Here is a 114017-nt window from a genome sequence, read left to right on the forward strand (position 1 = left end):
ATCAAACAGGGCAGTGGAAGAGTCGGACTGATAAAGCCTCATCAGTCTGCTGATTCACACAATCCAAAACTAAATTATATAAAACCCAGAAAAAAATAATACTGGAGGGAAACGTGAAACAGCCTCATCATTACGTATACAGTCATGGAAAAAATGAATAGAAATTTAAATTAAATTTCTTGTTCATTTTAATGCCTGGTACATCTAAAGGTACATTTGTTTGGTCAAATATAATGATAACAACAAAAATAGCTGATAAGGGTTTAATTTAAGAGCTGATATCTAGACATTTTCCATGGTTTTCTTGATAATAACCAAACTCATTACCAAGAAAACCATAGAAAATGTCTAGATATGAACTCTAAAATTAAACTCTTATGAACTATTTTTGTTGTTATCATTATATTTGCCCAAACAAATGTACCTTTAGTTGTACCAGGCATTAAATGAACAGGAATGCAAGGAGAAAACAAGGGTGGTCTAATCATTTTTTCCATGACTGTATATCTGGCTCTGAACCAGGACTGCCTGTATATTTTCATCAACAAAGTATAAAATAAATGACCTTGTGTCTTTTTTACTCCGATCAGCAGATGAGCATGTCTGGATTAAAAGTATTTTTGAGCACAGGGATTATCAATCCAATTCTTTAGAGTGCATTTATGAAAATAGGAGCATTTTGGGTAGAAATCATCAGGAGATCATCTTCCTGGTAGGCATAAGATTTTACATAATGTTTTGGCTAGAATAACTGAGATCGCCCCAGATTAATGAGTGCCAGGTTTTTGTGATTCAAATGCAGAAAGTAAAATGCCTTGTATTGTACTGTAGGCCTGTGATGATAATAATTATATCAAGTTATCGTTCAAAATTGTAAAAAATGGACACGATAGTTTTTTTCTGGACTCAACATATTGACTCTTTGTGCTCTTTTTAAAGTAATGCTGAAAATATTTGACAGGCAGTAGCAATTGCCAAAAAAAAAAAAATCCCAAGCAGTCATTCCAGCTGTTCATATGTTAATTTAATGATAAAGTAATATAATACATAGTGATTATCTCATTGCAATGTTTTGTTAACAGAGCCTGAAAGTCTATTTTATTTGTTTTGGTTGTAGTTTATTTATTTATGTTTTAATTTATCTAGGATATTTTAGTATTTATTTTCCACATTTCAATTCCAATGTTTAATATTCTTGATATTTAAACATTCATTGCTGTGGAAAAGTATATACTTATTATGTTCAAATATGGTTATAAAACTAAAACGACATCGATACAACGATACTATTGTTTATCGTGATATGTTCTGGGAAAATATATCGTCCTAAAAAATGTGTAATCCTGACAGGCCTAGTGTACTGTACTGTAATGTAATTTGACTTGTTTTTATTTCCATACAGGGACAATCACTACACATTCGATGTGGAAAAGTGGTGTAAAAGTCCCTAGACAGCTAAAGAGATTGGATTCAATTCATCATTTTGTCAAAACGCTAAAATAGAGAATTTATACCGTGCGGTGTTTCTGTGACTCTATTTTGAGTTTATTTCTTTACACCAAATACATATGAGGCCATGATTCTTTACTACCTCATCCTGGCTTTTCATAAGAAGGTGCATTACTCTTACAACCAAAATCCTTTTCATTGTAAGATGATGCCACACAACTGAGCCCTTAAAGAGAATAAGACAGCAGTAGATGTAAGCACCGATCCTGTCTTTTTCTGCAGAGGTAGCACACAACTGTCGAACCTCACCCAGGGGGGCTGATAACACGAAGCTGAAGTGCTGAAGCAAGCTCCCTCTTACTCTCTCAGCATGTTTTAAACACCTACAGTGACAGCAGCACACAAAACAACTCCTCTCGATAACATCTTTGCAATAGCCCTGGTTCATTTTCTGACAACAGGTCAGGGCCTCAATTAATAAAATTTGATGAGTAGATGTAGAGGGTAATGATGCACAGACAGCACATTGAGACAGGAACCAATTATGTCAACAATCATGACCAACAGTTGTCGTTTCATGCTTTTTTTCTGTGCACATCTTGAACCCTCTCAGAAGCGAAAGTCTTGTGCAATTATCTCAGATGCTTATTGTGCGTATCCACTTTTTTTCTAATTTCAGGAAGACGTTTATTGTCTTGCCTGCTCTGAGTTGTAGAGATATACTGCAGCTACTGTGAGGAGACCAGACCAGGTTTGGATTCAAATAATTGGCACACTTCATTTAAAAAAATAGCAAAAAAATGGTAGCAACAACTAATGGCACACACAAATCATCTCCTTCACTATCTCACAGCAGCAATGGATTTCACTAAAAGTTTCATTTAGCAGAGATAGAACCAGGAATACTTGGCAAAAAAGTGGAAAAAGTGTAAGATAACACTACAAAAAACAGGGAGTTGCACCTTCTTAGTTACTAGAAATTAATTAATGTATTCCCCTCATGACATAAAGAAAAATGTCAACTTATCTACCCGCCATCTTTCTTGCTGAATTGTCCACCAGAGATTGCAAGAAGATGAAAAAGAACAACAATCTAAAACATTGTTCATGATTTAAGAAACCCTTCAGATGTGCACCTTGAATACGTATGGATAATATTGCTTTTACACTGGAAAATGTGGAATATTTATATAGAAAATATCCAAAACAATAGAAACAGTTTTACATTTACATTTTTTCACGTTTTTTTTTTTTTTTTTTTTATGAAACCACTTATTTACCCACGAGCTAGTAAGCTAGACCCTCCCTAACCCCTTTGGCACAATAATCATATTTATATTAATTATTATATTGTTGAATTACAAGACATTTGAATAGGAATGGTCACTCACACATTCAGAGTAGTAACACAGTTTCTGTAGTCATAACACATATTGGTACTGTAGGATGTTATAACATAGTTCAAAAACATCTCTTTTTTTCATTTTTTTCACCTTTGTTGATATGTAATAAATTTACTTTCATTGGAAACAAAACAGAACTGTCTTTGCATGCCCTTATTATTTACAGAATCCCTTTGTCTGAGTTTGTTCTTGCTGGCTACTGTAGAGCAGAAATACTACACTCACAAGGAGAAATCATCTGCATCAGTCAGCAGACGAATGCATGTGCTGCAGGAAACATGGAGATCATGATGGACAATAATACACAGGCAACATTTTGAAGAAGTACTTTTTGCTGTGATACCAACAATTTAATTAAGTCAGATATTTGCTGTAGATAACATTCCTCATATAAAATGTCAATGTAAAAATGTTTTTGTTGTGTATCACAACCTTCTGACTCTTGGTTTTTCTCTACTTTGCTGAGGGTTTTCCTCTGTGGAGGGAGCTGTCACAAAGCCAGGGCCCCATTTCTCAAAAGCATCTTAGTGAATGCATTCATCGGCACATTTTATATCCCAGTTCTACTCCGGGTACTCACAAATCCTCTTTTCTGACACATGCAAGTACAATATTTTCCATTTAACAAGTCCTCCAACCCATAGGACCACATAGGTTGTTTGTTTCTACCCTCCAATGTGACCCACAAGATCGTTTACTAAATTATTGCCCCAACAACATGACCGCAGTTTTGAAACACGTGGTTAATGCTGTGAAGCGGTCCCAGTTTGGTTAGGTTTAGGGTACAAAACTACTTAGTTAAGGTTGGGAAAAGATCATGATTTGGGTAAAAATAGCTATGCTTGTTGACATGTTGACAACTAAAGTACGTACAGTCATGGAAAAAAAATATTAGACCATTTTTATCTTCAATTTCTTGTTAATTTTAATGCCTGGTACAACTAAAGGAACATTTGTTTGGAAAAATATAATGATAACAACAAAAATAGCTCATAAGAGTTAAATTTTTAAAGCTGATATCTCGCCATTTTCCATGGTTTTCTTGATATTAACCAATATCATTTTCAAGACAACCATGGAAAATGTCTAGATATCAGCTCTTAAATTAAACTCTTATTAGCAAATTTTGTTGTTATCATTGTATTTGTCCAAACAAATGTACCTTTATTTGTACCAGGTATTAAATTGTTAGTATTCTTAACCCAACATTAACTTTCAGTTTCACATAAAGGATGTATCATAGAATTGGATAAGGTGTCAGTGGTTTTTTTTCCAGTGGCCACTTATGGTATTGCAGCAAAATAAAACACTGCAGCTCAAGAAGCTTTTCCTCCATAGACCATTATAAAAGAGATGTCTGTAAAACTGCTCACAAGACACCTTGGACCATCTGTGACATCATCACAATGTAAAGTCTATGGGCCAAGATGGAAGTCATGGGCAGGGCCAGTGGGAGAAACACTACTGCACGTATTCAGTGTGCTACCCAATGTGGAAGTAAAGTAAGTCATTCTTATTGGACTGAATAGACGCCATATTTGAGTCTGCTATCCAGTTCTTATATTAAATCTATGGGAAATAAATGGTTGTGTACAAAAAACTATGGGGTCATTTCTTTGAGTCATCCATTTACAGGTATAGGTAATCACCTCAAATAAGAACCAAATGATATACTTCTATTACCAAATACATTGTAAGAGGAAAACCAGAGTACCACCAGATAATGTTCACTTTGATTATATATTTTTTCCAATACAGGAAGTGTGACATTTGGGATTAGTCTGATGAGGCCTTACTTTAAAGCAACTGACATTTTGGCAATTCAACGATTTGTTTTCTTGCTGAGACTGAGACGAGAAAATCAATACCACTCTCATGTCTTTCCATTCAATATGAACTTCTTTTGTTGTTCTGCCTCTCTTTGTCTGAAAGGAGTTTTCAAAAAGGTCTTTTCACCTGTGCGACAGACAGGTGACCCTGTTAGAAGCTCTCCCAGCTATTAATTTGTGCCCACGAACCTAAGAGATGATTGTGATTCCAATTAATCCCATTCAGATCATTGTCTTTGATGGAACAGATTGACACTTGTGTCCTGCTGACACACTGTTTAGAGGAAATGTCATGACTGGGACCCAGCTAAGCCTTACACTATGCTTTGTCAAATGTCACATGCTATTCTTAAGCTTTGCGGTCAGATTTCTGCCAATAATCCACCTGAACAAGACTCAATGACTAAGATGTTTATGGTAAAACAAGGCCTGGTCTTGTCAATCAATCCCTCCTCTCCCTCTTTCTCGAGTCACAGACAGAGAGGTACAAAAGGTTTGGTCCCAACTGCTTCAGGAATCATGTAGAAAATATACATTCAAACTTCTGAAGAAAACAAACTGGAAGAGTAGAAAATACTGAAATACTGGCAGGATAAAAGAAAGCAGCGAGAGAAAGAGGGACTGAGGAAAAGAAAGCGATGTAGAGGGAACGGATTGGAGAGAGCTGAATGAATAAAAAGATGCTTTTGTGAGAAAGTTCTTCAGAGTAACATACAGTCTGTATGTTAACACAATGCACTTTTGTCAGAAGCATGTCGGATTTTATCGACAAAGGAAAAATCCAGAACCTCTCATATATATACAGTGTTTTTCCCTTACATTGAATTTGTTTGTGTGTGCTCACACCTATGTTTGTGTGTTTGTAAATGTGTGTACATCTGTAAATATATATATGTGCCCTTAATAGCCTCTGTTTAGTCCATATAGGCTTTAGGAGTCTTACCTCATCAATACTCTTCGCTATCATCTCTCCATTACGTCTCATTAACTAAGATACAGCAAAAACATACTCTCTCTCTCTCTCTCACACACACACACACACACACACACGCAAACACACTCACAATCTCTAATTAGTTGATAGCCATGTTACCTTAAGGCCACTACCCAAACCAACATGATACGCAGCTCTAGACCTTCGAGAATGATTTCTGACTTTACAGACGTCAGAAAACTGCAAAGTCATAGTGGCCCTTTTCGCAGTTCTTCACGCCCCACTTGTGAGAAACTGCACTAGGAAAATACAACGTGGGCAAGCTTCTTATACTTGCATCTCACTGCAAACACGTAAACATAAACACAGCAGACTGTCGCAGCTCGGTGTCTTCACCAACCAGCTCTTCAGGACTCCTTTACTTCAGGTTTCCTACGTAGGGATGAATGGATTTCAGTCATTCCATCCTCCAATAACCTCACTCTTAATGACTGTGTTGTTTTTGAGCGCTCCTCACTCTTCACTTTTCTTCACTTGTCATCTCTGCCTCACAGTGAGGATGAACTCTGGCTGTAGTTTCTGAGTGTCAGTCTGCTGTAGCGGGGCGAGGGGGGAGAGGGGGGAGGATGGGACGGGACCGGGGGCAGACACAGACCTGTCTCTGAGACCGGTGAGCCACTGCTAGATGCCAGGGAATCCCGGAATGGCGATGGCGGAGTCAAAGCAATAAGCTCCTCTTCCAACTCGCCCCTCCTCAGAGGGGAGTTGGTGAGGCAGGTGATGAGGCCTCCTCGCATGGGGGAGACGGAGGGGGAGGTCTGGGCATGAGGAGGTGGCAGGGGGTAAGGTGAATGAGGCATAGGGTGAACCAGACAGCCACCCCGGCCCCCTAAGCCGGACTCAACAGGCGGGAGGGGCTGGACGTCAGCGTAAGTGGTGAGGGTCGGGGGCATCGGGATCTCACGAGGCAACAGGTACGGGTCAGCGGGGTGAGGAGAAGGAGGTGTGTGTTTGTGCGTGTGTGAGTGTGTCGGAGAGGTCGACAGCATCATGTTGTTGAGCTCGCTGATGTTGGCAGTGAATCGGTTTACCACGCAGCTAATCTGATCCATCAGTGAGCTCTGGCCCTGTCCCGGGTGATCGTCCACAATGATCAAACGGCCATCGCTCGCCATGACCAGCGAGCCGCTGCTGGCGGGCCCGCAACTGCTGCTGCCGCCGCCGCCGCTGCAACCACTGACGCCGCTGCCGCCGCTGCATATGCTGCTCGGGTAGTTTGGAATACCGGTCATCGGTGGCTCCTCCCCGACACTCGCCCCGAGCCTCTGGCTGACCGTGCTGATCGGCGAGGGCGTCTGCGGCTGATATGTGATGGAGTATCGCTCCTCGGCTTCAGAGAGCTCGTACAGCGTCTTGTCTGTGCCAGAGTCAGGATGGATGGACAGGGAGGACATGGAGGGCAGAGAGGGCAGAGGGACATGAGGGGGCAGGTCCCCGCCCCCACAGTAACGCTCCTCCGAAGTCTTGGAGAAGGGCTTGATGACGGCGGTCTGGTTGTTCTCCTTCTTCTTGATGTGGAAGGACAGCCGTTGCCACAGGTGGTTGCCACGTGAGCCGCTGCGCTCTGTCTGCGCCCAGGACACAGATTTACCGTTGGAGCTGGAGAGCAGGAAGGAAGTGGAAGGAAGAGAGAAAAGAAAGAAAGAGTGCAGTGTTTATAGAGTGTGGAGGTAGATTTGCTACCTTCAGTTAATTAGTAGTTTTTAATTTTATTTCATCTTCATCATTTATAGATAATTCTTTTTTTGTCAATTTGTTTTGGAAAAAACATAATGTTATTTATTTGTTTTTGTTTTAACAGGCTACATTTTTAATTAGAAATTAAATAAATGCGAAGGCGTACACACTTATTTTATTATTTTCCCTTAAGATAAGATTCAGGCTGTCTAAATAAAAAAGAAACCTAACATTTTTTTATTTTCTTCCAACTGCATACATTGCTTTCTATCTGACAGTTGAATGTGGGCATTATAAACATGTTGAACATATTGAATAACCAAAATCAGGAATCAAGAAAACCGTGTCTAGATATCAGCTCTTAAATTAAACTTATGAGCTATTTTTGTTGTTATCACTCTATTTATCCAAACAAATGTACCTTTAGTTGTACCAGGAATTAAAATGAACAAGAAATTAAGGAAAAAGGGTGTTCTAATAATTTTTCCATGACTGTAGGTGTTGAGCAGAGCTGCAGTGGAAACAAAATATTAGTATTTAAAAAAAATTCTGCAACAAAACAACACATGGCGACACATTACACCAACTGTGCTTGCTCTATATTAGTTCCCTTTTTATAACCCTACATGAATAATGTAATTTAAAAGATACAAACACTAAAATAGAGCCTTGAATCAACCAAAAAAAAATCTGCTGGACTCTATGTGCAGTGTAATTTCATTACAATTAATTTCCTGTTCTATTTTTTCCAGGCAGTATGTTCTTCATTTGTCTATGTCAGGTTCTTACTTCCTCTCTCTGTTTCTCTCTCTATCTTACAATTTTCTCCACTTTTCTCCGCTTCACATCAGTCACAGCACTGTCCCCTGCCTCCCCCCTACTTTTCTCTCTCTCATCCTTTTGTCAGGTTAATTAGTGTGATTAATCTATAGTGGAACTTCTGATTAAACCTCACACCACCGTGGCTGGGGGTGAAAAGAACCCAAATCACCCTTGGGACACACACACACACACACACACACACACACACATCCACAGACACATAGACTGTGTGATAGGCACGCCCACACATACGCACACTGCATGCCCCCCCACACACACACTTGTCCATATGCATACATACACACATTTACACAGTGCTGTAATTTACTTGTTCGATCCCATAGAAAGAGTCTGTGACACAAGCAAAGTAGGCAGAAACACATGCTACAAGGGTGCTTCATTGATCTTATTCTACATACAATTTTGAGTAGGGCTGGGCAATATGGACCAAAAGTCATATCCCAATATATTAAGGCAGAATATCGATATACATCCCAATATTTTTTATCGCAAAGTGAGCAAATATTAAAGTCAGTCAAAGTCAAAGTCAAATATGACATGTCACAAGTAGTTTTATTGAAACCGTTTATTTAAGTTAACAAAAATTCTGTATAACAACAGGAGTACCTTTTTTTTTTTTTTAAATCAAAGCTCCATAAAGCGCACATTTAAATAAAAAAACAACTTATAAATAGAAATAAATACATTTATTTGAGAAAAGAATAACAAACATCGCAAAAGAACTAAATATGACAAACCCCTAGTAAGGGCAGCATTTATATATAAAGAAAGACATTTTTTTTAACTATATTGATAAATGCGATATGGTCTAATTCTTTATCACATTTAAAAATACATTGATATATATTTGAATTGATATATCGCCCAGCCCTAATTATGAGGAATTATTTTAATATTTAGTGAAGGTAAACCATGCACTATTTAGTAGTTTAAACATTTGGTTCAAACATCAGAGAAATATTCCTTTTCTATATTTTTTCCTTTCCCTCCTGGTCGGCTGGTTTCATGTCTGTCTGCATCTGTTCTGACTACACAATGACAGCATCGCAAAGGCAACTGCCTCCAGCCCTGCACTGAGGAGATAGACAGCCCTGCCAATTACCAACACCCACAGGGGAAGATAGGACCAAAAGAGAAGGAGAGGGGAAGAGAGGAATAAAAGGAACCAACATGGAAGCACTCCTGACATTTCTCATAAGAACGTGATTGAAATCTTGCTTGCCAAGCGGGGTGAGCTGGAGTAACGTGCTGACAAACCAAAATGTGTTCTTGTCTTTTTCCTCTCTTTTCATTCTGGGCAAGTGGCTGCGCGTCACTTGCTTTGTGTCCTTTGATCGGTTCCCTGTCACTGTAGATGGCTTGTGGATGGCCCTAAGCTGGGTGTGAAAGCTATTATGTCTGTCCTTTTCGTATTTTTCCTCAAGCCTTTTCTTCTCTTCCTGGAACACCACTCCTGCTTTTCATCTCATCTGTCCGTTCCCTCCATCCGGTGTCTGCATTCAGATTTCTCTCTGCAATTTTCTCCTTTGCCTCGCTCCCTAAGTTCACTTCTCTCCTTCTTCTTTGCCATGTCTCCATTAGGCAATTGTCTGCAGTTCATGTTAGGGTCAGAGGAACAGTGAAGCGGACTCCGGGGAGTTCAGAGAATCAATCTCTCTGAGAGCTCCAACACACACACTCACACCATAAATAGTCTCAGAGTAGGGCCATTACAGAAATAGTGCCTTCTTGGACTGTAACTGAGGAGTAACCTGGTATTAACCTGGCCAATGAGCCTCTAGTGTACACACATACACGCTCACACACATACACATACGTACCTGAGTGTCTCTCCAGTAGAGCCTCTGCGTTTCCACAGATTAACCAGACTAGAAGAACGGCTGGCGGCTGACGATGATTTGCCGTCTCCTACGTGCATGCGCACCACTGTGCTAGTGGTAAAGGCACTGCGCACGTTACGCTCTGGTTTGGCGAGAATGATGTACACCTGTTACAAATAAAATAAAACACAATATATGTTAATTAAAGAAAGAGTCACTCACTGCACAAAAATAAGCTGGACACTCATCTTCTTCCTTTTTTTGTGCAATAACCATGCAATATTTTATTTAACTGCTAATTTCAGTCTTCTTCTTATTTGGTCATTTATCCACTGTACAAAACACAATGCCATACATTCATCTATATTTATTTATCTATATCCATACAGTTCTCTACATGTATTTATCTAATCTTTTTTCACTTGTTTACTATAATAGTGTACTGTTTTATGTTTACTGCCGATTGTTTATCTTAATTGCATTTGTATTTGTATGCTACTGGAACTTCAGTTTCCTTGAGGGAGTCATCCCAAAGGGATCAATAAATTGCAGTCTAATTATATACATATTAAAACAGGTCTAAAAATGACAACTCAATTCAATAATGCACAGAAGGAGAAATTACCCACTGCATCTGTTTATGGTAGAAAACTATTTTTTAATAAATGTTCCTTTTAGACGAGGCTGCCATCATGACTCACCTTTTTAATGTAAAACTCAATTCAACTTCAATTAACTGGTGTAAACAGGGAGGTCTGCATTACCAATAAAATGACAGAGTTACCGTCAATATGTCCATGAGAAACAAATACTTTGGGGTACTTTTTCATCAAGTTATCACACACCCAGCATGCAAACTTGTGGCAGGATGAGAATGAAAAAGCAAACATTCATCTACTGTTTAGGGAAAAATAAGTCCATTATGCTAGTTCCTCTCTCTGATTATTTTCTACATCAGGATACCTCGGGTGTATTACTGAGGTCATAAATTGGATGTCTATCACATACAAAAGATAGTGCTGAGTTTAACACATTGTTAATTCTGTTTCAACAGGGAGCTTTAACTGGTAATGTAACTGTTGCTATGGTTACCTGCAGTTGAATATACCTTGTGGACAGGGCTTAAAGGGAAACTCTTCCACCTTTTATGTGGATATCCAATCAGTGTTGATGGTAGATATAGAGAGTAAAAGTAATAAAAGCCTCAGTGTGTGCTATGTTGACTGAGAAAGCTGAGCAGAATCTGTTCTTTCTGCATCCAGTGCCATCATTTGACATAACAGCGAAGTAGCTGAAAACAAGAGATCTACAGGCTAGTTCAGCTTGGATTTCTTGGCATTTTTGGGCACTTCAATATACTATACTATGGCATTTATTTTGGATATTTTGGACAGACAGGTGCATCTCAAGGTCAACATTTCCAAATTAAACATACTTTTTAAAATTAGTCTTTTGTAATATTACATTTATTTTGAGACACTGAATTTTAGGTCTTCATTAAATGTAAGCCATAATCATTATAACTATTCATTCATTACCCTAAATCCATTATAAATAGAAGAAATTAAATAAATTAAGACATGAAACGTTTCATTCTGTGTGTAATGGATCTATATAATGTGTTATTTCCACTTTTTGAATTGAATTATCAACATAATAAAGTTTTCTATGATATTCTAAATTATTGAGATGCAACTGTATTATACTATTACCATTATCAGCATAGTATTCTTTGGCATTTCTGAACAAAAAATTCAAACTTTTTTCAACAATGTTTTTTTTGTTTTGTTTTTTGTTGTAAACAGGGGCTGTGCCATTCAAAAACATAACCTTCTTGTTCTCTTCACTTTTATTGCAAACTACATTTCCATAAGTGAAAATGGCATCCAAAAATATAAGTGCAGAGGGTACACAGCCGAAGAAATGCAACAGAGAAATACAGCAATACAAAAAAAGGCCGAGGCTGAGGTCGGCAGGGACTCTCCAGAACCTGAGCTGCCGAGATCAAACAGTGAATGGTGGTGCCTTTGCTCAAACTGTCCTCCAATGCCAACACCAGCACATAATCATTCTGCTGCAGTGAATGTCAGTGTGGGCAGTTTTTGTTGAATCGTTGAGGGTTTCTCTCATCTAACACTATTGGAATTTTGTTGACTTGCCTCTAAGCAAAAACCTGAGTGATTTTAAATTTGGCTTTTATTATGAAAGGTGAAGCTGTACTGCTGTTTACAATGTGAAAATATAATAAAGAGTTGTTGCCATCTTGGTTTATGCTGGTTTGGACCATAGAGACTGTGTTATTATTTTATTACCTACAGTCATGGATAAAAAATATTAGACCACCTTGTTTTCTTCAATTTCGTGTTCATTTTAATGCCTGGACAAATATAATGATAATAACAAAAAAGCTCATAAGAGTTTAATTTAAGAGCTGATATCTCGACATTTTCCATGGTTTCTTGATATTGATTTTGGTTATTATCAAGAAAACCATGAAAAATAGCTAGCAAATGTACCTTTTAATTGTACCAGGTATTAAAATGAATAATACATTAAAGAAAAAGGTGGTCTAATAATTTTTTCCATGACTGTACTTAAGTATAGGTGCAACTCTTAATCCTCGGCTTGTATGCAATTCATCCTGGCACATGTAGCCACTGTTGGCACGGCTCTGTGAGCTGGAGAACTCAGCCTTCTTAGTCAATATATCACAGGCACTGAGGAGTTTATTGTTTCACTGGACTACATTTACCATCAACACTGATTAGACATCCACATAAAAGGTGGCCACTTTTCGCTTCACTGCTTAGGGAGACAAGAAATGTACAAGCAGGCAGTGAATGAGCAAGATGCAGAAACTGATTTTAGCTTCAGTAGGCAGGTGCATATAGGAAAAAAACACCTAACCCTAAAAAAAATCTAACAAATGTTTCTCAGCTGTTTTTTTGTAGTATTAAATATCCTTAATAACATACTAAAAGATTACCAAAATCTGACCACTAGAAAGGGGTAATTTTCAAGATGGGCAGGAAGCCACCAACACTATGCATATATGCAATTACATAAGGAAAATTGTACTTATTTTTCCACATAAATATGCTTGTAACCAATTGCTTTAATATTGCTTTATATTTGTACTTGCAATCACTTATCTATCTTGCAAATATGCTAATTAGAATATTATATGACCAAATCATGTATCAGGCACCAGCTTTCTGGTCTAGGAGGAAAACAAATAGTCAGGCAGACCAGATTTGAGAAAAATGGGGACACACCAGACAAAAGCACCAAATGTATTCCACATGCTTTCTTTATGTAATAAATAATACAAGTGAAGCTAATAAAGTTATATTAAATGTATGCATGTTATTCATTTTTCAGAATACATGTACTGTATATGTCCGACCACTTAGGAACTGAGTTGGAAATTACGTAAATACATGGTGTAGGGCTCACAGCTACTCCAGAAGATTCATTTGGATTAAAGACTGAATTCAGTGAGAATTGTCAACAAATTCTCTCCATGCTTCAAGATGGAGGTCGTTCTTTGTCCCCCTCCAAACAAAGACAAACGACCCCCACCCCCACAGGTATCTGGAGATACCTAAAGGCGTCTCATTGGCTGATACCAACAGGAAATACAACTTCCAGGTTGAGACACAAAAGTGTCCTGCAGCCACCCCTTCGCTCTCTTCTCTTCTCGACTCCCTGAGGAACAGCATGCCTGCTGTCCTGGTCTGATCTTCCAGGAGGAAGATCAGACATCTTCCCTCTGTCTCCAGCTCTAAGGGAAGGCCGGTGAGGGCCCAAACCAAGTGGGCCCACCACGACGCTTCTAAGTTTCCTGCCTGTGATCTATCCTGGACATAATCACAGAGACCCTCACCAAGCTTCTGGAGCCAACAGCAAAACAACGCTACAACCACCAAAACCCAACCAGGAACCAGATTCTTCCTCAAAAGGAGTGCTGCTTTCCCCTTTCAACTCTGGACTCTGTGGTATAGTACTGGGCAGTTAGTAAGCAAGAACAAGTTTGTTAAGCTTTAATCAATAGTGTTGATCTGTTGTGTGTTTAAGTATATTTGTTGGGATATTTTGTGTAGTTAGATCACTTGAAGTTGTATGATTAATGTTGCTCTACATATCTCAAGTTGTACATGTAAATTAACTATAACTCATTTGATTTGCTCACACACTAATCCACATGAAATATACTTTAATTTGGCTTCCTACAACACATAGACCTTCAAGACCGCATGGTCTATTGTTCTTCAAGAACAAAAGGGCTTCCGCCATTTTGATTTATTTAAATGACCGCCTTTCGGCAGCCATTTTGTTACACATTCTTTCACCCACATTTCCACTGTAAATAGTCTTTTAGATTAGTTATTGTGTGTTCTGTTTGCTTTGCTTTATTTAGAATAAATATGTTTTTGGATTAATATGCTTCTCCCTTTAATGTTGCACATGAATGAGTGATTTGCTAAACCTCTGCTATGAGAAGAACTCAAAATTCCTTCAACCGTTACTAAATATTAATAAGGTAATTCGATTATAATTATATTTATAATTAATAATCAATGTTCCAAATTGATAATTTGTTAACTTTATGAGACTGATTAACTATGATTTGCTATCTTTTCCTATTCCTAAGTGAATAGGTGGTGCCCCATCGAGTAACTTTAATTCATTTAAAGTATTAAATATTAATTTAGTCAATTTCCGATAGCAAAATTGATCTAAATTAGCTTTACCTCTAAATATTTTGGTACCCCTGCTGGAGGCAATGTGTATCTGAACCAGATACCCCTACAATGGCCACAATGAACATATATATTTGATCAAATAATCATCTAGTGATATTCTCAATAGCTCTAATGGATTCATTGATCCAGAAAATGTATATTTTGACACCAAGATTGACCTTCTAAGTGGCTTGGAAGATATATTGGTTCTCATAGATTTTATATGGCTGCCATCTCCGATCCGCAACCTTGATGAAGTGGCTCCCATCAAAAAATTTAAACTTATGGTGATAGAGAGCATGTGGAAAAATATGGAGCTTTTGTCTGACGTGTCCCCTTCATTTAGCTCAGCCTCCTGACTAAAAGGAGTAATGGTCTTTTAAAGTCCGCCATTTTGAAAATGAGGCATTTCTTGGAGTCAAAAATTGGTAAACTTTTAGTATGTTTTTAAGTACATCTGATACTACTGTAAACCACTGAGAAACCTTTTGTTAGATGTTTTTTAGGGTTAAAACATATTTGCACCTGACTACAGTCTTACCTTGGGTACGAACATGCAGCACAGCGCCACAGTGGCACTGAGGCTGACGCTGAAGCACATGGTGATAATTTTGTAGTTGGAGCCGAAGTAGATGGGTACAAAGGCCAGCCAGATAATACAGGTGGTGTACATGGTAAAGGCAATGTACTTAGCCTCATTGAAATTAGCCGGGACGTTGCGGGTCTTGGAGAGAGAAACAGAGAGAGACAGAGAGAAAATGTTAGCAAATATTCATACATTTTTGTTGTTGTTGAACTGTACTGAATTGTACTGAGCCACTGCTATTGAATCACCATTATAAATCTGATACTAACTTAGGTGCAGCTGAGTTGTTGTGGTTTTCTCTGCCTCGATGTTCATAACCACAGTTTGTTTTTGTGCATGTTGTGCAGTGTATTTCAGCTTTTGTCTCTTTTCACCATTCTGTTCCCACACAGAAAATAGATGGCTGCGGGGCGCCGCTAATCAAACATTGACTTTAAAATGTGCTTGGTTCAATAGAATTTCATTTACTGCTGTCGAAAGTGGTAGAGCACCGAATACAAACAGCAGTTCAATCATTGCTTTTCACATTATTTCTATTTGACTTTTTTAATACATGTAGTAGCTTCGAGGCAGACACATACTGAACACGTTGGACATACAGTCATAGACCACCCTTGTTGTTTGTTCATTTTCATGCCTGGTACAACTAAAGGTAGATTTGTTTGGACAAATATAATGATAACAACAAAAATAGTTCATAAGAGTTTAATCTAAGAGCTGATATCTAGCCATTTTCCTGATAATGATTTTGGTTATTATCAAGAAGAAAGAAGAAGAAAACCATGGGAAATGTCTACATATCAGCTTTTAAATTAAACTGAGCTATTTTTGTTGTTATCATTATATTTGCCCAAATAAATGTACCTTTAGTTGTACAAGGAATTAAAATGAACAAGAAATTTAAAAAAACAATGGTCTAATCATTTTTTCCATGACTGTATATAGTATGTTATGTATGTTCCTAAAAATAAGAATCCAATTTAAGCACATACTAACTAAAGCAAGACGGATAAATGAATCGTCTGCAACCACAAAAAATGTTTGCTTTTTAGGTGGTAATAGCAATTACTAACTAACTTACAACATTTAAGAACATTTGAGCTGGTACCTTGAAGGCATAGAAGGTGCAGCTGAGGATGAGCAGGCCATTGTACCCCAGCGGGGCGACCACGCCCAAGTTAGTGGTGTTACAAATGAGGTTGACCTGGCGGATGCTGGGGTAGTCATGGATCACCTTTAGACAGAGAAGGAAAAAACACTAAAACACTTGATGAAGCTTTTGCTACAGGCACCATTTATTTCTTCCAGAAAACGGGGAAGGGTGTATTAAATATGTGACAGTAGCATTAAAATCAATTTGGGAAGCAGAACAATTTAACAATCTAACTTTTCCATTCGTGACACTGCCAGTTTGAGATGTCCAATATTTTAAGTCTGCTGTCAAAGAGCTGGAAAATGCCAGAGCACTAACCGCTTTGGATATGGACAAAAACATAGTGGACTTTAACAGTATGTTCCTGTTTATCTGCTAATTCATCCACTAATGCGTGGTTTCAAATGGGTCCTAAAAACATTTGTGATGAAATAGAAACAGAGTTGGGAATAGGGCTGGGCGATATGGACCAAAAGTCATATCCTGATATATTTAGGCTGAATATCGATATATACAATATATATCCAAATATTTTTATCGTAAAGTGAGAGCAAATGTTCAGTCAAAGTCAAATATGACATGTCACAAGTAGTTTTATTGAAACTGTTTATTTAATTGAACATAGATACTGTATAACAACAGGAGAACCTTTTTTAAAATCATATGTGAGAAAAGAATAACGAACACTACATAAGAACTAAATATGACAAACACTAGTAAGGGCAGTATATATATAGAAAGAAATATTTTTTTAAAAATTATATTGATATAGGCGATATGGTCTAATTCCATATCACATTTAAAAATATATTGATATATCGCCCAGCTCTTGGTGGGACCAAGTCTTTGCATTGAAGTCACAAGTCAAGTGCAAGTGCAGAGTCTTAAACTCTTCACCACATGTAATGTTGTGCAATTTTAAGGACAAAGGATTAAATATTAAATTAACAGAAATCATGAAAGCTTTTTTATTTATTTGTTCTTCGTGGCTCTCTCTTGCGACTTGTGTGGATGCTGTCTGATAAGTAAAAACAAAGTGAATCTGGGGAATTAAGTGTCCACTTGCTGGAAATCAATTGTGTTAACATTTGCTGATTCAGGAAATTAAGGGGAACTCATTGATTGGTGGCAAACTTCTTTAACTTGTTTTTAAGTGAAATGGCTCGAATCCAAGTAAAGTCATGAGTCACTGTCCAGTTGCAAGTTGTTGTTTTTTCTATCTTGTCATGTCCAGTCTGAAGTCATCTCAAATCTGAGTTTAGTCCAAGTCATGTGACTCGAGTCTACACCTCTGAATAGAAACCGACTCATGGAAGCTTCATTATCAGGTAACTTCTGCTCTTGATTCTTCTTTATGTTTCTCCCTCTCTCTCTCATTTCTCTGTTAACCTGCTCTTAAGTCTTTCAACAAGCCACTCTCCCACTCACAATGAAAACAGGCAGACACACACACACACACACTCACACACACACACACACACACAGCTTACCGCAGGTGGCTCCATGAGGAAGAGAGCTACGATGATGCCCAGCTGCAGCAGTATGAGGAGGAAGGCAATGATGAGCTGAGCACAGGCAGACATGAAGCGAGGTTTCTTTGTACAGATCTTCTTCTTGCTGCCTGCCAGGATCCGAGCGATGCGGTTTGTCTGCGGTCAGATCGCAAACACCATCAGGACCACATAATAAAACATACACAGAACACACTGTACACTACAGGTGCATCTCAATACATTATAATATGATGGAAAGTCCATTTCCAGTAGTTCAAGTCAAATAGTCCCAAGTATTGACTCATATAGATGGACATACTTTTCAGAGGCCAACATTTACATATAAAACATACTTTTTAAAATTGGTCTTTTGTAACAATAAATTTTGTTTGCGCTAGTGAATTTTAGGGTCTTCATTAAATATAAGCCATAATCATTATAACTATTCATTCATTATCCCTAACCGCTTATCTGCACTCGGGTCGGGGTGGGGGGCCGATCCCAGCTGGTACCTGGACAATTCGCCAGACTGAAACATAGAGACATACAATCACGCTCTCATTCACACCTATGGGCAATTTAGGGTCACCAATTAAACCTAAGTGCATGTTTTTGGGCTGTAGGAGGAACCCGGTGAGATGCAAACTCCACACAGAAGAGCCAGTGGAGTCGAACCAGTGACCCACTACACCACCATGCAGCCCCCATATTAAACATACTTTTCGAAACCGGTCTTTTGTAATATTAACATTTTTTTGAGACAATGAATTTCAGGTCTTCATTAAATGTAAGCCATAATCATTTTAATTAGAAGAAATTAAATAAATTAAGACATGACATGGTTCATTCTGTGCCTAATGGATCTATATAATGTGTTATCTCCACTTTTTTAATTGAATAACTGACATAAATAAACTTTTCCATGATATTCTAATTTATTGAGATGCACCTGTATATGTTCTGGCCACTTACATTCTCTTTGCTGCTACTGTTCTGACAAAATATGTTCTTATGCCTAAACAAAATGTAATAAGATCTATGTTTTTTCTTTATGGGAAAGCTATTGCTGTTCCCTGCCATAGTGGAATCTTACCTCCCTGTTCCCTCTGCCCTCATTCCCAAAACCCCATGGGACGGGAGCAGGAAAGACCCGAGCTCTTGCTTCTGATGTTATGGTACCTATATCCCCTCACTCTAACAATCTGCAGTATCAGGGGACTGTGGGCCCTGTTTTTTTCCGATTAGGTTCACAGTTCTTCTTCAACCCACAGATGTGTCCCTGCTGCTGACTCTCCAGCATCTGAGGCTTTTCTGTGGCTATTCCCTACAGACCACTGATGACGAAGGCAGGTTAGTATAGATCTAACAACAGGGCTATTCCATGTCTTTCCAGGTAACTCCTTTAACCCAGCACCTCTCACAACTGCTGCACTCCACATCTCATGTTTATTTCACAAATCAGTCCATACCTTGGTGACAAGCGCGGAGTAGCTCATGGCAGGTGACAAGCCTATTCCCAGTCGCTGGAGGTAGCAGTGGATGACATGGGGTTTGGTTATGAGGCTGAAGGTACACAGGTACCCCAGGCAGATCCCTGCCAGTATTATGTAGCACAGCTCCCTACTGGAAGATTTCACTACAGGGGTGTCCCGGAACCTGAACACATTCAGACAAACAATAATGTAAGTGAGGACACACAGAAATACAGTATGTGAAAATGTAAAAACACACTAAGTGATAAAGAAAAACAGTAAGTGCAAATTGGGTATGTATAGTGTGTACAGTGGCTTGCAAAAGTATTCATCCCCCTTGGATGTTTTCACCGTTTTGTCCAGTCACTTAGTTTGTGAGGACAGCCAGCTCTAAACAGATTTAAACAAGTGCCATACTGCTTCCATTTCTTAATGATGGGTTTAACTGAACTCTGTGGGATGTCCAGTGAGCTTTTTCTTTGTAGCCATCTCCAAGAAACTAAGGCACCGTGTTATTTTGTCTTCATGTTGCAATTGTAACAGGATTAGTGATGGACCAGAGACTGGACCTCCCAGACACATGTTTTTTTATACTATAATCACTTGACACACATCAGCTGCACTCAGGTGATCTCCATTTCACTAACTGTGACACTGCTGCATCAACTAGCTGGAACTTTGTTGAATCAGGTCAGTTACTTTAAAGGGAATGATTACTTATGCAATCATTTATTTTACCTTCTATATTTTTTAATTAAATTACATTATTTTGTAAAAATCTGTTTTCACTTTGATATTGAAGAGTTTTTTTTGCAAATTGTTTTTAAAAAGGCCAACTTTTCTTTACTTTTACTTTACTTACTTTTACTTTATTTACTTTTGCAAGCCGCTGTATATCTCCAGCACTGTTTGCATCGTTCATTGTACATTCATTACCTGATGAAGACTGCAGTGACAAAGAAGGTGAACATTAGACCGAGACAGGCAAACACCACAGCAGCGATGGGTTCAGGGTCTCCCCAGCGCAGGTACTCCACTGGGATCGGGTCACAGCCTGGGGATAGAAATATGTGGAGATGCAATTCTTGAAACAAGAGCAATGAGAGAATATAGTGTGAACTTTGACCTTTTGTCAAACATTCAACTGTATGTTTAGCTATATTCATTTATTTTTCATTCCAGCACAGACACTTTCTTTCTACACTAAATGTAGGCTTAAGTGTAGTTTTTATGCCCTGATGCTCCGATTGTTCGAGGCTTTTTTTTTATTACTTTCTTTTTATTTACTTTATGTCTTAGAGGTCCATGCTTGTCTTCAGTGTTTTGTTTTTTAATTGCCTATTTTTATGTGTTGCACTATGGCCTGGGGAGCAGTATATTTTGTTCCAACTGTAAGGAGAGGAAAGACAATAAACTTGAACTTGATTTTCCTTTAGTTTGAGCCTCAGTGTGCAAAGCTTATTCTGAAGACAGTCAACTTGCACAGGTCAGGGTTTGAGGCGTGCGTATTGGACCCACAGGTGTCCAGGTGGCAAAGTCTCAACAGTTAACTGACTAATGAGCACTGCCTGCAGACAAAGCCTGCATCTTGTGTAAATATCTAATAGCAATTAGTTACCATCAATCTGTAATCAATCAAGACACAGATTTTGTACCCGTTAATCAGCACGCCTCCTTTATTATTCTCTAAGTGAAGATTTCACCTTTTCTTCACATCTCTCTTTTGTCAATGCCTTGCCACTTACATCAGACTGCATACTTTTTGACTTTGCAACATCTCCTTCTCTGTTGTCCACACTTACTCTCTTATCCCTCCATCTGTGTCTCTATTTCTCCCCATCTCCTCGTTCCCATCATTCAATCTTTGCATCTGTTTCGTATTTCGCTCTCTTTTTCTTTATACTGCCTCATCCATCACTCCCTTCTAATATCTCCCTTATCTCTCTTCATCCTCATTCCTCCCACCTTTCTCCCTAATTCTCTCCCTGTCTCCATCTCTGTCTCCCTCCTAGGCAAGGAGATAAAGTGTCATTAATTAAAGGGACAGTTCTAATTATGAACGTCTTAACGCTTGCTGAAATTATCCGGCTGGTTGGTCTAGTCATACTGTAGCAGCAGTGAGGCACGTAAACTATTTTTAAAACTTTCTGTCGCTATATATCTTCACTTTTTAGCTGTGACCAGCAACTCTATGAGTCACTCTCAGATCGCTAGGGCAGTAGGTTGTAGTGATGTGTCGGTCGTGAACGAGCCGGTTCAAAGAGCCTTTTAAATGAACAATGGAAGCCGGCTCACGTCCGTCAGCGAGCCGCTCTTCTTCTTCTTCTTTTTTTTTTTTTTTACTTTTCTCTTTAGGAAAAGTACCTGTGGGTGCTGCGGATGCTGACTACGGTTGTCATGTGCATGCTGTGCAAACCAATCATGTGAGGATTCACAAGGATCATACCAGGTGACGGCGCTGAGACGTGACAGGAGGAGGGGGAGACGCACAGAGAGGAGAGAGAGGAGTGAAAACAAGAGAGGAGTATGGTGCAAAGATGAATGAAGGTCGAAAAACAAGTAGCATTTGGATGCATTTTGACACTTGTGACAACATGAAAGCACAGTGTAGGATTTGTGAAGTGAAGCTCTCCTATCGAGCAGGGTCCACTAATAACAGTTCAGTTGGAAGAAAAAAGGGAGTATCTAGTAGCCTGCTTCAGCCACTACTCCACCTGTTGTTCCTGACATTAAAATGTCAATAGCTGTCCTTTTTCAATTTCTATATTTAGGTTTTTATAGGCATTTTCTATCTGCTTTGGTAGCAGAGTGGTTCTTCAAGCCAGTTAGAGAGTTAACAAGGGATTTTACAACTGTAAATGCAATTGGCTACAGCAATTTATTGAAATTTAAGTGATATATGTCTTTAAATACAAATCACAAGTCAAAACAGCGCTTAACTTGGCTGAAGTGGTAAAGTGGCTCTTCTTGGTGAGCTGAGCCAAATGATCCGGATCACTAAAAAAAGATGAAATCCCTGTCACTAGTAGCTACCCTTTTGCAGACACAGTTTTTCCCTATGAAGCAGAATTTTGGATGTCAAGTCTTCGTGAGGTTTAATGTGAGTGAAAGCATGAACGTTTGGATGCACGTGAATGTTGTTGCAACTATTGGGAATTCTTGCTCTTCTTCTTACTCTCTTTCTCTTTCCTTCTCTCTTGCCCTTACCGTTTCTCTCTCCGACAGACACGCACAAACATGCATTCATGCATGCACACACACCTGATTATACAGTACTGCAAATCACAGAAGGAGGAGAAGAGTCATTAAAAAAGACTTAAGTAATTAAATTACATTGTCTTTAACACGCTTAATAAAGTTTTGCAAATCTGTGGAGTGGTTAGGTCTAGCGGCAAAAGCAGCAGCCTAATTGCTGAATGGGAGCCAAGGGGACAGAAACAAACAAACAGACAGAAGTAAGTCAGGCAGAAGCACTCTGCAGAGCATGTGGCCCACTTGCAGGCTTATATCACTTAAGAGCTTAAAGTGTCATTTCAGTTAAAACTGAATACAATCTATTAAAATATAATCTAAAACTGTGTGAGGTGTCAAACATCATGCAGTGTGTGTGAAGCAGAACAACCCGTATGATAATTTTATTTAAAGACAGAACATAAACCATACAAAAATAAGTTGAAATGGAGCAGCTTCCCATGAAAATCACAGACAAGGGGTCATATTCATAAAGCTTTCTAGTACAAAGAGTTCCCCATGATGATGAAATTCTAAGAAAATTCTTGGAACTATATTTTCTAGGAATTTCCCGTGACCGTTAAGAGTCAATACTGGTAAAGATAATAGTCATTCACAAAGCATGTTAGCCCTTAAGGAAGTGCCAAAGCTAAAAAAAACTGTTCGGAGTAGGATGGAGGACATTTGAAAGGCTAAGAGTTTCTTAAGTAGAGAAAAAAGATGGCTGAAAGATAAATAGGTAGAAGAAATATTCTCCAAGTGCTGAATGACAGTGCATTAATTAACGCTACATATTAGATTAAGGGATAATGTTTGTGGTTGATCTCATCAGAGATTCACTCAGATCTTCCACCCAATGCAATAATACTGAAATGTAATTTTGTCCCATTCAATATCGGATACATTAAGTCCAAAGTCCAGCATGGTAAATAATAGAGGTGGGTGGAAAAATCGATACACCATAGTATCGTGATATTTTGCGTGGCAATATTTGGATCGATTCATGCCCGTAAAGTATCGATATTTAGCGTTCCTTAGCTGGAGAAACTGATATCATATGAAACTAGAAGATCAAAGGTATCTATAGGCACCATGTGCGTCATAGTTCTGCTTTTTTTATGTTTAAGTCATAAAAATTGAGACCAGTGAAGCTTAAAGTTGAGGAAAGTTTGATAAAATGCTGCAGTTGTTGTCATCCATACATGTTTGATATCAGTTGAGTTCAGTTTGACTGAATACTTTGTTGGTCAGTCTGTGGGTTTGACAGTTACGTAAATCGCAATATATTGGATCGCAAGAATATCTTATTGGACTCAAGTATTGGGATAAAATAGTATTGTGGGGCCTCTGCTGATTCCCACCTCTAGTAAATAAACGTGAGAAAATAAACATAAGAATGATCAACATGTGAATAGTGCATTGCACAAGTAGGCCAGTTTTTAACATTTACTGTTGTACTGTACTGTTACTGCTGTTCATTAGGCTACATAAAGTAGTAATATTACACCATATCTTAATAGAAACTAAATAATACAATAAGTAAAAGGCTTCAATAAATAACTCATTTAGTCACACAGTGTTGAGCTGCATCTCAAATTGATCTTCAGCTTCACAGCTTATTGTTTTTTTTTTGTTTTGTTTTTTATCCCACGATTTTGTAACCCATTTTATTTATCACCCAGTTTTTTCCTATCGTGATCCTGGGCGCTACCTCGTCCCTGTCGGTCTGGGGAGAGCCCTGAACTGGCAACATGCTTCCTCCGATACATGTGGAGTTCGCAGACCGCTTCTTGTCATATGACAGGGGGAGATTCCCCGGTAGGACATATCACGTGGGAGGATCACGTTATTCCCAGCGGTTCCTCTTCCCCCCATCAGGCGCCCCGACCGACTTTCTAGCTGTGAGGCGAGAGCGCTACCAACTGCACCACCGTGCCCCCTTATGTGGCTTATTGTTGACCTGCTATCTCCCCCTAAACATCCACTGCCCACAACCACCAAAAAAGGTCTATGACTGCTAACCGGCAAACTCACCCTGAAGCTAGGGCTGCTTGCTAGAAGTTAAGCATCTCTTAGTGAGTATTGGGCCTATGAATCTCTCATTTAAGAAATAAGTTATTCGTGTAACCACAGTCACACTTTAACAGAGAAGGACTACAGTAACTGTCCTCCCTAACAATGAGGACCACACACCCGTGAAAATAAGGTGGCTGGAAACTAAGGCACTTGCTAAGAATTTAGCTCCAATTAATCCTGCCCACATAAATCTACATGTTGGGGCCAAAAATCCCAGATCAGTGTTTTCCTCATGGATTTACTCAGAGCAGTCGAATAAAGCATCGACCACGTCGGCATTATAATACTTAATTAGTTCATGGAACCTGCAGGAAATCGTGTCGTGTTTGACCCTAAGCTAAACTGGTGCATTAAAGGGGAGGGGAACCGTTTGGAGGGTTCAGTCAATACAAAGTTTTTAAAGCAAACTCTCTAAGAGCCACACTGTGGAACTTTACCGATCAGTGGAGAGGCTCAAATCCCAAAGCTAATCCTCCCTTTTTCTGCTCCCTTCACTCTCCTTGGCTGCTGCTTCTGTCAGAGCCCCTATTCATCTCCATCTCTCTCTCTCTCTCTCTTTCCAACTCACTTTTTCCTTCTCTTTATGTCATTTTTCTCTCACTCCCTTTTTCTTGTTCTTGCTCTATTGCTGTCGCCTAAACTCTCCTGTTGCTTTCTACGGTTTTCACACCCACTGCACCTCTGTCCCTGCCAGCTGAGACCTCGCTCTATCTCCTATATTCCCTCTGCCTCCCCTTTATCTCCCTCTCTCTTCATCTCTCTCCATCTTTCTTCTGGCCTGAGGGAGAGAGATCAAAATGTCTGCTGGAGGAACAGGGCAAGCAGTTTGTTTACACCTCATTATTACTGTTCCATATAGCCCCGCTGGGGGATACGCAGCACTTATTGTTGATGAAATGAGTCGCATACACGTACTCGCACACATGGACATGCACAGACAAACACGCACAAAGTAATACACTAGTAACCCCGAACACTCTTTCAATTCTTTATCTCCCTCTTTTTTCTCTGTCAACTTTCCCTTTGTCATTTTCTCACCTGTTTGCTGCCTGTTTCAGTTTAAGGATGCTTCTCTCTCTGGCACTGAAGCTCAGTCTGAATTTTCAGCAGGGCTCGATTCATGTTTTAATCATTGAGCTTGCTGAGGAGCTAGCAAGCAGTATAATGAGCAGCTGAAAGCATAACAAGGCAATATCCAACCGCTTCGAACGCAATGGAGGGGAAATAAATTTTCATTGCAACTGAAGTGCATTTGCATTGAAAGCTGCTCTTGATGCAGAATAATTAAAACATTGGTGACCATGTTGGAAACAAATTAAAGGGATGGGAGAGAGGGAGGGGTGGAGAGAGAAACGAGGAGGAGAGGGTGAAACCGAGGAATCGTCTGTCAGTTTTTCTCTAATGTAACTAGTGCAGGACTTACTGTATAATAATAGGCTGTATCAGGGGAAACACAACTATCTCGTTCTACTAAACATCCTTTACCCTTTGAGCCTGAACACAAACATGCATACACACATATTGCACGTTTTCAGTCGAGTGGTATCACTGCTTCTGCACTGGTAATACAGGATTATTATGCAGGAGCATGGGCAAATACTGTGGCGTCATGTGCTCATTGGAGTTTTTCTATTCAACATTCTTGGCAAAGTGGAACAGTCTCGGAGATTGCAGTTACATGTAATGTGCACATAGACAAACACACAAACATACAGAGACTGACCTGTGAGGTCATCAGTAGGCCAGGAGCCCAGTTCACAGGCTCGGCAGGTGTACTCATCGTACACAATCTCATTTTCTTTGCAGGGAGTGCACGTCCAGCAGCAGCTCACTTCACCTTTACGGATCACCTGAAAGGGACAGAATAAACAGTGTGCACAGTGTGTGCACCATCCACTGTATTATATAAAGACTGTTAACATAGCGGTCAACCCATTTGTGTGTATGATGAAAGGGAAAAATGACACTTATTTACTTATTCTGATTGGTTTTAAGTCTTGAAATTCAGCAAAGTCATACATTGGGCAAACATCTATCAGCACACGTGTAAAATATTAAGATCACATGAAAAATCACACTTTAATTAACAGTGAAAATCAGGATTTTTGAAAAATTAGGAAAAAATAAACTTTGCATTTACTAAATAATTACCATATTCAATATTTTTAAAACTGCATATGTGTATTTTTTTTTTAAATCTTAACTTGTTATTAGTTAGATATCAAATACTTGACTGTGTTCCGGTTTCCTGTAGTTTTGCGAGATACAGCCATTTTCTTATCATACTATATTTAGTCTTTGGGCACATGTATTCTACTACAGAAACAGTAGCGCCATGTGCACAAAGAGTGTATCTATTATGCTGTGAAAGACCCACTTTTCAACCAAACAGTGTGACCAATTTAAAAAAAACACCTCATTCTAGTTTGTGCTTAAGCAGCCCAGAGAACACTTCCATCAAAGGAAATTAATTTCAGTTGGAGGTACAAATGCATGGATAGTCAAAATGACGATTAACCGGCCTATTAGACATTTAATCTTATTCAAAAGAGGGGACAAAGAAAAAAAAGCTTAATTTATTCAACATGTAAAAATTTGTACACTGTACGCTGTACAGTAGAGCTGAATTCACAATACTGGCTTTAATGACCTTTTACGAACTGTAAAGAAAATACTTGTAAACGCCATATAACAAGACATTTTATGTGTTTGAGTCATTTTACCTTAATCTGTCCTTTGTCACAGGGTTCACTGCAGACCGACTTAATGACGCCGTCTCTGTTAGGCCAGATTTCATCGTCATCTATCTTCAAGCCTCTGTTGTCCCAACTGCCAACGTTAATGTAGTCGTAGTAGTCCTTCCCCATCTTTTTGAAGTTCATAATTTCATACCTGTGGATAAAAGGCACACATACACCCATCACATTAACACACATGGTCATGTTATGGGACCATACAAGCCAAAAGAGTATGGCAGCTTTGATGAGCTACAGAGCGTACCTGCCAGGTGAGTCTCCGTTCTCGTCAAATAAGATTCCCTCCCCTGACACACCTGTGAAGTTGGTTTTCATCAAAAAGTCCAGCAGTGTAGCACCATCTATAGGTCTCATGGCATCACACAGGCCCTTAAAATACATTAAAAAATCATGTCATATCCAACAAAAGTGTGGAAATGGTGGCCATCCATGTTGATACAATTTAAAGAAGTGAATGTAACTGCACATAGACAGTAAAAAAAAAAAATATCGCTTCAATGTACTTTAGCTGAGTTCTAACTAAAGTATAATAAAAACAGCTGGACTAATATAATATAAATATAAACCAAGCAATCAAAACACCAGCAGACTGAATCATCCATTCAAGTTTTATGAACATTTCAATGCTTCCTAATCAAACTGAATCATCTCATGAGGTTTCGTCAGAATTGAACAAGTGTGAAATATTACATTCCAGTTTGTCTGTAAGGATGAAATCTAAAGTCGTAACCACAATGTTACAACTAATATGAGTTGAAATCTGTGTTAGCAGCACTGATGTGTTTTCTGTCTTCACTAAATGTGTTTCAGTTTTGTAGCTTTCTACAAATTCCTCAGTTAACACATAATTCATAGTAATGTTTGTAGTATATGTGATCATCCAGAGTGCATAGCTTTCATACCGAAAAATGGCGTTCTCCCAAAACTAGAAAAGTATGTAAGCAAACTCACCTCCACATGTATCAAACTGTGCTTACGCCAGGTTCTGCACCTTTCCTTGATACATCCCAAAAACAATGACAAATCAAGGTGCTGCCACTGCAAGCGAGGTGTCTAAATTCAGCCGGTGCGTAATGTGTGCCAAAATCATTTTTACGCATTAGTTTATGAGCCACACTTAACTTGTTGTCCCAATTACACATCACATACGGGATCAAATATGCACCACACCTGACTTATTCTGGAAGGATTTCCAAATCACGTTTTTTCTCCGGGGGAGAGGGATCTGTGGTCATGGATCGCCTTGCACCTGCAGCGTTACCATCGCCATGTTAAACCAAAGGGGAAACAATCGGCGATCGGGACTTTGACACAGTAATTAAAGCAGGTTATCTGTGAAAAATGTGTGCGCTCCATATTAATCAGAATACTTACTTACAGAAATACTTTATTGATCCCTGGAGGGAAATTTGGTATATATGTATATAAAAAATAGTGGAAAAAGCAAAATATATAGACTTAAGAAAAAATACTATCTTAAAAAAAAACATCTATCCCCTCATATTTAGAACGGGATAGTGAGGGTGGAAAACGAGAGCTATAAACTGTAAATACAAAGCCAGTTGTGTGCAGTTTGAGTTTAGATACGAAACACATTTAAAAACAGCATATAAGACAGTACTTTACGCCAAAAACAAAAGTTTGCGGTGCCACCACACATTCTCACGGTAAGTTCACTTTTCATACATGTGGCGTGTGCAGGAAAAACAGCGTACGCAATGTTTTTGTGCGTATGCAGCGTTGATACATGAGGCCCCTGGTGTTTGCAGTTTGACAATCAGTCAAAAATGGCCACCATGGAAAAAAGGTAAAGTGTAATAAGGCAGCAATACCCAGCGGGTGGCTTCTTTTTGTCCAATAATTCCCACTCTCCACCCTCTCTCCCTCTCCATCCCTTAATCTTCTTCCTTTATCTCCTTGCTTTGTCCTAGTGTGTCCCTCTATTCATCCATCAGAGCAGCACCTACCTGATAGCCTGGGCAGAGTGCCCGTTGCATGTTATGCAGGCCATATGCCATTGAGTAGATGGCATTAATGACAAAGCCCATCTTAGTGTCCTGCGCATACTGCTGCCGAAGCGACTCCCGCTCTACAGAGGTGGGTGGGGGAGAAAAGGGAAAGAGAAAGGCAGGTATATCAGAGAAACTCTTAATTTCCCTTCTAATATTATGAAACACTGCATGCTTTTTTCCCCTGACATCAAAGACCACTCTCTTTCCTCTCATTTCTTCTCATCGGCCACTTCCCACCTCCACATCTTTTTTTTTTGTCTGCGTATTTCTGTGTCCTGTTCATTTGTATTTCACGTCCCGTTTCATTATAATACATGAGACATGACTCCCTTTGATGCAGCTCTCACACACCGTTTTGCCTATGAATGGAGGGATTCAAACAGAGAGAGAGAGAGAAAGATAGGGGGAGACGAATACAAAGAAATAAAGGGAGGGCGCACTCACAGCCACAAGGGACATTTCCAGATGAACCGGAAAGCTGTGTGTGTATCCATATGGAGGGTGTGTGTAGGTGTGTGTGTGTTCAGCCAGTCTGTTTGAATATTATTTGCATTAATAGTGGCCATTATGAAAGGCTGTCAGTAAAAATGCAGATTGTTACTGTAGCCTGTTACAAAAACAATGCGAGTCTCTCTTTCTCTGAACCCCAGATGGTTTTGAACAAAACAGGAGTACAATACTGCCCTACAAAGCCTAACTGCAGTAACTATGCAAAAGGGCCAAACTGTAAAAAACTGCTTTAAAGTTTAACGTTTTTTTATTGGCAAGCCAAATGGGTTATTGGTAGGTACGTGACATAACACCTATTTCTACATGTAATGATGATGTAATTTTTATGCTCAAAAATCATGTGAATTTATTTGACCTTTGACCCCAAAAATGTAGTTACTGCCCTCTGGTTTTGCTGTAAAAGGTTATAATAGTAATGCAACAACAGAGTGCAGTAACTACAATGTTGTTGTCTTCTTTCAGCTTTTATATTTTGTCTTCAGTGAATAAACATTTTCAAATTGATTTTGTTATAAATGAATTTAAAAGTGTTTAAGAACTCTATTCAAATATTTGCGTATTTGAGACTTAATATTATAAAGAAATGTTATATTTTAATCTTAATATCATTTTATCTCACTTTTTTACTTAATCACTATCTAGATAATAATGTCCCTTTCAAATAAACTTATAATTTCTATTATTTTTATGTTTAAATTCATATATATATAAAAAGCAGACCGTGGACAGTGCAATTACTGCTTGGTTTTGAGTTGGATATTTTGGTTTTTATATAATTATTTCTCTGAAATGAAGCAAAATTGAAATCTAAAACTTTGTCACAAGATAAAACAGACATCAAGGAGTTCATTTTTAGTTATAACTCAAATTTGACCAAAAATGTAGTTACTGCAGTTAGGCTTTGTAGGGCAGTACACTGCTGTAACTCACCCAACTACGAGACACTCTATGTCCATACTCACTGCTACATGTGTTTAGAGAAGTACATGTGTATGTTTATTTGTATTTATACTCACTGCTACAGGTGCGGTTGTATTTGCTGCTCTCCTGTGGGTGACCTTTAAGTCGACAGTGGAAACGATGCTGCCAGAATTCTGGAAACCAGGGGTTCCTCAGGTTGTTTTCGGGACGAAGTTTAAGGTAGTACTCATCAAACCACTTCACATCAGCCGACTGGAGCTTGATGGTAATTCCACCTGCTGCTTCCCTAACGAAGCCATCTGTTACATCATACCGGTCCGCCCATCCATCACTGCAAAGAAACACACAAGGAAAGACAAGAAGATTAGCAAACAGCATCAATTTATCTGCCCCACTGATTCAAAATCAAAACAAAATTTGCATTGTTTGCTCTGAATGTGAAGGAACCATTTGATCGTTCCACAATACTTATTCAGATTATACTGCAGAAGCCTTTTAGAGAACTTAATTGGACATTTGTGCTTTTCAGACGTCATTTTCGGCAGGAGAAGACTGAGGTGGAACAATGTGGGAAAATTGTCTTTGTGATTTTTTTGGTCTTATCATAATTGAAGGTATAAATAATGGGGCTGACTCAATAGGTGCATTCCCATTCATGTGTTTATGCACATTTCCAATTTGTGCATGAAAAAATGTAGAATCGAAAAAATTGAAAAAACCCTGAAAAGGTTTTTAAAGTTCATGTGCCAGTCAAAGCAAAATGCAATGGAATAAGATGTTAACAAAGCATGTGACTTCTACATCCTGAAACATCTGGATCGCTAAAGAGACAATGTAATCATCTGACAGAACCTTCCTCACATTAATACATGAAACAATCAGGAATGGCATATTTCCATTGAGTTTTCTACATTGTTTTACACCCTTTATCGTTCAACAAGTACCCTTTGTATCATGTCATCCTGTTTCACCCTTTTCTTATGCAATTGTAAAATGGTTTTCAGACAGGAGAATTGGCACCATCTGCTGCTTCATCTCAATTAATCAATAATCGCATAACAATTGTGGATGGAAACAAGTATTCAGTCCCATTTTTGGATGGACACCTGGCAAATAAGTGAGGTCGAATAAGCCTCCCAGTAGCAGGTCTTACACCTTATTTGGTCTCCATTACTGATTTCAGTGTCCCTGTTTCTATGAGAGCGTCTAATGTCTAAAAGGAATATGTGTGCTGTCTGCTGGGCTGTTAGTGGGCTAGCAGCCCCTGTAGGATTTAATACTGCTATTTGAAATAATCAACCTGATTGGCTGAGCTTGTACTATACATTAAAATCATAATGGTCAAAGATGCAAAGATGAGTGGGTCAGCCTCTAGAGCCCATTAGAGAGCAATTTGCTATACACAACTATGAGTGTGTGTGTGTGTGTGTGTGTGTGTGTGTGTGTGTGTGTGTGTGTGTGTGTGTGTGTGTGTGTGTGTGTGTGTGTGTGTGTGTGTGTTTGTGTGTGCGTTGCATGCAGTGAACAGTTGACATGCCTGTTATTGGATGAAATTACATTCTGGGGTTGAGAGGTGAAACACAAGGGCAACAACATGTCACCATCACAAATAACACCTATTTCACGCCCTCAGAAACACACACACACACACACACACACACACACACACACACGGATGAAGACATTAACTTGGTGAGTGCTCCAGTTTCCTGGGAGGAAGGGACAAACAAAGGGAATGCGCAACAGAAAGACGGGGAATAATAGCGAGAGACAGAAGCAGAAATAGAAAATCAGGGAGAAAAACAGTGAAAGGAGGCACAAACAGAATGATTAGCACAGAGGACATGTGGGAGGGAGCGCTTACATCATTATGGGCAATGTCCAAAGCGCATCATATCGCTGACAAATAGGCATAAACATTACGCACACACACAAACACGCACACACACACACACACCAGCCTGGTGCTGAGATGATCTAGGTCAAATGGAGTATTTTGGCTGCAGCTCAGCAGCCATGCCCCGTCAGACACCAGCAATACGAATATAACCACCTCACAATGCACACACTGACAAAGTGTGGAGACATATCGCTGTAGTTGGCATTTTTTGGGGGGAAAATTTAGGTTTACTGCTCCTCAAGGAGGCACAGATGGCACAGTGAGTGCATGTGTGTGTCTGTGAGAGAGAGAGAGGGAGAGATAAAGAGGGGAAGGGAAAGAGGGAGAAGTGGATGTGAATGACAAGTCTTCTCTCCTTCTTTCACAACTACTGCCAACATAGCCTCAAGCAGGACAATGATCCTCAGCTCTTCCAGTGGAAATTATCTTTTCTTTCCTTTCTTCCTTTCTTTTTCTCTCTTTCCCTCCCTCGCTCTCTCCGAGCCTCCAGAGAACAAAACTCATTTTCTCCTACAGCAGGCCTTCCAGCCTCAGTCAGCGTGTGTGTGTGTGTGTGTGTGTGTGTGTGTGTGTGTGTAAACTGCCTTCTCCGTCTGCTACCATTTGTGTCCCTCTAAGTTTTTCTTCTTTATTTCCGTTGTTCTTCTTGTCACAAACTGCCTCCAAGCAGTGGTCATAAATCATGGTGGGAGCATTTCTAGATGGATTTTCATTACACGAAAAATGATGCCTGTAACCATATAAATAAATGTGAGTAAGTATGTGATGTGTGTGAGTGTCAAACATGGGATGGCTTGTTGTCTTGTTGTCACAGATGAGTGATTTAGTGACACTGCCTTGTTAAAAAGTGTATTTACATATTTATTTTTGGTGATAAGACTTGAAATATGTGTCAGATATGTTTAGATGTTGCATTCAAAAAAATGAAAACTCCAAACAAAGCCCGGACCAGTCATTCATGGTTAAGGTCAATGGTTCCCAACTTCGGGGGCGGGGCACCTGTTACACAGAAGCAGCCATTGTAAACTATCTTTAAAAGGGCAGACACTTACTTACACTAAACCGCTGAACCATTTGACATCTCTCAGGAGTGTAAACAAACACTTGTTTTCTCTAATTTCTTTTTCATTTTAATGCCTGGTACAACAAAGAATATTTGTTTGGACACACATAATGATAACAACAAAAATAGCTCAAAGGAGTTTAATTTAAGAGCTGATACCTAGACAGACATTTTCCATGGTTTTCTTGATAATGATTTTGGTTATTATCAAGCTATTTGTACCAGGCATTAAAATGTTTTGCAAAAGTGGCCCCCAGGCAAAGCAAGTAGATGATCATTTGTTCATTTAACTGGTTGAATGATTTGCTCATATTGATCTATATTGTATTTTGCCATAACTTAAAGGCAACTGGCTGTAAAATAAGGTGAAAAGTAAATCAATGGAGCTTGAAATAGTTTTAGAGTTTGAATAGAGTTTGTAAGTCATGGAGATACGCACTGCTGCTCAAACTGTTGACCGATTGTGCGTCTGCTGTCATGCAGAGCAGCAAAGTGCTATCATCACACCACATGTCTTCACAATGGATCAATCAGTAGCTCCCCTGTGGGAAGAATTAATAGAATTTGGGGTATGAGTATTTGCTTCTAGTCTGTGTTCAACACAATGTTGTATTAACAGTATTAGTGGAAGGATAAAAAAACATAGAAAGTGAAAAAAGGAGGAAAGAGAAACAATGAACACAGATGAAGAGATTGAGGAGTGAGGCAGCGAAAAAACTGATTCAGAAGTCAACAAGCAATAATCATTAATCAGCACCTTTGTCATCCTGTCAATAGTTTTCTTCTGTTTTCTCTCACACAGTTTTCTCTCCCCATCTGTCTCTTTCACCTTCTCTCATTAACACCTTCAGCTTTCCCTCGGGCCCCTTCGCTCTGTTTTTCTGCCCTCCTCTTCTTCCCTATCCTCCCCGCTCTGTCACATTCCACTGCATCCATCTGCCAATATGTCCTCCCCTCTTTTTTCATGTTTTCCAACGTGATAACTCAAACACATGCACGGCATGTATTGTCTCTCATGCTGCATCTGTTTTTTGTTTTTTTATTTGGAGCCTTTTTTTTTTTTTTTTCACTTTTTGTCTGTCACTAATCTATTTCTTTCACCTGCAGCTACTCAGAGGCCAACATGACGAGCAGCAGCACATACATAAATACGCTCACAACACCTGCACGTATCTGCAGCACCTAAAAGTCAAAATATATCTGAAAAGTTCATATTTTCCAATAAGCAACTCTCTTCAGCTTTATTTGTGCTGCTGAGGTTTTGAACCCAATCGGTGACCTTCACACACTCATCACCTTATTGTCTCACAAAACGGCTTCACTCTCACTGAATTATATCGTCTCAGATCAAATATCCAAATTAAACAAATAGAGACACTTATCACTGATGAGAAATATGGAGTGTTTTATCACCAAATTTCTAATTGCCCCTTCAGGAAGTAATATGTTTCTCTCCAGTACAAGCACTGAAAATGATTTGCTCTGTTCTGTCTCGCATAAATAGCATAGGAAATGTGATTTAATAATTTCCCGGTTAGCACAGTAACTCCCACACAAGCTGCAACAACAAAAATAACAACAATACATTTTTCTGAGTCCCACACATTTATTTAATAATAACTTTTTTTTTTTTTTTTTTTAGGTTTTCTAACGTGTAAATCAATAACTGTTGTTTTGGTCTCAGGTGTGTTTCTAATAACTGTTGTGCTAAATTGGACAAAGTATCATGAAATGGTACATTTAAACAACAATACAGTGACCTCATAATCCTCATAACTGAATTTTCTAACATAGCTGAATGAAAGCAAGGATCAATGATACAGCACAGCTTTCACTTATACCAGCCTGAAAAAGAAGCATGTAAGAGATGTAAATGTAAGATGTGACAGTGATCGCTGCATGTACGGTTTTACAATGATGCAGTGCTTTTTCTCTAACACAGTGAAGTCTGTCTTCACCTGTGCTTGTTTGGTATCTTGGTGGCTCGCCTTGCATCAAAGTAGGCGGATGAGGCACAACAGGGGTTCAATGTTCCTGTCTTTGAAACAGCAAACTGCAGCTGAGACTTAACACAAGGCTCGAAATAGGTCTTTGGTAATCATTGTACCACAATAAAACCACTTTTACAGTTATAGATAGATTATAGAGTCATGAAGTGTTGCTGTGACTTGAAGCAGAGACATGACACACTACACATTGGTCCACGATCAATAAAAGTATGCCGTAATTCATGATTCACAGCATGTTATCAGGAAAGAGGTGTTAGAAACCGACTTCCTGGAACAATAATACAAACAAACAAGCACAGTGTGTATGATGCTGGCTGTCTAATGTTTAGAAAAGGCTTAAAAAGGACAACTATGTAAAATCACCAAAAGAGACACAAAATGAACACAGAAAAAAGACACTAAAAAAATTGCATGTAATGGCAAAAAACATGTAAAAGGACCCAAAAAAGACGCCAAATGACCAAATAAAGACACAAAATGACCAAAAAAGACATACAAAACCAACAAAAGATGACAGCTGACAGTGACTGTAGTGTCCTGCGCAACCACCACCTGCTGCCGTCTAAATGTAATGTCCATCGCTGACATTGACAGCGGAGATTTCCTTTCATTTCCTTCACTGGGTCACCAGCGGCCATGCTTTTACTTCAAAACTGCATCTCCTAAAACAAGCTCAAGGGGATAATTTCCCAGAAGAGTTTCTGGCTAAAACTGCTGGTAACCGCTTCTGAAAATGATGCTGCCGCTGGTCTGATAAGGAGGACGACTCAGGAGAGCAAACATACCACAGATACTCTCTCTAACATAGTAACCTTTGCTCTGTTTTACAGGTCTACCTAGAAGCACGAACAACATCATTCCTCTTTTGCTTTGCCCTGGTTACAGCTTGGTCAAAGTCACGGACATGATGGAACATGTGGTGGAAGGTAAAAAAATATATCATATGCTCGTCTTTCTGTCAGGCGCAGCATCAGTTCCTTCACTATGACACACTACACAAAATAAAACCATTGATTGTTTGTCCAGACGCCCATTGTCATTCCTGACGCAACCCAACACCCTCATCTGCAGGGTCGAGCTCTAATCAGAATAATGTTGTGAATGTGTTGCCTGAAATTTGCATTAGGAGACTGAACTCTCAATTACAAACTGTTCAATTACAAAGTGTTGGTAAGTCATGGTGAAGAGTACAAAGCTATAAAGGAAAGAGAGGAGCTGATTGACACTAGTCACTGATTGTACTGAAGTTTTGCAATCTTTGCGCTCAATTCAAAAGACGGCAACCTATGGAGCAGGTGTGGGCAATTCACTTCCCCGGGGGGCCAAAAGAGTTACTGTGAAGGTTGCAGAGGGCTGAACCAAAACTCTGAACTAAATTCTGCACAAAAAAATGTATTTAATTTTCGCTTTATAAAATGCAGTAAATTATCTGGTTTTGAGCTGCAACTGGTAAGAATACATGTTATGATAAGACTATGTTCATGTGGAGTGGAGTCAAATATAGCAGTAAAAAAAATGTAAAAACTCCAATTATTATCATTATCATTAACACAACATACATTCAAACCACAAAAATGATATAGAGCATGTATGTTTGCAGTAAATCAACAATTACTTAACTTTATGCAAAAAGAAATAAGAGTTTTTCACAAGGTAACAAGGTAACTCAGTGTTTTTTCTGTGCATACTCATGCCTGCAAGAATAAATCGCCTTCAAAAGCACAATTGACTTCTAATTTTCGGGTATCCTTGCGCGGGCCGGACAGGGACAGCCAACGGGCCCAGGTCTGCTATAGAGTCTTGTCAGCTGTATGGCTTTTGAAACAAATGCACAAAAATACACACAGATGTATACAGATAAACATTTACACTATGGAACTGTGTGGGCGATGTTGCTGCAAGAAGAAACCTTTAGAAAAGCTCTTCAGGGTAAATGTATACACTTATCAGAGTGAGAAAAAGTAAGTGTATGTGTGTGCATTTATGTGTGTGTGCATAAGGGGGGGGCAATAGATGTCTATGTGTGTATTATCATACAATAGGCTGATCAATCACTTGTTCTATTCTTGATCAAGTTAACTGTTTTTAATGACATCCTGGTTCTCTCTCTCTCTCTCTCTCTCTCTCTCTGTCTGTCTGCACATGTCTAAGAGCCCAAGGCCGTTGCCATGGTTTCCAGCCCACGCTCAACCTGCTGTCTGTACTTTGTGTCTCATTAGAGCACACTGGATTTTAAGTGTATGCACACACACACCCACACAAGTGCACCCTCTTTCTCACATACACACATACTTACTTTTCTATTCACTATTCAATTAACATTAGACGGCCTGTCTCTACCAATATTGGAAATGCTATTTGCATAATAGTACAGTATGCCAGTGTTTTAGGCCAATGTTCTACCTTAAGCAGAACTTTTACAAACCAGTTCTGCATACTGTGGCCTGGGGCAATTGCCTTTCCAATCTGTTCATTCAAAGTATAAATAGAAAGTGGAACTCATTTGCGAGTGATTATTAATTTTCACTTGGTTCTTTCTTGGTTGTGAAATCCATCTCAAGCAAGAAGTTTTTCACTCTTTGAATTCCAGCAAAGGTCGGCCGGTGGGATTTAGTGACAAGAATACCTAAAAGCACAAAAAGATGCATCTTTCATGCAACATGCAACTTGACAATACAATTTCTGATGTACCCTTTGTTGAACATCTTTACCAGCTAAGAGAGTGCTACTAGCTATAATTACAAATGAACAAGAATGCGATTCAAAAATATGTCAAAAGAGCTGAATAGATGAGACTATCAATGGCCTAAAGTAGAAGCAGAGTGCTATGATGAACCTTTTACAAGGTCTCTCTCTCTCTCTCTCTCTCTCTCTCTCTTTCCAACTCTCTGTCAAAACAAGAAAGTTGCATTTAGATACAAAGCAAAAAGGATTTTAACTGAATTCTTTCTCAACAATAGCAGTCAATGGACATACTGTTGCTGTGACGATGAGCAGCAACTGCGTTACAGCTTAGATTTATTTTCAAATTAATCAGAAACTCAGATTATCTTCCAGACTCTTTTCTATTGTTTGTCTCTGTACATTTATAGAGCAACAGAACTAATTGACCACAAATGGCAAATATGATTCAAATTGTATGCTTTTCGAACTTAAGTATTAATGCTTAATGTTCAGCTCCTCTGCATCCATATAAAGAGGGCCAGTCTGACAGCTCCCTGGAAGTGAGGCCAAAACATCTCAATCACCTGCTGGTGGACGGCTGCAGTATAGATAATTCCCACCCCCTCCATGTTAACAGATGGGACATGAGCCAAACTAGTACACTTCAAATGTGACGTTTTCTGTCATTTTGTCTGATAAGTTTGGTTTTAATTCATTTCATGGTATAAAACGGGGGTGTAATGTCCTGATTGACAGCTGTTTGGGCGAGATCTCGATACCACTGTTCCACCAGACAATCACGATCAAGACTGGCTCAGAATGACATGGTTTCACTATTTTACAGTGGGAGGAAGTGGAGATGCATCATCCATTCATTATACAGTCTATGGTCGACTTTGCTTGCATTGATGCTGCACTTAAATATTGCTGTACACTGTAAAAAGAAGACAAAAAGCTGGACATGGTAAAGGTAGCAGTGTAAATAGAACCAAATCAAGAGCTGACTGGATCATTACATCTCTCGAGCTTAACAAGGCCATCCCTGTTGAGCACTTAGTCTGAATTAAAGTGAGTTGATGATATTTGATCAGTGAATGAAGCACAGTGTTTTGGTATACGCAGCTTAAGGTGAATGTTTATTTGTGCCATTGTTTCCCTTTGACCTCCGTCATGTTGTGCTTGGTTACAATACTTGTTTGATGAGAGAGAAGAGAGTGGAGGCATGCATTTCCATTTTATTATTGTCATTTCAGAGTACAAATTTGGATTGTTCTGTAATCACTAGAGCTCGGGAAAATAAGGTCGCAGGTTTTGAATTGGCAAAATATTTGGATCTGATCTAAGGCTGTGCTGCCAATAGGTCACTTTAGTAATTAATGTCTGAGTTCAATAATATCATGCCACCCGACCCCAACCCACCCACTCTCTAGCTGCCATGGCAACCTGGCAGAGATTCTAGATGAGCATCTGCTGCTTACAACCACACACACACACACACACATACACACCAGCAGTCCACCAACCAAACCTGACAACAGTAATTAGCTGGACAGACAACACAAGTGCGGAAAGAGAACACAGAGCACACACACAGGCAGACGGTTAAAATCTGACAGAATGCAAAAAAACCCAAAGAGAAACATTGTAAGCTGCTCTGCATGCCTGTGAACATCTGAAACTTAGGTGTTGGCAGCTCAACAGCTGTACATGCGCAAGCTCTGCTGTCAAAATGTGAACCCAGAAAACAAACAAACATGGATGTTATGAAAAGGATTGTGTTGGATTTTGGTTGCTTAATGCATTAAAAAATCTGCAGTGCATAAACCCACATTTAAGTCAAGGTAGCTGAAGGCTCCCCAAGCACCACAACACAGCAACAACTGTCAATTTGTGTCAGCACAGAAAGTAATCTGCAGCAGAATATTTGAACCAAATAGGAAAATACATGCAAAACACCGGTACGGTGTGCTTTTTGATAGATCTATGCACAATTTGTGATGGACAGAGCTCACTAGGTGGGATACTAAGAGGAAAAGCACTGAAAATGATAACTGATGTGGCTCATTTGTCGCATGTCAATTGAAGCTTCAGTGGCACAATACAGCAATCAGGTGGGAAATAATAACCATACATACACCATAGAACCAGTAGTATTTTAGGAAGAGATAGTTATGTAGGCAAAAAAGTTTGTATATTACAGATATCCCCATTATTGTTTATATGCATTTCTATTTCACCTACATTATATGAAATTCAAAAACACAGAACCGGCGGTGTTATGGGAGAAGGTCGTTATTGATATTGAGTAGCCTCTAATGTTACATCAGGCAGGAGGGCAACTGTTGGGTACTGCTGCTGTAGTTAGTTAGTTGGCAGCAGGACACTGGCAAAGCCATCAGCCATCTTTTATATTTTCTTACAGGTGTGAAAGTCACATAAAGCACAGAAAATCATAACTCTATACTATTTATTAGGTTAATTTTGTCATGACAGTCATTATGGATGATGCGGGGTGGATCTGCTTTGTTGACACAACTGCTGAGGGTGTAAACTTTTGTTTTTCTTATTTTTAGACCTTTAGTAGTACAGTATACCCGTTAGCAGCAGTGGTAGCTGTTTTCTTTTAGCACTGCAGAATCACAACTGAATTGCTTATGAAAGCTAAGCTGACTGAGCTAACATCAGCTAAGAGTCAGTATAGGTAAACTAAATTGATTAAATTATCTACAGGATAAATGAAAAAAAAAACTATACGGAACGGTTGCAGAAAAAACAGCTCTGGTCGATGCGTCTTCATTTGACGCTCCAAAATCGTAACAAGGTCAAAGTAGAGGCATCAAAGTAGTTTGACGCACCACATGACACGGTGCGTGTTGGGCAATTTAACAGCATCTTTAAACGCCAGGCGCTTTTAAGTGCGTTTGGGCCTTAAGAGACAACTCAGTCAGATTGTCTTCACTGATGGATGGTGAAAAAGATCTGTTCAGTGGCCTGGATGATGTTCTTTTTCCACAGGAAGAAAACAAACACTGGATCTAAGTTAAAAAAAGCTCAGAGAGTTGCATGATGTGATGCAATAATGCATGTTGTTGTTGTTGAGGCTCTATGATTAAAGGCTTCTGGATTTGGAGAGGGGAGAGGCCTTCACAGCGAGATGAAAGCAAAATATTGGCTTCAGATACTGTGATTTTCAAATGACTAAGCACACTCCTTGTTAAAGTCACTCTTTATATTTTTCATTGTCTATTTAGCACATAGACGAGTCGCATGAGTGGCATTGCGCGGCGTCTGAAAAATATGAATCAACTTATCAATTCATGAAGGGTTTTCGAGAGAGGCTTTTGGAAGAAAATGAGCTCTGACATTTTTTTTTTTTCCAAACTGTAATTTGAACGGATTTTATCAGCCAGTGCTCGGCCATGACACCTCATCTATAAACAGCCTCAGCCAAACGGAGGTCAAAGTTCACCATGACAACAGCAGAACTCATTAAGCCAAATGTCAAAACTGTCTCACACACAGACACAGTGGTGCTAAACTCTGAGTGTGTGTTACACAGAAAGAGATGGATGCAAGGCCTGTTTCCATGTGTGAACCCAACTGTGTAATTATTATGTGAGTGATCGGACCACTTTACACGCCCGTCATTCAATAACACACACACACGCAGCACAACTGCCCACGCCTGCTTACCTTGGCAGCAGGTTCACTTTTACTCATCTATCGCTGCCACACTTCATTACCCTTTGTCTCAATTTTTTTGACAGTCTCTCACCTCTCATCTTTTTCTGGTATCTCTTTTTTCCCCACATATGGATTGTCTTCTTTTTTTTTTCCCTTTTCCCCATTTCTTAAATGTTTTTTATTTCTTCCTTCTTTTCTTGTTATGTTGATGATCTTATGGTACATAACCACAAGATCCATAATGTTTCCTATGCATTGTCTATGTAAGCAGCCTTGTAATGAGTTCTGGCAGTGTTGGGGCACTCCAGGAGATGGGGCATTTGATTGGCCATTCGTCATTTGCATAAAGTTCTCTCGGCTAATTTATGCAAATCAGGGACAGAACACACCGTTTCTGGAAATAGGAAACCAAAAAAGGTTCAAATGAATGGCTATAATGTGCTTTTTTTCTCACCTCAAATCAGAACTATTTTTTTTGTAAAAATAAGACATTATTTCCATATAAGGCAATGTGTTGGTCCAGTTTGAAATTCAGAAGCAGACAGCCCAGGAGCGAAAGCATCTGTGTGGCTTGTATGTTTCCTTTGTTGGTTCAAAGTCATGAAAGATCAATTGATAACCAATCCTTTCAATGCTTGAAATAAAGCCAAAAAAACCTTCCATTGTGCATTGGTTTCTTGTTTCAGGGAAGGAAAGCACCTGTCAATCATCTGTTTGACACAGACTAGTGGCATGCCCATCAGGCATCTGATGCTGGGAAGCAGCATGACCTGCATCCAAAAACACCCCTGTGGGCATATAGCCTACCATTAGGTTTTAGTGCTGTGCATTTTCTATCTATCTATATATCTATCTATATATATATCACTTGTTCTCTGTTCTAGCTGTGTCTTTTTCTCAGTCAGTCACTAGCTAACCATCTTTCACATTATTGTTTCCTTCTCCTTCCAATTTATTCTGTTTCTCTGCTGCTTTATTTGCTATTTATTTTCCAGACTATTACTTATTCTTTCACAGAGCACAATTTCAATGGCAGATTATCACTGATATTCAGTTACCTGACTGCGTGAGGGAAAAAAGGAAAGTAAATGAAGAAATATCTGGTTCAGACTGAAAAACTATTCATATCTATAAGGTATGCAGTGGTGGAATGTTACTAAGTACATTTGCTCAAGTACTGTACTTACAATTTTGAGGTACTTTTACTTTACTTGAGTATTTCCATTTATGTAACTTTATACTTCTACTTCATTACATTTAGAGGCAAATATTGTACTTTTTACTCCACTGCATTTAGCTGACAGCTTTAGTTACTTTTCAGGTTGAGATTTAACATAAAAAACATGATAAAGTTAAAGTGATTACAAACTCTTATAAATTTAACCACAAAACAGTATATTAAGTCATCAAGGAATAGCCATACCAGACTACATTACAATACTGCTTACATAAATGCATCAATAATAATAATCAAATTATATATTTAGAATATATGAAACAATCTAAGTGGGGCCATTCTGCATAATGAGTACTTTTATTTTTGATACTTTAAGTACATTTTGATGCTGATAATTTTGTACTTTTACTTCAGTAAGTTTTGAATGCAGGACTTTTACTTGTAGTGGAGTCCTTTCACAGTGTGGTATTAGTACTTTTATTTAAGCAAGATATCTGAATACATCTTCCAACACTGAAGGTATGTTATACAAATCACCACAACTGGAAAAAGTAAATTTCGCCCAGGGTCAGAACATTAATTAGACTACAATTAAATAATAGCATTTTCTTCCAGTGATTCTGTTTAATTCTAGACGCCAATCTTAACACTTTCCATCGCTTCAAACTCTAACCTTAGAAATTCCCTTACTTCCTCATCTGTCTGTAAAGATAGGTTACACAGATAGATACAGATACACACAGACACCTTCTCACACTCTCACACACACACACACACACACACTTTGTCCAGGCTAGTTCAGGCGTACAGAGGGTATTTCAGATTGTGGCATTTTTGCAAATTTCCCCTGGGCTTCAGACAACAGTCGCTGATTTGATATATGACAGGGAGACAGCAACAAAACTGTCAAGGCAAAAGAGGAAGAAGACACAAAGAAAGTTACAAATACACACACAAAAAATTTCAATAGAGGTGGGCGGAGAGAAAAAAGGAGGCAGGCAGAGAAGGGAAGGGAATAAAAGTATAACGAAGTCGGGGAAAGTATACCATTCATAGAACCTGGATTACTGTTGTCCCCAGACAGACAACCCATTCGATTCATTCTCATTCTGGACTGACTCATCGAAACAAACTATAGCTCAGAGAAGGTCACTTAGAGAAGGAAGAAGTGATGGAAACTAACAAAAAGCTCTTTCCTAATAGAGAAAAATGACGGTTCAAATCAGCAATATTTCTTTTCCATATGACAGTTCCATTTTTTTAGCATGCTAACTTCAGCAATGTATAATGTATTGACCTTCAGGGCCTGTTCAAACTCACTCCATCACTGTTTGTCATTGAGAAAAGTCTGCTTGGAAAATATGTCAAACGCAATGAGGAGAAGAAGAAACAGAAGTTGATGCAAAAACATCACAAAACTGTGTTTTAAGATGGTTATGTTTGTATATTATATATGATTAAATCTCCGACTTCTCCTGTCTGCATGTTGAAGTGAGTGAGAACCCAAAGTTGCTCCCCGGGTGCCATAGAGTGTCTGCCCACTGATGGTGAAGGGTTAAAGAAGACAGGCTGAATTCACCAAGTTGTGATGTGTATGATTGTTTGTGACGATAAACAGAGTGCTGCAGGAATGAGTCAGAAAACCTGGAAATAGGGTTAGCCTTTTAGACAGTTTCTTCACCTTGAAGTCAATGGGTTTTTGTTTAGATTCCTGAAATAAATTCTGCACCTAACACAAGCTTAAGAGAGTTTCATATTTTGTTCTAGATATAATATGTAAGGAAATACTGCATTTGTGAATTCTGAAGCTGTTTAAAAAGGGAATACTTAACAAGAGGCTGAATAAGACTACAAGAGTTTGTCGTAGAATGTATGAGCCTAAATGCAGTTTTTTGCTGTTAATAGAATAATTGAAGTTCACAAGAATTAAGAATAGGAATATTTACAATATGTACATTATTTGGTATTTACAATATTGTTGATATATTGATGTTTTATGAAGACTGCACCTTTAATGTGTCACTCTCGCGATTGTTTGGTAATGGTAATTTGGTAGGTAATGTGAATTTGTGGTTAGTCAGGACAAATGGGGAGTGGAGCTGTATAGTTTTTTGACCTCTCTCTCTCTCTTTCTCTCTCTCTCTCTCTCTCTCTCTCTCTCTCTCTCTCTCTCTCTCCATTATCTTCTCATTTCGTGTATAGGACATGATTTGTATTGAATTTTTTGAGTATAGAGTATATATTTCATATATATATATATTGGTAGAGTATATATTTCAAGTTTACCAGCTGGTCTCTGGATTATTTGGATGTGGACACGGGGAAGAGTGGTACGAGCATCAAACTTAGGCTTCACCTACATGGACAATAAACATCATCATGAGCTTGGTGGTGGTAACACTGATGCCATAGTACTTTTATTTAAGTTTTTTACTGCTCGCAATTCAAGTTACACTCATAGACTGTATACAAATAATGAACATAGTGACCGTGATGTCACCTGTTGGTTTGTGGCCCATTTGAGGCATCGAGTTTAGCGTTACACTCGTCTCCATTTTGCGTCACCATCTTGTTTCCGATACGGGGAGCAGACCATATTTGGATTATATTATTGTGGAGGAGCGAGAGGGATCTGATCACTGACTACAGCCTCTCTACACCTCAACCTGACTGAGAGAAGCTGCTGCTAATTCATGTTAGCATTAACTGGAGCATTAACTGGGAAGTTAGTTTTGTCAAAAAACAAAGCTAAAAGTATGTTACTTACCTCAGAAAACTGAACAGTGACTCCTTGGAGTGTCTGTTAGTCCAACCAAACACTGAACAAGACATTTTTAATGAACAAAACGTTCAAATAAATTAAGTGAAAATACAGTGAAAGGGTCAAAGTTATGAGACCAAACCGGTAAACGTCCTTTTTTATATCTTTATAACGTTATACATAACTTTCCTGACATGTTGCCGTGGATACACATTGTTATGCTTCTTTCCTGATGACGGCTCGCCTTGTTAGCGACCTGTCAATCAAAGGTAGCCACGCCCCAAATCATACGATTCTTTATCTTCTATTTTCTTATAAATGGGGCCATTATTTACACTATTAACATCAAATTGTCTTGAAGAATATTTTTTACTAGTGATTTAGACCATAGTGTTGTCCTAAAAAAACATTCTGAGGTAATAAATCAAATGAAAAGTTTTCTCATTTTCCATTGAAATGAATGGACAGAAATGTTGCATGCCATGTGCAGCCACACTTAGCGCCCCCTGCTACAATTTTTTGGTAGAATGCAGCTTAAGGGACTTCCTGGTTTGCCTCCCTGCTCAGACCTGGAGGTTGCCACCTGGTTACACTTCACAGTTGTCAAAAGTTGTTATAGGTTTAGGAAAGAAGTTCAGGTTGGGTTCTGATTTAGAATCACACAGGACACAAACTCCGATCTGCCAGGTCAAACACCTGTGTCCTGGGAACCGTCCACCACCCAAACCTTCTTCCTAACATGGACCTTACAGCTCTTTCATAATTACTACACACTAGAAGTAGAATCTTATCCATAATCATTAATATAACAGGCCATTTAATGTGATGATCACAGCCTTGTTGACCTATTAGGTGGAGCCATCCACATATCTATGAGGTTGATAATGCCTGTTCAATCACCTGACGTTCAAATAAATGTTTGGGTGAGAGCATCGTCCCTGCAGCATTCTATAAAGTTTCCCTCTTCTCTCTTTTAAATGCAATGGAGGCGACACACTGGAAAATATCCAATTCAATTTGTTTTCATTACTGGACAAATTCCCTTTCAATCGATGAAAGTGTGGAGAGGACAAAGACAGAAAGAGGGTTAGAAGGTCAGATAAATGTAGTAATTAGCCATGGCTTAGACAAAGACGGAGTAGAGAGAGGAAAGAGAAAGATAGTAGGATAAATGAACTGACGTTTAGGGAAAAGACTATATTTCACTTTCTTTCTAAGGCATGTCAAAATGTCTTGTACTATACTATTTTGATCAGCACATCCCCAGTGAAAACTAAAGCACAAAACCTCCCATGTTACACCTACTCAAGCATAAATGGAAACATTTTATGTCTCTCGTGCGCAGAAGGCATGGCATTGAACTGCCATTCAAATACAAAGCACTTTCTTGCAGACTTTGACTTTGTAAATTAATTACTTTGTTGACACTGAAAGCAGAAATCCCAAGGAAAGCTCACATTTGCATTTACAAAGTGGATGAATGATCACACGAAAAATGTCGCTGCCACAAAAACAGATAAATATATAATGTTAAAAGCAAATTCTCCTCTGGAATATAGATAATCCTGTGATTACAATAAAAGGTATTTGGTTTACATTTTCATTCACTATATGTTACAGTATAACAGGATTGTGTTGTAAAGGGCATGAACACTCACTGTGAAGTGGACCTGACATTTCCATTTTAATATTGGCAGACAGTTGTCATACCTGCTGTGAGCGTGACATGCAGCGTGAAGGTTAGGGGTAAGGTTACGTTTAAAATATGACTGACTTAAGTGCACAGTTTTCCATTTGTATTTTCACTTGAATTACAGCACAATCAACTCTCTTCGCTCTACCAAGAGAGGTACTGAGGAAATGTAAATAGAAGAGAGAAGGCAGGGAAATTAGGGGGAGCAAAGAGGGAGCTATAGAGTGAAAATAACTTTAGATGGAGGGGTAGAGAATGAAATAGAAGGAGGGTGCATGGGAAGAATGATGGATGAGAGCAGATAACAGACATTATTCCCCTCCAGCTGGGGTCTTTGTCTGGACGCAGTCAGCTGTGAGAGTTACACACGCACAAACAGATATTTAGAAGACACACAGATACATACACATGCATACGTTCGCCCAAAAATCGAATTTTCTGGTGAATGGTGTGTATGTGTGTGAGTGTGAGAATGTGAAAAAATGGCTGTGGAGAAAACTACATAATACTCAGGCTTTCATCTAGATGTATTGCAAATTGTAACCAAATTTTGAGAAAATCCCAGCCTGTCCTTCTGTCAAAACGTCAATATAGGTCGTGTGTACAGGCAGTGAAAAACAAGCTATGTTTACGAATTTCACCGTGCGCTGTAATGCGGCGGCCGCCATCTTGCTGACGTAGTAGTAATTGAGAGCCAAGCGAAATTTAAAAGGGCAGATTCCAGGGAGAGCAGGGAGAGCGTCCCATGTGAAAACAAAAGTAAACCATTTTTAACTTAAGTTACATCCTTTACGCAAGTTAGGTGAATCACGTTTTTTGAATGTAACCTAGGTTTTTTTACGTAACTTGCGGCAGTCACCTGACCCTTGTAACTACCTAATTTCCGTACATTTATTTACTGTTTATGCTGTCTTTTATAACGCCTTAAACACCATAATTTTTTGCCCTAAACCTAAGCCCAGTGGTTTTACAACATAAATTTGCAGTAACTGCAGGAGTTTTTTTACAACCGCGGGCCATACGTGTGTGCTATTTTTAGAGCGCACCGTTGTACCGCGAGCCGTGCTGTGATACGTTAATATGTGCCCTGAAACGTCAGCCGCGATTACGTGCCTGCTTGGCGTAATTTGTGGTACTGACACACAACCTCTTATGCCGTTTATGTTGGGGGGAAAAAATCAGTAAAAGGAAATGCAAATGAATGCTTGTTTCCATACACTATGTTCAGTTGGTTCATCGTGATAAGCAGTAGATGGCACCAATTCTCTGGTCGGAAAACCATTATAGCATTGCAGAAAAAGAGGGCGCAACAAGATGAGGTAGTTAAAAGGGCACCTTAATGTCGAACCTTATTAACGGTTAGACCAGATCTACAGTCATGGAAACAATTATTAGATTAAATTGTTTTCTTCAATTTCTTGTTCATGAAGCTTCTGCAATGCTGAAGAGACAAAAAATTAGCGTGAGCTATGTGAGCTATTTTTGTTGTTATCATTTTATTTGTCCAAACAAACACTACTTTTTTTTTGTCTCTTCAGCATTGCAGAAGCTTCATGGGATGCTAAAGTCACATCATGTATTCACTAAATCCATTTCACTTTTTGCTTTAATTATTACACCAACTTTTCCACCTCTGCCAAGTTTAAAACTTATTTCGCAATAGCTTAGTATTTATATCTTTGGCATTTCCATTCAAAGTACACATTGAAAATATGTACAAAAACAGGTGGATGGAAATGTAATTATAGTCTAATGATGCTTTTTAGTTTTTTATATCTCAATATCAGATTGACCTTCTACTGATTATAAGCCAGACATTGACATGCAAACCTTCAGTTGCTATAGAGAAGGCAAAGCAAAACTACAGTAGAGAAACAGATACAGGTCAAGAAATAAAGGAGAAATTGAGCACTGAGGATGTAGAAGAAATTGAAATTAAAATCAAAGACTTGACAAAAGGACCAAAACAGCAGGCAACAGACAATGAAAAGCATGAGAGAAACATCGGGAAGAGTGGAGAGGTTAAAGACAACTAAATCCACGGAGATAAGGCAGGATTGGGAGAGACAGAGAGAGTGAGGATAAAGTGACACAGATATGATCTCTGGGGGGGAGAGATAAAATGACTGACAGAGGGAGAGAGGGGAGGATCAAACAGGAGACGGCAGTGTTTTGTAACTGTGCGTTTCTTGGTGAGGTTGAGAAAGAAGAAGAGCAATAATGTTCGAGGTGAAGAAGTGAGTAGAGCAGTGGAGAAGGAAACAGAGAGAGAGAGAGAGAGAGAGAGAAAGAGAGAGAGAGACAGAGAGAGAGAGAGAGGAATGATGTCAGGGGGGAAAGAGTTAGAGAGAGACTGAGGCTGTATATTCTGCCTATTCCTCCTGGTCTGGCCTCATCACTTTTTATTGCTTCACACATAAAAGTGTCATCTCTCATATTCAGCACAGCGGACATTGTAATATCACCTGCTGAGGTAATTGTGACGGCCCCGCCTATTTCACTCTGATGACCTAATTGTTTGTCTTTTGCCGAGGTGATCAGCTGGTGCCATCAACCTGATCTGGAGCACCAGGTCTGGTGTTCTCGCTGGATAAAAGGGCTGCTGGCTGTCAGCTCGCTCTCTCGCTTCCCTCGCCAGCGTCCACACCCTTTTGGTGCCTTTGGCGTTTTGTTCATTTCCACTTCACAACACCCTACACCTTACATGATCAATACGCTCACATTTACATGACTAAAACCACTGACGTACACACCTCTTGCTTATGTTACTTTAGGTTGTGTTACTTTATTTGAATAAATCTACTTTTGAATCTGCTATGCACCGCGTCTCTCCCATTTTTTGTCATCTCCTTTGAGCCGGGTCATGACATAATACACCACCAATGTAACATTACTCTCTCTCTCTCTCTCTCTCTCTCTCTCTCTCTCTCTCTCTCGCTGCCTCTTATTTTTGCCTCGTCTTTATCACCATGGTGGCCTTTTGGTCTCTGGCTCCCTGATCCTCTCTCCGTCTCTGCTTATCCAACTCCTCTCTTTATCGTTTTATTTCCCTCTCAGCTCTCCCTCAGTTTCTCAGTTTATACATTCAGAGACCACTGTGCCAGATCCAAGTAAATTAACTTTCAAAAGCAACATCCCGGCCTGGAATCTGTAAAGTGAGTTTGAGGTTAAGAAGTGTCATTATTTGGCAAGGCCATTTCCATTTTAATCCAGCCAACTGAATCAAGACTTTAAAGGAGAGGTTATGATCATTTCAAGACTTAATTCTGTACTTCACACGCTACGGACACAAGGAATCATTACCGTGACCCATGACTGCTATGAACCCATCCCAATGTCGTGCTAAAATAAACACTGAAACACTGCTCATTGAAAGTTGCATAACATATACACCCATAAAGTTGGAATCATTTTGTTTTTAAGACACAAGAAAGAGGGAGACAGAGAGAGAGACAGAGAGATAGAAAGAGAGAAAGAGAGAGAGAGAGAGAGAGAGAGAAAGAGAGAGAGAGAGAGCCCTTGTTCTCCACAAATATAATTTGTATACACTATACTAATATTCAACTATAAAAATATATTTTCTTTTCACCTTAAGTTCAGTTTAAGTATTTTCACAGGCCATTACCGTTTAAGACAACAATCTCTAATGCAAACTGTACTTGTACAAACACACACAAACACACATCACACAAGCAGCACACACTCTTCTCCACACACATGCACACACACGGCCATTAATGGACAATCTTGTGTAACCTAATGATGGGCCGGTGGCTTAGAAGCAGCAGTCAGAGCTATTCCCTGCTTTACACGATGGCAATAATTATACTGGTTGGGCTGCACACACACACACACACACACTCACTCACTCACACACACACACACACACACACACACACACACACATACACACACACACATGCCACCACCAGCCTGTCTGTTTGGAAGCAGGGATTAGCAGGGAGAGGTGCAGCTAATGCCCAGTAACGAGACATCCAGCTTATCGCCCACAGAATCGTGTGTGTATGTGTGTGTGTGTGCATATGTGTCAGAGAGAGAGAGAGAGTACTAGACGGATCTACAGTAAATTAGCTGCATGTTATTCTGGACTTTAATGACGTTCTTGCATTTCATTGGTAGCACTTGTCTGAACCAGCGATGTCTTCTCTCACAGTTTTTACTTAAATTCAAATTTAAATGTGCTTTATTTGCATGAATGGGTGCCATTGACAATACAACATGGCAGCACTGATTAACCTGATCAGTGATAATGACTAACTGTGATGAGTCAAATGGAAAATAGGACATATGTAGCTATGTGTATCATTATGGACAATATAATTTACATAAATTCATATGCACTCTGCAGACATCTGTGCATGCAGTGTACACATGCACATTGGTTTACAAGGGTATCATCAGACAGATGTTTTCACTCAGATGGCAGGTGATGATGTAACTCATGTGGTTTTGTCTGCTTTTACCCAGTGCGCTGATCTGCTCCTCACAGCTTAAGCCATATAATTTTGCTATTCTTTCAGCCAACATTGGGAAATATATTTCTCTGATCTGTTTATATTCTAAATGCCGTTTGTCCTCTGTGTGTCCTAATTAACAATGTTAGCATACTCTGGTCCCTTGGTAGCAATGTTTTTGCTGTGGCAGGCCTGTCTCTATGGATGACTGCTGCGTCCCTGGAGTCTGTGCATGCTTAAGGATTTGTTTTGCTTAAACTCATCAATGTCAGTGATGGATTTGGTGGAGCCCACATAAAAGCGTTCTGCTGTAATGGTAGGAGTCTGTTATCACTCTAGAACAAGTGGAGAAAGATTTTAATGGCACTCCTTTTTTATCTGTGCAGCATCAGATATATTATATATCTGGAGGCAATGTTTATCGACTCTGAGGATGTTTTTGGTTTTCTGAAACACCATTACTTTCACGTTGTTTGTATTTACTGATAATCCCTCGGCCTTGCCGTAATTCTTGAGTAGGAGCAGGTCTTGGTGTACTCCTTGTACTGTTGAGATAGTATGACATCTGCACTGAGAGGGTGTTTTATTTATTAGTCCCCGGTGAGCCGAGGTAATACAGATGATCCATTGATATACAGTAAATGTTGAATAATGTGTGGCAAAGACTATATTCTTGTATTATTGAACCTCAGCTCTGGTTAAAGACATTTATTAATAGTTTTGTTGCAGAATTAGTCATTGTCTTTCCATTCACACCAGTTTGAAGCAACTGTAGATTGCAGATTCTTAAGCCAAAAAAAATTAGAAATCAGTTAAATCAACTGTTGTTTGTCTGTATTTTTTCCCTTAATGACGCACAACATGGGTCCCTTCGTGGTTATAAAAGTCATATATTTTGGCCAGACGGTCACAATATATGAGGTCAGATTACACTGCTTGAATTTGTCGAGCAGGAAGTTGTAGATCATCAATGTTTAGGGTTTTTGAAGCCGAATCGTATCTATTCATACCTCACCAATAATGCAGTATATTCAGAAATGAACACAGTTTAATGGCTTGTATTACATTGCTGTTTAACCCATTTGTGCCAGCAACTGAATTTTTTTTTTTTACTTTGGAAATGTTTTCTGGGCTTGTCTAAGCAAACACTGTTTGTTCAATACTGTTCTTGCACTGTACTACATTATCTTTGAGGGAAAACAGCCCCATGCGCCAAAGGACTAAATATGCTATGATAAGAGAATATGTCTATCTCAGAGACTACAAGGAGCACCATCAAGAATTTGGTATCTATAAACTGACAAGCTGAATTTCAAAGATTTGCTGACTTTTGATAAAGGATGAGTTTTTTTCTGGTGATCTGTAATGTAAAAGTTATACGGTTACATAACTGACCAAAGTGTGTCTGTAGCAGATTGCAAGATTTTAAACCGATCAAAACAAACGTGTAGGACTTTTCTTATCATGCTAACTCAATATCCACTCACCAGGCACTACATTAGGTACACCTGTTCAACTGCTCGTAAACGTAAAATATCTAATTAGCCAATCACAGGGCAGCAACTCAATGCATTAAGGCATGGTGACATAGTGAAGACGACCTGCTGAAGTTCAAAGCGAGCATCAGAATGGGGTTGGTGCCAGACCAGCTGGCCTGAATATTTCAGAAACTGCCAATCTACTGTGATTTTCAACCATCTCTAGGGTTTACAGAGAATGGTCCGAAAAAGAGAAAATACAGTGAGTGGCAGTTCGCTGCACCAAACCACCTTGTTGATGCCAGAGATCAGAAGAGAATGGCCAGACTGGCTGGAGATGATAGAAAGGCAACAGTAACTCAAATAACCACTCGTTACAACCAAAGTCTGCAGAAGACCATCACTGAATGCACAACACGTCCAACCTTGAAGCAGACGATCTACAGCAGCAGAAGAACACGTGGCCAGTGAGTCTATTCTCTGGGCACAAATGGGATAACTGTATAACTTTGCTTCTGAACAGTGACCTATGACAAAGACGTATTGCCTCCATGTATGTATCTGAACGAGGGTCTGGGTGAAGAATTGTGAAAGTGTTCTCATTATAGTAGGGGACACAGATGGAGGCATGTGTAGAGTACACAAGTAAACATCCTGATCTTTCTCTTGTAAACTTTCTCTCTGTCACATACTCTCTCACTCTATCTCTGTCTTTCTGTAATTTTTCTAGCTCTCTGTCTCCTGTGTTGCTATGGTAACAAGCTGTGCGGGGGCCGTGATGCGGCACACATCACAGCCGTTTCACTGAGCTCACCGGAAGAGGGGGAAAGTGAGTGAGACAGAGACAAATGGGTGGCGGGGTTTGTTGTATGTGTTTGCCGGACCCGGGGGCGGGTATCCTTGACTTCTAACTTCAGGTGTCATCCAGTTGAAAACAAACATTTAGATATTGAATAGCTGCTGAAAATATTGATCCAATGGCTTGCAAATAATTAAGATGACATTAGCAGTCTGAAAGATGTTACCTAAGTATCTTTTTCATCAGTTTGAAACATTGCAAAGGTAATTAAAAGTGAATTGTCACTGTGTAATCCGGTGCTTGCTTTGGCTGAGGCTAAATCCAGCTACCACCTGCAGATCACCGTCTGTCAAAAGCATGGTGGTGTTATAAATAACTGCATACCAAAGCCAATCACATTGTCTGACGCTTTCATAAAGTCAGACAAATTATGACAAATTATGCCTGTATTGAATATACAGGCATAATTGTTGATTACAGAATAATAGTTCCTTAGTGAGTTCTACATGTCAGGTATTTTCTGATTATAGTAGGTTACCCTGATTAACCTTTTCTTGATCACACTGTTCAGTAAAGCCTGTAAGCTGTCAGCTTCCTAAATGGAAAGGTAACTATAGATGCAATAAACAAAACCTACCACAATGTTTAATAATAGCGACAAATTGCCACTGGCATGGCCCGCTAACCATTTTCTATTTCACATTAGAAAACTGACTGATCCACAATGGAAATGGTCCTTTCGTATTCTGAATGAAAATACAGTGCCAGAGTGCGTTTAAGCATCAAATTAGCTAAGGTCTCAGGGCTAATGCCCAAATGTCCTTGAATTAAAAAAAACACCACAGGCCTCTTGTCAATCTTTGTGCCAAGTAAATTTAGTTCATAAGTTAGGTGTGACCTCTCATTAGGTGATGTCTTTTATTTTGTAGTCTTTATTATTCCTCCATCCCATTTGATTTTGTCACTCGCTTTGTCTCTCGTTTCTCTGTCTTTTCCCCATGTCAGTGCCAGTTCAACCTGTCTGTTTCTCTGTTTTGCCTTGCAGCTTTTGTGTTATCTCAGCCTGATCCTGTTGAACTGAACCTGAGACTTTTTCTCAGGCAGTTAAGACTTTGAACTGTTACTGTGTTAGAGTTTTGCATTTTAGGCCCATTTTTATCTGCTGAATCAGTGAGTGTTATATTAAGTTAATCAGCCAGTTAATTTTAAAATAAATTATTTCAAAGAAATATGAGTTTGGGGCCTTTTAATGTTTATTCGTTGTATCTGCTTAATGTTATGAATGTTTGTTTATTAACTGGCCCTTAGCATCCTGTCATTTTGCAAAATTGACCCCCAGGCAAAGCAAGTTGAATATATCTGGTTTAAACTGTTCAGTGGATCACTTGGGAACATTAAATGCCTGCTGGAGGAGAATCTGTGGCTCATCAGAACAAAACAACAAGGGTGAATACAATGAAGCAAAATGGCCCTCGACTTCTTCTCCACTCTTCTGTGAATGACCTCCTAAGCAGGCACCAGAGACACTCTAGTATAGTGGAGCTTGGATAAACGAATGCAGCAGTAGAATGATCAGTCAGCCAAGTTTCTGATAGGAAAATCAAAGTCCCAATCCAAAGGTACAGTCACTGACAGCTCATCCCTTTAGTTGTCCAACAACCCTCCCTGAGGGATTTGAATTGGCAGGCCTTGAACCTCTGCTACACCTCCCCCTCTTCTTTCATCTCATCTGTAAAATCAAGGTTGGGCCACTCGGCAATGGTAGTCTAGAGACCACATAATAAGAAGAACTGGATGATATAAGACCTTAAAGGTCAAGTAGATTGTGGCTGTGAAGCCCATCATTACAACCAAAGAACAAAAAACACAGCTGCTCGAGAAGCAGGCCTGCATCATCAACAGAATCGAATCATATCTGTTGTAAAAGGTTCAATTATGTGTTTAGCATGTTGACAATCCAACAATGTGCAATGTGTTGCTGTAAGAAAACAGCCAAATTGTGACAGTAACATACTGTTTTCCATTAAAAAGGTATTATACTGTAGAAAACAATGCATTATGGGCAATATTTGTAGGTAGCTTGCTGTTTCCCATAAAATATATGATTTTCTAAGTCTCTTCTTGTCCACATTTTTTTTGGCTTTTTTCATTTTTAATGGCTGTATTTTACTTAACTATTTCTTAACTCATTCAGTATATGATATATTAAAATTACTGAGGTTACAGTGAAGACAGCGCTTAATTCATAGTAATTGGCTTTCAGACAGTAATATGCTCTGTTTACAAAAAATGACTGCATTGTATACTGCAACAATATTTCAACTAGCTTCAGCACAATACTGTGTTTTTGTCTACTGTAAAAATCAATGAAATGCAGGATTTTACTGTAATTCAGTATGCGGTTTTAACACAGTAAGGGAACTGTAAAATTAACAGAAGAATACTGGCAACCCAGCTGCCAGTATTTTACTGTCAAATCAAGGAGATACAGGATTTTACTGTAATTCACTATGTGGTTTTATCACCGTAACATACTGTAAAGTAGATAACAGTAGCTGAACTGTAAAATTAACAGTAGAACGCTGGCAACCTTGCTGCCAGTATTTTACTGTTAATTTACAAGACAATTGTTTACAGTGTGTCTTTGGCTTTCATGACTGGGGACAATTTTAAACAGATTTCATGCAACCTATACAATTGGTACAATCTACTTGTGAAACAAAACGGTATGTTTTCTATATGTATTTTAATGTGCCGAGACTATATTGCATGAGCTTCCATGACACCTACATATCTATTTACCTTTTCAATTTTATGTCCGTATGAATGACTTGTGGTCATTTTGAAACTGAACAATGAATGTCAGAATGAATTATGTCAGAAGCAAGTGTAAGTCAGTCCATTGCATCAATATGTCAGCCAAGGCAACCCATTTCAGTTAATATTTCAATTATTTTGATGACCCATTTCTCGCTGTAACACATTAACACATCAGGCAACTGAACAAGCTGCCTGATGAATGGATAGAAGCATCCATTTTACTTAACAAATCCGGAAGCGCTGACTTCTTAAGAACTGAATAAGACAAAGGTTAAGTTAATGAAATACTGAGGATTAGTCACATTCTTTCTCTTGGCCTGTGCCATGTAATCCAATTTCTACAATTGCACCTTTTTTTCTGTGCTGTTCACAAAGAGGCAGAAAAACAATTAAAAAAATATACAAGTATACTATACTATCTGACAAAACACTTAGCTTCAATTTTTCCTTATTTGACATATTTTGTTTCACAATGGGTCTGCCATTTCTCAAAAGGCATCACAGTTCATATTTCTCTTAATTACCTTTGCCTGATTCAGACGCAGAGCTAAATTAAGGGCCAATTCATTTCCTGTCCAGGCACTTCAAGAGATGGCAGAGCAATTCTTTACAGATAGCCTTTTAAATGTGTGATGGATGACAAGAGAGTGCATTTCGAAGAAGAGCAAAAAAGAGGCTGAAAAGGTGCTGCCGATTATGGAAATTAAGAAGCGAGAGACACAGAAAGTCAAGTGTGGAAATGGAAGCAGTTAGATGGAGTGAAGAGTACAGAGAGTAAACATCAAAGGTTATTTGTGGTCTGATGAAATATATGCTGTCATTAATGCGTGTCAACTCTACAGCAGTGTAAAAACAAATACAGTAAGATGAATGTTCACAACATTAGCATAAACATTTTCATCAGCATAAACATTAACAGAAAAACAAAGGGGGTACCCTTTAGATTCCTGTGTGAATTACTATCACGTCTATAAAAAAGATTATTTTTGGTGTGTGTGTGTGTGTGTGCGTGCGTGCTGAGCCACTAGGCTGACGTAACAGTTGGTTTAATCCCACAGTGTAAATCTCATAAAAATGAGCAGCAAAATGCCGAAACGAGAGCTCACAACAGACTAACCGTGCAAACAACACAGTTTGTTGTACCGACAGATTCATCAACACACACTTTAAACAAGGACAGATATATATTTACTCTGGGTAACCTTCTTTCTACCACTGTCTGTCTGTCTGTCTGACTGACTGTCTGTCCCTTATGTCTGTGTGTCTGTCTCCCCCTCCGATCCTCTCTAATTCCCAGCACTTTCCCCATTGGAGTGCTGTAAGAGGATAAGGCCATTCCCTGCGAGAGCAATAAGAGGATGAATATGTGTTTGTAGGTGTGTTTGTGTGTCAGCCCAATGTGTGTGTAAGTGTTTATGCACACATGCATTTTTTCATTTTTTGGATTGGTGTACATCTTGGTAAGCCAACTGAATACCAGGTGTGTTTGTGTGTATAGTTCTGTATGTGTGACTGTGTGTGTGTGTGTGTGTGTGTGTGTGTGCCCACAGGTCTGGCCTACATATGGAAAACCTCTTAATTCCCTGCCAAGAGACTCTGGGAGTTGGAATACCATTAGAAATTCCTGTGTCTTCTTCTTTTGTTCTTGAATCCTCCTCTCTAACTGCAGAGCGATCACTAGCAGTCATTAATCAGCCTGTCTCTTTCAGTGGGAACAGAGAGAAAAAAGATGAAGAGGATGTGCAGCAGCAGAACTGCTTAATGGTTTGATTTTTGGGTAATATTTAAACCAGTCACTCATATGTTAATGTATTCAAAAGGATGATTAGTCTAGAAACAGAGAGGATGCTACCATCAGCTTTCTGGAGGTTGTAACATTTCCTCAAACCATAAATTAGGATGGGACCAACTAGAGTAATGGAAAAAATTACTAGACCACCCTTGTATTCTTCATTGCATTTGTTCATTTTAATGCCTGGTACAACTAAAGGTACATTTGTTTATACAAATATAATGATAACAACAAAAATAGCTCATAAAAGTTTAATTTAAGAGCTGATATCTAGACATTTTCCATGGTTTTCCTGATAATGATTTTGGTTATTATCAAGAACACTTCTTTGCATGTCTATTTATTCTATTTAAACACAGTATTATATCATTTTGAAAACGGCGTTGTACGTATCTAGTGAATACATTAGTGCTAGGTGCGTTTCCATTAGGTACTTTTCCCTCTAGTGAGCCACTATGGGTGTGGCTTTGGGAGAGAGGATCCGCCCAACTTCACCGGTTAGCAGCTCAGGTAGTAGCTCAGCTCGGGTCTCGGGCCTCGGGTTGGTACTTTCTGAGCTGCTACTAAGCGGCAGTTTCACAAATGCGTGTCTGCAGACTGGTGCAAACTGGATGCTGAGAGGTTAACATCTCCTGCTCTGCTGACTACAGCTGGGAGAGACAGCTGCGGGAGGACTGAGCCGCTTGTGAGTGCTTTGGGACGGCACTACTCGTTAAGAAGAGTAGGAACGAGTCTCCAAAAGTCTCCAATAACACCAGAAAAAGTCATTTGTCACTTGTCGCTTTTTTGAAAAAGAGTCTCTAGAGGGGTCTGAATAGTCGCTAAATATAGCCACAAAATCGCTGAGTTTGCAGTCTGTTGTCATATTTGGACTCCGTTGGTTAGCCGCTACAAAAGTACCTGTATGGAAACACAGGCAGAGGGCAACTGACTAGTGGGTGGAGCCAAAACACTCTCCACTTTCAACTTTTCAAATACTCAGAAAGTACTCAATGGAGACACACCTATTGTCTACAGTAAAGGCTCCTGAACTTAAAGCTTGTCGAGCAAAAGGAAAGCTGTTGTCATGGATATCAATATAAGTCTTCCCACTCAATTCTAATAAACATTCATGAGCAGACAAGTTAAACATAGAGACCAGAAAGGAAACAATGCCTTTCGTGGATTCCTTTCTGTGCAAAAGTAAAGTAAAACGTCAAAAAGACAGCAGCAGAAAGAGGAGGCGACAGAGGGGCAACAGATAGAGACAGATACTGACGGAGAGACAGAGAAAGAGAGGGGAAAACCTGTGAGTTGAATAAAGAATTTTTTGATATTGCATAGTTTCAGTTCAGCAGCCTTTTGATCTGCTGTCTTAGAGGACTTCACCCAAACTGACAGCGGAAAATGAAAGTCAAGGTAGAGTTTCATTGGGGTTTAAAAATGTGAAGACATAAACCTGCTGTGTTCTTTGATATGTGGTTGACACTTTCGACACCAAGTAAGAAAGAGATCCAAGAAACTTTGTCTCACGAATTCCTTCCTTTGTCAAAATCACAGAATAAAGGGCTTGATGTTGTACAGCAAAAGAATATCAATAACAATGACAAAAACACAGAAAAATCAAATGAAAGGCGACGGCCTCCGTTTTGATACATCACTAAAAATGTGCATATTTGTGGAATAATACAGAGTTAGGTTTTTTGATGATGGTTGACATAAAAAAAAACTGTCCTGGTCGAGCTCCCTTATTCTTACGTTTTGTAGTTATTTAGTGCAAGTAAGGGTAAATTCCTGTTCACAGACTAAATAAAAACAAACACAAAACATGAAGATCTAGAGGAAGATGATGGATCGGAGGAACTAAAAAACATGACCATCATCAGAAACGCTTTAGACAAGATGCACCATTTTCGATTGATCTTAGCAATTAATTTTACTGTCCACATAATACAAACACTGTTCCAAATGAAGGCCTAACCATGACATTTCCAGAGGTCTTTGAGCTGCATATTTAGAGACAAGCACAGAGCTTGATGCAGACCCTCTGAAGGGTTTCTGCTGCGCAGTCCACATCACACCAACCGAAACAGACTGGCTAACTCAAAACCAAGCAGAATCATCCCTCCAACTTATGTTTCAGAAGTACATAAACCTCATTCACAGCAAACAATAAGAGAAAATAACAAAAATGATGGCCTTGAAAAAGAGCCATACTAAACTGTTTGTCTGTGGCTTACTCCTAACACTATGTCTTGGTTAGGATGTTTGGTTTTTTTTAAAATCAATAATCATATCATTGTTTATGTAATATTTCCTCAGCATCACCACTTCACATCGTGAATTAAACATCACAGCTCAACAGACAAAGTAAGTCCATGTCCAAGTGAAGCGGTTGCAGCTAGTTCTGACATGTCTGTTATAAGAGCAGGACAAAGAGGACCAAACAGTGTGAAAGAATTTGAACAACATGAGATTACAGCTACAAAGTTGGGGAACTTACTTTATAAAAGACCTTTACAATGATGTAATACACTGCGCTGTAGTTTTCTACACTAACAAAATCATATGAGAGATTGCATTGAGTTACAGAAGCTAGTGAAATAGAGGCCAGCCTTTGGTTCAACGCAGACCAGCCATCAGCAATTTCTACTAAACCAGACAAGTTGAATCAGCAAATTCACCAAAAAATATCCCATTTGAAAACCAGATGGACATAGGCTCACTCACTTCCCCCAAGGGACAGAAATCCTTTTTGAAAATCAAAGTGTGGGGTGGATTAGTGATTAGGCTTCCAAAAACCCAAATATCTCTGAAAATACAGAGATTTGTTCAGTCCCACAGCTCGATGCCCCTGTTCAGACTATTGGGAGTAAGGAACAAGATTTGAGTCATTAGCACAGATTTCATATGTTAAAAGTTTAAACCCAGTTTAAACACATGTCCTCTGTTTACACACATTTCAGCAACAGTGTCAGGAACATGCATCTACATGTGTGTTCAGTTTAAATGTCTCCAGCAGTGGACCTCCACAGAGAGGCCATGAAGCCACAGACCAACTATTGATCTCACAACCTTTACAGAGGAGGCCGCAGCATCACTCGCTCACAGCAGTCAGTAATTTATATAAATTAAGATGCACAAACTCATACAGCATTCCTATAGCTAAAGTCAAGTTACACAGAAGACTTTTTGAAGACTTTTTTTAATGCCACTCAGAATTAAATTTTAAGAATAATTTCACAATAACCAAAATTGATGAAACAACACCATAAGCAACACCAACTACTGAGTGAAAATTTTGCCCAAACGTTTATTGCATTTGCATAACACATGATTTTTTTTTGTCTTGTGGTGCACAGTGCAGAGCCGAACTGGAAAATACCAAATGCTTGTTGGGGATTTTGTGTTTCTCACTCTGCATGTGGGATCCACTGCCGTGATTCCCATCATGCCTAGTTTGAGAAACCTCTTGCTTTGTACTGGTTTCCTCCATTCATCCATTATCCTCAACGCTTATCCGAACTCAGGTCACAGAGGCTGGAGCCAATGCCAGCTGACATTGGTCAAGAGGCGAGTTAACAAACGTCGGGGTACACCTTGGACAGGTCGTCAGACTATTGCAGGGCAGACACATAAATACAGACAACTACACACTCTCATTCATTCCTACGGGCACTTTAGAGTCACCAATTAAACCAAAGGGGCATGTATTTGGGAGGAAGCTGCAAGCTGGAGATGAATCAGCGACCCGTGCTGTAAAGCGAGAGGGCTAACCACTACCCCACTGTGTAGCTCCTGTAATGGTTTCAGTGATGCAAAAAACATCTTGGTTATATAGGCTATTTTTGTTTGATTTTCCCTTTCCACATCGTCCAGGGTGCAGTGACAGAGTATCGTTGGTTCAACTATCCTGATCTGCAAAAAAGATGATTATTTTGAGATTTTACAGAAAGAAAATGATAAAAAATCCTACTTCCCACATTCTAGCTCTTTCAATACTTTTCAAAGATTGATTTAAGACATTTAACTACCAATTAAGGCCTTATTTTGAGTTGATTTAATTTAATGACTATTACGATTTTTTTTTAAGGATCCCCAGGGACACTGTCATAAACAAATTTCTCTTAATCTCTTCCGTCTCCATCCATCATTCTTTCCTACATAGTCCCCAGTGTTTAATTACCGGCAGTCTTTTATTACGAAGCAATGAAAAGACAGAGCGGAGTTAATTTCCATCGTTTCGCCAATTAAATGACACGAAGTAGCTCTTGTTTTAATCAAAGGTAAATTACATGATACTCACAAACATTGCAAAGCTCCATGCACCATACACCGCAGACTCGAATAGACTTAGTGTGTGTGTATGTACAGAATGTGTGTGTGTGTGTGTGTGTCTGTGTGTGTGTGTGTGTGTGTGTGTGTGTGTGTATTTGCAAAGGCAGATAAATCTCAAACCCAACAGTGATGCGTAAATTACACTCCTACTGTGAGCGATTTGCTTTTCATGTCTGGCAGGAAATCTTTTATCACCATGATATTTGAAAGACACACACACACACACACACACATACACACACACATGCACGCGCACGCACAAACACACACACACACACACACACACACACACAACCTATACCTGTCTTTTCTGTTCTGCCCTCATCTGCTAATCTCTCCTCTCTTCAATCATCTTCTCCGTTCTTCCCATTCCTTCCTTTTCTGCATCTTTCCTTCCCCCTCCTCACTCTGTTTGCCTGCTCTGCCCTCACCATGGCTTTGATCTGCTCTCACTACTTTGCAGGTGTACAATCCACTAAAAATCAATTTTAAAGACGGGCAGCTTTGAGACATCTTAGATGTTTTGCCACAAGATGCCGTTTAACCTCTCTCTTTCAAATTTCTGTCAATTTAAAACCATGAGGAAGTGTGGCCTTAACAGACAGCTGTGGTGTGAAGTAGGACACTGCGGGGGTCTGACCTCTGTTAAATGATCAGTTCAGGGTCTCAGCTCGCATACATCACACTATAACACTCTGACAAAGCACAAGCAGCTGGATTCAGAGGGGGACACAGTGACGGAGAGTGAGAGACGAGATACAGTCACAAATGAGAGAAGAGATAAAGGTAAAGGAACAGATGGATAAGGAGGGAAAATATTCATAATGAGGGAGAGTCTGACAAAGATGAGAAATGTGGGAGTCATGGGAGATGAGAGGGCCGTTGGGTTGGAGAATATCAGCACAGAAATGTTCAGGCTCTGATCTGAATTTCACTGAAATGTCCATAAGCATTATCAATAAGCCCCTCTCCTAACAAAACTAAATGTATGACAGAAAAGCCTGCAATGAACACATTTCCTGACAGTAACACACTCATATATAGATGCACCCACGCATGCACATAGCCATGCATGCGCATGCGCCACATATCACCCCAGCTGCTATGCTGGATTCATCCAAATATGGTAGGGGATATTTCCATGGCAACAGCAGGCAGAAGGGGTGCAGACTTGTGCTGGATGATCTCCAGAGAGAGTCTGCTTTTTGACTTTTGATTCAAACTATTCTCTTTCAATTCATTCAACAGTATAGTCGCTTCTTCAGCTCAGCCTGAATGTCTGCCTCTTGTGAAAACACAAGAGGATCCAGCAGTGGTTACATATTGGCTGCCATGGAAATGCAACTACACTACTTGAGCTGTGAGTGTGCACACTTATATGCATTGGTTTTAGCCTTTTACACAGTTATATCATTTGTATTTGCATTGTTTTTAATTTTCAGAAGTCCAAGTCAGAGGGGACTGGGATCCAACGTATGTAAACCAACATCGATCACACTACCAGCGGTGTTGGGAACCCTACTGAAACTGAGATTTTTTTAATTCTTCCATTGATAAAAGTGGTACTGCAACAAACACAATATGTAAGGTAAAATTCACAGGGCAGGCATACTATGTTGCACATTAAACATTTCTTACATCATGCGTGCAAAGCAGCAAGTGCTGACTATCTTGGCATCAAGTACTCCTATTCACACGAAACTTTGCTCACTATTTTCCAATGCTCCACTGAGGCTCTGTGCAAAATATGCCACCAATCAGCCAATAGGTGGCACCGTGCCAAAAATGCAAAAGGTATAAAAAAAACTTGTACACATACATAAGAAGTGTCATATATCACCACAAGGTTCTGTCGGATTTACATGAAACTGGGGCAAGCAGTATGTCTCGCCACCCTGAGGCCCTGAACAAAACCTGATAAAAGAAGCTGAAATATTTGCCGAACCTCATTTTTCCAACTCATCTTCATAAGTCAGTCCAATGGGCTAAATGGGCTGGAATTCAAAGTTACTCTCAACCTGCCTTGTGTGTCACATGTGGGCCTGCAGGCCTGACTTGCATTGCGTCCGTGGGCCACCGTGTCCAACTTGCGCAGGAGGCTTCGACCCCGTTAGTACCTGCTCACAGGTCAAGTTAACCAATGTTTCAGCTATTTATCAACTTGGGTCTCCTCATCATGAGCATGTACTACTACTGCCAACATACTTAAAAACAAGCTCACAGAGATGGGAGTGGATCTTTCCTTCATCTCCTGGATCACAGATTACCTGACAGGAAGACCACAGTATGTCAGGTTGGGGAACTGTGTTTCTGGGACATTAATGAGCAGCACAGGGGCTCCACAAGGGACTGTTCTGGCTCCATTCCTGTTCACACTGTACACAGGGGACTTCAAATACAACTCTGAGTCCTGCCACATCCAGAAGTACTCCCGACGACACTGCTATTGTGGCGTGTATCAGAAACTAAGATCTCTTGACATCTGTAGTAAGATGCTGCAGATGTTTTATCAGTCTGTGGTGGTAGTGTGTTGTTTTTTGCTGCAGTCTGCTGGGGAGGCAGCATCAGACACAGAGATGAAGGCGGTTGGACAGACTGGTCTAAAGAGCTGGTTCTGTGGTTGGAGCCAAGGTGGACACACTGGAGGAGGTGGTGGAGAGATGACCTGTCAAGATGTTCGAGGCCATCCTGAAATACCCAGATCATCCGCTACACAAAACCTTTATGGACCAAAAAAACAGCAGTGGACGGCCCCTTTCTCTCCGTTGCAGGACGGAGAGATACAAAAGATCCTTTGCTCCTACAGCCACCAGGCTGTCTCATTCTGCAAGATATTCTACCAGACTAACTGAATTTCCCCTCGGGGATGAATAAAGTAATTTTGATTTGATTTTGATTGATATCATAAACTAACACAAATCATAAATTGTAGATTCATCTGGTGCAGTGTATAAAAACAGATCCACGCAGACACACACCCAAACACACACAATCTGCAATCTTTCTGTCATATGTCATTTAGAGGATTAAGGATTTGTGATGCTTTTTTAGACTAACAAGTCAGACAGCATTTGTCCATATCTGCCGTGCCAAAGAATTATCATCATAAAATCTGTGTGTTTGGACTAATAAAAAATGTATCTTGGGCGATGGTTCCAATGTATGGATGAAAAATATGGGAGGAGGAAATGCAACATTTTAGAGTGACAGGTGATTTATTTGTGTCACTCATAGGACCTTGTTTGAATTTGAGAAAGGAGAGTACATTTAAAGAGGTTATTAAGATGATTTACAGAAAAACTAATGACATGAGTGCATGTGAGTTTGTGCCCACAAGTGTGTGTGTGTGTGTGTGTGTGTGTGTGTGTGTGTAGACGTCTAAGTGGGGAGGGTGTTTGTGTGTCCCGTGTGGCTAGATATTTATCTCAGCCCAGCTATTCATTAATGGGTCTGTAGCCTGCTGGCACCATAAGGAATTATAGGACAGAAGCAATCAATACACTCAGGCTGCAAATCCAGACCGTGTGTGTGTGTGTGTGTGTGTGTGTGTGTGTGTGTGTGTGTCATAGTTTTCTTGTGATGTGGCAGTTAGCCCCAGGACCTGATGTGGGTTTTTAGGATTATTTCTAGAAGAAGAACATAAAAATCTAAAACTAGAAACAGTGAAACTGTGTGCCTGCTTTTTAAAATCTACCAAATGTTAAAGGAGATTTCATGAAATATCCGACGTCTGCAGTATTACTGATGTCATCCTAAAGCATTCACAGTACTAAATAATGGTGGGTTTATATATTATGCTTATGTTAATGAAGTATTATGTCAATGTATTATCACTGTTGTCAATTGTGTGCCTGTCAAAAAACATTTACTGAACATTTTGACCTGATCAGTTCCTTAAATGTCACTGAATTTTAACCATTAAACAGGAAGTTATATTGGCCGGAGAGGGGCTTTAAGGTTTTTGAATGTGTTGGAAAGTCCATTATCTGATGATGATGATGATGATGATGATGATGATGATGATGATGGTGATGATGATATTTGATAATATGGTGTACATTTAAAGGGAAACATACTGATTTTCATCCAGCTTTGTGTTGTTGACCTCCAGAGAGTAACCATAGAGCCACAGACCATCTACTGATCTCACAACCTTTATAAATGAGACTGCACCCAGTCAGTCATACATGCACAGAGTCTCAAATGTGTATGGGTGAGAAGGGGGATCACCGGATGCTACGTCATGGAAGAAGACCTAGTGCCATTTATTTACATGCACTGTCTGTGCTACAGCCTGCTCAAGGGGAGCTTAAATAACTCAGGACAATTCTCAATGGTGCATAACCACCCTGGGCAAATGTTTATGTCATATGCTGTATGTTTTATGGTTTATTGTATGTTGTATGTGTTGTTATGCTTTCTGCAGCAAAAATTGCCCACACTGGAAAACAGAAAATATATTGACTTAACTTGACTGACGCCTGGATTCCACTGGATGCGTAACGGCTGCAGATCCGTCGTCGGAACCGTTACGCACCCATTATAATCAATGTGTGAGATTCCACCGACTGCAGATCCGCTGCGTAATGAATCCGACAACGCAGGGCCATCCGACAGCCCTCGCAACACTTGCGCAGAGCTTCTATTTTTGTCGGACGACGGAGCACTACGCATAAATTCAGCACAGAGCAGATCTTTCGGGACAGGAAGTCTTGCACAGACACAAAATAAAACACCGGTATATTTTCAAAATAAAATACCTCGGGTTCGCTAACGAGGTCGGCCGGCTCGTTAACAAGCCGGCCGACCTCGTTAGCGCTCGTTAAGACGGAGTCGCTGGATTTGTCTCCAGTCATTAACGAGGAGATGTTGATTATCTTCCAGTTATATCAATTGATTAGGCGTGAATTCGCGAGATCTCGTGCGTCCTCGGGACTCTGCTGTCCGCAACAGCTCCGACATAGACAGATCCGGTGGGTGTTGACGGACTGCGTAGATACGCAGCCGTTGCGGACAGACCCCTGTCGGAGTCGTTACGCATCCAGTGGAATCCAGGCGTAAGACTAATATCAGAAATGGCTTATGTTTTTCATTGCGTCTTTTAAAATGAGTTTGCTATGAGAGGTTGGAGGATATATCAAGAGTGAAGAAATGTACAAGCAAACTGAGGATTTATCAGACAGCGACTTGACCAATTAAAAAAAAGAAAAAGCAATTTCCAGACTGACCCATCACATCAAGGCACTGTTAAAGACGACCATACAGGCAGGCAAGATTCAGGGAATATCAAACATTCATCTAAAAATATTGCTCTGGTCCAGCACACAGCCAATCCCAACAGTAAAAATGCAATCTGCAGATCTTGTAGTAGTCTATTCAATTAATGACCATACTTATCTGCCCTAGGTAACTGAATAATCTTCTGTGTGCTCTTGTGGTAATGTAATTATCCTGGTGTTAAACGGGTGTCTGCCCAACTGGGCTAATCAGAAGTTCCTTCCACAGACCTCGAGTGAGCAGTGCATCCACCCGTGACCATCTCCAATTTACAACTACAGTTCATTTATGATTCTGACGCTAACGAAGGCTGATATTCAATTAACCGACCTAATCAAGACCGACTGGCCAGAGACAGAACATCACAAGATATACCGCAAAAAATATCAATTTAAACAAGCCATTAGGTTCGATATGCAGCCTTAGAAAACAATTTTCTTCACACAAGTGGAAAGCCAAATGGTGAGAGAGCTTTAGTTCATTTAAATGCTTTAACACTTAGATCAAGACATTTTACTTTGACAAGTGACCATTAAGTACGAAATAAAGGAGTCTGTTGCATAATTTAAGGAAACTGTTGAAATAAATTGATTTAATTTGGCAACATCTTAGATCTAATATAGAATAACACTTTTTTTTGGTTGCTATTTAAACTGAATAAACTGCAAATTGCTGTGCCAAATTTCAGAGCCAATGAGGTATACTGTAAGTGAACTTTTTATCTTTTTTTTTTACCTATTATTTGCACTTATTCAAGAACATGTTCCATTTTTCTTCCTAATTGGCAGTGTCTGCATGCACTGCTACACCAGCTACTTCATTTTTCCTAACATTACCTTCATTTTCTCTGACATCTGTGAGCTTAAACCAAAAGGATTCCATTATATGCCCCTGACCCCACCTTCCTCCATGACGATGTTCTGAATAACCAATACAAGAAACAAAGACAAACCAGCGACAAGGATGACAAACCAGAAACAAGGATGACAAACCAGTGACAAGGATGAGAACCCTCAATGGCTTCCAACTCGCCAAAACCAGATTAACAGTGGTGTACCTCTGCTAAGAAACAAAACCCAGGTTTCTGAAGTCCTCAGAACTCTGACGGAGAAATAAGACTGAATGATATGGGAAAATAATCTAATTGCAATTTTTTTAGACCAATATTTAGTATGCAGTTTTTGTTAGATTTCCATATCTTCTGTAATATTCACTATACACAATAAATAAATCCTTTCATTAAATGACCATCACAACACAGTCACATATACAGTAAACTGTGCTTTGATGTAGGACAGCCCTATGAACCACACAGTCATGAAATGCATTGAGCTGTTCCCCAAAGGACTCTTACAGCAATGTTTTTTTTTAATTGTATGTGTATACATTGTGTGTAGGCAGTGCATATTATTTATTTTTATTTTACTCTATTAAATTTATTTTATCTTATTTTATTTTATAATTCTATTGTCTACCTGTCTTTTTTATTGTGCTTTAATTGTGTTTGTCTTTTTGTGCAGCACTTTGGAAACCTTGTGTTTGCTAAAAATATGCTATATAAATACAGTGGTTTGGATTGGATTGGATGTAATGTGTAAACATGTGGATTGCACTTAAACTCAGCCATTTTCATACAGTAGTACTGTGAGTATCAAAGCTTGCGTGAGGCATGGCATTTCACAAGTTGTTTTCTTCAGCTACTCTCATTTGCATATGTCATATGGAGCGTAGGGCAGCGAGTGTGCATGTGAAGCCCACAGGGCCAGGAGTCTCTGTCATACTGAGAATGATGATTTCTTTTATCCATTTGCACAAATATTCCCAAATATTTCTACTGTTAATCATCCAGCAGCTGCACTGGACCAGTCAGAGGTTAAGTGTTCTGCTAAAAGGTGCATTCACAGTAATTGTTAGAGGACAGAGCACTGTTGTCGGCTTTGCCTCGGTTTTGTAGCTTTGAGAAACTATTCAAAACAGATGTGTGAAATAAAAGCATCCATCAAACCCTCTGTACTGTAAATAGTCCAAAGTGAAGAACAACTCAACCCATAACAGGATATCAAATTTACAACTTAAGATAATCCATAACTTAAATTCTACGAGACAGGATATTTATCGTTTTATGATCTTTTTGTCAGTTTATGATCTTTCTCTCTTCTTTCACTTTCATCTATGATGGAAAGGCAAACCAAATTACCCAGATATTAAGTTCAATATGGTTTAATACTTTACCTCACTGTCAGCAGGATGCCGACAAAGATGATGCAGATGAGGAGGATGATGATGAATAAGATGAGCGTGATGATAATGAGCATCATGGTGGGGATGATGGCAAAAATGATGCTGGCTATGATTTAGTTACACAGCGCGGATCAGATGACTGTGGGAAGAGTAAAATAGAATTGAGTAGAATCCCATTTGTGGCATTTTTATGATGAATACATGATGATGGTTCCAATCTATTGAAAAGACTATTTTTTTCTTTGTATGGCTGGCATAGGAGCCAAAATAATATATTATCTAATCTTTATCACACAGTGGGCATGGCAATCAAAGAAAAAAACATATAAACGCATACACACACACACACACACAAACACGCATAGATGTAGATAAAAACAGCCCAGGAGGGTTATTTTGTAAGTGAATTGTGGGAAGTGAGAACAAAGCTAAATGAGCTTCATGTTTGTGATATAAAGCCCATTGCTCTATCATTTGACGGAGGCATTACAAAAATCTACAGTTTTTTCCACTACCACGTCACAGAGGTTCCTGAGTTCAAAATTAACTGGTCTTTAAACAAAGCAGACTCAAACAAGAACATGTTGTTAACCAGCCACATAATAAACTTCACTTGCTCCGTTATAATGTGAAGCATATTACAAGGGTTTCCTGCACCCTTCTGCAACAGAGGCAGGCCACCTCCAATGAATTCATGACCTCCTTCATTAGCATCAAAAGAAATGAATGCACATTTGTGTAACAAACAAACTAGGAATTGAACTGATTACAAAAGAAGAAATGTCTGAAACTCTGCGCAGCTAATTACAGAGATTGGTCTATTAGGCTTATCAGTCATTTGCTAAATTGTAATTAATTATAAAAAACAATATGTTACAAAATTAGCAAATAACACTTGCCAGTTTATTCAGTTGGGAAATGTTTGAGGCAAAATGCCTAATCAGTCACATCATCTGGGGATGCGTGTGGAATAACTCAACAATGTGGCAGGATGACAGCAGAACTGCCGGTCAAAGACCAGGTTGAAGTTACTTTGAAGTCTGATAATCACCAGCTGGATGTGCATTTCATGCAAAGAACTAGGTTGAAAACAGTTTGAAGCAGATATTTACCAGCTGGGCTCTTATATTAATGGTAATAGCTCTGTGTTTTTAATCATCAATAGCTCTCATAAGAGGGTTATTTTAGAGAACAACACAGAGCCACAGCTTTGCCTCTCCATCTGCCCTCCAAAACATGCAGTGTGTGAAATCCCCAATGGGTCACACAGTTTGATTATAGCTGCTTGGATATATATAACATGGAACACACTAGTTACAAAACAAGTTGATTACTGTTTTGACTGATCCAATCATATTTCATTTTCATAAACTCAGCAGGACTCACAGGTACAGAGTTCCTGGTTGAACCCCATAGACTGTATAAAAGAAGTGGACATAGCCACCATGGCATTAACAATTTCTTTGTTGGTGTCATGCTTTGCAAATTGGCCATCACATCTTGGGATTTTTGGAGACTGACGGTAAAGTTATTTAAATGTAAACACTGCCATGGACACACATCATCATGCCCTAAAGCTTACCTTTCTTATATGCGTATTTTATTCTAAATGGGACCATCATTTACTAAATACACATAATGCTGTATCAATGATGAGTTTGAAACAAGCACTTGAGATGATAAGGTCATGAGGAATATGTTTACTGAGGCATAAATCAGGTAAGAAATAGGCTAATTTTCTCATAGTCTTCTATAAAATCAGACTTCTTTTTGCAACCAGTGGAGTCACCCCCTGCTGGCCATTAGAAGGAATGCAGGTTAAGTCACAAATAAAAAAATAATTATTATATTATTATTTATTATTATTAATATTATTATTATTATTATTATTACAAAATATTTATATTTAATTAATAATATTATTTAACATGTGAAAATCATATTTTTCACATGCCCATCTTTCTACTTGCCTGTCAGTATAAACATCATCCATGACATCATTAGTTGTCATTGACCAGGTAACGGCCTGCGCTTGCTACAAAGATGCTATTATGCTATTTGGCTGGCCATGACATGTAATGGATTGCAGCCCTCTGTTTTATACAGTCTATGGGAAAACCCGTTCTGTATATCCCTTCTGTATGGCAATATACCCCTGCTCAATATGATCCAGCAGAACTGAACTGTGTAGCTCCACTGACCTGCCGATGAGCAGGAACTCCCCCACCAGGCCCTGGCGTCTCATGGCCATGAGGATGTTGCGGACGGTCATGCCTTCACAGAAACATGCCACCACCCTGGCCTTGGGCAGGTGGCCCCTCAGTCTTTCCAGCAATCGATCAAAGCTCTGCTCTCCAGCATTGCTCCAGATTTTGCCTGAGGAAAACAGATGTCAGACAAATACGAACATGGTCTGTGAAGAATGCAATATGTTTGGATCTCCGTTCCTTCCTGTTGTGTCAGGTGTTGAGTTTCAGGGTTTTTTTTTATTGGGCTTAAGTGTGAACCACCTGACACCCACAGTGTGAAATGGGTCTTCACAAGGTAATAAAACAACATGCTGATCTTTATTGATTTATAAAATATATGTCTTTGTTTAGTAGATGTCTGTAAGCTGAGACGGCAGGTAAATAGATTTAACTGCCGACACCGCAGTGTCCTTGTTTAACAAATCTAAATAATTAGATGCCAGTGCTGCTTATTGCTGTTTGTGTGAAAATGCTAATCATTACACAAACTATACACCCACTAAAAGTTTCTTACTTGACGACAAATTTCTGTAATTGTGTTTTTTCTCAGACGCTTTGGTAAATTTCTCAGAACAGAATTTTAATTCTCAAAACTACTTGTTCTACCTCCACATCATCTTGCCAATTGTGCTCATCATAAAATACATTTTTCATTCTCTCAAACAAATTGTAAATGCTTTGGCACATTCATGCAAATTATTAAATACAATTGTGTCTGCTATTTCCTACATCATCAATTGCTTATGTTGTGTCGATCAAAATGTATAATACTGGTTCTCTGGTGTTAAATATTCCTATTCCATAAAACATATAGAAATTACATGCAAAATGGTTTGACTTGTTTGCACTATAATAGTATTTTGAATAAATTGTGGGGATTTGTTTTTGAAAAATGCTGTTTTGCGGATGTTAAGGATGATTTGAGAAATGTACCAAAGCGTCTCATACTAATATTCTAAAACTAATATTCCTAAGTTTACTGTGATGGTCTTGACCTGAGTATCTTACCAGAGTGGGCGATGCAGATGCCCTCCTTGGCTGCCATGTCTTTGAACGCTTCCATCCCACTTTCACCATAGTTGCCTGGAAAAACACAGAAAGGGTAAAGGGTAAGGGATATTTAATGAATTCAGTTTTGTTTGAAAATGATTGAGATAGCCGTTGAAAAAAGCAGAGCAGGATAGATGGATGGATACATGGATAGATTTCAAATTTTGCAAATTGAAAGAGAACGTGTGCTTTCACAAACTGCCTAATTCTCCCTAATAGACAATCATTTTTGGTGGAAAAGATGACAGCGAAGGACGTGATCCCTCCTGATTTTCAAAAACATGCCCACTGCAGTAACTCGCCCGCTACTCCTCTACTCATGAAAGCTCAAATTTATGTCAGAGAAAGCGTCTCCCCACTGTGGCACCCGTTTCTTTGCCAGAGATAGTGGGTGACCTGGAATTTATGCTAATGAATGGTTGTACACACTGGCAAAGAATATGATAGGATTCCCCTCTAATTTGTCTTCCTTTCCCTTTTATCTCGTACCCTTCTCTGTGTTGATTGAAGAAAAGATCAAAATGATCTCTTTCTCACCCCCTCTTTCTGTTCTTTTTTTTAACCAGTTTTTCTGTTTTCTCACTCTTTTTCCCTCTTTTTTACCGAGTATGTTATCAATGATAGAATTCAGTCTAATTAGGTATCATCGATCTTTGCTCTACTTACACTGATGAGGACAAAGAAGATGTCAAAGGAGAAAAAGCGATAGAAATAGATCGAGAGAGGGATGGAGAGAAAGGGAAGGAAATGTATGGCAGGAAAGGAAAGCACACAGAGTGAAAAGGGGAAAGAGAGGGAAAGGAAATGTACACTGAAAGTCGAAGAGGTTCCACAATCCCTGATCGCTGCTGCATGTCAGTGTGTGTGTGTGTGTGTGTGTGTGTGTATGTGTGTGTGGTGTAGTCAGGCCAATGATGAGTGTGGTAGAGCAAAGTGTAAAGTCCTGTAATTAGTGTCTCAGTGAGAGGAATGGGAGACAGATGGTACAGACCGTCCATCCTGCACACACACGCACAGACACTCATGCACACGCACACACATTCATACTGTTGCCATCATCAAAATCGATAAAGCTTGTAACCTACTTCTCTCTGGTCTCAACTGGGATTTATGTGTGAGACATCTCTCTCTCCCTCTCTCACTCAGTAAGCCTGTCGTGTGTCTCTTTATCACATTTCTGCCTTTCAGACTCTAAAAATGTTACTTTACACTGTTAGCACACTCTCACACAAATATTCTCCCATCCCACCCAGGTTTAAAAAAAACACTGTAGACTACAACCAAACATAACAGGAGTCAGTCAGTCCTCTCTTTCTCATTACTTCCCCCAACTAGATTTTACAGGACACAGAACACTGAAATCTTCCAGGCTAATTCACACATACACAAAAAAGAATGCAGACCCAATTTGTCGCTTCATTTAAAGAGTATTGACCTCATATGTAGAGCATGTCACCATGTCATCCGTGTCACTAATTGACAAATTGCTTCATCAGCTTTGACTTGGACTGTGATCAAATGCAGCATAAATGCAAAGGGTAGGAGTAAAAATCTACACAAAATCTTTCTTCCATATAGAGTTGTACAGAATGTCTTTTTATATTTACATTTGAAGCTTCTATTGAGCTTTTCAAATGAAGCTTCAAATGTTTGTCGTTTAGAATATCATTCCGCTAAATAAAAAATTGAAATATCAAACTTTTTAAGTTTTTCATGGACAAATCAGCTTTATTTCATGAATATAACTCGATCAACATAAATACATGTTTGACTAGCAGGAAAGCATTTTTTTTTTCAGTGGAGTGAAAAATATGTTTTTTGAAAGGCTGAAATATGGATTAAAGCACATCATTTTGATCGATAAAAAAATTATGTGGATTTTGGAAATGATTTCATCCACCTATATCAATAAACAGCACTACTTCAGTTCCCTTTAATTTTGGCAATATGGCCAAAATCTTCTATCCAGATATAGGTCATATCTTAAAATTGATATAGGTATATCAAGATATAGCATGTTTTCTGATAATAAAATAAATGAATAGTCCTTATGAAATAACCACAGGGTAAAGCCTATTTTCTATACTCCTTTATTGTTCACTTTAGCTTTGCAAGGATCAGAACCTAAAGCGTCATAGAAATTATATAGAAATATATATATATATACGATAAAACAATTCACCTTGCCCACCTACTCTCTGCTGCCTTTCATCCACTCACACAGGCCATACTTCCCCTAAATTCACTTAAAAATATTTCCATAATTTGCTATGTAGCTCACATTTTAAAGCAAAACACCATACAGTACATATACCTGAACCACCCTCCTCACATGTGGGGACTTCCTTTGTTTCATCACTTCCCACTGACCAGAAACATCTGGGATATCCAGCACAGAGATCACACATTCACAGTTTCTTTCTGTTTTATTTAAACCCTTTTACTTATTTCTTTTGTTCCTTTGGTAACACTTTACAATAACCATCATTTATAAATGGTTAACAGATAGTTTATTAATGTTTAATCATCATTTATAAACCGTATATAGGCCATTTAGAATGGTAAATAGAAAATGTATTAATGTTGAACTATAATTTATAAATGCCAAATAGAAGGTATATTAATGTAAGTTGATAGTTTCTTTACCATAAACACACAATTACATTATAATTCTTAGTTTATTAATAGTTTTGCACTCATCATAACACCATATTAAGTATGTAAATGATTTCAAAATGATTCTAATACCTTTAAGAAATTGTTTGAAAACATTTTAAGATTAAATATGTATAGAATTTTGTAAATGATTAATAATTGGTCTATAAACCATCTATAAACATCACTTAGATGGTTATTGTAAAGTGTTACCGTTCTTTTTTACCTCTTGCTGGTTTCCTCCACAAAGTGTTGTCTTTTAAATACATATACCAAAATCTATCATTTAAATGATAAACAAAAAATAGCGTAAAGTAAAAAATCTGCAGAAAAACATTCAAGATAAAAAAAAGAACAAAAAAAATCTCTCACTGTGTGCTCCTCACATTTACGCCCATCTGCCCCCTTCTTCTTTGAGCTCTCCTCCTCCTCTCATTCATCTGATGTGTTGCAATAAATTACAACATACAATCAAACGGAGCTCCCTCTCATCCTCCTCTAGCTACTTGTTTCTTGCTGCCCCCACTTTCTCGTAGCAGCTAAATCCGGCAGTAAAAATGTAAGATCCAGAGACAGGTGCCTCTGTGTCTTTTCTCCCATCGTTTCCATGCCTCCCCTCTCCCTCTCACCCTTCCTCCATCCTTCTCAATTACCACCCTCATCCTCTTGTCACTCTTATCAGTTCTATTACATGCAATTACATGCTCCCTCCCTTTCCCCTCTCTCCCTTCTTTGTCAGTGTCCTCTTTTCAACTCTCGTTCCCTGCGGTCACAGCTTCACCCTGAGAAAAACAACATGCAGTAAAAATGTAAACATTATGAAATAAAGGGCATCCTCCTGCCCTCTAATCCTGCTCCTCCCAATCCCTCTCCTCTTCGTTCTCCACAATCCTCACCAATGCCCTCACCACCCCATATCACATCTGGAGTGCTACAACAATGTGCAGCTAAATGTCAAACAGTAATACCCTGGGGCACACGCTCACTGACACTCACGCAGTATCAAACACAGAGTTAAACAAGATTAAAGAATTACACGGCTAATGGAACACAAACATAAACACACAAAAAATAACAGCATGCATCAACACACAGATATGCATAGACTCATAAACTCTGTTCAACCTCCAGGGTGAAAAATAAAGCCAATGCCAAAAACTGTAATTCCTTAAATGGCCACTTGAGGCTGGCTCCAACAGCCGACTTTACAGCAGACATAAACATGTTTACAGTCTGATACACCTGATAGTGTAGTGGTTAGCACTTTCACCTCACAGTAAGACGGTCGCAGGTTCAAATTGCGGATCTCTTTGGCTTCCTACCACCAAGCACGTGCACACATCGGGCCCTAGGGGTGCTTGAGCCCCTGCCCTTTTTGCCTCGTATTAAAAAGTGCCCTCTGAGTGTTTTTGTTTTGTTTTGTTTTTTAGATAACATGAATAAATAGGGATGTAAAAAAAATGACGCTACAAAAACCCATTTTCTTGTAATAAGTGGTTGTTGTGTGTGTCATGCCTGCCGTTTCTCTGTCTGCGCACTCGCCGCCAGAGAGAGAGAGAGAGACAGGGTGAGAGCGGGCGAGTAAGTGAGAGGGAGAGAAGCCGCTGCCCCCTGAATAACTGAGGAAATGTGACAGTGGAGCAACTTGAACCTGTGAGTTATGGTCTAACTAGTCACTAGTTGGTTTTGTGGTTCTTACGTCCCCTATAGTGTGGGCTGTTTATCATGCCACAGTTCTGAAACCTGCTATTCTAGTCTAGATATAAAGTTTATTGTGACTTTGCTGTGTGGGCTAACAAAATAATAATAATAATAATAATAATAATAATATAGTAATTTCTGAATTCCGGGGATATAAACTGTAGGTTATCTGTGTTTGAAATATTACCATCTGTATTTAAACTTGATTCATGTTGATTATGCCTGCAGCACAATGCCAATTTTTTTTTTATTCTACATTAATTTCTATATTGTGTAAAGGACCTGAACATTTTTTGGGGGCGCGCTTTGTGCGCACACATGCTGCCCTTTTCTCACTTTGAGCCCCTGCCCCTCTATAATCATGTGCACGTCCCTGCCTACCACAGTTCAAATACATGCAGCTGGTTGTCTGTCTTTATGTGTTTGCCTTGTTAAAATCTAGTGTGCTCTGCCTCTCGCCCAAGTTCAGATAAATAGTTAAGAATACTGAATAATCAATTAATTAATTAACATTTAGAGTGCCATTGATGCTCTTTTCACTGCGAACCAACACCGTGGACTTCCATTTAAGTAAGCTGGACAGTCATTATTTTTTTTATTCTTACTTGACTACTTTGCTTGAAGAGCACCAGATTTTTTACTTCATCATTATCTACACCAATTTTCTTGACCTGGCACATCACGTCCAATTTTTCTTCATGATTTTTCAATAAAACGGTTAATTGTTATTTATGGTTAAAATGTTTTTTTTTTCCAATAAACAGTTTATAACTCTAAGATATTCAAAGTATAATCAAACAATCTATTACATTTTGTAAACACAAACTCTCCCCAGGTGCTCGAGCAATCCTAGCAGCCTGACTTCTTTCTACAGGTTAATAGGATTGAAAAAAACATCAGTCTATGATCAGAAATTTGCCCATATCGACAGGCTGCTCTTCAGAAATAACTGACCATAGAATGCCATAATTGACCAATCAGAAAGTATATAACTAAGTTTCGTAAAAAGCACTTATAACACGGCAAAGACTCCCCCATTTTTCCCACTAATGATCTAACAAACATCTGTGCCAATAGAAAATCTCTATTTAATACTCCCTCATAGATATCAGGGATAGAGCCCGGGCAGCAAGAGGGCTTGAAAACCATCTATCTTAACAGAGGCCATTAAATGGATCCCCAGAACATAAGTTCTGCAATCTGAGCTCGAGCCAATTTCAGTAGATGTAGATCTGTGACCCAGGCTCATTAAACGCGGAAGAGCTCCTGTTATATGGGGACCCACCAGAAACTGGCCCATGACCCAATTTGAATCTTCACCCTTAGGCAACACTGCCAAAGACGAACATTAAAAATGTGAGCGTATTCAGTCATTCTCCTCTTCCCCATTCATTATACCTTCCTCTACACTGGCCTCCCCAACACATCCCAGTTTCATCTTCCTCAATGCTGCGAAGGCCATGGCAGTTAAATAGGCACATGGCATGCCATGCTACAGAAAGAGAGAGGGATGATGGAAGGAGAGAGAGAGAAAACAGAGAATGTGGAGGGGAGAGAGAATCGGTGGTGTCAGGATCGGAGTCAATAAAGATAAATTGGAGAAAGAAAGAAAGAAGGATAGAGAGAAAGTAAGAAAGACAAAGGGAATGAAAGTAAACAGGGAAGTGGTGGAGAGAGGGTTGACATCTTGATTTATTGAGAGATTGATCGAATTCTGTAGGAGTGTGCTTGGGTGACACATGTCAAATTTCATGTCAATAAAACCCATTGAGCTGAAATGAACTAGGCAGAGTGACATAGAAGGGAATGAGAGAGGGAGGCAGGGAAAGACTGCAACAGTGGCGGATGATTATCATTCTCTAAATGAACACTGGAACCCAATTGCTACTGTTTGTGAATTATTATCAGTTTGTTTAATGATCAGACTCACAACAGACTGTGATCACATTGTTCAGAATATGTACAGATTTCATCAATACAGCAGAGTGCATATACACATGTGCAATAATGGAAGTGGATTAAAGAAGAATGCTGATGAAGAACAATGGACAACACAGCGCTGAGTGGAGCACCTTCAGCTCAAGTCTGGTCTCCCCAGGCTGCTCTACAAAGATTTTAATCCAGGAACTGTTGGACTGTACAACTTCTCCTCTTTCTGTTAAAGCACAGATGTAGCTGACTATGTTCACATGCACTCAAATAATCCACTTCTTTTTTCAGAATAAGACAATATTCCAAATTTAAGGGGCCATGTAAATCATATACTCCATTTAGATATTTGGCCTTATTCCAAATGTAGCATTTTCTGATGAAGACATGTTGGATATAACGATAATATCTGAGTTTAAGAAGCACTCTTTGGACATGTATACAGTCCAATATTTGTCTCAATTGGGATTTTTACCGCAGCAGTTTGCCAGGCCTCTTGCCTGTTTACAGTCATCTCTGTGCATAGCTATAGCTGTTATACACACACCAACAAGCCAACAGCTAGCGAGGCTTGGGTAGAGATGCATGCCCGAAAGCCCACAAGGACAAACACTTTCAAACTTTTAAACATTATGAAACTGGGAACAGAAAATGAGCCAAACAGCAGGCTATGGTAGCCAGCGGCAGTGCTGGGTCTATCTAGGAGGACTGCAGCATTAGCTAGCTAATTTATCAGCCACTTTACAGCCCTATACCATCAACAACTTACAACAATCAACATTTTGTTTTGTACCAGCCAAATGACAATAGCAAGCAGTGCAATGTCCCTTCTAGTCCTATTGTATTTCTATGGTCTCACTTCTAATCTCTGTGGTACTGGACCCTTAAAATAAAAAAATAATGACGAAACTGGTGCTAAGAGAGACTTCTTAAAATTAGAAATGGAACAGAAACAGAAATGCATTACATGCATATTTTCAGGCCTGTATGTTATATACTACCTCCCAGAAGAGAAAGTAATACTAAGTGTACCGGTATTCCCCTCTCCAATAATATTATTTCATTACGTCAATGTTATTACTGTGCTGATATTACATCTATTATTCAGTTTCTTGCATATCTCTTTCTATCGACTCTTCCCTCCAGATGCAAAATGTTAATTCAGAGAATTAATGAGCCCCCCTACCCCCAATCCTTCTCAATCTGCAGCTCCTGAACGCTTTACTCTTATCTATCCTAACTCCACAACCACACACACACCTTGAACTCCGTCTTCTGTGGTTTTCTGGCACTATTATTATTGCTTTTCCCTCGTTCCTCATCCCCCATTTCTGTTCTTCCTTTTTATACCTCAATAAACCCTTCATTTTGTCCCTTCCTCTCGTATTTCCTTCCTTCTACCCCCCCCTCTCTCTCTGTCCTCTCCCTCAATTCCTCCAATGCCCTCCCTGTCCCTTGCCTCTCTTCCTTATCCTTCTCGCTCTCTCTCTCATCCTTTCCGTCTTCACTCTGCCACCCTCCCTCTATCTGTGTTTGAGACTGATTGTGTTTGAGAAGGCAGCAGTCGACCTTGAGGACCAGTTCCAAGGTCGAACACGCTTGTCTGAGGAAATACAAAGACCAATACTTTCCTGAGAAATGCATATATTTGCACACACTCTCTCAAACGCAAATGCCTTTACATATACATGCTCGCTGTCTTGCCACTAAGATTGATAGCAGCCCACCAGCAAGCACGCATACACACACTTTCATATGAAGATCGGTCTCATGAGAAGGAAAAATAAATGTCACAGACAAGACAAATGTTATTTCTGACACTATATTGTTACAGATATTTAGGCTAATGTGTCTGTAACCCATCATTTACATGAACAAATGTGCACAGATTATCAAAAGTGTGTAAACGTTTGCATTTTTTCTTTCACAAGAATGTGTGTGTAAGAGCAAGGTTGACAAAAACTGGAATTTCACTTTAAAGATGGAGTGTGGGACTTTCATCTGGCAGTGAGTCGTTACACAAATACTGCTAGAGCTCCTAACATACTCCTAGATGCTGCTCCTGTGCTATGACACCCCCCCCCCCCCCCCCCCCCCCCCCCCCACTCCCCAACCTGTAGGTAGACTGACATACTGTGTAACCAATCAGAGAGCTAGAATAAGCAGCTAGAATAAGCAGTTACACTGACTATAACTGTATTTAACTATAAAGTGATGTCAAGTTAAACTACTGGTTCTGGAGGGAATTGAATGAATATTTGAACATTTGGATATTCGTTCATTGGATAGGTATTTTGGTTTTTTAATTTTGGGAATATTGTTTTTCTTTTAGAATAACAGAATCTTTAAAAATGAATGCCTTAAATGAAACGGAAAGAGATGCATTGCAGCACAGTGTTCCATTTCAGCTCAGTGTCTGTCTGTCTTTAGTCCCCTCCTCTGAAATCAGTGTTTCACTGATGGCAGGGCTTTGCACACACATACACACACACACACACACACACACTAGGTGCAGAGCATAGAGAAAGGTGAAAGGTAAAGTGACAACTCAGCAGTCAGTTTTTTGCTTTGGCTACTAAATTTGGCCCGGTTCAACAATGCTAGACTGACAAAATGTGAATGCAGGCTGAAATTCTGTCCAGGTCAAGCTAAGAGTGGAGGAAAGTTCCGCTAGCCACCAGGCTAATTTATGTAGTGTAAACTGCTATAGCAGTTAGCAGAGCTATCAAATCCATCTCAAACAAAAACGGAGAAACGTAATGAAAATTTTCAGATATTCACAGTTGATTATTACAGAAGCTCCAGAGCGCAAAAAAAATGGTATTAAGGGCCGCTCTACAATTTGTAGTTGTATTCAGCCCACCAACATGGGGAAATACAGAGCGCTTTCCCTGGCAGTGACAGGCTGAATCAGCATTGTGTGAACTCATTTGGCAAGGGTTGAATGTAACATACCTTCATATACTATATGTTAAAGGTCCGCACTCTAGCTTTAATTTGATGTAAAAATACATAGCTTGAACAAACAAAATATATCAATTAAAAACTCCTACACATAAACCACACTAACTAATCAATTTTATTACTGAAAAAATAATAATTTACAGTAATTGCTCCTTCTAAAGTCCTCCTCACACAAAAACACACAAGCACATGCATGCATGCATACAAGTTATCCAGATGTAGTATACACTCACATACATGCACACTGTTAACATGCACACTTACCCTTTATACCTCAATTCAAATGCTGTTGTAATGCCCTCAGGCAGTGCCAAAGGCCAGGATCTAGAGTCCTCTAGGTGTATGAGTGTGTGCGTGTCTGTGTCTATCTCTCTTTATCACACACTTTCAGGTTCAACAAGCCATCTCTCAGCGGACACATGTACACACACACAGACACAGACACAGCAGACACTATCTCCCACCAGGAAACCAACTGACCCACTATCACCTTCAGAGTGAGCGAGTTTGTACAGAACATCAAAGAACATATCTATACATATATCAAATATCAAGATATTTATGTTTATAGCAAGCAATCCTTCTTCAGGTCTTCATGTGTTTCTCCCTCATCCTTAATCACGGAGGATTTATGCATACATTCTGAGGAGAAACTTTATATTTTGAGGTCAATGGCATCTGACACTCTATCTTCTTCTGATCATGCTCTCTGGCATAATGCCTCTCTCCCGCTACATCCCCAGATGCTTATTTCTGGCAGTGTGGCAACCACCTGTTCTTGTGACCCCATTAATTTCCCTTTCCTCCAGCAATTACCTGCTGATCTACTGTACACTGCTGTTTTTAGATACCACTGATTCATCAACTTCTTGGCTTCTGGCTTTCTTCAATATCTTCAATCATTCAATTTTCATCACATTAGTAAGCTGAAAATCTCTTAAATAATCTCTTTCTCTATCTCTGTCTCTAATCTCTATCTCTAAAAATAAAAAATGATCTCATCAATTACATTCCTCTATCGCTTGTCTTTCTCTTGCTTCTTGTCCTTGCACTGAAAATACACCTGCCATGTTTGCAAGAAAAATGTTCTGCTTTTAACCTTGGCTCCAATTTCTCAAAAAGTTCCTTTTTGTGAAGCATAACAAAGGTTTTCACAATTATACAGTTGAAAACAACCAAGGGCTTTCTTCTTGAACTACCATTCAATTTATTTTTTAAATCACTCTGGCTACGAATCAAGTAAATAAATGTAATGAGGAGTCAAGAACGCAGTATATCCAGGCAGAGAGAGGATGAGAGAAGGAAGGGGGTCTGTGTGTACATGTCGGAGCTTGGAAGAGAAGTTTAAAAGTCAAAGACAGATTGTGTGGGTGGTTGTACCTTCAGTGTGTATAGCGGACACGTAGCTCCAGTTGTATCTCTTCACAATGTCCACCATAGCTCTTGCCTGCTGGGCATCTGAAGGCACCACCCGCATAAAGTACTTATAAAGACTCTGAAACAATGGAAATAAAGATCAATGTCAAGAAGAGTTATCCTGGAGTATCTAAAACATTCAGGGAAGTAATGTGTAATTACATTACTACATAATCATATTAAAGTTGCATTAAGGCAGCAGTAATACATTCCCTCTCTAACTGCCCCTGTAATATTTATGAGCTTAAATCTATACAGCATAGACATTTGTCAACAGGTACGTGGTCTCACCTTATCGCTGAGGTCCATACTGGTGGCAGAGTAGGCAATCTGTGGTATGTTGAACAGCTGTAGGAGGTTCTGGACCTGAATGGCCACTGAGCTTGACCCGGGTCCAATTAAACCCACAATGGGTTTCTTCCCCCGCATTGGAGTGGCAGAAGGGTCTGCACACTTCATCGTTGATCCTCCACCTCCTCCGCCTCCCCAGGCAAGTCCTCCACCCCACTCCTCAGCCTCATCAGAGGAGACCAGCGAATCCCGTATGAACTCGATGCTCTGCTCCAAAGCCACAGCTGAGTGCCAACAGGAGTCCCGGATCTCGCAGCCCAAGGAGATGTTGGGGAGGATGTGCGGGTCGCTGTTGATGCGGTCCAGTGTGTACATCATGGCCTCCACCCTCTGGATGCCATACTGCTCTCGCACTGCGCCACACTTGCGCTCATGTACCTGTGTAAACAAGGTGGAAGAAGAAATCAAATCGAGTCAAATTGACTCTTTACTGTGTTCCATCAGTGTTCAGCCAGAAATCCCTAAAGAACTGTAAGATCCACTTGCGGGTTTCCGGATGACATAAGACAAGAATGGTGTGTCAGCATTGCTTAAGCATTGTATGGAAATGTTAAGTGAATAGAAAAACCTCCAACATGCTAACACACACTAGACATCATCACCTGGTTGCTAACAAAGGATTGGACAATTTTCATATTAGTTTAGGGCTTGGCAAAGGGTCAACTGAACTATATAATAGTTATGTTCGTAAATGTGGTCATCAATGATGGTGGTATTAATTATTCACATTTATTTCTCCCACAAACACATTGGTGCTTTACTGCTGGAATAATGTTGGTTTTATATTCACATGGCTGCCATGTTTAAAGAGTTATTTTTTTCTGTTTGCAATTATCCATAATGAGACGGGAAAAGGCTTAAATGTCAGTAGGTGGCTAAAGGTTCCTGGGGAAGCTAATGGAGGTTTAAGGTTCATGAGCTCACACAGAGGTACCATTCTACAAATTGAATGTGTTATTTGGGTCTTAATAAGCAGAGCAACATTATAACTATGTGCAGTAGATTGCAAATTTGGCAAACAATCATCTCCAAAACTCATTTTCCATTTCCTGTCTTCACTTATGTAACAAGTTCATATCTAGGCAGGAATACATATCACAATATATAAAATGTACAGTCACAGAATCTGAATTCCTTTAACTATGACACACAAACCATCCTGCAGTGATACACGGATGCAGAAATACAAAATTACCTTGTCCGCAGGAGGCTGGTGATGGACGGAGAACAATGCTCCAATGATAATGTCACCAGACATGTGTGCTACAACTCGTCGTTCAGACTGGGCAGAGTCAGCTTGATCAGATCCCACCAAAATGGAGAAAACTAGCAGCAGCCAAAGCATCATCTTGGTCCGTTGAGGTAACAAAGGAGTAGCAGATCTTAAATGTGTTGTATAGAGCCTTTACAGGAAACTACTTGTCCAAGAAACACTTTTCCTGGCCATGGCATGAGCTTGTGGCACCGAGGACTTTTACAGAATGGATGATTTCAGTATATTCCTTTCTTCCACCTTGTCTTTTTTTCCTTCGGCTTTCACGGTTGGACCATCACTGCAACAGCTGAGGCAGGTGCAGCAGTGCAACCTGGGAAATTAAAAAAGAAAATCTGGGCTTAGTCTCATTGGCAGAAACAACTTTAGGCTCCCCAAATTATAAGGTAGAGTTGGTCTCCACAGTAACATGTGACAGACAGACATGTTCACATAAACCTGTGAGAAGAAAAGAGAGTTAGAATTTCAACATATTAGTCTCTGTTGGATGGTTGGATGAGTTGAATAGTTTGATCTATTTACTTTTAATCACAGTCAGTAGACACAATGTCCTAGCTTTACTTAAGCTTGACATTATCAAACTGTACATTGCCAAAATGGGGAAATAAACGTCTGACTATAATGTGGGATTAAAATGTAAATAAATCCACAGATGAATAGACAAACATTTTGCCAGATCAGCACACTTGTTTTTTGTTAAACACAAAGTACTTTGGGCAATTCAGACCTTCAGTCAAGTTTAAAGGTATAATAATGCATTTCCTCAAAGAGAATATGAATAGACTCATACCAAAGTAATGAGTAAAGTGAGAAGTGTGTGTCTGTATCTGCAGAGACCCTGCATGACTCTGCCTGTGTTTTATCTGTTCTTCTTATTTTGCTGTGTTTGGGGGAATCTCTGGGAGTCAGCAAAGAGCCTTTGAGTCCCACATGGGTGTGTAACCCGAGCCAATAACGGCACACAGGGTGTGCAGCCCATTCTGACTACCAAGTCGTCAATTATCGCCAACTTGTCACACCCCTTAGCATTTGATATTGATAATTGATGACCTGGGATATGAATAGGGTATGACATCACTGTGTGATTTGGTGCTTCTCCTGCTTCTCATCTCTCTCTTCTGCTGTGTCCTGTTTGCTTGTAACTGACACAAACGCATGCAGCGACAGGATGAAGTTCTGCATTCGCACAAAATCCAGTAATATGGTACCTTCTCGCAGGGTTTTGTAGTGGTGTGCGTATGTGTGGGTGTGTTAACTTGTGCTTTAGAATGTAACCACTGTGAAACAATTAGAAAATAACCTTTTTTTTTTAAAAATCTGATCCACTGCTTTGTTCTCGATAACGGCGCTCCCTCTCTTCATTCATTCTCTCGTTTGCTCGCCCACCACCGCTCTTTCTCTCTCTCTGACTCATTAAGCCTGGAAGGAGGAGCCAACTTTGAATGCTGTGTGTCAACACACACCAACTGACAAGAGTAACATATTTCCTTTAAGATAACATCCAAACACCTTTATATAAATAAGGTCCAAAGAATTTCATTTCATGCCGTGTCTTTCTAGCGACTAGAGGAGAAAACTGCGTGAATTAAAGCCTGAGGTCATATCTCTCACTCTCTCTTGACACTATGTTTGTGTGCACCCAGTTCACAGCAAATGTCAATCTCACTCAGTAAACTTGATGCTTAATTGAAACAGGGATGCAAACTGTGCAAATTAAATCAGTATAACGACTATTGAATCAGCCATTATAGTGACCAAAATAATGAGCTGTTACTGCTTGTTCTTAATGAAATCTAATGTGATGACTAGAGAATCCAGTCTAGACCAGCGCTCTGGATTGACACATTAAAAAATCCGACCCAGCTTTATGGCCTTGCCCTGATCTTCCTGGTGCACAGCTCTAAATCACCATGACTGAGCAGAGTCACCGTAGTCGCCACTGTGTCAACATAATATCAATAACACAACCACAACATTGTATTACACCTCAGAGCTGCTGTGAGGAATCTTTGGTCGTCTGACAAGTTTTAATGCAGCACTCATTTCTGAAACTATGACACCAACAAGGTCACATTAAACCCCTGGCAGTCCCATTTTCGCTTTAATTTATTTTTGTTTTGGTCCCTTGAAGATTAATTCCAGTGTTGAAAAGCCCTCATGAGCAAAAAAAAACCTCCATCAGCATGGCATATGTCATTCCCCAAGTGTCCGCCCATCAACTCTAACCAAATCAAACTTAGTATGTTATAGCCTATTCTCCTGTTGCTCTAATTGCATTACTTTAACACTGCCTTTTGGGTGTTCTCTCCAATTTGGGCCCCCTTCCACTGCTATCATTACAGTATAAATTGTTTTTCGAGACTAAAGCAAAAACTGTGCATTGAGGGGTATTCTGTACTCCTTTTGTTCTAGGAAAGCAAGTAGACTATTGCATGTGCCTTGATATAATGAATTATAGAATGCATCCATTTAATGAAAAAGTACAAACAGAGGTTAGGTGACAGTGAAGCAAAAATGTGGTCAACCTCTAAAAGGATGATTCAAACAGACACACAGGACACATCTAGCTACAACAAATAAACCAAGCTTATGCTGTTTAACAGTCAGCCAAATGGGGGGGACAGCATCACTTTCCTCCCCTGTAAACTTAAAAGTAGCCATTCCTCTGCATTAATGGGCAAGTCTTATAATTTGCTTAACCTCAAAGCTACACAAATACTTTACTTCACTGCAATGGAGCGATTTAATTGACCGTAAACAGCAGGGGAGCTGGGACAGTTTAGACAGCAGAGGATGTCATCCACTGAAATGCAAAACAGGACCAAGGTCGTGACAGGGATGTTGGTGGTTAGCGGAGTGAGGAAAGGGGGAGAGAGAGAGATGAAGGTTGAGTGTGGAGAAATATAGTAATAGAGTAAGAGAGGGACACAGAGGAAGGGAAGAGCATCACGTGAATAGATAGAAGGAGGGGAGAATGGGAGAGAAGAGGAAAGAGGGAGAGGTGCGGGAAGAAGAGAAAGGGGAAGTGTATGAAGAAAGAGGGAGTGGAAGAGAGATAGAGGAAGGGAGGGAGATAAGAAAAGAAACAGACGAAAAAGGAGAGAGTGATAAAAACGGGCATCAAGGGACAGAGAGCCTCACTGAATGTAATTAACATGACAGTGTCAGGATGGCAACAGGGCTAACTGCTGCTCCAATAATGAACAAATCAAACTACACACACACACACACACACACACACACACACACTGACACTGTCTACCGATGACGCAACTGTGTCTCTGTCTCCTATTCTGTTCATCTACTGCCACATTAAAGTTACAAATATATTTTTTAAACTCTCCTCACCCAAAGCTGCACTGCTATCTCAAGTAAGACACATTCCCACTCACTAAAAACCCTTTCGGCACACGTTTCTCTCTCCCAAAGGCAAGCCACTGTTAATTTGCAACCCTCCAGTATGCCTCTCTCACACACTCAGTTACATACATGCTGTGTCTCTCTGTCACGCTCCCCCTCTGTGTCTCTTTCTTGTTGCGTAGGCCTAACTGTAGCTGAAAGGAAAAGAAAATCAAATCCTCATTCCCTAAACAAACCTCTCGCACACGCCATTAGGCATTTTTTTATCTGGTTCTATCCAAACTACGCACGAGGGCATTATAAAACCTTCCAAATCAACTTTTACACAGACATTAACAGACAACATAGGCAGAGACAAACATTCTGCCTCCCTCTCGGTCGGGTTTTAATTCAATGAGTTTCATTAGTGCTGACACACTGTTTTATGTGGTGAGAAATCATTTAATTTACTGCACATTAAACAGAGACAATAACAATTACAATATATCTGAAAGAATCCCTCGTACACAAATACATTTAATGTCCCTATGACGCACAGACATTCGTGTGTGATATTAATGATGGAGCAGGGGGCACCTAGAGTTTTCAAAATAGATTGTTGTTGCTCTTTTCATCATCTGCTTGAAAGAAATAAAGAGTTATAAAGAGAGTAAGGCAAATGTACTTTAGTGCTAATGGAAATGCAGGTATGTTTAATCCTCTGCAAAATCAGACGTGCATTCACCCTCTTTATCTTAAGAGTGTGCAGGATCTTACATCACCCTCTTCTCACAGTAACGCTACCAGCAGAAAATATAGGGATGAATGGAGTAGCAGAATAAGAGTTTGACATGTCATCTTGACGTAAAAGAGCATGCCCGTCTCTTTCTGTGTATATAAGACATAGCCTACTGCCTTCCAGTCTAAGTAGAAAACACCATCAACTGATACTAATGTTGCTCAAATTATTTGGTGGCAAAAAAATGGGTCATACTGCTTTTTGTGTTGTGTACATGATTTAAGGAAGCAGCAATATTTTGGGAAGCTTCAGTTATTCGGGGAAGGCTTCTGCTGAGTGGGCATGTGCCAATGTGTCTCCAAATGCCTCTTGTTCCCAAGTGGACAGAGCTGCTATTTTCTTGCACCTGAGCCCCAGGAACTAGGGTATTTCAGCGTGTTTTTGAAAGGTTTAAAAGTTCATTTTGATCACCACGAACTGCTGCATTGTTTCTGGAATTATAAAAGTGCTACTAGGAGCTGTCCCTGGTGCTGATGGCACAGGCAACACTCACAACCTTCAGATTTGTGTCTCATGTGTGTCTTCCCTATAGCTGCTAGGTTTTATTCAGTCATTCTATCTTGTTTAACAACTCTAAATAGATAAATTATGTATTACAGTGAATGACCATATCAGGCAATGAAGGGTAGTTATTTGTCAAACACCATCAGAATCTATCTAAACCATACTTAGTATTGTTATGACACAAGCACCTACATAACAACATGTCACTGTCAACGCACTCCCTATGGGAATGTTACACAGCTCCAACAGTGCATGCATGTAACCTATCATTGTCGTCAGGGAGTGCTAACACAGTAAGGACTTTACCTGCTGCAGCGGTATCAGACAAGGTGTGACACAGCGGCGCGTGCTTCACTCTCCCAAACAAGCTCTGACCTTAAATCACTTCATCCTGCAATGTTTCAACAGGGACCTGCAGCCGACACTGGTATACTCTTCCCTATCGTCAGTTTTCAGTGACCTCATTGTACTTCACATTTTTCATCTATATGGTTTCGTTGATGTTCTACCAGCGTCCCTATAGAGGAATTCATTGACTGATGGAATGTTTTGAGTGGCCTTAATTGATACGCTGACATACAGCGTCTGGTCAAACTGCCTCTCTCCAAGGAGAAATCAAACCCAGAGACAACAACAATGACTGGCGCAGCGCTGCATCCGTCAACCGCAATGGGAGATCAGAGTCCATCCTTTGCACCGAATCAAACACACACGATTTTTTTTTACAAGCAAATGGTGCAAAGCATGACAGAGACGCCGTGTGAAATGAACATGGCCAGAGCATGCACAGATGAAAGCGGGGTTTATGATCACTCTCGGTCTTGTTGGCATGACTGTATCTCCTATGCATCAGTGCAACTGGCTGCTCTTTTTAACTAGGTTACACCGACATAACCTTATCATATAATTCAAGGATAACTAGTCCAGATCTAACTGCAAGTAAGTCCCTTTAAATGCTGCAAGAACAATAGGTAATATCAAAGTGCGACAAAATCACTCTGAGCAGAATATTGAGTAGGTTAGACAGGATAAGTCTCTGAAGAAACACGGTGATATTTCATTAAGGATATATTTCTGCTAAATCTTAACAGTAGACCTTACCTCATAGGAATATATATGTCTCTCTGGCGTCCCCGGCACGGTCCCGCTTGATAATAGGTTGCAAGTTACTACCATGTGTAGTCCAATGTCAAACACACACCGGAGCTGCCGCTGTATGCTGTGCAGCCTCCGATCTCCCTCCGTTTTCCAGTCACGCACACCTGAGCCTGTCTCCAAACACCTCTCTCCTTCATCCCACCCCTTTTCCTCTCATCTGCTCCTCCTCTGCTCAGACCCTCTCCCCGCTTGCCCTCCGCTCATGCACCCCCCCCCCCCCCCCCCCCCATCCCATCCCACCCCTCTGCTAGTTTTCCCCTCATTTCCCCTCTCATCCATCGCTCTCCAAGTCTCTATCTTTATAAATTCATTCTCCACCCCCTACCCCTTAATTTTTCCTTCTCTCTGATCTTTTACACCCCCCATTTCATTTTTACCTCCACTCCCTTCTTTTCTTCCCTTCTTTCACCTCATATTTAATGCCTTATCTTTGTTTCATCATAGTATGCCTTCCTACCTTATGTAGTGGGAAGTGAGGACGAACTAGAAAAAAAAACCACGTTTGAAAGAACAGCAGCTGCTCTGCAGACTGCTAAATTAATTTCATTAGGCTAATGCCTTGCCTTTAGCTTAGCCTATTTCTTAGCTTAATAGCATAAACAACGGAGCGACAAACGTTTATCTTTACACGTATAACCCTTCTGTGTTTTTAATTTAGACAATAATCCAAATGTTTACAGCTAGAAGGCAATTTTTTTTAGAAAAAGTCTGAAAATAAAATCAGAGTTAATAGCTACCATAAATGTCCGGCAGACGTTAGCCTGGCTAGCCGCTCAAGTAGCTACGGGGAGGTGTTGCTGAAGTCTGTTTCCCCAACAATTTGTGGCTCCACCTTCACCCAAACTCAACTTCACTCCATACTAAATAAGTCGTCTTCTGTGATTCTGAACCGTCACACAATCTACAGCTAGCAGCATGTCGCTTGAGGCTCAGTTGGTCGCCTACTAATCGGAAGGTCGGCGGTTCGATCCCTGCCCGTGGCAGCCTACAGGAAGTTTCCCTGGGCAACATACTGAACCTGGTGCTACTTCATCGTGTGTGAGTGGCACCATGTAGTAGCCTCAGCCACCAGTCTTGTGGTCGCGAAGACTAGAAAAGCGCTATACAAGCGCTGTCCATTTAGCAATTTACTCTATGACTAGTCAAGGGGATACTTTTTGTTGGGGGTACATACCTCAACATAACACCTGGACAGGGTTCGATCGTGATTCAGCCAATCAGATCTAATTTCTTGACACTGTCCAGGCTATGTCTCTCTCTCTCTCTCTCTCTCTCTCTCTCTCTCTCTCTCACACACACACACACACACACACACTCTCTCTCTCTCTCTCTCTCTCTCTCTCTCTCTCTCTCTCACACACACACACACACACACACACTCTCTCTCTCTCTCTCTCTCTCTCTCTCTCACACACACACACACACACACACAGAGAGACACTTTCTCTCTCTCTCTCTCTCTCTCTCTCTCTCTCTCTCCCTCTCTCTCTCTCTTTATAATTCAAACTTATAAATTAAAATATGATTAACTGGTGTGTGAAGGCAGCACGTATTGCCAAAGTGTTACATTGTACGTAGGCTATACTAAGTCACGCCAGCAGAGGGGATAATAGACAGATATACAGAGAAATAGAGCAAAAACTGTGCAGTGTGATACCGAGCTTTTTGATTCGTGTGACTTAAGTATCTTCTCTCTGTCTCTCTACGCTTTTTTTCTTTGTTGTTTTTTGTTTAATCCTCCTCTGACCGTCTCTAGTTCTCTATTGGTCCCTCTACCTATTGCTTACATTAATGTAATTCACAAACGCATTTAATAAATTAAAAAAACTGATAGATCAGAAAAATGGACACAAAGCCTATACATTGCAAATACGGGCTATACTGTATCCATTGTTCTCCTTATAGCCATAATGTGTCAAATGAAGGCGGACTGTATTCCTCTACCTTCTCTGATCAAATAGACATCAGAGGTGACACTTGGGCTGGGATAACGACGCAGTTGTGGAGATCGATAACATTTGAAGTTTCATAGCGGTCACAGGAGTAGAGAGCCATTAACCTATACAGCTTCGCCCGGCGTCCACTTAAAAGACCCACAGAGATCAAATCATTAAAGATAGAAAATCGATACAAATGTAATGGAAACATCCTGCTCCCTTGCAAACGTCTCCAACCATAACACTGACACTGACTGCCACTGTCAGCAACGACGGTCTACTCAGATTTTGTACGAAAATAGAATTGTTTGTGTATTTTTTAAGGGTATGGCAACTTTTATTTCAATCTAAATAGGCTACGATTATTTATATTTATTATTTCTATTTGGCTTTAATCGATCAGTAAAGCATGCTATCGTGAGCTTTCCTTAACTCTGGGGAAATTGTTTGGAAATGTATCTCCCTTTTTGACAGCAAACTGGCAAAACAATATTCACCTGGATAGTAAAATAAAACGACTTTAGTGATACAGCGCCACGTGTTACATAAATCTTGCAGCAGAAAAAGGAATTGTATGAGATTAAAAAATATCATATGCCATCAGTTCTCAGTGACTAGCCTACAAAAGACACATTTTCTCACGGGACTATTATAGAAGGGATTGTTTCTAATGGGGTTACTCCTACAAATGCCTATAGTCCGTAGATGGGCTTATCTGAGGAAGCGTCCACTTGCTGTAGACACTTTGAGATGCATGCAGAAGAATTAATGCAGGAGCAAATGTCTTTACTCGGTCATGCCACTACACCAGTCCCCCTCCAGGAATGGAAAAGGTTACACAGCCTACCTTTGCTTGCAGGACAGGTGAATGCTCCTGGAGAAACACAGCATCCCTCACGCGTCTATCAGCGCATCATGCTGTCGGTGGGTAATCTACTTTTTCACTATGGAAACAAATGAGCCCCCCTGTCCTCTCTCTCTCTCAGCCGCGCCACGCGCTCCAATGAGGAGGCTCCGTTGGCGTCACAGGTCATCCACCCTCCCTCTCTCTCTCTCTCTCTCTCTCTCTCTCTCTCTCTCTCTCTCTCTCTCTCTCTCTCTCGATATCACACCTACCTCCAAGATACCATCTGGAGATAGATGCTGATAGAGAGTAGCCCGGGAGGAAGAATGGGAGATCGAGGCATAGACAGGGAGAGGGGGGTATGGGATAGAGGGGGCTTTAGAGCTTGGCTATGACAAGGCTTGGATTAATTTGCCAGCCAAATGCATTTGGGATTAGCAGACCATTAAAAGAACATAGACATATACACACACACACACACACACACACATCCACAAACACACACACACACACACACACACACACACACACACATTCACACACTGTCTTCCTCGCATGCAGATGCAGGCTGGCTTTAGCTGATGCAGTGATAGCCTTACTAACCCTGACCTCTAGCTCTGTCACTCTCTCTCTCTCTCTATGGACTAACAGGCAAACAAACCACCACATATGCACACATAAACAGATTCTCTCTGTCTCTCTCACTCACACACACATATAGTAGGTACACAAATGTGTGTGTAACTGGTAGAAATAATGTGGGTTGACCTAAATCCCAATTTTTTGGTTTTCAAGAGCCATAACAAAACTAGTGAAAGTCCCCAAAGCTCAATTATCAATGAGGCAAAGCAAGCAGCAGGACCCCGGACCATCAGAGGCCCCAAAGGCCCCGGGTTGTCTTTGCAGGAATTCGTTTTTGGGTAATCTAAATATGGCCTTGAGACAACTACTGCATTTTTACTAATTTTTATCAGGACATTTTGTGAAAGGGCCATTTGTCAAAGTCTGAATTTAATACATTAATATCCCAGTTGATATTATGCATGTTTGCTTTATAATTTCAAATACATTTTCATTTAAGAAACTTTTTGCCAAATTAAGGTGGAGACACTGGTGGGTTAATCGGTAAAAAGACCAGTAGTAGCATATGGTATGATCAGAAAAATATTGTGTTATGATGAAAATCACGCTGGTTTGGTTTCAGAGGAAGACGCAGGGCATGCTGAAACCATAGTGTCAGTATAGTTTAATTGCAACTAAAAAAAAATGTGTGAAGAGATCCCATAAATGAAGGACACCATCCACAAAGGTGGTAGTTCAGAGCGCCTGACAGTCAGACATTACCTGCCCTTCCTCTTCAACTGTTATTTCACAGACTAAACCTAACAATGATGCATTCCAGCAGCTGTCTTACAGTCATGAAGTCACATATTCAATCAAACCGCCAACAGAGTGATACAAATCAGTTAATTCAGTCAAGTTGTAATGTACTAGCCTTTGATATTTGCAAATATATCTGTTAAAATATGGAAATATATCCCATGAATATATCCAAATTGCTTCTACGTGTTTGTAAAGTTCTAACTATATTATGTCATGCATTTACCATTAACTGATAATCACAAAAAACACAAATACAACATGGTCTGCGATCACTTGCAAGCACCATAAAACAACTGACTCGACCACAGTCGATTAAAGGATAGTGATGGTTGCAATGATTCACTGGATGTGTGCTGCAGATTCAGGTTGGAAAAGTTGGCATTTCTTTGTTGTGACACGTTTGGTGTTAAATTGCAGACTTTGGAGGATTTGGCTTCTAGTGATCCCTCATCTGCTCATATGTCCCAGCTTTAAGCCAAAATAAACAGTTGTTATAATCTCAGAGGTTAGATCAGATGTTACAGATGTCTCTCGGAGAAATAGATGATACTGGTAAGCTGTCTGTTGGAATATCTCGTTCACCATATAAAGGATATTATTTGTTATATCATATATAAAGAATGTCCCGGATCACTCAACAATGCATACAGTTTCAGTCTGCTAGGGTCACATTTCCATGGCAACATTCACTACTGTAGTAAAACAGAAAATCAACAAGCAGCCAATGGATCAGCTCAATTTGTCTCATTTGATGTCAGTCAAACTCTCGCTTTCTCTCCCACACACACTCAAACACACACACACACACACACACACACACACATTCCACTCATTCATTTCTAAGAAGGACACTCGAAACATTATTGATGCAAATTTTGATCAATCAGAAAAATGATAAAGAATCGTGTGACAGACTCGAGTGTGTCGATTCATGGAGGACTGGACTGAAACTGATGATAGATGAAAATCATCCGCACTGTGTGCGTGTGTGTGTGTGTGTGTGTGTGTGTGTGTGTGTGTGTGTGTGTGTGTGTGTGTGTGTGTGTGTGTGTGTGTGTGTTTGTGTGTAATCTGACACTGACACTGTTAAGCAGAGTGTGTGGGCTAAAGTGGAGTGCATTGCACAGCGACAGGTCCCCTGGTTGAGAAAATAAGATTACAGTAACGCAACAAGCACACCCTATAAAACACACTAGCACCGTGTGTGTGTGTGTGTGTGTGTGTGTGTGTGTGTGTGTGTGTGTGTGTGTGTGTGTTCAGCTAGCGTGCAGCACATGCATCTAAACATCCATAGGATAAAATTCCCTTTTTACCACACTCCTACGCAAATCACAAGCACAACAGAGTCAGTGTCACAGTCGGCAAATCAATTATTCAATGGCATTTCAAAATAACAGTGGATACCCATGGTTGCCATAGACACATAGCTGATTTACAGGGATGTCACTTGTCTGCAATATTCCCACTCTAAGTAGGACAAATAGAGAAAAAAAACTACAACCGCATAATGCCAACAGAGAAACGAGGACGTCAGTTATGAAACATTCACCCTCATATACTGTGATTTCTGCTTTATTAAACAAGTAAAACATGTGGGTTTTAATGTAACTTATTCGTTTTAAGTAAAGTAAACAATAAGATTGTGTCATGTGCAGTGGTGGAATGTAACTATTTACTCAAGAATTGAACTTAAGTATCATTTTGAGGTATGTGTATTTTACTGAAGTATTTCCATTTTCTTGTAACTTTATACTTCTGCTACATTACATTTTGAGGCAAATGTTGTGTTATTTACTCCACCACATTTAGCTGACAGCTTTAGTTACTTTACAGGTTAAGATTAAAACATGATACATTTAAAATGATTATACTTTCTTTATATACTGCATAACAGTATATTAAGTAAACTAGGTAAAATGAGCCCTTTCTTCTGAAAATTAAAACACTGCATCTTTGTAAATGCATCAATACAAACAATCCAATAATATATTTAGATATAACACTCTGAGTGGGCCAATTCTGCATAACGAGTACTTTACTTTTTGATACTTTAAGTACATTTTGATGCTGATGCTTATGTACTTTTACTTGTAGTGGAGTCACTTCACAGTGTGGTATTAGTATTTTTACTCGAGTTAAGGGATCTGAATACTTTTTCAACCACTACTCATGTGTTCAACATTCAGCCTCTGATATCAATTTCCTAACCAGCCTAATCATCTTAATTGTTTCACTGGTGTCATCAGACATTTACTCTTTTAACCCTATAAAGCCTGAACCGTGAAATAATTGCCAGAAAATTCTAAATTTTCAAAACTGGAGCTTTTGTTTAACCGCTAACATTTTTTTAAATTCAATATCAATTTTCATATATGAATTTAATTTGGATCATGTTTGATCTTTTTGTGCAATTTGTTGCACCCAATTTGCTTTTCTTGAACTAACATAATCACATAAAACCCAATATTTTTAACCAAATAAAACTTTGACTTTACTTTTAACATTTTCCTCAAACATACAAAATATTTTTTTTCCATATAAAACAACATCATACATCTGCTGACATGAATATTTCACGCAGCAATGACAGATCCACCAGTGGAACCAGCAAATCATTTTTGCTACATCTGGTATTTTTGTGAAATTTGTTGCTCAGTTTTTTTAATCATCAATTTATGTATTCATCAGGTTTTTCAGGAAAAGAAAATATCACACTGATGATGTAGAGGTCTCAAAAACATATGTATCAAATATGATACACTTGGCTTTATAGGGTTAAAATATTTCCATGCTTTGCATATAAACCTTCTTTAAAAAATGTCACAAATATGTCTTGAATATATTTTGAAATCTTCCTGAGTTTTCCAATTTCCCACTTAATGAGACAGTGTCAATATTCATGTGACACTTTGACACAAAAGGCAGAACTGTCCTCCTACTTCAACATTATGCAACTCATCTCTGAAACTAGTTGAAACTTATAATTTATACAGTCTATGGTTGAAACGAATTGCAATCAAGTGAAAAGTCTCACTGCATTGGCAGATTTATATGTAATTATAAAATTATTGCGTGAAAACCTGACAAAAAAAAAAAACAGAGAGAGAAGTCCACTGGAACAGATGTGGGCTTTGTTTTTGTAATATAACATAACACTGTTTTTTAAATCACATTTTAAGAAGAGAAATGCAAATTCAATGCACTTTTAAAAAGGAGAAGGGGGGGAGAACATTTCCTCAGATCGTCTGGCAGGCAGTTCCAGAGTCTGGGTGCATACAAACTAAAAGCAGCCTCAATGTCGATGTTAACTGTCAGCACAGGCTGACAAGCTGTCATAGTGTCTCTGACTACCAGGACGCCCTGATAACAGGGACAGCACACAAACTGGGGATGCTGCAGCAGTATGTGAACTTCACCTTGCAGATATGAAATGGCAAAATTTGCAAATTTCAGGTGAAAACCAAGCCACCCTTAAAACAGAAACTATTTATCTGTGTATTTTAGGGCTGCAACTAAGTAACTGCTTATTCCCTCTGATGACAATTACCCTGTCCAATCTAATCTGTCCAATCTAATCTATCTATTGTATTGTTATTAATTCTGTGTATTTTATTGTATTTTATTGCTGTATCTTTTCTATCTTTTTTGTACGGTGTCCTTGAGTGCCAAGAAAGGCGCCTCCAAATAAAATGTATTATTATTATTATTATTATTATTAAGGAGCATTTCCATTATTGATTAATGTGTTAACTTCTCAATTAATCATTTTGTCAAAAAAATATTTAAAAGAAAGTATTCACATTTGAGAAAGTGGATCCTGTTTTGTGAATTAAAATATTACTATATGATTTTTTTTTTTTAATCGTTACATACAGATATTCTGTCAGTCGACTAATTGATTAATCTCATTGTAGACCTATCCATCTGCCTCACTTTCTGTCTGGATACAGATGAGGTTGAAGGAGCGAAGAGTCGCAGGTCAGTAGGTCATAACCTCTGACCATCTCTGATTCTCAGCCACAAACACACACATTTAATTTCCTCCAGTACATACACACTCATGATCAACACTTATACCAGCACTTTTCCCCCTCCATCACTGCTGTCCTGTGAGCCAGCCTTTCACCTGTTGAAAGATGTTTCCCAGAATACAAAACCAGTAAGGTGCAGTTCCACTTGTTCTCAAGGCAGGAATGAAAAGCAATGTTCTCATTTTCAATCAGATTTTCTAGCAAAGAGACAAAATCATCTGCTTGAGCAGTGAGGTGCAAATTATGTCTCTCCCCTGTAGTAGAAAGATTTGTCTTTCATCTGTGCAGGGCAGCGGGGTGGATTTAATACGAATACGCTTTATGGAGTGAAAAAAAGGCACATAATAACCATCAGAGACACCACCAGCTGGTCAGATCGTCAGTGTTCTCCCTGTCCTCCTGTCTCATTACAAGTGATGAGGAAGAAACTCTAACTGCTGCAATAATCACGCTGTGAGAGACAGTCGCCCTGTGGTGTACCTCTGTTCCAGGCAATAAACGGGTCCTGCTGCCCTCTTGTGGCCTGTTGGAGGGTGGGGGTGGGGGGAGAAGAGCGACATGAGAAATCTTTACTTGATGTCACGTGGTTGTTGAACTATGCAGGGTTTACTGAAGTGAACTGTTGTATCTTGAGAGCTTGAAGGTGAAATTCTCAGTAAGTTCACAGAAAAAGCTCTCTCACACACATAGGTGCTGCACACTGTCTGTCTGTCTGTCTCTCTGTCTGAGTGCAGCCCTGCGGACAGGTTTATCCTGTGATGGTCATTCATGTGCGCTCCACTGCGTTCCTGCAGCGGGATAAGCTGCACCCCGTGCCTGGCTACAGCAGCATGTGACCGGCTTGTGATCCCGAGGTTTGCGTAGATGACTTTCTGCCCAAGGCACGACTGTACCAGTCTGCAAAGGAGGCAGAGCATATATCCAATTCTCTCTTTCTCTTTCTTCCTAGTAGTTTCCACATTCTTGCATTGTGCGGATGATCGTCACGCTGCATCATGTGGTACAGAGGATGAGGACACTGTCAAAGAGTCCGTTATTTTGTCATATAAATGTAAAATTAAGTTTCTTAAAGAATTCTTTAACTTTCTTATGCAGTTATTGCATTTGTATGACATATATCACCACAAATTGTACAGTAGTTATTATAACTAAACAAAAACGAAATAGTGTTGCCAACATGATCAAGTAGGTTACTGTTCTTAAGTACAGTTTAGTGTACACTTTTTACTATTATTATTATTATTATTATTATATAAATAAATAATTATTATTAATAATAATACTAACCACTCATAAGCATAATACAAATACAAATAAAAACAATAATAATATTAATAATAAAACATGATTTATTTATTTAATTGATTAATTAATTAATTAATTAATTAATAATAATAATAATAATAATAATAGCTTCCCGCTGAATTATTATTATTATTATTATTATTATTATTATTAATAATAATAATAATAATAATAATAAATATATTTTATTAATCATAATAACAATAATAAAACAATAATAATAGTCAATCATAATAATAATAATACAAATAAAAACAATAATATTAATAATAATAATACATTATTTATTTAGTTAGTTTATTTAATAGACAGCTCAAATAGACAAGAAAAGTGGACAAGAAAAAGACAGGAGATGATCAAATATGTGTGTATGTAAAACAAATTTTTTTTAAAAAGACTATCAAAAAGCATGACAAAAATGAAAGAATTAGTAAAATACAATTAGAAAGACATTAATTAAAAGCCAAATTAAATAGATTTTAGCTGTCTATGTGTTAACAGAGCCAACATTTGTTATAGCTTTTGGTAGAATAATTTTTGTAGCACTGATTATCACCCTTATATATTAATCATAATGAAATAAACTCATAATAATGTTGACACCACTTGCATAATAAAAAACATCTCAGAAGCCTACATGTGTTTTGTGATCATCTACTTTGTGTTTGTGTGTGTAAATGCAATAGTGGGTTGTAGACTGTGAGCAACAGTGGCACCTTGAAGAAGCAGAAAAAATGTGAAAATCTCTTCTCACTTCCTCACACATTACTGGAAGGTTAAAAGTGAAGTTCTCTCTTCTCAAGCAAAACTTGTTTTAAATTCTAACAAAACAAAATGTGTGCTATTCTCATTGTCACTAAGGATGATCCAGCCTACGCTCCCGGTTTATTACCTTTAGGATCCTCAAAATGAAATTGCTGCGAGTGTTGTACAGACCCAGGAATCTGGCTCACTTTTAAGAGGTGTGGAACACCTGACAAGCAAACAAAAGGAAACAGAAATTGGATTTTTTTTAAAAGAGATTATCTCAGTGAGACTACCTGTTTGACTTTTTATGATGATAAGTAGATCAAAAGTTGAGAGAATTACTTCAGAGACGCCTGATGTGCCAAAATAATTGTTCAAGCAGGCACAGTGCTGGATGGTGTACACAAAACAACATTAGTATTCAAACTTACCAGTATCTCGACCAGCTATGGATTCAGGTTAAACTCAAACTGTATGTTTTATATGACCTCACATGGCTGAATTAGACTGGAAATAATGTTACGTCTTTATTTGAAAATGCTATTTTGCCTAAATGATTAAGATAGTTACTCAGACTAATAATGATGAAACATATGGCCAAGTGGAGAAAAATCACTGATTAACACTGATCAGCGTAGATACATACTTAAACCAGAGGAGAAACTAACCTTGAGTTTGCTGAAAACCTCCAGATTACTGTGGCAAAAACATATGTTAATATACAGCACTGTGTAATATCAAATGTCTTACTTATTATCTTGTGATACTTTTTCAATTATTTCAACTTGATCACACGAAGATTCGGGGCCTGACTTTGCCAAGGGTAAGGGGTGGTGCACGTGTGCACACACACACACACACACACACACACACACACACACACACACACACACACACACACACACATTTTTGTTTCTGCCTGAGGTATAGCGGAGCAGAGGTCAGCTGGTCTTGAGATGAAAATGTAAGAGGAATCAGGAATATTATCCTGAGCATGTGATTTTGTGTGAGTGCATACTTGCATATGAGTGAATGTGTGTGTGTGTGTGTGTGTGCCTCACTGATCACACATTTTGTCAGAGGGCCGCCCCTAAACTGGCTCAATGAGAAGAGAGAGAACAAGAGACTGTTGGCTGGGTGTGAGAGAGAGAGAGAGAGAGAGAGGTGGAAGCAGGTTTGGTGGAGGGTTAGAGGGTAGCATAGAGGGTAGAACATTTTAAACACATACAAGCTGACATTTTTCAATTAAGTTAGTAATTGGTTGCCTGTTAAAAAATACCTGAAGAGTGTTTTTACATTTACTCTTTCAGTCTAAATGCCACTAAAATTTTCAGTGCAGTCTTCTATGTTTCTCATTGCAGCCAACTAATTAGAAGCAACTTTTCCAACAGTGAAACTTTTTTTTTTGTAAACTGGCATCAGTTTTTTCTTTTGTTTCCATCTTCTTCTTGACTCCAAGCAGGAGTTCATCAGTGTGGTCAAAACTGGAGCTGCTTTGACTTTTTCATCATTTTTCATCATGAGGAGCTTGTATGTATCAGTAGTTCTGCTGCAGCTCATTGGGACTTGTTTATGCCAGTTCCCTCGCCCATGTGCCAACTCAGAGGGACTACGGACCAAAGAGTGCTGCCCTGTGTGGGAAGGAGACGGCTCAGCCTGCGGTGCCCTGTCGGGCCGTGGTTTTTGCACTGAGGTGGAGGTCTCAGAAGAGCCCCATGGGCCCCAGTACCCACACAGTGGGATTGATGACAGAGAGCGCTGGCCTTTAGCTTTTTTCAACCGAACATGTCGTTGTGCGGGAAACTATGGAGGCTTTAACTGCGGTGAATGCAGGTTTGGTTACTGGGGCTCAAACTGTGCAGAGTACAGGGAGTCAGTGCGCAGGAACATCATGACCATGTCACAAACTGAGCAGCAGAAGTTCATCTCTTATCTGAACCTGGCAAAGAACACAGTCAGCCGTGACTATGTTATCTCCACGGCAACGAGAGCAGAGATGGGTGAAAATGGTGAGAATCCCATGTTCTCAGATATCAACACCTATGACCTGTTTGTCTGGATGCATTACTATGTGTCCCGGGACGCCTTCTTGGGAGGGCCAGGGAACGTATGGAGAGACATCGACTTCGCCCATGAATCGTCTGCATTTCTGCCCTGGCACAGAGTCTTCCTGCTCCACTGGGAGAATGAGATAAGAAAGCTGACTGGAGATTTTAACTTCACCATCCCATACTGGGACTGGAGGGACGCCCAGTCCTGTGAGGTGTGCACAGATGCTCTGATGGGCGGACGGAGCCCCCTCAATCCAAACCTCATCAGCCCTGCTTCACTCTTCTCCTCATGGAAGGTAAGAACATTTGATTGTCTCACTCTCTGAGAGTGTGAGAGAAAACTGCATGTTTAACTACATGGCGATCGATGAGCAAATCCTTTTTTATCCATTATTAAGAGATTTAAAATTCCTTTCCGCAAGAAACAAACAAAGGCTTGTTTTATTTCCATTTCACTGTGCAGGTCGCTTGTTCTTAAGATGGTTTAGACTCTTAATCCAATGAAATGAGAGATTTGAGTGGAAACATACAATGATTTCAGAATTCACATCCACAATCTAGTCAACATAAAAAATCAAAGTGAAAAACATTCAGGGGTTTTGTATCTGTATGCCAGAAACAGCAACTTCAGCTAAATCTATCAGAGATCTTGCAGTAGTTTGTTTCTTGCACTTCTTATTAGTTTGTGAATCGTGAAGGTCCATAGTCTCTTTAACCACAATAGCTCTGTTATGTGTGTGTGTAGGTGATCTGCACGCAGCCAGAGGAGTACAACAACCGAGAGGCATTGTGTAACGCCACTGGGGAGGGTCCACTGCTGCGTAACCCCGGCAATCATGATCCCAACCGCGTGACCAGACTCCCATCAAGAGCTGATGTGGATTTCGCAGTAGGCCTCCCCGAGTACGAGACAGAACCCATGGACCGATTCTCCAATATGAGCTTTAGAAACGTCATAGAGGGTAGGAGTGGCAGAAACACACACACACACACACACACACACACACACTGTTGATATTACTGTACTTTCATGCTTAACCTGCAACCTAACTTGACTTGGACCAAAGGACTTGAGTCACATGTATAGTCTTTATAAAAGAAATCTTTACATTTTGGCTCATTAGTTCCAGTGGTGGAAAGTAACTAAGTACAATTACTCAAGTACTGTACTTAAGTATAATTTTGAGTAACTTTATACTTCTACTCCACTACATTTTAGAGGCAAATATTGTACTTTTACTCCACTACATTTATCTGACAGCTTCAGTTACTTTTCAGGTCGAGATTTAACATAAAAAACCTGATCAATTAAAAGTGATCAGACCATTTTTAAATTAAACATCATAACAGCATATTAAGTAGTTAAAATGAGCCCTTTCTTTACGAAATTAAAGTGCTTACATAAATGCATGAATACAAATAATCTAATAATATATTTGGAATATATATATAGCAATCTGAGTGGGGCCATTCTGCATAATGAGTACTTTTACGTTTGATATTTTAAATACATTTGGATGCTGATACTTTGAATGAAGGACTTTTACTTGTAATGGAGTAATTTCACAGTGTGGTATTAGTACTTTTACTTAAGTAAGAGATCTGAATACTTGCACCACTGAATAGTTCATGCAAGGATAGAGATACAATCACATGTCCGGGTGCATACGTTCAAAGAGAAGCAAGCACAAACACAAACTCAAGTCGAGGGAAATATTTGAAAACAGTTCTCAAACCATGCATACCACTACAACTGAGTAATTATCGGTTGTTTTTACATTGTTACTTAATCCTAATATGTTTTAGTTCACATAAGTGTCAAACTAATAGTTACAGTACCTTGGAGAATTTTCCACAAGCATTTCTCAAAAAGAGTCTGTTCTATTGTAATGACTGCTTCCACAGTCATTGGCCTTCAGATAGTATTAAAGGGACAATTCCCCCTAAAATCAACTTACCTGTTGTGTTATTTACTTGCATGGGTCTAGATTGTTTAATGGTCAGTTGCCAAGTGATGGAGATATCAGCCCTAGGAACTATGGTAGAAAGAAAATATTTCCTACAGGAATCTGCTCACAACAATATCTGTGGATTATCTTAAATAACCAGGTCATGATATCTGGAAAGATCAATCACTGTCACCAATCACACATCAGAATCACTGTTGAGTCAGATGTATATTTTTGGCACTTTGAGCACCACAAGCGACGTGCCACTGGCAGTCTGAGTTAGTTAAGTGTCTCAAAGATGTGAGAAAGAGCACTTGGAACACTAGAAGTAAGTACATCCAGCCCGTACGACTCTGTTTAAATGTCACATATGGTTAAAAGAAGTACATTTTCACACCTACACAACCAAATTAAATGTCTATAACAAAAACATTGGGCTCTCTACAGTTCTCATCACTTTACTCAGCTCCCTCCCACATGTTTAGGTTTCAGGTTTAGGTTTATTTGCACAGTTAAAATCACATAACATGACAAAGAAAACATATAGTGTAAAGTGCAAGGAGAGGCAGAAAACCTGGATGGGCTAATTTAATGCCTCCACCTAAAATTTCATAGTTATAAGAAAGTAATAAACTGATAATAGAAAAAACATGTGTATAACATCAACAACAAGTTATAATGACAATAACAAAAATAATATAAAAACAAATATGAACAAGATATAAAAGTGTATTTGTGTGTGAATTAGAATTTTAAAACAGTAGTTAAATGGGCTTTTAGATATCTTCTTTGCCAGATGGGAAAAGGTATTCCATAATTCGGTGCCCCTAAATTGAACGTAGACTTTGATAACTCTCACACTTTCACTTTTCTTCCCTCCTGCAGGTTTTGCCAGTCCTACAACAGGCATGGCGGTGCAAGGCCAGAGCACCATGCACAACGCATTGCATCTCTTCATGAACGGCTCCATGTCCTCAGTGCAGGGTTCAGCTAACGACCCCATATTCCTGCTACACCACGCTTTCATTGACAGGTACAATGATACAAAATCACTTATTTATCTGGTAAATTGTTTCTATTCACTGAAGCGAATAACCACAATTGTTTGCAATGATGTATAAACATACAGTCATGAAAAAAAATATTAGAACACCCTTGTTTTCTCCTTGCTTTCTTGTTCATTTTAGTGCCTGGTACAACTAAAGGTACATTTGTTTGGACAAATATGATGATAACAACAAAAATGGCTCATAAGAGTCTAATTTAAAAGCTGATACATGCACTGCAAAAACATGAACCTTCCAAGTTTTTTGTTCCTATACCTAGCAATAGTATCTAAATTATATTGTTTTGAGTATAATTTACCTACTGACCATAGCTTTATGTGCTCATTTAATTATTAGTATGATTATTATGTGCTTATTTGATTATCTTATTGTTTAAAGACTTCTTTTTAGGATTGACATTGTTAGCCTTTCATGCTTTTCAAGCTATTCAACTGTTGAAAATGGTGAGTTGTTACCTAAAATATTGGTTCCAGTTGAGCGTTTTAGTTGCATGTAGTTTGAATGCTATTTCAAAAGCATTTTCTACCACCAAAACGTGCTCTTTTCAAGTATTGCTGGCTTATTTTAATGTTACTACGGTTGGTCTTTTCAAGCCACAATTGCTCAAAATAAGTATATTTGGATTTATTTCAAGACATCATTGGTTTTTCCAGTGCCTAGATATTTTTTACTTATTTAAAGAATTCTTACAAAGAAAAAAATACTTACTGCACTGGCAGATCATTTTACTCGTTTTAAGCATGTATTTGGTTAATTCTAGTTTTTGCAGTGTAGCCATTTTACATGGTTTTCTTGATAATGATTTTGGTTATTATCAAGTAAACCATGGAAAATGTCTAGATATCAGCTCCTAAATTAAATTCTTATCAGCTATTTTTGTTGTTATCATTATATTTGACCAAACAAATATACCTTTAGTTGTACCAGGCATTAAAATGAACAGGAAATTGAAGAAAAGAAAGGTGGTCTAATCATTTTTTCCATTACTGTACGTGTCCAGAATGAGAAAGAGGGTTGAGATACAGGAGAAGACCAATCTCTTTCACTCCTGTTTATCTCTGTTCCTTCTTTCCTGCAGCATCTTTGAACGCTGGCTCAGACTCCACCAGCCTCTCCGGACCAACTACCCACGTGCCAACGCCCCCATTGGCCACAATGATGGTTACTTCATGGTGCCCTTCCTGCCGCTCTACAGAAACGGAGACTACTTCTTGTCCAACAAGGCTCTAGGATTTGAGTATGCCTACCTGTTGGATCCTGGTCAGTACAGAACAGCAAAACAAATCCAGTAAATTAGTGTTTATGCTCTTATCGTTCAAAGACCTTTTTGGTGGTTGTGGGCAGTGGATGTTTAGGGGGAGATAGCAAGTCAACAATAAATGGCACATAGAAGTGGTGACATCATCTGAAAGCTTTGAACCTGAAGATTAATTTGAGATGAAGATCAGCACTGTGTGTCAAGTTGTTCTGTTCAAAAATATCTAATTAAAATGACTTAATGAATTAATTAGTTATTTATTGAAACCTATTATGGTGAATAAAGGGTCATAAGTCCAGGCCATCTTCAACTATGTCCCATTAGTTGTTGCAGCAATTTTTTGGGTTGATTGCATTTGTTACCCACATTTAGTGCTCAATAATGCCATTTTATTCATATAGAGAATGGATAAAAATCGTCAGAAATAACCTCCAGAATATTAAATCAACATGCCAAGACCTTTGAAACAACATAGAAGAATCAATGCTGCGATTTGAGTTCAAAAACTTTGGTCATTTTGGAAATGTCTGTATTTTCAGCAATAGGATGAGGAGCACTTCTGTTCTTCAAACTGCTGAGAAACCCCCTTATTGTCAATATACCTAGGAAAGCTCTAGTTTATGGTTGTAAAGTTTCATGAGGCTGTGATTATCCTAGAGGTCACAGCAGCTCATTTTAAAGAAAACTGGGCTCATTGAATCCACAAGAGTCTCAGCTTTACACTGATATTTGTGCTACTTGAGAAAAACGATGTGGTTTTCTTAAACTGTTATACATCCTGTGTGTCTCCAACAGGTCAGAGGTTTGTTCAGGAGTTCCTGACACCCTACCTCGAGCAGGCCCGGGACATCTGGCAGTGGCTGCTAGGAGCCGGCATCCTCGGGGCGCTGCTGGCTGCTGTCATCGCTGCAGTGGTTATTGTTGCAAGAAGGAAGTGGAAGCGAAGCCAGAGGAGGAAGAGGAGGCAGAGCTACGGAGAGAATCAGCCATTACTGCAAAGCAGCTCAGAGGAAGGTTCATCTTCATATCAAACAACGATATAACACACACACCCTGATATTGGCATACACACATATGAATGAGCTATTAGGGGCACTCTTTCGTGAAGCAAATGAATGAGATGAATCCTGGTGCAAGATAGAATCTGTCATTGATTTCCCATAATAAATCTACAGGTGCATCTCAATACATTAGACTAAGATGGAAAAGTCCATTTTCAGTAGTTCAAGTCAAATAGCCCCAACCAAGTATTGAGTCATATAGATGGACATACTTTTCAGAGGCCAACATTTCCATATTAAACATACTTTTTAAAATTGGTCTTCTGTAATATTAAACATTTTTTGAGACACTGAATTTGAGGTCTTCATTAAATGTAAGCCGTAATCATTATAATTAGAAGAAATTAAATAAATTAAGACATGACATGTTTCATTCTGTGTGTAATGGATCTATATAATGTGTTATTTCCACTTTTTCAATTGAATTACTGACATAAATAAACTGTTCTATGATATTCTAATTTATTGAGATGCACCTGTATTCAAATTTTATAATGGTATCTAGCAGATAGTTGTACACATATACATATAGAAAATATTTTTGTGTGACAAACACACACACACACACACACACACACACACACACACAAACAGCCCTTAACCCTTTATCAGGCAAAGAACCATATTTGGTAACTTCAGGTAATATTTCAAGAAAAAAGTTACAAATTTACTAGATTAAAGTGGCAAATCTACAAGAAAAAAATTCTCAGATTTAAGAGATTTAAAGTGGCAAATCTGCGCGAAAAAAAAAGTCGCAGATTTACAAGAAATAAATCATAAATCTACATCTATCTATTTTTCGCATATGTTTTTTTACACATTCTGGCTGTAGGTAATATCCTCCAATATTCTCTAGGGTTGAAATTTGGAATTTGCAAGTATTTCAATGAGTGCCCTATTAAGGGTGAAGTGTGAGTTTTTGTACTGTGACTCAAGCATTCACCTTTCAGTACATTTATTCAAACTACTCAACACAGAACAGGCTGTTATATTATTATTATTATTATTATTATTATTATTATTATATACTGTATTATTTCATTGTATGGTAACCTATTTAACTTTGATTCTGTTTATAAGACTTAGACTGGTTGTATATACTGCAAGTTTATTTAATGAGTCACATAAACAGAATTGAAAAAGTTTGTTTATTTTAGATAATTCCATCAAGTCAGGCCGTCTGCCGTACTGTGACTGCTCAGGCTGTAGAAGTCACTTTATTTGCCCCATTGTACTAAATAAATCAGTGTCATAACAAAATTAAAGTCCTTGCTTCCAAATGACCTCGTTATCTTATTTAGTAAAAATGCATGAATGCAACTGTGAAACCAACTGCCTTCCTCAGAAAAGGATTCTGTTAAAAATTATTTTTACTATTACTTTCAGAGTATATATATTTAACCCTAAATTCTTAGTGTTGTTTTATCTCTATAGGTCAGAATAAAAAAGGATGACCATTCACAATATCATGCTAAACATTTAAACAGTTTTACAAAAGTGAAATCACTGACCAAATCTGCAACCTGCTCTCTATGCGCTGGTGCTGATGACCGTGATCTTTCACAAAGAAAATATAGGTTTTGTGATAATAAAGAGGATTTATGAGTTTGTACATGCTGCATTAAAATCAGACAAATCAAATCCAACTTTCTGTGTTTTTTTGTTGTGCAGTTGTTCATATTTTATGGCTAATTTTAATAGAAAGAAACTATTTTTTTCATAAGTCTAGACAGTTTAGTTATCAGATTACAGAGCTAAAGTAGGTCTCATTAATTAAATAGCTCATTGTGATGTATTTGTGATAATAATGTCAAGATTGGAGATTTGTTTTCCCACTTACCAAGTGCAAGTAATCGAGATATAATAAATAGAAAATCTTTTTTATTTCAAAGTTTGCCTTGTTCTTACAAAAAAGAGGACAATCCTGAAAATAGACATAAAATTTAACATTTAAATATATTTAAATTTCAACACTAAATAAATGGTTGCTAGTCACAATTGGAGAGAATATGGTTGTTACAGTCACAAAATCAGGAAAAACAAAATGTCGATTCTTTAGCAGAAACCTGGTGTTTCCAGTTTTGGCTTTTTTTTTTTTTTTTTTTTTTTTAATAGTCGGCTGTAAAACAAATTACAACAAATGTAATTGTTAAGTCGATTGTTATCAATTCACCAGTATCCTCATTTCTTTCTGTAGATATGTTAAAAAAAAAAAAAAAGACACTTTGTGGAGAAATTGCCAAAGCCCTGCAGAAGTTTATCACATAACATAAAATAACTTTAAAAAATATAAATAAATTGAAATAATTACTAACTAAGAATACTGGCTTGAGGTGTAGTGTAGGTTTGCTTTGTATAAAGACAGATCTTTGATACACATACATGAACAATGAACAGATGGTTAAACAACAAAATGAAAACAAAAGACTGAGTCAAGTGTCCGTTGTATGTACGTTCTGTTTCTACTTCTTTCCTCTGATGAAAACGACTCATTGCCGATTCTGAAAAGTGACTTTGTCCCCGCTCAGACACAGGAAGTGTTCTCTACAGCAACATTTCAACTGATGAAGACAGTTTGGTGTTAAGTAAAGTAATTTGGTTGATACTAAACTAGTTCTTGGTTACCTCAATTAATTTGCCAATGTGGTTCCATCTCTCTGCTTATATACAGGTGCATCTCAATAAATTAGACTATGATGGAGAAGTCCATTTCCAGTAGTTCAAGTCAAACAGCCCCAAGCAAGTATTGAGTCATATAGATGGACATACTTTTCAGAGGCCAATATTTCCATATTAAACATACTATTTAATAGGTCTTTTTTAAATGTAAGCCATAATCATAATAACTAGAAGAAATTAAATAAATTAGGACATCAAATTTTCAACTTTTTTAATTGAATTACTGACTTAAATATACTTTTCTATGATATTCTAATTCATTGAGATGCACTTGTTTAGGCTCTAGATCTGGGAACAGTCATTTAGTTTGTTCTGCTTTTTTACATTAATTCGACTTTGGTGCTGCACTTTTGCTTTATAATGGTAGAGAACATCCTGATATCCTGCATGTGTTGTCCGCCTTGGTGATGCTCTGTTCTACTGATCATTGCGTAGGAAAAGCCAGGTAGTTTGATTTATATTGCACCTGATGTGGTAATAGCCTTTTTACGTGTTTTTGTGAAGTTGCATGTTTTGTCCTCTTTTCTGGTAAATTGTATTGAGGCCCTGCTGAGGAACATGATTGTATTTTAATTAGTTGTTGTATGTATATTGGCTGCAAAGTGCCAGTATCTAGAAAATGGATTAAACTCTGTTCCTGCATATAAATGTCTGGTGCAGTCCTAAGATTTAAAGTTTGTTGAACTTTGGTTTGTTTAATATGCTTAGAAAACCATCTTCTTCTTGCTGGACTTAAACGGGCTCTCCTGCTGTAAAGGTTTTTCAAATATATTGCAACACTTTTGAATTGAATTACTGACATAGATAAACTTTTCTATGATATTCTAATTTATTGAGAAGCACTTGTAAGTATGAATTATTTAAGCATTTCTTTCAACCGGTACCCTATGTTCTCATGTTTTTGTGTCTAAGGAACTTGTGTGGACAACAGCTTTTAAAAGTGGTTCAGTATTGAGGGAGATCGCTGCAGCCGGCAGCCAAATAACAAGCTGCAACGTAATTATTCAAGCAAGGAGTGCCAAGTACATCCACTAACAGGACATGTTTTTGCCACTGACAGGTGCAGATTGTTATTATCACTGTCGATAATGATGTCAAGATGATGGAGAAGTCTTGCTCTGAAATCATTCAAGAGGTGACTTGTCGCCAGGTCCTTGATCCAGGTTGAAAAATACTGAAGTTCCCCTTTACAGGTAC

General features: G+C 39.1%; 2 protein-coding genes across 3 annotated transcripts; one reads left to right on the forward strand and one right to left on the reverse strand.

Moving 5' to 3' along the window:
• Positions 1-5514: 5514 nt before the first annotated feature.
• grm5b (glutamate receptor, metabotropic 5b) lies at positions 5515-95385 on the reverse strand. 2 transcript variants are annotated; one of them, XM_059330878.1, is made up of 18 exons: positions 95293-95385; positions 86631-87021; positions 85376-85813; positions 85049-85163; positions 74378-74452; positions 73322-73496; positions 31066-31301; positions 29495-29616; positions 27772-27896; positions 27495-27663; positions 26495-26621; positions 20401-20518; positions 19462-19648; positions 17990-18148; positions 16455-16580; positions 15302-15484; positions 10016-10182; positions 5515-7274 (listed from the first exon to the last, which is right to left on the reverse strand). In XM_059330878.1, the coding sequence occupies exons 2-18, from the start codon at positions 86781-86783 to the stop codon at positions 6164-6166; spliced, it is 3786 nt and encodes a 1261-aa protein (XP_059186861.1). In that variant the 5' UTR covers positions 86784-87021; positions 95293-95385; the 3' UTR covers positions 5515-6163. The 2 variants fall into 2 exon arrangements, with proteins under 2 accessions (XP_059186861.1, XP_059186863.1); XM_059330880.1 differs by lacking the exon at positions 95293-95385 and adding an exon at positions 92452-92616.
• An 8889-nt stretch (positions 95386-104274) lies between these two features.
• tyr (tyrosinase) lies at positions 104275-110123 on the forward strand. Its single transcript, XM_059331450.1, has 5 exons — positions 104275-105102; positions 105552-105768; positions 107641-107788; positions 108901-109082; positions 109876-110123. Exons 1-5 carry the CDS (start codon positions 104275-104277, stop codon positions 110121-110123), a joined length of 1623 nt encoding a protein of 540 aa, XP_059187433.1.
• Positions 110124-114017: the final 3894 nt, after the last annotated feature.

This window comes from Centropristis striata, chromosome 4 (assembly GCF_030273125.1).
Source record: "Centropristis striata isolate RG_2023a ecotype Rhode Island chromosome 4, C.striata_1.0, whole genome shotgun sequence".
Taxonomy (NCBI): domain Eukaryota; kingdom Metazoa; phylum Chordata; class Actinopteri; order Perciformes; family Serranidae; genus Centropristis; species Centropristis striata.

Coding starts and splice junctions, on each gene's coding strand:
- grm5b (XM_059330878.1), bottom strand. CDS start 86,783: ATGATGCTTTGGCTGCTGCTAGTTTTCTCCATTTTGGTGGGATCTGAT. Junction 27,664..27,771: donor AACGGAGACTCACCTGGCAG/GTACGCTCTGTA, acceptor TTTTATCCACAG/GTATGAAATTATGAACTTCA. Junction 19,649..20,400: donor GTCACTGCAGTCTTCATCAG/GTAATGAATGTA, acceptor GAATGTGTTCAG/GTTCCGGGACACCCCTGTAG.
- tyr (XM_059331450.1), top strand. CDS start 104,275: ATGAGGAGCTTGTATGTATCAGTAGTTCTGCTGCAGCTCATTGGGACT. Junction 105,103..105,551: donor CACTCTTCTCCTCATGGAAG/GTAAGAACATTT, acceptor GTGTGTGTGTAG/GTGATCTGCACGCAGCCAGA. Junction 109,083..109,875: donor TGCCTACCTGTTGGATCCTG/GTCAGTACAGAA, acceptor TGTCTCCAACAG/GTCAGAGGTTTGTTCAGGAG.